Here is a 144,179-nt window from a genome sequence, read left to right as displayed (position 1 = left end):
ATCTGTATCACTTCTATGGATGAAGCTTCTTATTCTGCAGCATTTTCCCACCTGCCTAACACTTTTGCACAGCGCTGGACCTCTTCTTTGCTTTCTCTATAGATTACTTTTTTTTCCTGCTTTTGCCTCTTTCCTCAGATCCGTTTCATCCTCATCCAGAATCGCGCCGGTAAGACCCGCCTGGCCAAGTGGTACATGCAGTTTGATGACGATGAGAAGCAGAAGCTCATAGAGGAGGTTCACGCCGTGGTGACCGTCCGTGACGCCAAGCACACAAACTTCGTGGAGGTGAGAAGTGCGCGGTGTAGACCCATCTGTGCGCTTGTATCCTGGCACCTGGGGGGCGGCATCACTGTGGGCTCCTATGTGAAGAGGTGGTGTCGCTCTTCATCTTCTTATCTTTGCTGTCGCCATCTTCTTGAAATGTCTCCCTTTTTTTTCCCAGTTTAGGAATTTTAAGATTATTTACCGGCGCTACGCCGGCCTCTACTTCTGTATCTGCGTGGATGTGACCGACAATAACCTGGCCTACCTGGAAGCCATCCACAACTTTGTAGAGGTAAGATGTTTGGGGCGAAGCCTCAGTGACCTACTTTGACCTCCATCCTGTATGTCGGAGGCGGAGCCTCGGTGACTTTTCTCCATCTTGAATTCCTGTATGTCGGGGGCGGAGCCTCGGTGACTTTCCTCCATCTTGTATTCCTGTATGTCGGGGGCGGAGCCTCGGTGACTTTCCTCCATCTTGTATTCCTGTATGTCGGGGGCGGAGCCTCGGTGACTTTCCTCCATCTTGTATTCCTGTATGTCGGGGGCGGAGCCTCGGTGACTCTCCTCCATCTTGTATTCCTGTATGTCGGGGTCGGAGCCTCGGTGACTTTCCTCCATCTTGTATTCCTGTATGTCGGGGGCGGAGCCTCGGTGACTTTCCTCCATCTTGTATTCCTGTATGTCGGGAGGCGGAGCCTCGGTGACTTTCCTCCATCTTGTATTCCTGTATGTCGGGGGGCGGAGCCTCGGTGACTTTCCTCCATCTTGTATTCCTGTATGTCGGGGGCGGAGCCTCGGTGACTTTCCTCCATGTTGTATTCCTGTATGTCGGGGGCGGAGCCTCGGTGACTTTCCTCCATCTTGTATTCCTGTATGTCGGGGGCGGAGCCTCGGTGACTTTCCTCCATGTTGTATTCCTGTATGTCGGGGGCGGAGCCTCGGTGACTTTCCTCCATCTTGTATTCCTGTATGTCGGGGGGCGGAGCCTCGGTGACTTTTCTCCATCTTGTTTTCTCCATCTTGTTTTCTCCATCTTGTTTTCTCCATCTTGTTTTCTCCATCTTGTTTTCTCCATCTTGTATTCCTGTAGGCCGGGGGCGGAGCCTCGGTGACTTTCCTCCATGTTGTATTCCTGTATGTTGGGGGCGGAGCCTCGGTGACTCTCCTCCATCTTGTATTCCTGTATGTCGGGGTCGGAGCCTCGGTGACTTTCCTCCATCTTGTATTCCTGTATGTCGGGGGGCGGAGCCTCGGTGACTTTCCTCCATCTTGTATTCCTGTATGTCGGGGGGCGGAGCCTCGGTGACTTTCCTCCATGTTGTATTCCTGTATGTCGGGGGCGGAGCCTCGGTGACTTTCCTCCATCTTGTATTCCTGTATGTCGGGGGGCGGAGCCTCGGTGACTTTTCTCCATCTTGTATTCCTGTATGTCGGGGGCGGAGCCTCGGTGACTTTTCTCCATCTTGTATTCCTGTATGTCGGGGGGGCGGAGCCTCGGTGACTTTTCTCCATCTTGTATTCCTGTATGTCGGGGGCGGAGCCTCGGTGACTTTCCTCCATGTTGTATTCCTGTATGTCGGGGGCGAAGCCTCGGTGACTTTCCTCCATGTTGTATTCCTGTATGTCGGGGGCGGAGCCTCGGTGACTTTCCTCCATCTTGTATTCCTGTATGTCGGGGGGCGGAGCCTCGGTGACTTTCCTCCATCTTGTATTCCTGTATGTCGGGGGGCGGAGCCTCGGTGACTTTCCTCCATCTTGTATTCCTGTATGTCGGGGGCGGAGCCTCGGTGACTTTCCTCCATGTTGTATTCCTGTATGTCGGGGGCGGAGCCTCGGTGACTTTCCTCCATCTTGTATTCCTGTATGTCGGGGGCGGAGCCTCGGTGACTTTCCTCCATCTTGTATTCCTGTATGTCGGGGGGCGGAGCCTCGGTGACTTTTCTCCATCTTGTATTCCTGTATGTCGGGGGCGGAGCCTCGGTGACTTTCCTCCATCTTGTATTCCTGTATGTCTGGGGCGGAGCCTCGGTGACTTTCCTCCATCTTGTATTCCTGTATGTCGGGGGGCGGAGCCTCGGTGACTTTCCTCCATCTTGTATTCCTGTATGTCGGGGGCGGAGCCTCGGTGACTTTTCTCCATCTTGTTTTCTCCATCTTGTATTCCTGTATGCTGGGGGCGGAGCCTCGGTGACTTTCCTCCATGTTGTATTCCTGTATGCCGGGGGCGGAGCCTCGGTGACTTTCCTCCATGTTGTATTCCTGTATGCCGGGGGCGGAGCCTCGGTGACTCTCCTCCATGTTGTATTCCTGTATGTCGGGGGCGGAGCCTCGGTGACTCTCCTCCATCTTGTATTCCTGTATGTCGGGGTCGGAGCCTCGGTGACTTTCCTCCATCTTGTATTCCTGTATGTCGGGGGGCGGAGCCTCGGTGACTTTCCTCCATCTTGTATTCCTGTATGTCGGGGGGCGGATCCTCGGTGACTTTCCTCCATCTTGTATTCCTGTATGTCGGGGGGCGGAGCCTCGGTGACTTTTCTCCATCTTGTTTTCTCCATCTTGTATTCCTGTATGCCGGGGGCGGAGCCTCAGTGACTTTTCTCCATCTTGTTTTTCTCCATCTTGTATTCCTGTATGTCGGGGGCGGAGCCTCGGTGACTTTTCTCCATCTTGTATTCCTGTATGTCGGGGGGGCGGAGCCTCGGTGACTTTTCTCCATCTTGTATTCCTGTATGTCGGGGGGCGGAGCCTCGGTGACTTTCCTCCATGTTGTATTCCTGTATGTCGGGGGCGGAGCCTCGGTGACTTTCCTCCATCTTGTATTCCTGTATGTCGGGGGGCGGAGCCTCGGTGACTTTTCTCCATCTTGTATTCCTGTATGTCGGGGGCGGAGCCTCGGTGACTTTTCTCCATCTTGTATTCCTGTATGTCGGGGGGGCGGAGCCTCGGTGACTTTTCTCCATCTTGTATTCCTGTATGTCGGGGGCGGAGCCTCGGTGACTTTCCTCCATGTTGTATTCCTGTATGTCGGGGGCGAAGCCTCGGTGACTTTCCTCCATGTTGTATTCCTGTATGTCGGGGGCGGAGCCTCGGTGACTTTCCTCCATCTTGTATTCCTGTATGTCGGGGGGCGGAGCCTCGGTGACTTTCCTCCATCTTGTATTCCTGTATGTCGGGGGGCGGAGCCTCGGTGACTTTCCTCCATCTTGTATTCCTGTATGTCGGGGGCGGAGCCTCGGTGACTTTCCTCCATGTTGTATTCCTGTATGTCGGGGGCGGAGCCTCGGTGACTTTCCTCCATCTTGTATTCCTGTATGTCGGGGGCGGAGCCTCGGTGACTTTCCTCCATCTTGTATTCCTGTATGTCGGGGGGCGGAGCCTCGGTGACTTTTCTCCATCTTGTATTCCTGTATGTCGGGGGCGGAGCCTCGGTGACTTTCCTCCATCTTGTATTCCTGTATGTCTGGGGCGGAGCCTCGGTGACTTTCCTCCATCTTGTATTCCTGTATGTCGGGGGGCGGAGCCTCGGTGACTTTCCTCCATCTTGTATTCCTGTATGTCGGGGGCGGAGCCTCGGTGACTTTTCTCCATCTTGTTTTCTCCATCTTGTATTCCTGTATGCTGGGGGCGGAGCCTCGGTGACTTTCCTCCATGTTGTATTCCTGTATGCCGGGGGCGGAGCCTCGGTGACTTTCCTCCATGTTGTATTCCTGTATGCCGGGGGCGGAGCCTCGGTGACTCTCCTCCATGTTGTATTCCTGTATGTCGGGGGCGGAGCCTCGGTGACTCTCCTCCATCTTGTATTCCTGTATGTCGGGGTCGGAGCCTCGGTGACTTTCCTCCATCTTGTATTCCTGTATGTCGGGGGGCGGAGCCTCGGTGACTTTCCTCCATCTTGTATTCCTGTATGTCGGGGGGCGGATCCTCGGTGACTTTCCTCCATCTTGTATTCCTGTATGTCGGGGGGCGGAGCCTCGGTGACTTTTCTCCATCTTGTTTTCTCCATCTTGTATTCCTGTATGCCGGGGGCGGAGCCTCAGTGACTTTTCTCCATCTTGTTTTTCTCCATCTTGTATTCCTGTATGTCGGGGGCGGAGCCTCGGTGACTTTCCTCCATCTTGTATTCCTGTATGTCGGGGGGCGGATCCTCGGTGACTTTCCTCCATCTTGTATTCCTGTATGTCGGGGGGCGGAGCCTCGGTGACTTTTCTCCATCTTGTTTTCTCCATCTTGTATTCCTGTATGCCGGGGGCGGAGCCTCAGTGACTTTTCTCCATCTTGTTTTTCTCCATCTTGTATTCCTGTATGTCGGGGGCGGAGCCTCGGTGACTTTTCTCCATCTTGTATTCCTGTATGTCGGGGGGGCGGAGCCTCGGTGACTTTTCTCCATCTTGTATTCCTGTATGTCGGGGGCGGAGCCTCGGTGACTTTCCTCCATCTTGTATTCCTGTATGTCGGGGGGCGGAGCCTCGGTGACTTTCCTCCATCTTGTATTCCTGTATGTCGGGGGGCGGAGCCTCGGTGACTTTCCTCCATCTTGTATTCCTGTATGTCGGGGGGCGGAGCCTCGGTGACTTTTCTCCATCTTGTATTCCTGTATGTCGGGGGCGGAGCCTCGGTGACTTTCCTCCATGTTGTATTCCTGTATGTCGGGGGCGAAGCCTCGGTGACTTTCCTCCATGTTGTATTCCTGTATGTCGGGGGCGGAGCCTCGGTGACTTTCCTCCATCTTGTATTCCTGTATGTCGGGGGGCGGAGCCTCGGTGACTTTTCTCCATCTTGTATTCCTGTATGTCGGGGGCGGAGCCTCGGTGACTTTCCTCCATGTTGTATTCCTGTATGTCGGGGGCGGAGCCTCGGTGACTTTTCTCCATCTTGTATTCCTGTATGTCGGGGGCGGAGCCTCGGTGACTTTTCTCCATCTTGTATTCCTGTATGTCGGGGGCGGAGCCTCGGTGACTTTTCTCCATCTTGTATTCCTGTATGTCGGGGGCGGAGCCTCGGTGACTTTTCTCCATCTTGTATTCCTGTATGTCGGGGGCGGAGCCTCTGTGACTTTCCTCCATCTTGTATTCCTGTATGTCGGGGGCGGAGCCTCGGTGACTTTCCTCCATCTTGTATTCCTGTATGTCGGGGGGCGGAGCCTCGGTGACTTTCCTCCATCTTGTATTCCTGTATGTCGGGGGCGGAGCCTCGGTGACTTTTCTCCATCTTGTATTCCTGTATGTCGGGGGCGGAGCCTCGGTGACTTTCCTCCATCTTGTATTCCTGTATGTCGGGGGGCGGAGCCTCGGTGACTTTCCTCCATCTTGTATTCCTGTATGTCGGGGGGCGGAGCCTCGGTGACTTTTCTCCATCTTGTATTCCTGTATGTCGGGGGCGGAGCCTCGGTGACTTTTCTCCATCTTGTATTCCTGTATGTCGGGGGCGGAGCCTCGGTGACTTTTCTCCATCTTGTATTCCTGTATGTCGGGGGCGGAGCCTCGGTGACTTTTCTCCATCTTGTATTCCTGTATGTCGGGGGGCGGAGCCTCGGTGACTTTCCTCCATGTTGTATTCCTGTATGTCGGGGGCGGAGCCTCGGTGACTTTCCTCCATCTTGTATTCCTGTATGTCGGGGGGCGGAGCCTCGGTGACTTTTCTCCATCTTGTATTCCTGTATGTCGGGGGCGGAGCCTCGGTGACTTTTCTCCATCTTGTATTCCTGTATGTCGGGGGGCGGAGCCTCGGTGACTTTTCTCCATCTTGTATTCCTGTATGTCGGGGGCGGAGCCTCGGTGACTTTCCTCCATGTTGTATTCCTGTATGTCGGGGGCGAAGCCTCGGTGACTTTCCTCCATGTTGTATTCCTGTATGTCGGGGGCGGAGCCTCGGTGACTTTCCTCCATCTTGTATTCCTGTATGTCGGGGGGCGGAGCCTCGGTGACTTTCCTCCATCTTGTATTCCTGTATGTCGGGGGGCGGAGCCTCGGTGACTTTCCTCCATCTTGTATTCCTGTATGTCGGGGGCGGAGCCTCGGTGACTTTCCTCCATGTTGTATTCCTGTATGTCGGGGGCGGAGCCTCGGTGACTTTCCTCCATCTTGTATTCCTGTATGTCGGGGGCGGAGCCTCGGTGACTTTCCTCCATCTTGTATTCCTGTATGTCGGGGGGCGGAGCCTCGGTGACTTTTCTCCATCTTGTATTCCTGTATGTCGGGGGCGGAGCCTCGGTGACTTTCCTCCATCTTGTATTCCTGTATGTCTGGGGCGGAGCCTCGGTGACTTTCCTCCATCTTGTATTCCTGTATGTCGGGGGGCGGAGCCTCGGTGACTTTCCTCCATCTTGTATTCCTGTATGTCGGGGGCGGAGCCTCGGTGACTTTTCTCCATCTTGTTTTCTCCATCTTGTATTCCTGTATGCTGGGGGCGGAGCCTCGGTGACTTTCCTCCATGTTGTATTCCTGTATGCCGGGGGCGGAGCCTCGGTGACTTTCCTCCATGTTGTATTCCTGTATGCCGGGGGCGGAGCCTCGGTGACTCTCCTCCATGTTGTATTCCTGTATGTCGGGGGCGGAGCCTCGGTGACTCTCCTCCATCTTGTATTCCTGTATGTCGGGGTCGGAGCCTCGGTGACTTTCCTCCATCTTGTATTCCTGTATGTCGGGGGGCGGAGCCTCGGTGACTTTCCTCCATCTTGTATTCCTGTATGTCGGGGGGCGGATCCTCGGTGACTTTCCTCCATCTTGTATTCCTGTATGTCGGGGGGCGGAGCCTCGGTGACTTTTCTCCATCTTGTTTTCTCCATCTTGTATTCCTGTATGCCGGGGGCGGAGCCTCAGTGACTTTTCTCCATCTTGTTTTTCTCCATCTTGTATTCCTGTATGTCGGGGGCGGAGCCTCGGTGACTTTCCTCCATCTTGTATTCCTGTATGTCGGGGGGCGGATCCTCGGTGACTTTCCTCCATCTTGTATTCCTGTATGTCGGGGGGCGGAGCCTCGGTGACTTTTCTCCATCTTGTTTTCTCCATCTTGTATTCCTGTATGCCGGGGGCGGAGCCTCAGTGACTTTTCTCCATCTTGTTTTTCTCCATCTTGTATTCCTGTATGTCGGGGGCGGAGCCTCGGTGACTTTTCTCCATCTTGTATTCCTGTATGTCGGGGGGGCGGAGCCTCGGTGACTTTTCTCCATCTTGTATTCCTGTATGTCGGGGGCGGAGCCTCGGTGACTTTCCTCCATCTTGTATTCCTGTATGTCGGGGGGCGGAGCCTCGGTGACTTTCCTCCATCTTGTATTCCTGTATGTCGGGGGGCGGAGCCTCGGTGACTTTCCTCCATCTTGTATTCCTGTATGTCGGGGGGCGGAGCCTCGGTGACTTTTCTCCATCTTGTATTCCTGTATGTCGGGGGCGGAGCCTCGGTGACTTTCCTCCATGTTGTATTCCTGTATGTCGGGGGCGAAGCCTCGGTGACTTTCCTCCATGTTGTATTCCTGTATGTCGGGGGCGGAGCCTCGGTGACTTTCCTCCATCTTGTATTCCTGTATGTCGGGGGGCGGAGCCTCGGTGACTTTTCTCCATCTTGTATTCCTGTATGTCGGGGGCGGAGCCTCGGTGACTTTCCTCCATGTTGTATTCCTGTATGTCGGGGGCGGAGCCTCGGTGACTTTTCTCCATCTTGTATTCCTGTATGTCGGGGGCGGAGCCTCGGTGACTTTTCTCCATCTTGTATTCCTGTATGTCGGGGGCGGAGCCTCGGTGACTTTTCTCCATCTTGTATTCCTGTATGTCGGGGGCGGAGCCTCGGTGACTTTTCTCCATCTTGTATTCCTGTATGTCGGGGGCGGAGCCTCTGTGACTTTCCTCCATCTTGTATTCCTGTATGTCGGGGGCGGAGCCTCGGTGACTTTCCTCCATCTTGTATTCCTGTATGTCGGGGGGCGGAGCCTCGGTGACTTTCCTCCATCTTGTATTCCTGTATGTCGGGGGCGGAGCCTCGGTGACTTTTCTCCATCTTGTATTCCTGTATGTCGGGGGCGGAGCCTCGGTGACTTTCCTCCATCTTGTATTCCTGTATGTCGGGGGGCGGAGCCTCGGTGACTTTCCTCCATCTTGTATTCCTGTATGTCGGGGGGCGGAGCCTCGGTGACTTTTCTCCATCTTGTATTCCTGTATGTCGGGGGCGGAGCCTCGGTGACTTTTCTCCATCTTGTATTCCTGTATGTCGGGGGCGGAGCCTCGGTGACTTTTCTCCATCTTGTATTCCTGTATGTCGGGGGCGGAGCCTCGGTGACTTTTCTCCATCTTGTATTCCTGTATGTCGGGGGCGGAGCCTCGGTGACTTTTCTCCATCTTGTATTCCTGTATGTCGGGGGCGGAGCCTCGGTGACTTTTCTCCATCTTGTATTCCTGTATGTCGGGGGCGGAGCCTCGGTGACTTTTCTCCATCTTGTATTCCTGTATGTCGGGGGCGGAGCCTCGGTGACTTTTCTCCATCTTGTATTCCTGTATGTCGGGGGCGGAGCCTCGGTGACTTTTCTCCATCTTGTATTCCTGTATGTCGGGGGCGGAGCCTCGGTGACTTTTCTCCATCTTGTATTCCTGTATGTCGGGGGCGGAGCCTCGGTGACTCTCCTTGTCCTCCATCTTGTTTCCTAGGTGCTGAATGAATACTTCCACAATGTCTGTGAGTTGGATCTAGTCTTTAACTTCTATAAGGTGAGTCTATACGTCTCCTTGTTCTGCCCAATTTCCGCGCTGCACCCGGTCCCTGCCTCACGCGCTCTCCCCTCCCCCCAGGTTTACACGGTGGTGGACGAGATGTTCCTGGCCGGAGAGATTCGGGAAACGAGCCAAACCAAGGTTCTCAAACAGCTGCTGATGCTGCAGTCCCTGGAGTGACCCCGCCTCCCGTCATGTGACTACATTCCATCCTGTGTACACGCCCCCGGACCGCCCCTGCTGTGCTGGCCCCGCCCCCGCTCTGCTCATCATGGACAAATGGACTTTCTTTTTCTTTTTTGTACATTCTAAGTGTGAAAACCAATAAAATGTTCCAAGTGTGAATGAGGCCCGGTCAGTCGTCATACCCCCTGGGGGAGGGGGAGGGGGAGGGCGGCCCGCTCGCTCGTCATACCCCCTGTGGGAGGGGAGGGCAGGGTGGCCCGCTCGCTTGTCATACCCCCTGGGGCAGGGTGGCCCGCTCGCTTGTCATACCCCCTGGGGCAGGGTGGCCCGCTCGCTTGTCATACCCCCTGGGGCAGGGTGGCCCGCTCGCTCATCATACCCCCTGGGGGAGGGCGGCCCGCTCGCTCGTCATAATCCCTGGGGAGGGGGAGGGCGGCCCGCTCGCTCGTCATAATCCCTGGGGAGGGGGAGGGCGGCCCGCTTGCTCGTTATACCCCCTGGGGGAGGGGAGGGCAGGGCGGCCCACTCGCTCGTCATACCCCCTGGGGGAGGGGAGGGCAGGGTGGCCCGCTCGCTCGTCATACCCCCTGGGGGAGGGGAGGGCAGGGTGGCCCGCTCGCTCGTCATACCCCCTGGGGGAGGGGAGGGCAGGGTGGCCCGCTCGCTCGTCATACCCCCTGGGGGAGGGGGAGGGTGGCCCGCTCGCTCGTCATACCCCCTGGGGGAGGGCGGCCCGCTCGCTCGTCATACCCCCTGGGGGGAGGGGAGGGCAGGGCGGCCCGCTCGCTCGTCATACCCCCTGGGGGAGGGGAGGGCAGGGCGGCCCGCTCGCTCGTCATACCCCCTGGGGGAGGGGAGGGCAGGGTGGCCCGCTCGCTTGTCATACCCCCTGGGGCAGGGTGGCCCGCTCGCTTGTCATACCCCCTGGGGGAGGGGAGGGCAGGGCGGCCCGCTCGCTCGTCATACCCCCTGGGGGAGGGCGGCCCGCTCGCTCGTCATAATCCCTGGGGAGGGGGAGGGGGAGGGCGGCCCGCTTGCTCGTCATACCCCCTGGGGGAGGGGAGGGCAGGGTGGCCCGCTTGCTCGTCATACCCCCTGGGGGAGGGGAGGGCAGGGCGGCCCGCTCGCTCGTCATACCCCCTGCGGGAGGGCAGGGTGGCCCGCTCGCTTGTCATACCCCCTGGGGGAGGGCGGCCCGCTCGCTCGTCATAATCCCTGGGGAGGGGGAGGGCGGCCCGCTCGCTCGTCATAATCCCTGGGGAGGGGGAGGGCGGCCCGCTTGCTCGTTATACCCCCTGGGGGAGGGGAGGGCAGGGCGGCCCACTCGCTCGTCATACACCCTGGGGGAGGGGAGGGCAGGGTGGCCCGCTCGCTCGTCATACCCCCTGGGGGAGGGCGGCCCGCTCGCTCGTCATACCCCCTGGGGGGAGGGGAGGGCAGGGCGGCCCGCTCGCTCGTCATACCCCCTGGGGGGAGGGGAGGGCAGGGCGGCCCGCTCGCTCGTCATACCCCCTGGGGGAGGGGAGGGCAGGGCGGCCCGCTCGCTCGTCATACCCCCTGGGGGAGGGGAGGGCAGGGTGGCCCGCTCGCTTGTCATACCCCCTGGGGCAGGGTGGCCCGCTCGCTTGTCATACCCCCTGGGGGAGGGGAGGGCAGGGCGGCCCGCTCGCTCGTCATACCCCCTGGGGGAGGGCGGCCCGCTCGCTCGTCATAATCCCTGGGGAGGGGGAGGGCGGCCCGCTTGCTCGTCATACCCCCTGGGGGAGGGGAGGGCAGGGTGGCCCGCTTGCTCGTCATACCCCCTGCGGGAGGGGAGGGCAGGGTGGCCCGCTCGCTCGTCATACCCCCTGCGGGAGGGGAGGGCAGGGCGGCCCGCTCGCTCGTCATACCCCCTGGGGGAGGGGAGGGCAGGGCGGCCCGCTCGCTTGTCATAATCCTGGGGAGGGCGGCCGCAAGGTCATATTGGGGGCAGGTGAAGTGGCAGGGGGGGATGCGGCCCAGTTACACCAGGAGCAAGGATGTGTTATCAGAGGGACTCCGGCCGTTCAGGAGCCTCAACCATGGAGGCATCGAGGATATTCACTTCCCCTTCCTTGTTATTTACTATCTGTAGCATAAAAAAATTATTTTCTATCTTTAAAATAATCCTCTCTCCATCTGATCTTATTTCTTGTACTCTATGTCAACAAGTGGTGCTGCAGTGTAAAGCATGGGGAAAATGTGCATCCCAATCCTCTGCTGAGTCACTGATCAGGGCTGTGTGTTTGCAGCGTGGTCTCTGCGTTCTCGGATGGGTGGGGGGTCTCGCAGCTTGGACGTATCGTGCCCCTGTAACATTGTAAGATGTGAGTGCTCCTTTAACACATCCGGGATCTGGAGGACGCAAATCCTATTACATCTTATAATCGCTCAGGTCCTAAAATCCCATCAGGCGGTTTGGGGTTTAAGCCCCTAATGACCACACACTACTTTCCTGCCCTGGAATAGCTCCCTGCAGTCATCAAGGGACACAAAGGGAAAGGAGCATTAATGGGGATAACGGCAGATAAATCTGTGTAAGTGACCGGCGAATCTCCTTATAGTGACTGCGTGTACCGGCCGTCCAGAAACAGCAATGATTAATTCACACTGGCCGAGAAGCCACGAGGTCTGGTACTCTGCAACCTAAGAAGTGTTATAAGGAAATAATTCTGCTGATCTCCTGGAATCAGGGCAGGAGGAACCCGGAGGATTTCCTGTTTTTCTAGTGATTTCCATTTGAATTCATAATTTTTAATTCTGTTATACCCTAAGTGTCCACTGTGGGGCGATAAAGCATCACAGTCTGAAATCTGTGCATTACAGTCAAGCACAGCAGTCACCCCAATGTATCTAAATACAGAAAGCAGAGGAGCCAACCCAATCACTACTGCTATAACCGCACCGATCACACTGGGAACAGTGCTACAATACTGCCCCACAAAATATAACTGCAATAATGCTGCCCCCTGTGTACAAGAATACAACTACTATAATGCTGCCCCCTGTGCCCAAGAATAGAATTACTATAATACTGCCCCCTATGCCCAAGAATATAACTACTATAATACTGCCCCCTATGCCCAAGAATATAACTACTATAATACTGCCCCTATGTACAAGAATATAACTACTATAATACTGCCCCTATGTACAAGAATATAACTACTATAATACTGCCCCTATGTACAAGAATATAACTACTATAATACTGCTCCTATGTACAAGAATATAACTACTATAATAATGCTCCTATGTACAAGAATATAACTACTATAATACTGCCCACTATGTACAAGAATATAACTACTATAATACTGCCCCTATGTACAAGAATATAACTACTATAATACTGCCCCTATGTACAAGAATATAACTACTATAATACTGCCCCCTATGTACAAGAATATAACTACTATAATACTGCCCCCTATGTACAAGAATATAACTACTATAATAATGCTCCTATGTACAAGAATATAACTACTATAATACTGCCCCTATGTACAAGAATATAACTACTATAATACTGCCCCTATGTACAAGAATATAACTACTATAATACTGCCCCCTATGTACAAGAATATAACTACTATAATACTGCCCCCTATGTACAAGAATATAACTACTATAATAATGCTCCTATGTACAAGAATATAACTACTATAATACTTCCCCCTATGTACAAGAATATAACTACTATAATACTGCCCCCTATGTACAAGAATATAACTGCTATAATACTGCTCCTATGTACAAGAATATAACTACTATAATAATGCTCCTATGTACAAGAATATAACTACTATAATACTTCCCCCTATGTACAAGAATATAACTACTATAATACTGCCCCCTATGTACAAGAATATAACTACTATAATACTGCCCCCTATGTACAAGAATATAACTGCTATAATACTGCTCCTATGTACAAGAATATAACTACTACAGTTATATGAAAAAGTTTGGGCACCCCTATTAATCTTAAGCTTAATGTTTTATAAAAATTGGTGTTTTTGCAACAGCTATTTCAGTTTGATATATGTAATAACTGTTGGACACAGTAATGTTTCTGCCTTGAAATGAGGTTTATTGTACTAACAGAAAATGTGCAATCCTGCATTCAAACAAAATTTGACAGGTGCATAAGTATCGGCACCTCACCAGAAAAGTGACATTAATATTTAGTAAATCCTCCTTTTGCAAAAATAACAGCCTCTAGTCGCTTCCTGTAGCTTTTAATGAGTTCCTGGATCCTGGATGAAGGTATTTTTGACCATTCCTCTTTACAAAACAATTCAAGTTCAGTTAAGTTTGATGGTCGCCGAGCATGGACAGCCCTCTTCAAATGATCCCACAGATGTTCAATGATATTCAGGTCTGGGGACTGGGATGGCCATTCCAGAACATTGTAATTGTTCCTCTGCATGAATGCCTGAGTAGATTTGGAGCGGTGTTTTGGATCATTGTCTTGCTGAAAGATCCATCCCCTGCGTAACTTCAACTTTATCACTGATTCTTGAACATTATTGTCAAGAATCTGCTGATACTGAGTGGAATCCATGCGTCCCTCAACTTTAACAAGATTCCCGGTGCCGGCATTGGCCACATAGCCCCAAAGCATGATGGAACCTCCACCAAATTTTACTGTGGGTAGCAAGTGTTTTCCTTGGAATGCTGTGTTTTTTTGCCGCCATGCATAACGCCTTTTTGTATGACCAAACAACTCAATCTTGATTTCATCAGTCCACAGGACCTTCTTCCAAAAAGAAATTGGCTTCTCCAAATGTGGTTTTGCATACCTCAGCCGACTCTGTTTGTGGCGTGCTTGCAGAAACGGCTTCTTTCGCATCACTCTCCCATACAGCTTCTCCTTGTGCAAAGTGTGTTGTATAGTTGACCGATGCACAGTGACACCATCTGCAGCAAGTTGATGCTGCAGCTCTGGAGGTGGTCTGAGGATTGTCCTTGACTGATCTCACCATTCTTCTTCTCTGCCTTTCTGATGTTTTTCTTGGCCTGCCACTTCTGACCTTAACAAGAACTGTCCCTGTGTTCTTCCATTTCCTTACTATGTTCCTCACAGTGGAAACTGACAGGTTAAATCTCTGAGACAGCTTTTTGTATCCTTCCCCTGAACAACTATGTTGAATAATCTTTGTTTTCAGATCATTTGACAGTTGTTTTGAGGAGCCCATGATGCCACTCTTCAGAGGAGATTCAAACAGGAGAACAACTTGCAAGTGGCCACTTTAAGTAGCTTTTCTCATGATTGCATACACCTGGCTATGAAGTTCAACGCTCAATGAGGTTATAAAACTAAAAAAAGTGCTTTAGTAAGTCAGTAAAAAGTAGGTAGGAGTATTTAAAACAAGAAAATGATAAGGGTGCCCATACTTATGCACCTGTCAAATTTTCTTTGATTGCAGATTGCACATTTTCTGTTAGTACAATAAACCTCATTTCAAGGCAGAAACATTACTGTGTCCAACAGTTATTACATATATCAAACTGAAATAGCTATGCAAAAACACCAATTTTTATAAAACATTAAGCTTAAGATTAATAGGGGTGCCCAAACTTTTTCATATAACTGTATAATACTGCCCACTATGTACAAGAATATAACTACTATAATATTGCCCCTATGTACAAGAACATAACTACTATAATACTGCCACTATGTACAAGAATATAACTACTATAATACTGCCCCCTATGTACAAGAATATAACTACTATAATACTGCCCCTATGTACAAGAATATAACTACTATAATACTGCCCCTATGTTCAATACTATAACTACTATAATACTGCCTCCTATGTACAAGAATATAACTACTATAATACTGCCCCCTATATACAAGAATATAACTACTATAATACTGCCCCCTATGTACAAGAATATAACTACTATAATACTGCTCCCTATGTACAAGAATATAACTACTATAATACTGCCCCCTATGTACAAGAATATAACTACTATAATACTGCTCCCTATGTACGAGAATATAACTACTATAATACTGCTCCCTATGTACGAGAATATAACTACTATAATACTGCCCCTATATACAAGAATATAACTACTATAATACTGCTCCTATGTACAAGAATATAACTACTATAATACTGCTCCTATGTACAGGAATATAACTGCTATAATACTGCCCCTATGTACAAGAATATAACTACTATAATACTGCCCCCTATGTACAAGAATATAACTACTATAATACTGCTCCTATGTACAGGAATATAACTACTATAATACTGCTCCTATGTACAGGAATATAACTACTATAATACTGCTCATATGTACAAGAATATAACTACTATAATACTGCTCCTATGTACAGGAATATAACTACTATAATACTGCCACTATGTACATGAATATAACTACTATAATACTGCCCCCTATGTACATGAATATAACTACTATAATACTGCCCCCTATATACAAGAATATAACTACTATAATACTGCCCCTATGTACAAGAATATAACTATTATTATACTGCCCCCTATGTACAAGAATATAACTACTATAATACTGCCCCATTGTACAAGAATATAACTACTATAATACTGCCCCTATATACAAGAATATAACTACTATAATACTGCCTCCTATGTACAAGAATATAACTACTATAATACTGCCCCCTATATACAAGAATATAACTACTATAATACTGCTCCTATGTACAAGAATATAACTACTATAATACTGCCTCCTATGTACAAGAATATAACTACTATAATACTGCCCCCTATATACAAGAATATAACTACTATAATACTGCCCCTATGTACAAGAATATAACTACTATAATATTGCCCCTATGTACCAGAATATAACTACTATAATACTGCCCCCTATATACAAGAATATAACTACTATAATACTGCCCCCTATGTACAAGAATATAACTACTATAATACTGCCGCCTATGTACAAGAATATAACTACTATAATACTGCCGCCTATGTACAAGAATATAACTACTACAATACTGCCGCCTATGTACAAGAATATAACTACTACAATACTGCCCCCTATGTACAAGAATATAACTACTACAATACTGCCCCCTATGTACAAGAATATAACTACTACAATACTGCCCCCTATGTACAAGAATATAACTACTACAATACTGCCCCCTATGTACAAGAATATAACTACTATAATACTGCCGCCTATGTACAAGAATATAACTACTATAATACTGCCGCCTATGTACAAGAATATAACTACTACAATACTGCCGCCTATGTACAAGAATATAACTACTACAATACTGCCCCCTATGTACAAGAATATAACTACTACAATACTGCCCCCTATATACAAGAATATAACTACTATAATACTGCCCCCTATGTACAAGAATATAACTACTATAATACTGCCGCCTATGTACAAGAATATAACTACTACAATACTGCCGCCTATGTACAAGAATATAACTACTACAATACTGCCGCCTATGTACAAGAATATAACTACTACAATACTGCCGCCTATGTACAAGAATATAACTACTATAATACTGCCCCTATGTACAAGAATATAACTACTATAATATTGCCCCTATGTGCCAGAATATAACTACTATAATACTGCCCCCTATACCCAAGAATAAAACTACTATAATACGGCCCCTATGTACAAGAATATAACTACTATAATACTGCCCCTATGTACAAGAATATAACTACTATAACACTGCCCCTAGGTGCAAGAATAGAACTACTATAATGCTGCCCCCTATACCCAAGAATAAAACTACTATAATACGGCCCCTATGTACAAGAATATAACTACTATAATACTGCCCCTATGTACAAGAATATAACTACTATAATACTGCCCCCTATGTACAAGAATATAACTACTATAATACTGCCCCCTATGTACAAGAATAACTACTGTAATACTGCTCCTATGTACAAGAATATAACTACTATAATACTGCTCCTATGTACGAGAATATAACTACTATAATACTGCTCCTATGTACGAGAATATAACTACTATAATACTGCTCCTATGTGCGAGAATATAACTACTATAATACTGCCACTATGTACAAGAATATAACTACTATAATACTGCTCCTATGAACAAGAATATAACTACTATAATACTGCCCCCTATGTACAAGAATATAGCTACTATAATACTGCTCCTATGTACAAGAATATAACTACTATAATACTGCTCCTATGTACGAGAATATAACTACTATAATACTGCTCCTATGTACGAGAATATAACTACTATAATACTGCCACTATGTACAAGAATATAACTACTATAATATTGCCTCCTATGTACAAGAATATAACTACTATAATATTGCCTCCTATGTACAAGAATATAACTACTATAATACTGCCCCCTATATACAAGAATATAACTACTATAATACTGCCCCCTATATACAAGAATATAACTACTATAATACTGCCCCCTATATACAAGAATATACCTACTATAATACTGCCCCCTATATACAAGAATATAACTACTATAATACTGCTCCTATGTACAAGAATATAACTACTATAATACTGCCTCCTATGTACAAGAATATAACTACTATAATACTGCCCCTATATACAAGAATATAACTACTATAATACTGCTCCTATGTGCAAGAATATAACTACTATAATACTGCCACTATGTACAAGAATATAACTACTATAATACTGCCCCTATGTACAAGAATATAACTACTATAATACTGCCCCTATGTACAAGAATATAACTACTATAATACTGCCCCCTATGTACAAGAATATAACTACTATAATACTGCCCCTATGTACAAGAATATAACTACTATAATACTGACCCCTATATACAAGAATATAACTACTATAATACTGCCCCTATGTACAAGAATATAACTACTATTATACTGCCCCCTATGTACAAGAATATAACTACTATAATACTGCCCCCTATGTACAAGAATATAACTAATATAATACTGCCCCTATGTACAAGAATATAACTACTATAATACTGCCCCCTATATACAAGAATATAACTACTATAATACTGCTCCTATGTACAAGAATATAACTATTATAATACTGCCCCCTATATACAAGAATATAACTACTATAATACTGCCTCCTATGTACAAGAATATAACTACTATAATACTGCCCCTATATACAAAAATATAACTACTATAATACTGCTCCTATGTACAAGAATATAACTACTATAATACTGCCCCCTATATACAAGAATATAACTACTATAATACTGCCCCTATGTACAAGAATATAACTACTATAATATTGCCCCTATGTACCAGAATATAACTACTATAATACTGCCCCCTATATACAAGAATATAACTACTATAATACTGCTGCCTATGTACAAGAATATAACTACTACAATACTGCCCCCTATGTACAAGAATATAACTACTATAATACTGCACCTATGTACAAGAATATAACTACTATAATATTGCCCCTATGTACCAGAATATAACTACTATAATACTGCCTCCTATGTACAAGAATATAACTACTATATTACTGCCCCCTATGTGCAAGAATAGAACTACTATAATGCTGCCCCCTATACCCAAGAATATAACTACTATAATACTGCCCCCTATGTACAAGAATATAACTACTGTAATACTGCTCCTATGTACAAGAATATAACTACTATAATACTGCTCCTATGTACAAGAATATAACTACTATAATACTGCTCCTATGTACGAGAATATAACTACTATAATACTGCTCCTATGTACGAGAATATAACTACTATAATACTGCTCCTATGTACGAGAATATAACTACTATAATACTGCCTCCTATGTACGAGAATATAACTACTATAATACTGCTCCTATGTACGAGAATATAACTACTATAATACTGCTCCTATGTACAAGAATATAACTACTATAATACTGCCCCCTATGTACAAGAATATAACTACTGTAATACTGCTCCTATGTACAAGAATATAACTACTATAATACTGCTCCTATGTACAAGAATATAACTACTATAATACTGCTCCTATGTACAAGAATATAACTACTATAATACTGCCCCCTATGTACAAGAATATAACTACTGTAATACTGCTCCTATGTACAAGAATATAACTACTATAATACTGGTCCTATGTACGAGAATATAACTACTATAATACTGCTCCTATGTACGAGAATATAACTACTATAATACTGCCTCCTATGTACGAGAATATAACTACTATAATACTGCTCCTATGTACGAGAATATAACTACTATAATACTGCTCCTATGTACAAGAATATAACTACTATAATACTGACCCTATGTACGAGAATATAACTACTATAATACTGCTCCTATGTACAAGAATATAACCACTATAATACTGCCCCCTATGTACAAGAATATAACTACTATAATACTGACCCTATGTACGAGAATATAACTACTATAATACTGCTCCTATGTACAAGAATATAACTACTATAATACTGCTCCTATGTACAAGAATATAACTACTATAATACTGCTCCTATGTACAAGAATATAACTACTATAATACTGCCCCCTATGTACAAGAATATAACTACTGTAATACTGCTCCTATGTACAAGAATATAACTACTATAATACTGGTCCTATGTACGAGAATATAACTACTATAATACTGCTCCTATATACGAGAATATAACTACTATAATACTGCTCCTATGTACGAGAATATAACTACTATAATACTGCCTCCTATGTACGAGAATATAACTACTATAATACTGCTCCTATGTACGAGAATATAACTACTATAATACTGCTCCTATGTACAAGAATATAACTACTATAATACTGACCCTATGTACGAGAATATAACTACTATAATACTGCTCCTATGTACAAGAATATAACCACTATAATACTGCCCCCTATGTACAAGAATATAACTACTATAATACTGACCCTATGTACGAGAATATAACTACTATAATACTGCTCCTATGTACAAGAATATAACTACTATAATACTGCTCCTATGTACAGGAATATAACTACTATAATACTGCTCCTATGTACAAGAATATAACTACTATAATACTGCCCCTATGTACAAGAATATAACTACTATAATACTGTCCCTATGTACAAGAATATAACTACTATAATACAACCCCCTGTGTACAAGAATATAACTACTATAATACTGTCCCCTATGTACAAGAATATAATTACTATAATACTGCCCCTATGTACAAGAATATAACTACTATAATACTACCCCTATGTACAAGAATATAACTACTATAATACTGCCCCTATGTACAATATAACTACTGTAAGGCAGCGCTAGTCATCATGCTGGGGGACACTCGCTGCACCGGGTCAATTAAAGCACACCAGGCAACACCTTTCCGGTATTTCACAATCCAGCAGTTTATTATACTTCATACCTGCTTCTAACTGAGTCCATCTCAGTGGCTCGCCGACATATCACACACATATAGTGTCCAAGAGCCTTTCCAGTGACAGATATGTCCACTTGGCTCCAGATACAGCCTTCAGCAAGGCAACAACATAAATGTCCACATCAATCAGTGTTTATACCTTTGCCGGGTTTTAGCTGCTTCAGGTTTGTTCTGCCACCGCTGTGGCTTTACGGCTTCCCAGATGGGGTCTCCAGCCCTCGTACCTTCAAAGGCTACTGGTATGTTTACACACCTAACATCCAGCCTCTGCCTTTCAGGCCTCACCAGGCTAACGGTGTCCCACACGGGAACAGGCCTCACGCCTTAAACACCTGTCTCAAATCTACCAGGGTTTATGTATCCTCTAGTGCACACACAGGACCTGTGCTGATGTCACAGTCATGTGATCAGACCTTCTGTATGCACAGGACTTGTGCGATGTCACAGTCATGTGACCAGTCACCTGAGGGGGAGGTACATGGTCGGCCAAAACACACCCTGGACCATTACAGTAATGCCGCAAGCCGCTGCATTACACTACTATAATACTGCCCCTATGCCCAAGAATAGAACCACTATAATGCTGCCCCCTATGTCCAGGAATAGAACTACTATAATACTGCCCCTATGCCCAAGAATAGAACTACTATAATGCTGCCCCCTATGCCCAAGAATAGAACTACTATAATACTGCCCCCTATGGCCAAGAATAGAACCACTATAATGCTGCCCCCTATATCCAAGAATAGAACTACTATAATACTGCCCCCTATGCCCAAGAATAGAACTACTATAATACTGCCCCTATGTACAAGAATATAACTACTATAATACTGTCCCTATGTACAATATAACTACTATAATACTGCTCCTATGTACAAGAATATAACTACTATAATACTGACCCCTATGCCCAAGACTAGAACTACTATAATAATGACCCCTATGCCCAAGACTAGAACTACTATAATACTGCCCCTATGCCCAAGAATAGAACTACTATAATACTGCCCCCTATGCCCAAGAATAGAACTACTATAATACTGCCCCTATGCCCAAGAATAGAACTACTATAATACTGCCCCCTATGCCCAAGAATAGAACTACTATAATACTGCCCCCTATGCCCAAGAATAGAACTACTATAATACTGCACCCTATGCCCAAGAATAGAACTACTATAATACTGCCTCTATGCCCAAGAATAGAACTACTATAATACTGCCCCCTATGTCCAAGAATAGAACTACTATAATACTGCCCCCTATGCCCAAGAATAGAACTACTATAATACTGCCCCCTATGCCCAAGAATAGAACTACTATAATACTGCCCCCTATGCCCAAGAATAGAACTACTATAATACTGCCCCCTATGCCCAAGAATAGAACTACTATAATACTGCCCCCTATGCCCAAGAATAGAACTACTATAATACTGCCTCTATGCCCAAGAATAGAACTACTATAATACTGCCCCCTATGCCCAAGAATAGAACTACTATAATACTGCCCCCTATGCCCAAGAATAGAACTACTATAATACTGCCCCCTATGCCCAAGAATAGAACTACTATAATACTGCCCCTATGCCCAAGAATAGAACTACTATAATACTGCCCCCTATGCCCAAGAATAGAACTACTATAATACTGTCCCTATGCCCAAGAATAGAACTACTATAATACTGCCCCCTATGCCCAAGAATAGAACTACTATAATACTGCCCCCTATGCCCAAGAATAGAACTACTATATTACTGCTCCCTATGTCCAAGAATAGAACTACTATAATGCTGCCCCCTATGTACAAGAATAGAACTACTATAATGCTGCCCCCTATGTACAAGAATAGAACTACTATAATGCTGCCCCCTATGTACAAGAATAGAACTACTATAATACTGCCCCCTATGCCCAAGAATAGAGCTACTATAATACTGCTCCCTATGTCCAAGAATAGAACTACTATAATGCTGCCCCCTATGTTCAAGAATAGAACTACTATAATACTGCCCCCTATGCCCAAGAATAGAACTACTATAATACTGCCCCCTATGCCCAAGAATAGAACTACTATAATACTGCCCCCTATGCCCAAGAATAGAACTACTATAATACTGCCTCTATGCCCAAGAATAGAGCTACTATAATACTGCCCCCTATGCCCAAGAATAGAACTACTATAATACTGCCCCCTATGCCCAAGAATAGAACTACTATAATACTGCCCCCTATGCCCAAGAATAGAACTACTATAATACTGCCTCCTATGCCCAAGAATAGAACTACTGTAATACTGCCCCTATGCCCAAGAATAGAATTACTATAATACTACCCCCCTATGCCCAAGAATAGAACTACTATAATACTGCCCCCCTATGCCCAAGAATAGAACTACTATATTACTGCTCCCTATATCCAAGAATAGAACTACTATAATGCTGCCCCCTATGTCCAAGAATAGAACTACTATAATGCTGCCCCCTATGTACAAGAATAGAACTACTATAATGCTGCCCCCTATGTACAAGAATAGAACTACTATAATACTGCCCCCTATATACAAGAATATAACTACTATAATACTGCCCCCTATATACAAGAATATAACTACTATAATACTGCCCCCTATATACAAGAATATACCTACTATAATACTGCCCCCTATATACAAGAATATAACTACTATAATACTGCTCCTATGTACAAGAATATAACTACTATAATACTGCCTCCTATGTACAAGAATATAACTACTATAATACTGCCCCCTATATACAAGAATATAACTACTATAATACTGCTCCTATGTGCAAGAATATAACTACTATAATACTGCTCCTATGTACAGGAATATAACTACTATAATACTGCCACTATGTACAAGAATATAACTACTATAATACTGCCCCCTATGTACAAGAATATAACTACTATAATACTGCCCCTATGTACAAGAATATAACTACTATAATACTGACCCCTATATACAAGAATATAACTACTATAATACTGCCCCTATGTACAAGAATATAACTACTATTATACTGCCCCCTATGTACAAGAATATAACTACTATAATACTGCCCCCTATGTACAAGAATATAACTAATATAATACTGCCCCTATGTACAAGAATATAACTACTATAATACTGCCCCCTATATACAAGAATATAACTACTATAATACTGCTCCTATGTACAAGAATATAACTATTATAATACTGCCCCCTATATACAAGAATATAACTACTATAATACTGCCTCCTATGTACAAGAATATAACTACTATAATACTGCCCCTATATACAAAAATATAACTACTATAATACTGCTCCTATGTACAAGAATATAACTACTATAATACTGCCCCCTATATACAAGAATATAACTACTATAATACTGCCCCTATGTACAAGAATATAACTACTATAATATTGCCCCTATGTACCAGAATATAACTACTATAATACTGCCCCCTATATACAAGAATATAACTACTATAATACTGCTGCCTATGTACAAGAATATAACTACTACAATACTGCCCCCTATGTACAAGAATATAACTACTATAATACTGCCCCTATGTACAAGAATATAACTACTATAATATTGCCCCTATGTACCAGAATATAACTACTATAATACTGCCTCCTATGTACAAGAATATAACTACTATATTACTGCCCCCTATGTGCAAGAATAGAACTACTATAATGCTGCCCCCTATACCCAAGAATATAACTACTATAATACTGCCCCCTATGTACAAGAATATAACTACTGTAATACTGCTCCTATGTACAAGAATATAACTACTATAATACTGCTCCTATGTACAAGAATATAACTACTATAATACTGCTCCTATGTACGAGAATATAACTACTATAATACTGCTCCTATGTACGAGAATATAACTACTATAATACTGCTCCTATGTACGAGAATATAACTACTATAATACTGCCTCCTATGTACGAGAATATAACTACTATAATACTGCTCCTATGTACGAGAATATAACTACTATAATACTGCTCCTATGTACAAGAATATAACTACTATAATACTGCCCCCTATGTACAAGAATATAACTACTGTAATACTGCTCCTATGTACAAGAATATAACTACTATAATACTGCTCCTATGTACAAGAATATAACTACTATAATACTGCTCATATGTACAAGAATATAACTACTATAATACTGCCCCCTATGTACAAGAATATAACTACTGTAATACTGCTCCTATGTACAAGAATATAACTACTATAATACTGGTCCTATGTACGAGAATATAACTACTATAATACTGCTCCTATGTACGAGAATATAACTACTATAATACTGCTCCTATGTACGAGAATATAACTACTATAATACTGCCTCCTATGTACGAGAATATAACTACTATAATACTGCTCCTATGTACGAGAATATAACTACTATAATACTGCTCCTATGTACAAGAATATAACTACTATAATACTGACCCTATGTACGAGAATATAACTACTATAATACTGCTCCTATGTACAAGAATATAACCACTATAATACTGCCCCCTATGTACAAGAATATAACTACTATAATACTGACCCTATGTACGAGAATATAACTACTATAATACTGCTCCTATGTACAAGAATATAACTACTATAATACTGCTCCTATGTACAGGAATATAACTACTATAATACTGCTCCTATGTACAAGAATATAACTACTATAATACTGCCCCTATGTACAAGAATATAACTACTATAATACTGTCCCTATGTACAAGAATATAACTACTATAATACAACCCCCTGTGTACAAGAATATAACTACTATAATACTGTCCCCTATGTACAAGAATATAATTACTATAATACTGCCCCTATGTACAAGAATATAACTACTATAATACTACCCCTATGTACAAGAATAAAACTACTATAATACTGCCCCTATGTACAATATAACTACTGTAAGGCAGCGCTAGTCATCATGCTGGGGGACACTCGCTGCACCGGGTCAATTAAAGCACACCAGGCAACACCTTTCCGGTATTTCACAATCCAGCAGTTTATTATACTTCATACCTGCTTCTAACTGAGTCCATCTCAGTGGCTCGCCGACATATCACACACATATAGTGTCCAAGAGCCTTTCCAGTGACAGATATGTCCACTTGGCTCCAGATACAGCCTTCAGCAAGGCAACAACATAAATGTCCACATCAATCAGTGTTTATACCTTTGCCGGGTTTTAGCTGCTTCAGGTTTGTTCTGCCACCGCTGTGGCTTTACGGCTTCCCAGATGGGGTCTCCAGCCCTCGTACCTTCAAAGGCTACTGGTATGTTTACACACCTAACATCCAGCCTCTGCCTTTCAGGCCTCACCAGGCTAACGGTGTCCCACACGGGAACAGGCCTCACGCCTTAAACACCTGTCTCAAATCTACCAGGGTTTATGTATCCTCTAGTGCACACACAGGACCTGTGCTGATGTCACAGTCATGTGATCAGACCTTCTGTATGCACAGGACTTGTGCGATGTCACAGTCATGTGACCAGTCACCTGAGGGGGAGGTACATGGTCGGCCAAAACACACCCTGGACCATTACAGTAATGCCGCAAGCCGCTGCATTACACTACTATAATACTGCCCCTATGCCCAAGAATAGAACCACTATAATGCTGCCCCCTATGTCCAGGAATAGAACTACTATAATACTGCCCCTATGCCCAAGAATAGAACTACTATAATGCTGCCCCCTATGCCCAAGAATAGAACTACTATAATACTGCCCCCTATGGCCAAGAATAGAACCACTATAATGCTGCCCCCTATATCCAAGAATAGAACTACTATAATACTGCCCCCTATGCCCAAGAATAGAACTACTATAATACTGCCCCTATGTACAAGAATATAACTACTATAATACTGCCCCTATGTACAATATAACTACTATAATACTGCCTCCTTTGTCCAAGAATAGAACTACTATAATACTGACCCCTATGCCCAAGACTAGAACTACTATAATAATGACCCCTATGCCCAAGACTAGAACTACTATAATACTGCCCCTATGCCCAAGAATAGAACTACTATAATACTGCCCCCTATGCCCAAGAATAGAACTACTATAATACTGCCCCTATGCCCAAGAATAGAACTACTATAATACTGCCCCCTATGCCCAAGAATAGAACTACTATAATACTGCCCCCTATGCCCAAGAATAGAACTACTATAATACTGCACCCTATGCCCAAGAATAGAACTACTATAATACTGCCTCTATGCCCAAGAATAGAACTACTATAATACTGCCCCCTATGCCCAAGAATAGAACTACTATAATACTGCCCCCTATGCCCAAGAATAGAACTACTATAATACTGCCCCCTATGCCCAAGAATAGAACTACTATAATACTGCCCCCTATGCCCAAGAATAGAACTACTATAATACTGCCCCCTATGCCCAAGAATAGAACTACTATAATACTGCCCCCTATGCCCAAGAATAGAACTACTATAATACTGCCTCTATGCCCAAGAATAGAACTACTATAATACTGCCCCCTATGCCCAAGAATAGAACTACTATAATACTGCCCCCTATGCCCAAGAATAGAACTACTATAATACTGCCCCCTATGCCCAAGAATAGAACTACTATAATACTGCCCCTATGCCCAAGAATAGAACTACTATAATACTGCCCCCTATGCCCAAGAATAGAACTACTATAATACTGTCCCTATGCCCAAGAATAGAACTACTATAATACTGCCCCCTATGCCCAAGAATAGAACTACTATAATACTGCCCCCTATGCCCAAGAATAGAACTACTATATTACTGCTCCCTATGTCCAAGAATAGAACTACTATAATGCTGCCCCCTATGTACAAGAATAGAACTACTATAATGCTGCCCCCTATGTACAAGAATAGAACTATTATAATGCTGCCCCCTATGTACAAGAATAGAACTACTATAATACTGCCCCCTATGCCCAAGAATAGAGCTACTATAATACTGCTCCCTATGTCCAAGAATAGAACTACTATAATGCTGCCCCCTATGTACAAGAATAGAACTACTATAATACTGCCCCCTATGCCCAAGAATAGAACTACTATAATACTGCCCGCTATGCCCAAGAATAGAACTACTATAATACTGCCCCCTATGCCCAAGAATAGAACTACTATAATACTGCCTCTATGCCCAAGAATAGAGCTACTATAATACTGCCCCCTATGCCCAAGAATAGAACTACTATAATACTGCCCCCTATGCCCAAGAATAGAACTACTATAATACTGCCCCCTATGCCCAAGAATAGAACTACTATAATACTGCCCCCTATGCCCAAGAATAGAACTACTGTAATACTGCCCCTATGCCCAAGAATAGAATTACTATAATACTACCCCCCTATGCCCAAGAATAGAACTACTATAATACTGCCCCCCTATGCCCAAGAATAGAACTACTATATTACTGCTCCCTATATCCAAGAATAGAACTACTATAATGCTGCCCCCTATGTCCAAGAATAGAACTACTATAATGCTGCCCCCTATGTACAAGAATAGAACTACTATAATGCTGCCCCCTATGTACAAGAATAGAACTACTATAATACTGCCCCCTATGCCCAAGAATAGAACTACTATAATACTGCTCCCTATGTCCAAGAATATAACTACTATAATGCTGCCCCCTATGTACAAGAATAGAACTACTATAATGCTGCCCCCTATGTACAAGAATATAACTACTATAATGCTGCCCCCTATGTACAAGAATATAACTACTATAATGCTGCCCCCTATGCCCAAGACTAGAACTACTATAATACTGACCCCTATGCCCAAGAATAGAACTACTATAATACTGCCCCTATGCCCAAGAATAGAACTACTATAATACTGCCCCCTATGCCCAAGAATAGAACTACTATAATACTGCCCCTCTGCCCAAGAATATAGCTACTATAATACTGCCCCTATGCCCAAGAATAGAACTACTATAATACTACCCCCTATGCCCAAGAATAGAACTACTATAATACTGCCCCTATGCCCAAGAATAGAACTACTATAATACTGCCCCCTATGCCCAAGAATAGAACTACTATAATACTGACCCCTATGTACAAGAATGTAACTACTATAATACTGACCCCTATGTACAAGAATGTAACTACTATAATACTGACCCCTATGTGCAAGAATATAACTACTATAATACTGACCCCTATGTACAAGAATAGACCTACTATAATGCTGCCCCCTATGCCCAAGAATAGAACTACTATAATACTGCCCCCTATGCCCAAGAATAGAACTACTATAATACTGACCCCTATGTACAAGAATATAACTACTATAATACTGACCCCTATGTACAAGAATATAACTACTATAATACTGACCCCTATGTACAAGAATATAACTACTATAATACTGACCCCTATGTACAAGAATATAACTACTATAATACTGACCCCTATGCCCAATAATAGAACTACTATAATACTGCCCCTATGCCCAAGAATAGAACTACTATAATACTGCCCCCTATGCCCAAGAATAGAACTACTATAATACTGCCCCCTGTGTCCAAGAATATAACTACTATAATACTGCCCCCTATGCCCAAGAATAGAACTACTATAATACTGACCCCTATGTACAAGAATAGAACTACTATAATACTGCCCCCTATGTACAAGAATATAACTACTATAATGCTGCCCCCTATGTCCAAGAATAGAACTACTATAATGCTGCCCCCTATGTCCAAGAATAGAACTACTATAATACTGCCCCCTATGCCCAAGAATAGAACTACTATAATACTGCTCCCTATGCCCAAGAATAGAACTACTATAATACTGCTCCCTATGCCCAAGAATAGAACTACTATAATACTGCCCCCTATGCCCAAGAATAGAACTACTATAATACTGCTCCCTATGCCCAAGAATAGAACTACTATAATACTGCCCCCTATGCCCAAGAATAGAACTACTATAATACTGCCCCTATGTACAAGAATATAACTACTATAATACTGCTCCTACATACAAGAATATAACTACTATAATACTGCTCCTATGTACAAGAATATAACTACTATAATACTGCCCCCTATGTACAAGAATATAACTGCTATAATACTGCCTTCTATGTACAAGAATATAACTACTATAATACTGCCCCTTATGTACAAGAATAGAACTGCTATAATACTGCCTCCTATGTACAAGAATATAACTACTATAATACTGCCCCTATGTACAAGAATATAACTGCTATAATACTGCCTCCTATGTACAAGAATATAACTACTATAATACTGCCCCCTATGTACAAGAATAGAACTACTATAATACTGCCCCCTATGTACAAGAATATAACTACTATAATACTGCCTCTATGTACAAGAATATACCTACTATAATACTGCCCCTATGCCCAAGAATAGAACTACTATAATACTGCCTCCTATGTACAAGAATATAACTGCTATAATACTGCCTCCTATGTACAAGAATATAACTACTATAATACTGCCCCCTATGTACAAGAATATAACTACTATAATACTGCTCCCTATGTACAAGAATATAACTACTATAATACTGCCCCCTATGTACAAGAATAGAACTACTATAATGCTGCCCCCTATGTACAGGAATATAACTACTATAATACTGCCCCCTATGCCCAAGAATATAACTACTATAATACTGCCCCCTATGTACAAGAATAGAACTACTATAATGCTGCCCCCTATGTACATGGCTAGAAGTGGTTTAGGGAGGTCTCAGGATGATGAGGGTTCTCCTCTTGTCCTCCGTTGGTGACTGATCGCTTTTCCTCGGGTTGTGGTATAACGGTGACTCGGCATCTTCTGTTTATTGAGTGAAGATGAGTTTGCAGACTTCTTGGTTACAATATAATGGCTCCTTGTGTTCTGCGTTCTTTCTGACCATTCTATAACTGTTTCAGCTCCAGTTGTGTGACAAGCAGCAGGTGACGGGTTAATCCTGACATCTGGGCGACACTATTGTAACTGATACTCTCTGCCCCCCTGTCACATGTGACATTTTGTTGGCAGAATACCAGGCACCTGCTGGTGCTGCCCCTTTCCTCTATGATCATTGCTGTCCTCCTCCCGGTGATCAGTGCCCGGTCTCTGGGAAGAGATGGCGGCTGCTCAGCACCAGGGCGCGGATCCTGTAACCGAGCCGGCGGTTGCATCAGATCCTATAAGCTGCAGCGGGCGGAGGCGCCATCGCCTGTGGATATCCTCACACTGCGTCACTTACTGACGGGCGGACACGTCTTGTGACCTCGCCCGGCACTGACCCTACACCCTCGAATAGCACTTATATTGACATTCGCTGTTTGCATATATCTTGGCACCTGCAGGAGCTGCTGCACTTAGAAAATCACAGAGTGGCCATAAGGCGTGAACACGTGTGTGTATACCTCCCAGGTGATACATTGTAACAAACCCTCAGCTCTGTAAGCACGACTTGAAGGGCTGGTCCAGTTTCATGAAAAAAAAAAATGACGATAAGACCGTGTACGGTATAAAATAACAAAACAAGCAAACTACCCACCATACCGTATACACAGCGCACACATGATGTATGGTGGGGTGTACTGTATTCTATACTACAGGCCACAGTGTGACCTCGGCTATCTCAGTGGTGACGGGTTGAGGATTTATAAATGAGGGAGCGCAGGTGTCAGGAGGGAGCGCTTCCCCTTTAATTCCTTTCATGTGGAGTGTCGTCATCAACACTAGAATCTCCATTGTTCCTATTGTCACATCCTGTTCTGTCAGTTCTGCTGTAATGAGACCTGACCTGTCTGGATTATCTCCACCTTCCTGCGCCAGTCACATACGTCCTGGAGGACCGGCCCATAACGATGGCGGAGGACCACCTGTATGGCTGTGCCGCCCCTACTGTAATGGCGGAGGGCCCCCTGTATGGCCGTTTCGCCCCTGTAGTAATAGCGGAGGGCCCCCTGTACGGCTGTGCCACCCCTGCAGTAATGGCGGAGGGCCCCCTGTACGGCTGTGCCGCCCCTGCAGCAATGGCGGAGGGCCCCCTGTACGGCTGTGCCGCCCCTGCAGTAATGGCGGAGGGCCCCCTGCATGGCCGTTTCGCCCCTGTAGTAATGGCGGAGGGCCCCCTGTACAGCTGTGCCATCCTCTCCCTGCCGTACTTACAATGTCTTGAAAAAGTCTTTATACCTGTGAACTTTTCCACATTTTTTCACGTTACACCTACAACCTTAGGCGGGTTTCACACATCCGGATATTTCCTGTACCGGAAAATCCCGTACTGGAGAAATCCATGTCCGTATACACCTGTGTGGCAACCGTGTGCCGCATCAGTGTGACACGTACCAACGTTTGGGAATCAGCTGTACAATTAGCGCTGTTCCCAAGAGCCAGGTGCTGAACGCTGCCCTCATCATAGTCCTCTGCCGGCGCTGCGATCAGCACCAGCAGGGGATAATGATGAGAGTAGTAATCTGCTCCTAGTGTCTCCATCTGTAAAAATAAGAATAAAATAATAAAATCCATATACTCACCTGTCCAGAGATGTCCCCCGCTGTAATCCATGCGACCGCTCACGCCGGGGAGAATGACTCCTCAATTTCCATGACTCCGACTCCACGACTCCCTCATACACGGCTCATGTTTAAGTGATAAATTTACTGTAGCACAGATTCATCTCAGCTAAAAGTCTAGACCCTTAGATCAGGAATAGGACAGACATTTATAGGACATTTCAGAACTTTCCTAACAAACTGCATTGTACTACTGTGCCCAATTTATTATATATTTTAGGAGTTGGAGTCGGTCAATTTTATACCGACTCCACAGCCCTTCTGCTGCGTTCAGTGAGTGACAAGACACCGCTCGCTGAGCTCAGCTCCGGGGCCTGCTCGCTGCAGCAAGTTATTCTCCACGGCTCCTCTGCTTAGCGGTCGCAAGGATTACAGCGGGGGACACTTAGGACAGGTGAGTACATGGATTTTTTTATTTTATTTTTATTTTTACAGGTGGAGACACCGGGAGCAGACTATGACTCTCATCATTATCCCCTGCTGGTGCTGATCGGAGCGCTGGCAGGGGACTATGATGAGGGCAGCGCTAACTGTACACTGATTCCCAGGTGACGGTACGTGTCACATGGATGACATCCGTGTGCGGTACGTGTTTACACAGACCCATTGACTTGAATGGGTCCGTGTGATCCGTGCTGCCAGCCAAAAATGGACATGTCTATGTGTGGATCACACGGACACACGGTCCGTGGAAACACACTGACATGTGCGCAGACCCATTCCTTTGAATGGGTCTACGTGTGTCAGTGTCACCACACGTACTAGAAATACTGACGTGCGAAAGAGGCCTTTTATTATTTCTGTGATACCAACACAAAGTAACGAGTATTTGTGAAGTGTAAAGGAAATGAATGATTCAGGGTTTTCTAATTTTAAAAATATAAATCTGAATATTGTGATGTGCATTTGTATTAAGCCCCCTGTAGTCAATACTTTGTAGGACCACCTTTCGCTGCCATTCCTGCTGCAGTCTTTTGGGGTCTGCTCTCCAGCTTTGCACACTCGCTCTCGCTCCTTGAGATTGGATGGAGATGTCTGTGATCAGCAGTTTTCACGTTTTGTTACAGGTTCTCTGGGATTTGGGTCTGGACTGTGACTGCGCCGTTCACCCACATGAATATGCTCTTATCTAAACCCTCCATTGTGGCTCTGGCAGGATGTTTAGGGTTGTTACCTTGCTGGAAGGTGAACCTACACCCCAGTCTCAAGTCTTTTGCAGCCTCTAACAGGTTTTCCTCCAGGATTATCCTGTATTTAGCGCCTTCCATCTTCCCATCAACTCTGACCAGCTTCCCTGCCCCTTGCTGAAAAAGAGCTTCCCCACAGCATGATGCTGCCACCACCATGTGTGACGGTGGGGATGGTGTTTTCAGGGTGATGTGCAGTGTTAGTTTTCCGCCACACGTAGCATTTTGCATTTAGCCCAAAAAGTTCTCCTTTGGTCTCCTCTGACCAGAGCCCCTTCTTCCACATGCTGGCTGTGTCTTCTATATGGCTTTTTGCAACTACAAATGGGACTTCTGATGACTTTCAAATATATCTTTCTTCTTGCCGCTCCATAAAGGCCTGATTTGTGGAGTATATGACTAATAGTTGTCCTGTGGACAGATTCACCCCCCCCCCTCCCCCTGAGCTGTGGATCTCGGCAGCTCCTCCAGTGACCATGGGCCTCTTGGCTGCTTCTCTAATTGGTACTCTCCTTGCTTGGGATGTCAGGTTAGGTGGGCGGCCATGTCTTGGTAGATTTCCAGTTGTGCCATACTCCTTCCATTTTTGGATGATTGATTGCACAGTGCTCAGTAAGATGTTCGGAGCTCAGGCTATTTTTTATAACCTAACCCTGCTTTACTCTTTTCCACCACTTTATCCCTGACCTATCTGGTGGGCTCCTTGGTTTTCAGCTTTATCCCTGACCTGTCTGGTGGGCTCCTTGGTTTTCAGCTTTATCCCTGACCTGTCTGGTGGGCTCCTTGGTTTTCATGATGATGTTTGATCCCTGATATTCTCACATAAACCTCTGAGGCCTTCAGAGAACAGCTGTAGTTATACTGAGAAGAAATCACACCCAGGTGGATGCAATGTACTAATTATGTGAGTTTTGGAGGCGATCGGTCACTCAGGATTTTATTTAGGGGCATCAAACTACAGGGGGCTGAATACAAATGCACAGAACAATTATAAGATTTATATTTTTAAAATAATTAGAAAACCTTGTATCATTTCCTCTACACTTCACAAATACTTGCTACTTTGTGTTGGTATCACATGAAATCCCAATAAAAAATACATTTAGGTTTCTGGGTGTAACGTGAAAAAATAAGGAAAAGGTCACGGGGTGTGAAGACTTTTTCAAAACACTATATTTTTGGATAGAACAAATTCCCTTTTCGTCAGATTGAGCCGGAAAAATTGAGGACTCTCTGAGCGCGAGTGGATGTCTCCGGGCCCTATGGCCGCCCTGTTACGTAATACGACCCCGTACTTGAGGCCTTGCTGCCGGGAAGCTCCTCATCGTCAGACATCATCGCAGTGATGCCAGGAAGGTAATTACAGCAGGGCTTGTCAGAGACTCGTGGCGGTCAGCGACTATTTGTGGGCTGTGATGTGGACGGCTGCAGAACATGTTTATTAGTTTTGGCTATGGGGACATCAGACCCCGTCGGGCGCAGCGGCCTCACGTCCGGATATTTTCTTGCTGCAGGTGGGTTTGCGGCCGCAGCGTCTCGTGTTCCTCTTCCTATTGTCCAATCACAAGGCCTCGTTCTGCGATGTCAGCGATGATGTCATACGCCACGGTTTACGAGGTGGAAGGGCTTACGTCTGCGCCGTTGTGCGGCCCGGATCTCTGGAGAACTCCATGAACGGCGCCGACAGGAGGCAGCGGTGGGGATCTGTTACAATGTGCCGCCTATAAGAACGCTGATCCCGCTGGGAGATTATTGCACTCATCAGACAATCAGGAATTCGCTCTCGTAATGGGGTTAATAGGAGATTTAGCTGATGCCCGGGGTCTGGGTGCGGCTGTTCTCTGCTCCTGCCCGGACCTGCCATGTTCTTTGCCATCATCCCGCGCCTTTACCTCACAACGGACATGTCTTCTACTGTCAAGTCCTGGGAAAGCTGTGTGACATCCAGTATGGCCACCCACGGTGACCCTCCGGTCATGGGTTCGTGCCGCCGTCACCGTCAGCCCGGGGCGTCATGGCGGTCAGTGTTACCACGCAGCTGAGCACATAGTGATTCAGACACAAGAGTATGAGATCCTGACTGTGAGGAGAAGCCCCCGGACTCATGTGGTCGGGGGTCACACCTGTCACATGGTACGGAAACACCGACGCACATGGCAGGAGCTGGTGGTCGTGTCGTCATCTCACATATATGGAAGCAGCGGCTACTAATATCTGCTAACGACAGAGCGTGAGACCGCAGTAATAACCATGTGCTCTCCAGCACTGACCCCAAAATACTGACCCTAATATACTGACCCCCGATATACTGACCCCAAAATACCGACTCTGATATATTGACCCCGATATACCGACCCCCCAATATACTGACCCTGATATACCGACCCATAATACACTGACCCTAATATCCCGACCTTCCGATATAGTGACCCCAAAATACTGACCCTAATATACCGACCCCCCCAATATAGTGACTCAGATATACTGACCCCCCAATATACTGACCCTAATATCCCGACCTCCCGATATAGTGACCCCAAAATACCGACTCTGATATATTGACCCCGATATACCGACCCCCCAATATACTGACCCTGATATACCGACCCCCAATACACTGACCCTAATATCCCGACCTCCCGATATAGTGACCCCAAAATACTGACCCTAATATACCGACCCCCCAATATACTGACCCAGATATACCGACCCCCCAATATACTGACCCTAATATACTGACCCTGATATACCGACCCCCAATATACTGTCCCTGATATACCGACCCCCCAATATACTGACCCTAATATCCCGACCTCCCGATATAGTGACCCCAAAATACTGACCCCCGATATACTGACCCCAAAATACCGACTCTGATATATTGACCCCGATATACCGACCCCTAATATACTGACCCTGATATACCGACCCCCCCAATATACTGACCCTAATATCCCGACCTCCCGATATAGTGACCCCAAAATACTGACCCTAATATACTGACCCCGATATACTGACCCCAAAATACCGACTCTGATATATTGACCCCGATATACCGACCCCCCAATATACTTACCCTGATATACCAACCCCCCAATATACTGACCCTAATATCCCGACCTCCCGATATAGTGACCCCAAAATATTAACCCTAATATACCGACCGCCCCAATATACTGACCCAGATATACCGACCCCCCAATATACTGACCCTAATATCCCGACCTCCCGATATAGTAACCCCAAAATACTGACCACCGATATACTGACCCCAAAATACCGACTCTGATATATTGACCCCGATATACCGACCCCCTAATATACTGACCCTGATATACCGACCCCCCAATATACTGACCCTAATATCCCGACCTCCCAATATAGTGACCCCAAAATACTGACCCTAATATACTGACCCCCGATATACTGACCCCAAAATACAGACTCTGATATATTGACCCCGATATACCGACCCCCCAATATACTGACCCTAATATCCCGACCTCCCGATATAGTGACCCCAAAATACTGACTCTGATATATTGACCCCGATATACCGACCCCCTAATATACTGACCCTGATATACCGACCCCCCAATATACTAACCCTAATATCCCGACCTTCCGATATACTGACCCCAAAGTACTGACCCTAATATACCGACCCCCTCCAATATACTGACCCAGATATACCGACCCCCCCAATATACTGACCCTAATATACTGACCCTGATATACTGACCCCCCAATATACTGACCCCGATATATTTACCCCTGCTAATCATTCTGAATGTGACTGGTGGATAAGACACGATGTAAGAACAGAATAGTGACTGCAGCTCTGGAGGTGACTGGAGGATAAGTCACAATGTAAGAGCAGAATAGTGACTGCAGCTCTGGAGGTGACTGGAGGATAAGTCACAATGTAACAGCAGAATAGTGACTGCAGCTTTGGAGGTGACTGGAGTATAAGACATGAAGTAAAAGCAGAATAGTGACCGCAGCTCTGGAGGTGACTGGAGTGTAAGACATGAAGTAAAAGCAGAATAGCGATTGCAGCTCTGGAGGTGACTGGAGGATAAGACACAATATAACAGCAGAATAGTGACTGCAGCTCTGGAGGTGACTGGAGGATAAGACATGATGTAACAGCAGAATAGTGACTGCAGCTCTGGAGGTGACTGGAGGATAAGACACGATGTAACAGCAGAATAGTGACTGCAGCTCTGGAGGTGACTGGAGGATAAGACACGATGTAACAGCAGAATGGTGACTGCAGCTCTGAAGGTGACTGGAGGATAAGACACGATGTAACAGCAGAACGGTGACTGCAGCTCTGGAGGTGACTGGAGGATAAGACATGATGTAACAGCAGAATAGTGACTGCAGCTCTGGAGGTGACTGGAGGATAAGACACGATGTAACAGCAGAATAGTGACTGCAGCTCTGGAGGTGACTGGAGGATAAGACACGATGTAACAGCAGAATAGTGACTGCAGCTCTGAAGGTGACTGGAGGATAAGACACGATGTAACAGCAGAACGGTGACTGCAGCTCTGGAAGTGACTGGAGGATAAGACACGACGTAACAGCAGAACAGTGACTGCAGCTCTGAAGGTGACAGGAGGATAAGACACGATGTAACAGCAGAATAGTGACTGCAGCTCTGGAGGTGACTGGAGAATAAGACACGATGTAACAGCAGAATAGTGAGTGCAGCTCTGGAGGTGACTGGAGGATAAGACACGATGTAACAGCAGAATAGTGACTGCAGCTCTGGAGGTGACTGGAGGATAAGACACGATGTAACAGCAGAATAGTGACTGCAGCTCTGGAGGTGACTGGAGGATAAGACACGATGTAACAGCAGAATAGTGACTGCAGCTCTGGAGGTGACTGGAGGATAAGACACGATGTAACAGCAGAATAGTGACTGCAGCTCTGGAGGTGACTGGAGGATAAGACACAATGTAACAGCAGAATAGTGACTGCAGCTCTGGAGGTGACTGGATGATAAGAGAAGATGTAACAGCAGAATAGTGAGTGCAGCTCTGGAGGCTATGTCCAGAGGATAGGACATGACACTGATGATTTGGAGGTTATTTTATAAATGCTCCGTGTCCGGCAGTAACGGCCGCGCCTTCTGTGAAGGTGAATTATGTAATGTGAGCAGCTGAGGACGGAGCGTGTGACTAATATATATTTGTTCTGACACCACGTGGTCGCTGTATACTCTGCGGAGCAGCCACGACTACTGAGAGGTTTCCATTGCCCACCGTCCTCTGTACTGCAGTGACACTGCCCAGCCAGGAGGGGGCGCTATGTGTGGGGTCAGATATCTTCTGTATGTCCTCGTCCGGCGAATGCTGCGCCCTTTTACTTATGAGCTACATGTAGAATCTGTCACCTGTTTAGTGAATGACCCCCACAGCCGCTGTTTATGGACCAGGCGTTACGCAGCGCTTCCAGCCGCGGCCTGTGACTGGCTGGCGGAGAGGCGGTGCACATCTGGCGCTGATTCATGGGGCTCACATGTGGTTCGTACATTCTGATCTTGGCGGCAGAACCTGGAAATTTTAGAATGAGACGGCTCCGACTGGAAATAGTAAGTCCTCCACGGACAGGGGCAGATTCTGGGGTGCACAGTCATAAACCGTGCCGGAGCTGATGGTTTGTTACAGTCGTATCCAGACTATTCTCTATAAGCCAAACTTACCAGCTGCACAAGGGGCCGATAGAGCACGGCCATACAGGGCACCGATAACCAGACCACACACTATGGCGCCCAATCACAGTGACACACATAGGCTATGCACAATCCTATGTAATGCCCACCATACAGTGCATAAATATCGTGCTTCAATGTGTATACCACCAAACTGTGCACAATACTACCAAACTGTGCACAATACTACCAGCAGTGGACAAATACCTTCATACAGGGCACGAATACCACCAAACCGTGCACGAATACCACCATACAGGGCACAAATACCACCATACAGGGCACGATTATCACCATACAGGGCACAAATACCACCATACAGGGCACGATTATCACCATACAGGACACAAATACTACGATACAGGACACAAATACAACCATACAGGGCACAAATTCCACCATACAGTGCAAAACCACCATATAGGGCACAAATACCACCATACAAGGCACAAATATTACCATACTGTGCACAAATACCACCATACTGTGGACAAATACATCCAAACCATGCACAAATACCACCATACAAGACACAAATACCACCATACTGTGCAAAAATACCACCATACTGTGCACAAATACCACCATACTGTGCAAAAATACCACCACACAGTGCACAAATACCACCATACTGTGCAAAAATACCACTATATGGAGCACAAATACCCCCATACAGGGCACGAATACCACCATACAAGGCACAGATACCACCATACAGGGCACAAATACCACCATACTGTGCACAAATACCACCATACAGGGCACGAATACCACCATACAAGGCACAGATACCACCATACAGGGCACAAATACCACCATACTGTGCACAAATACCACCATACAGGGCATGAATACCACCATACTGTGCACAAATACCACCATACAGTGCACAAATACCACCAGTGCACAAATACCACCATACTGTGCAAAAATACCACCATACTGTGCAACAATACCACCATATACAGTGCACAAATACCACAATACAGGACATAAATACCACAATACAGGACACAATGCTACCACAGCATGAATAATACCACCATACAGGGCACAGGACCATGGTGTGCACATTGCTACCCCTCAGTGTGGAGCTGTACGGCCTCGATGGCAGCAGTCTGTGGCGCTCCCTCCCTGGGGGCGGCTGATGCTTCGGCCGCGCCAACCTGTCATATTTGTCACAATGTATCAGCGCAGTCCGGACTGTTTGTCTCCATAAAGCTGATGTACGACATTTCAGTGGCCAAAATCAGGACATTTAAAGGGATTGTCCACGGCTCGGACTGGTCGGCTCCGGGGAGGCCGAATGTGGACACTGTGTGGGGCAATATATAAATTCTGATGGGGATGTTATACTGTCCGGGGGGCGCGTGGTGGCTATGGAGAGTCATGATCCATAATCGATCACAGGCCTGGAATACAGGCGAGGTTTCCATGGAGACCATTTCGCCTTCTTACGTGAATCACCATGGAAACCGGGAGTGAGGGAAAAAAGGTGAAAAATGATCCCGAAAGTCATCTCAGCACGAGGATCAGTGATAGGTTTCCAGCTTCATCGTCTTCACCATCATGCTTCATCCTCGGGGGTCCGGTAGCCGCTTTTCTGGATGAGCCGCCCATAACAAGATCCAAAACCAGAATGTCGGGATAGACCGGGGTGTCGGGATTCCCAGGATCGGGCCATTAACCCCGAGCTACCTGTCACACCTCCCATACATAATATATGAACAGGGAATGTTCTCGTTCACTGACAGCAAGCAGAGATCTTTAAAATGACGCAAAAAAAAAAAACATTAGAAAGTCGCAAAACGTATTATTATTACAACCATGAATGCGTCATTTCCAGAAAACTGTCCGCTGCCCCTTCAACTATAGCCGGGGGCCACCGCATCATAGGGGAGGGCACAAGTAATGACGGCACAGGTGGCACCAGGGCCTTACACTCAGGAGGACACAGGTGAGCGGGCGAGGGTCACCATGTCTCTGATCATTGCAGCACATGTAGGGGCGCCCAGAAAGACCACACTATTAAAGTTTAAGAAATTAATAGTCGGGGTCCTGCTGGAGAGTTTGCATTGGGGTCCATGAGATTCTGGTTTCACCACTGCCCTATGACTCCGCAGGAAAATGCCAGGGGGCCGCTGCCAGCACACGACCCGCGAGAACGACGCCAACTCCTGGTGGGTTAAATAAGGTCAAGATGCAGGAAATAAGAGACTGGGCCGACACATGACACGAGAAGGATCAAGGGGTGAGGGGGCGAGTGCCAGCAGTGGAGGGTGTGGGGTACAGAGGGTGAGTGTCTGCAGCAGGGGGTGCAGTATACAGAGGGCGAGTGTCTGCAGCAGGGAGTGCGGGGTACAGAGGGTGAGTGTCTGCAGCAGGGGGTGCGGTATACAGAGGGTGAGTGCCAGCAGTGAAGGGTATGGGGTATAGACGGTGAGTGTCTGCAGCAGGGGGTGCGGTATACAGAGAGCGAGTGTCTGCAGCAGGGGGAGCGGTATACAGAGGGCAAGTGGCAGCAGTGGAGGGTGCAGGATACAGAGGGCAAGTGCCAGCAGCGGAGGGTGCAGGATACAGAGGGCGAGTGCCAGCAGTGGAGGGTGCGGTATACAGAGAGCGAGTGTCTGCAGCAGGGGGTGCGGTATACAGAGGGCAAGTGGCAGCAGTGGAGGGTGCAGGATACAGAGGGCAAGTGCCAGCAGTGGAGGGTGCAGGATACAGAGGGCGAGTGCCAGCAGTGGAGGGTGCTGGGTATGGAGGGTGAGTGCCAGCAGGGGAGGGTGCGGGATACAGAGGGCGAGTCCCAGCAGCGGAAGGTGCGGGATACAGAGGGCGAGTGGCAGCAGTGGAGGGTGCGGTGTACAGAGGGTGAGTGCCGGCAGCGGAGGGTGCGGGATACAGAGGGCGAGTGCCAGCAGCGGAGGGTGCGGGATACTGAGGGCGAGTGGCAGCAGTGGAGGGTGTGGGATACAGAGGGCGAGTGCCAGTAGCAGAGGGTACAGAGTACGGAGGGCGAGTTCCAGCAGCGGAGGGTGCGGGATACAGAAGGCGAGTGCCAGCAGCAGAGGGTTTGGGATACAGAGGGCAAGTGCCAGCATCGGAGGGTGCGGGATACAGAGGGCGAGTGCCAGCAGCGGAGGGTGCGGGATACAGAGTGCGAGTGGCAGCAGTGGAGGGTGTGGGATACAGAGGGCGAGTGCCAGCAGTGGAGGGTGCAGGATACAGAGGGCGAGTGGCAGCAGTGGAGGGTGCTGTGTACAGAGGGTGAGTGTCGGCAGCGGAGAGTGCGGGATACAGTGCGCGAGTGCCAGCAGTGGAGGGTGCAGGATAGAGAGGGCGAGTGGCAGCAGTGGAGGGTGCGGTGTACAGAGGGTGAGTGCCGGCAGCGGAGGGTGCGGGATACAGAGGGCGAGTGCCAGCAGCGGAGGGTGCGGGATACTGAGGGCGAGTGGCAGCAGTGGAGGGTGTGGGATACAGAGGGCGAGTGCCAGTAGCAGAGGGTACAGAGTACGGAGGGCGAGTTCCAGCAGCGGAGGGTGCGGGATACAGAAGGCGAGTGCCAGCAGCAGAGGGTTTGGGATACAGAGGGCAAGTGCCAGCATCGGAGGGTGCGGGATACAGAGGGCGAGTGCCAGCAGCGGAGGGTGCGGGATACAGAGTGCGAGTGGCAGCAGTGGAGGGTGTGGGATACAGAGGGCGAGTGCCAGCAGTGGAGGGTGCAGGATACAGAGGGCGAGTGGCAGCAGTGGAGGGTGCTGTGTACAGAGGGTGAGTGTCGGCAGCGGAGAGTGCGGGATACAGTGCGCGAGTGCCAGCAGTGGAGGGTGCAGGATAGAGAGGGCGAGTGGCAGCAGTGGAGGGTGCGGTGTACAGAGGGTGAGTGTCGGCAGTGGAGGGTGCAGTGTACAGAGGGCGAGTGCCAGCAGCGGAGGGTGAGGGATACAGAGGGCGAGTGCCAGCAGCGGAGGGTGCAGGGTACGGAGGGCGAGTTCCAGCAGCGGAGGGTGCAGGGTACGGAGGGCAAGTGCCAGCAGTGGAGGGTGCGGTGTACAGAGGGCGAGTGCCGGAAGCAAAGGGTGCGGAGTACAGAGGGCGAGTGCCAGCAGCAGAGGGTGCGGTGTACTGAGGGCGAGTGCCAGCAGCAGAGGGTTTGGGATACATAGGGTGAGTGCCAGCAGCGGAGGGTGCGGGATACAGAGGGCGAGTGCCAGCAGCGGAGGGTGCGGGATACAGAGGGCGAGTGGCAGCAGTGGAGTGTGTGGGATACAGAGGGCGAGTGCCAGTAGCAGAGGATACAGAGTACGGAGGGCGAGTTCCAGCAGCGGAGGGTGCGGGATACAGAAGACGAGTGCCAGCAGCAGAGGGTTTGGGATACAGAGGGCGAGTGCCAGCAGCGGAGGGTGCGGGATACAGAGGGCGAGTGCCAGCAGCGGAGGGTGCGGGATACAGAGGGCGAGTGGCAGCAGTGGACGGTGTGGGATACAGAGGGCGAGTGCCAGCAGTGGAGGGTGCAGGATACAGAGGGCAAGTGGCAGCAGTGGAGGGTGCGTGTCGGCAGCGGAGGGTGCGGGATACCGAGGGCGAGTGCCAGCAGTGGAGGGTGCAGGATAGAGAGGGCGAGTGGCAGCAGTGGAGGGTGCGGTGTACAGAGGGTGAGTGTCGGCAGTGGAGGGTGCAGCGTACAGAAGGCGAGTGCCAGCAGTGGAGGGTGCGGGATACAGAGGGCGAGTGCCAGCAGTGGAGGGTGCAGGGTATGGAGGGCGAGTTCCAGCAGCGGAGGGTGCAGGGTACGGAGGGCAAGTGCCAGCAGTGGAGGGTGCGGTGTACAGAGGGCGAGTGTCGGCAGCAAAGGGTGCGGTGTACAGAGGGCGAGTGCCAGCAGCAGAGGGTTCGGGATACAGAGGGCAAGTGCCAGCAGTGGAGGGAGCAGGATAAAGAGGGCGAGTGGCAGGAGTGGAGGTTGCGGGATACAGAGGGCGAGTGCCAGCAGTGGAGGGTGCAGGATAGAGAGGGCGAGTGGCAGCAGTGGAGGGTGAGGGATACAGAGGGCGAGTGCCAGCAGCAGAGGGTGCAGGGTACGGAGGGTGAGTGCCGGCAGCGGAGGGTGCGGTGTACAGAGGGAGAGTGCTAGCAGCGGAGGGTGCGGGATACAGAGGGCGAGTGCCAGCAGCGAAGGGTGCAGGAGATGGAGGGCGAGTTCCAGCAGCGGAGGGTGCAGGGTACAGAGGGCAAGTTCCAGCTGTGGAGGGTGCGGTGTACAGAGGGCGAGTGCCAGCAGCGAGGTGTGCGGTGTACAGAGGGTGAGTGTCGGCAGTGAAGGGTGTGGTGTACAGAGGGCAAGTGCCAGTAGCGGAGGGTTTGGGATATAGAGGACGAGTGTCTGCAGCGGAGGGTGCGGGATACAGAGGGTGAGTGGCAGCAGTAGAGGGTGTGGGATACAGAGGGTGAGTACCAGCAGTGGAGGGTACAGGATACAGAAGGCGAGTGGCAGCAGTGGAGGGTGCTGTGTACAGAGGGTGAGTGTCGGCAGCGGAGGGTGCGGGATACAGAGGGCGAGTGGCAGCAGTGGAGGGTGCAGGATACAGAGGGCGAGTGTCGGCAGTGGAGGGTGCGGGATACAGAGGGTGAGTGTCGGCAGGGGAGGGTGCGGGATACAGAGGGCGAGTGCCAGTAGCAGAGGGTGCAGGCTACAGAGGGTGAGTGGCAGCAGTGGAGGGTGCAGGATACAGAGGGCGAGTGTCGGCAGTGGAGGGTGCGGGATACAGAGGGTGAGTGTCGGCAGCGGAGGGTACGGGATACAGAGGGCGAGTGCCAGTAGCGGAGGGTGCAGGGTACGGAGGGTGAGTGCCGGCAGCGGAGGGCAAGTGCTGACAGCGGAGGGTGTGGGGTACAGAGGTTGTGGGGGCCAGAAGGAGGCACAGAAGGCACCTATCATCACTGTGCTCGCTGTGAGGGCCGGTGCCAGGCCTGGGGGGCAGATTACACAAGGGATTATTGTGGAGCAGTTGGCAGGACGTGGCGCGGGGTGTGGTGTTCTGTTCTTGTTCTTAGCAGGATTCCATCGCTCCTCGTTCTGGGGAGTGTAAGATCTTTGCTTTTACTTAGATGCAATGTTAAAGGGCCGGCGGGGTATTCGGCCGGTGAGTGCCCCCACTGGTTATGGCGGTCGGGGGGAATGTTCGGGTCTCCTTATTCGTACACGTGGGGCAGCTGAGCGGACGCCATATTTGCACCCGCTGACTGACTCCTTACAGTCGTCTCTGTATAAGTGACCTGCAGCAGCGCGGGCGGCTGTGGCGTCACCCTGTAATGAGCCGCTTGGGTTATTATCCCAGGATTTCTGAAAATCTCCCCGGAGGCTACAAATCTGGAGCTTTATAGGGAGCGTCCTCGTGTCTGGCGGCAGACATTCCCGCCTGGACCCCGCCGCCGCTGTATACAGATATCACACTGCAGACGGCAGGAGCGGCGTCACTATGAGAGCACATCACTGCGCAGGCGGCTGCGTACCCGTATAGTAGGGCCACCTTCAGTATTTTACATCAGTATTTGTAAGCCAAAACCAGGAGAAGAACAATCAGAGGAAACGTATAATAGAAACACTTCACCCACTCCTGGTTTTGACTTACAAATACTGATGTAAAATACTGACCAGATACTGAACGTGTGAACGTGGCCTAATCGGCCCGACCACATCAGCAACAGCGAAAGAATGAGAACGGTAAACAGCAGACGTGGCCCCAGTGGTCGTCAGCCTGCAGATTCAAGGGTTAATATCCTGCGCTCAGTGTCAAGTTATGGAACCTGGCAAAGGGGCGGGGCATAGAAAGGGCGTGGTTTATATTTTACTCCTACTGCAGCCAGCTGCCCTGTGCAGGGTGTTATTTGGCCTCTATATAGCAGTAATATATCAGCAGTGTATGGCGGTATTGTCACTGTATGACGGTATTATTGAGTACTGTCTGGCGGTATTATTTCAGCTCCGTGTGGCGGTTTTTAGGCAGTATTGTAAGGTTTGTCTTGTGTCCAGCCCTTGGTTATCGCTCATTGCTGCGTCCGCTCAGTTTTATAGTTTTGTTATTCTCGACACTTTTCCCCTTTGCTCTGGATTCGGGGAGTTCAGATCAGACGGTCGGAGTCGTCACGTCCGCATTCGATATGAAATATAAAGCTCTGGCGGGGGGAACATAACCCCCACCAGCCATGACGTCTGCTGGGGGGTATATTACTCTGGTTATTACATTTTGTGATTGATGACAGCTTGATCTGCACTGCTTGTTCAGTTTTTAATGATTAATCCTCCGCTAAAAATAAATTCAGCAGAAAACATTCAGCTAAAAATAACCTAATTCAATGAGACAAAGGGGCGGGGCTATGCAAATCAGCTCAAATAAGAGCGCTACGTGTATGTGGGGGTCATTACGTATCAGCAACGAGGCCACAGGGATTGTGGAACCAAAGTCCCATCATGCCTCTCTTTATATCTCTTGCAGAAGAACCACAAGTCCCAGCTGATCATGGCAGTAGTTCAATTCATTGCAATAAGAGATATAAAATGTGGCACCCCCCCCCCCCTGCTCATCCATTAACCCTTTCCTCATCCATCCCATCTACCAGGTGTAGTTCTGGGGTCTTCTCAGAAGGCAGAGGGGGCTTCAGGCTCCATGTGGTACCCCTTATACCGGCCCCATTGTGTCCTGGAGACTCTCCTCTTTCCCTCATAGACATTGCAGTATAAAGTACAAGCGATCAAACATTCACAAGTTATTAAAGTCCCTTATAATGTCTAAAGTAAAAAAAAAAAAAAAAAGTTTTTAAAAATGTTTTAAAAATTAGATGATAAAAATTGGCTTTTCCCCAATTTAAAAAATGAACACATTAAAAAATAAATAAATAAATAAAAATTAGCATATTGGGGACTGCATAAATCAAAAAGAAAAATAATTAAAAACGACAAAAATTTTGGTGGCTGCACCTCACCTAAAAATGCAAAAAAAAAAAAAGTGACACAAATGTCCTCAAAAATAAAAGTAAGAAAGTGACAACTTTGGGAAGAAAAGGAGGGAAAATGGAAAAGTGTCTGTGGCTGGAATGGGTTAAAGGGGGCGTGCTAATGCTTACACCCCTGACACACCCCCTCTGGCCTTGCCTTGTGTTCAGTGTTGCGTCAGCGTTGACAGAGGCCACGCCCCTCAGTATAAGAGCGGGCCTTGGCTGATTACGGCTCAGTGCAGAAGCCGCAGCGAGCAGTGCGCTTTACACGTGGATTTCCGGCTTATTACACACGTGTCCCGGCATCATGAAGGAATGTAACGGAGCCGACCCGCCGGTGCCCCCCGGTCTGCAGCGGCCCCAGAAGGACTCCTCTACGTGCTGCGCTCGCACCCGGCGCTTCCTCGGCGGCAATGCCCTGGTGCTGCTGACCGTGGCCGGGGTGCTGGCGGGCGCGGCGCTGGGGATGGGGGTCCGGCAGCTGGAGCTGGATGCGGCGCAGATCTCCCGCTTCTCGTTCCCCGGGGAGCTGCTGCTGCGGCTGCTGAAGATGATCATCCTGCCGCTGGTGGTCTGCAGCCTGGTGTCCGGCGCCGCCTCCCTGCAGCCCTCCGCCCTGGGGAAGCTCGGCGGCTGGGCGCTGCTCTTCTTCCTGGTCACCACGCTGCTCGCCTCCGGCCTGGGGGTCTGCCTGGCGCTGCTCATCCGACCCGGGGACGGCGCCGAGGCCAAGCTCGGGAAGGAGGGCGACATCCCGGAGAAGAAGGAGGTGGTGGACTCGTTCCTGGACCTCATCCGGTGAGTTACGGGGATCGGCGGGAGGCAGATGAGCCGGGGACTGGGGGAGAAGAGGAGCCGGGGGACTGGGGGAGAATGAGGTAGGGGGGGAGAAGAGGAGCCGGGGGACTGGGGGAGAATGAGGTAGGGGGGGAGAAGAGGAGCCGGGGGACTGGGGGAGAATGAGGTAGGGGGGGAGAAGAGGAGCCGGGGGACTGGGGGAGAATGAGGGGGGGGGGGAGAAGAGGAGCCGGGGGACTGGGGGAGAATGAGGGGGGGGGGGGGGGGGAGAAGAGGAGCCAGGGGAACTGGGGGAGAATGAGGAGGGGGGGGGGGGGAGAATGGGGGAAGAAGAGGAGCCGGGGGGGGGGGGAGAAGAGGAGCCAGGGGAACTGGGGGAGAATGGGGGGGGGGGAGAAGAGGAGCCAGGGGAGAATGGGGGAAGAAGAGGAGCCGGGAGAATGAGGTAGGGGGGGAGAAAAGGAGCCGGGGGACTGGGGGAGAATGAGGGGGGGGGGGGAGAAGAGGAGCCAGGGGATCTGGGGGAGAATGAGGGGGGGGGGGGAGAAGAGGAGCCAGGGGATCTGGGGGGGGGGGGGGAGAGGAGCTGTGGGAAAATGGGGGAAGAAGAGGAGCCGGGGGACTAGGGGAGAATGGGGGTAGAAGAGGAGCCGGGGGACTGGGGGTAGAAGAGGAGCCGGGGGACTGGGGGTAGAAGAGGAGCCGGGGGACTGGGGGAGAATGGGGGGAGAAGAGGAGCCGGGGGACTGGGGGAGAATGGGGGGAGAAGAGGAGCCGGGGGAGAATGGGGGGGAAGAGGAGCCGGGGGAGAATGGGGGGAGAAGAGGAGCCGGGGAATGGGGGGGGGCGCGAGGCTGTGGAGAGGATTTGGGGGGAGATTTGCTGGGGTCACATCTATCACATCGGATGAAGAGGATGGGGGTCACTGAATATCTTCTGTTGGTAACAGATGGGAGTTGTGGATTGTGGGGTGCAGATGATATTGGGTTGTTGGTTAGATGAGGGGCTCTCGCCCCCTCCCCCTACACGTGTGTGCCCTCACTCATCCTCTGTATTCAGCTGATGCAATGTTGACCATTGATTGTGTGATGACACGTGGAGGGGGCGTGGCCCTGGTGACATCACTCTCCCTCCCCTTGTGATGTCAGCAGCTCTTTATTTCCGTGCGTCACTCCTGGTCTCTGTTTAGAGTCCGGGATGTTCCTCCTCTGACGTCAGAGCCTCCCCCACAGTGAGCGGGAATCCGGCCTCTTGTTGCCTGATTACTTGCTGTTATGTCTGGTTGCTATGGAGACCAGTGGAGATGTCTGGGGGGGCCAGAGGTGGACTGTACATGTCGCTGCCTCCTCGTCCTGACAGCTGTTGCGTGCAGGCAGCTGTGGTTGCCGGATGTCTCTTCCTTGTCTGATGTTCGTCTTCTCTCCACAGAAACATCTTCCCTTCGAACTTGGTGTCGGCCGCCTTCCAGTCGGTGAGTTTGTTGCGGCACCCCCGAGCTGTGGGTGGGCTGTAGTGGCGGCTGCGGTGGGCTCCTCCCGGGTGGCAGCGCTGTGACCTGTGTGCTTCTCTTGCAGTACTCCACCTCCTATAACTGGGAGTACCTCAATGGTTCCCGCCTAGAAGGAAACGTGTCCGAGGCCGCAGACATGAACAGTACGATACAGGTGAGCGGCCATCGTCCTCTGTCCACCATCGTGCCCCCCACTGCCTGTGTCTCACCGCTTGTACCCTCTAGGTGCCCTATGGTAAAGAGGTGGAGGGCATGAACATCCTTGGCCTGGTGGTCTTCGCTATAGTCTTCGGGGTTGCGCTGCGCAAGTTGGGGGAAGAGGGAGAGATTCTCATCAAGTTCTTCAACTCCTTCAATGAAGCCACGATGGTGCTGGTGACCTGGATCATGTGGTAGGTGCCGCAGATGTGGCAGCTGATCAGGCAGAGCCACCTCCGCCCGCTAATGGTCTGTCCGCTTCCCAGGTACGCGCCGCTCGGTATCATGTTCCTAGTGGCTGGAAAGATCGTGGAGATGGAAGATGTGGTGCAGCTGTTCACCAGCCTGGGCAAGTACATCTGCTGCTGCCTCGTGGGCCACGCCATCCACGGCCTCATCGTCCTGCCACTCATCTACTTCGCCTTCACCCGGAAGAACCCGTACCGCTTTCTCTGGGGCATCATCACTGCTCTGGCCACAGCGTTTGGGACATCTTCTAGGTGAGATTGTCAAGGGGGTAGTGATGTGTGTGTGTGTACACAGCAGAATAGTGAATGCAGCTCTGGAGTATAATACAGGATGTAACTCGGGATCAGTAATGTAATGTATGTACACAGTGACTGCACCAGCAGAATAGTGAGTGCAGTTGTGGAGTATAATACAGGATGTAACTCAGGATCAGTAATGTATGTACACAGTGACTGCACCAGCAGAATAGTGAGTGCAGCTCTGGGGTATAATACAGGATGTAACTCAGGATCAGTAATGTATGTACACTGTGACTGCGCCAGCAGAATAGGGAGTGCAGCTCTGGGGTATAATACAGGATGTAACTCAGGATCAGTAATGTAATGTATGTACACAGTGACTGCACCAGCAGAATAGTGAGTGCAGCTCTGGGGTATAATACAGGATGTAACTCAGGATCAGTAATGTATGTACACAGTGACTGCACCAGCAGAATAGTGAGTACAGCTCTGGAGTTTTATCCTGATGTAGTGCTGTGGGAGCTGTAGTGTTAATTCTTCTGCTCTTCCTTTAGTTCGGCCACTCTCCCTCTGATGATGAAATGTGTAGAAGAAAACAATGGCGTTTCTAAACAAATCAGCAGATTCATCCTCCCGATCGGTGCCACAGTTAACATGGACGGCGCGGCGTTGTTCCAGTGTGTGGCGGCCGTCTTCATTGCGCAGCTGAACACTCACCCCCTGGACTTCATCCAGATCATCACCATCCTGTGAGTGCGGTGCCCGCAGCGGCGTCTCTCCTGATCAGGGACCATATATCAGGCTCTGACCTTTCCTCTTCGCTTTCTCTCAGGGTCACGGCCACTGCGTCCAGTGTGGGGGCTGCGGGTATCCCGGCGGGCGGTGTGCTGACACTCGCCATCATTCTCGAGGCGGTGGGGCTGCCCACTAATGACATCTCCCTCATCCTGGCTGTGGACTGGTTGGTGTAAGTATCGGCCTTTGGTTTCTACAGTGTTTTTGATAACTGGTTTGTAGCTGAGGGCCGAGTTCTGATGTGACGAGGGCGGCTGCGGGAGCGGCTGCTGTAACCTGACACAGGCGGAAAATAATCCACATGATTAGTCAACACCGGCCACAAGTCGAAATGTAAAAATGGGTGGAAATAATTCTTTAAAGTGCCTTAGTCACCTGGGCCAAAGCTGTATTGTGACTATGTATGATACTTCAGAGCTGCACTCGCTATTCTGCAGTTAAGATCTCACATTGCGTGTCTTCAGAGCGCAAAGACAAAGTAAAAATAGGGTAAATACATAACTCCAGACACATCCAGTATCCACAACGCAGACCTGTAATGAGAGATCTGTAGAGTTCAGCACCGCTCGCTGATGGTCCCAGGACCTCAACACAAGTCTGGTCTGAATGTGACAATGTTTTGGATATGGCTGGTTCTGATCTAAGTTTTCTAAGTAGACAAGGGTAAATGCCATCAGATCTTCTCTGTTGGTGTTAGGAGGGAATGTGATGTATAGCCAGGGTCAGACGTGGATCAGGAGGTTCTGATCAAGTTTTCAGATGACTGTATAAAGCTTGGTCCATAGTGGGCCTTGCCTGCCCCTTAGCTGCTACTTGTCCACAAACTGTTTTCTATCATCAACCTGCAGCAGAGGGAGTTCAGCTCTGGAGTATTATGAATCAGTAATGTAAAGTGTGCAGGGATGGGTCTCTGAGAGCGCTCTGATTTGTTCCCTCGCTTTGGCCGCCATTATACTAACTCCATTTTTGTTTCCTTCCCCCAGTGACCGCACTTGTACCATTCTGAATGTAGAGGGAGATGCGTTTGGTGCTGGCCTTCTCCAGGTTTATAGCGACCGGACAGCAAAAACCAGTGGTGACGATGTGGCCCTAACATCGGTACGAGTGGTGGAGGATCAAACAGAAGGCAACCCCCTCCTGAAGGACGCATGCGTGGTGGTGGACGGGTATAGCCCTTCAGAGAAGGAGTCTACCATGTGAGGCTGAGAGCGGGGACCTCTGGACTTGTTTAGGTCGAGGGCAGTTTTATTTTTTTATATTATATTATTTTTTTTTACGTGAATTTTAACTTATGCTGCATCTTTGGGGCAATCGGGTTCGTTCTCCTGCAATCAGGGCCCAGCGCTGCCTCCTTTACCTCCAATCACGATGATGTAATTATCTGCCAGCGGCTCCTTCCTGTGTCCGCCATGCTGCATGGAGCCGTTTCCCAGGTTCCGCACTATTTTATACGTTGTTTGGGGACTCGTGTGTCTGTAACTTTATTTTGGGAACGTTTGTGATATATATATAGATATAGATATATATATAATATTTTTTTTTTTTTTGTATTTTGGGACCAAATTGACTTTTTTGTAGAATAATTAGGGCGGAGGCTGCAGTGTGGTGCGGAGGTTGTGGCCTCCTCTCTAGGACCGCTCTATGGGGTCCACGTGACTGATTACTGTCCTGCGGCAGGGTGCAGAGCTGGGGATGCTGTTGCTGCTGATCAAGCACTGTACAAGATATGTGTAATATGGAGTCTGTTACTAGTGATAACTCCCAACATCCAAACATTGTGAGTGACTGAACGGATGATGGGAACGTAGTGCTCAATGAAGTAAAGACAAAAAAAATATCACATAATTGTTTGTATTGTGTAGCTTCTCAGTAACACAGCTTTGATCTCAGATACAATGGTCATTTCCCTCCTATCTGGCCCTAGGAGCTCACGCTCTCATCACTCCCACCCTCTCTGGCTATATAAGGTGTTGTAGCGCCATCCTCTGCTCAGGAGTAAAGTTTGGGAGTCAGTCTGTTCAATGTACACTGCTCAAAAAAATAACGGGAACACTTAAACAGAATATAACTCCAAGTAAATCTACCTATCCACTTAGGAAGCAACACTCACCATCAATTTCACATGCTGTTGTGCAAATGGAATAGATGGAAATTATTGGCAATTATCAAGACCCCCTCAATAAAGGAGTGGTTCTGCAGGTGGGAACCACAGACCACATCTCAGTACCAATGCTTTCTGGCTAATGTTTTGGTCACTTTTGAATGTTGGTTGTGCTTTCACACTCGTGGTAGCATGCGACGGACTCTACAACCCACAGAAGTTGCGCAGGTAGTGCAGCTCATCCAGGATGGCCCATCAATGTGAGCTGTGGCAAGAAGGCTTGCTGTGTCTGTCAGTATAGTGTCCAGAGGCTGGAGGTGCTACCAGGAGACGTGGAGGGGGCTGTAGGAGGGCAACAACCCAGAAGCAGGACCGCTACCTCCGCCTTTGTGCAAGGAGGAACAGGAGGAGCACTGCCAGAGTCCTGCAAAATGACCTCCAGCAGGCCACAAGTGGGCATGTGTCTGCACAAACGGTTAGAAACTGACTCCATGAGGGTGGTATGAGGGCCCGATGTCTGCAGATGGGGGTTGTGCTCACAGCCCAACACATTGCAGGACGCTTGGCATTTGCCACAGAACACCAGGATTGGCAAAGTCTCCACTGGCACCCTGTGCTCTAAACAGATGAAAGCAGGTTCACACTGAGCACATGTGACAGACGTGACAGAGTATGGAGACGCCGTGGAGAACGATCTGCTGCCTGCAACATCCTTCAGCATGACCGGTTTGGCAGTGGGTCAGTAATGGTGTGGGGTGGCATTTCTTTGGAGGGCCGCACAGCCCTCCATGTGCTCTCCAGAGGTAGCCTGACTGCCATTAGGTACCGAGATGAGATCCTCAGACCCCTTGTGAGACCATATGCTGGTGCGGTTGGCCCTGGGTTCCTCCTAATGCAGGACAATGCCAGACCTCATGTGGCTGGAGTGTGTCAGCAGTTCCTGCAAGATGAAGGCATTGAAGCTATGGACTGGCCGCCCGTTCCTCAGACCTGAATCCGATTGAGCACATCTGGGACATCATGTCTCGCTCCATCCACCAACGTCACATTGCAGCACAGACTGTCCAGGAGTTGGCGGATGCTTTAGTCCAGGTCTGGGAGGAGATCCCACAGGAGACCATCCGCAACCTCATCAGGAGCATGCCCAGGCGTTGTAGGGAGGTCATACAGGCACGTGGAGGCCACAGACAATACTCAGCCTCATCAGGAGCATGCCCAGGTGTTGTAGGGAGGTCATACAGGCACGTGGAGGCCACACACAATACTCAGCCTCATCAGGAGCATGCCCAGGCATTGTAGGGAGGTCATACAGGCACGTGGAGGCCACACACAATACTGAGACTCATCAGGAGCATGCCCAGGCATTGTAGGGAGGTCATACAGGCACGTGGAGGGCACACACAATACTCAGCCTCATCAGGAGCATGCCCAGGCGTTGTAGGGAGGTCATACAGGCACGTGGAGGCCACACACAATGCTCAGCCTCATCAGGAGCATGCCCAGATGTTGTAGGGAGGTCATACAGGCACGTGGAGGCCACACACAATCCTCAGCCTCATCAGGAGCATGTCCAGGCGTTGTAGGGAGGTCATACAGGCACGTGGAGGCCACACACAATACTCAGCCTCATCAGGAGCATGCCCAGGCGTTGTAGGGAGGTCATACAGGCACGTGGAGGCCACACACAATGCTCAGCCTCATCAGGAGCATGCCCAGATGTTGTAGGGAGGTCATACAGGCACGTGGAGGCCACACACAATGCTCAGCCTCATCAGGAGCATGCCCAGGTGTTGTAGGGAGGTCATACAGGCACGTGGAGGCCACACAATACTCAGCCTCATCAGGAGCATGCCCAGGCATTGTAGGGAGGTCATACAGGCATGTGGAGGCCACACACAATATTCAGCCTCATCAGGAGCATGCCCAGGTGTTGTAGGGAGGTCATACAGGCACGTGGAGGCCACACACAATACTCAGCCTCATCAGGAGCATGTCCAGGCGTTGTAGGGAGGTCATACAGGCACGTGGAGGCCACACACAATACTGAGCCTCATCAGGAGCATGCCCAGGCGTTGTAGGGAGGTCATACAGGCACGTGGGAGGCCACACACAATACTGAGACTCATTTTGACTTGCTTTAAGGACATTACATCAAAGTTGGATCAACCTGTAGTGTGTTTTTCCACTTTAATTTTGGGGGTGACTCCAAATCCAGGCCTCCATTGGTTAATAAATGTGATTTCCATTGATCATTTTTGTGCGATTTTGTTGTCAGCACATTCAACTTTGTACAGAACAAAGTATTCAATGAGAATATTTCATTCATTCAGATCTAGGATGGGTTATTTCACTGTTCCCTTTATTTTTTTGAGCAGTGTATAAAAAATGATGCAAAAGAAATGGGACGTCACTCCAGTAGTCAATCAGATGGGGCAGTTTTCTCACGCTGCCCCGGGAAGAAACCGGACTTTTATTTGGTGCAAAAAAAAAAAAAAGATGTGGTTGACAGGTCTGTCACCGTATTCATCTGTGTTAAAAACTGATGGCAATATGGACGCAAGTCTTTGAGCATCCGTTTACTTGGTACAATCAGCAAGAACACATTGATTAATGCTCTTTTGTCTAGTCACCCTCCACAACAGCATCACAGGAGATTCTCCCTGCCGTAATAGGGACAGGAAACACAGAGGTGTTTGTGTTTGAGCGTGCACGTGGAGTTTAGGAATTGGATTAATAAAGATCACCTGCAGGAACTTGCCTGCACTTGCTGAGGCCAAAGAGGGGGAGGATCATCCAATAAGATGCTGCTCTGGAGTCCCGGCACCTGGATAAAAGGAGCCTGGACTGAAGGCGCTATAACGTAGGACCTTTCTATGATGGAGGGTGGTAATTCTTCCTGCTCTGCATCTGCAGAACCCAGTAAGTACCTGGCATTGGTAGGCCTCTTTATCTTTGGAGCAGGATTTTTAAAGGAATTTATATTTATCGACTCCCTTCTCTTTCAGGGAGACCAGGATCCTGCTCCAAAAAGCAAAGACAAGATGTCCTATAAATGTGCCATCTCCTGCAAAAAACTATCATCTTCCCATAAAGTCAAAGTTGCACAGACAAAATCCTCAAAGAACAAAAGCCCTCTTTAATAGAAGAGCTAAGAGGAATGGTCTGCCAGGAGGTCCAGTCGGCCCTAGCTTCGTTTTCCCAGTGGTTTTCGGTAACCCCATCAGGGGCAAAAAGAGGAAAATATGTACGGATGAGCAATCTGACTCGAGACTCGCAGGAAGATCAGAGATCCTTCACTAGCGAGTGGTGGGAAGAAGGCGCGTCAACAATAGGTACAGATCAGACCCATGGAAATAAAAAATATTTTTGGTCAGAGGACATGGAAAAACTTCTCACAGCAGTGCGAACCACCATGAATGTGGAGGAAACTACCCACACTGTCCAAGATGAAATGTTTGGGGGTCTCAGGACACAAAAGAAAATGGTATTCCCATCGCGAGAACATACAAAGTCTGATATTTGACAAGTGGCAGCTTCTAGAAAAGTGAACTGAAGGTGAGGTTCCTGCTACAGGAAAAAAAATATCTAAATGTTGGTCAGAAATAATGAAGGTAAATATTCGAATAGCTAAAGTGGCAAAAAAGACAACATTGCCATTTGAAGACTCCTCACAACGAAGAGACCCAATGGATCGCAAAATGGACAGCCTCCTAAAGAAATCCTGGGAGACATCATCAGCACTGTTAAACGCAAATGTATATATATATATACTTGTAAAGCAAGATCCATGTTCCGATAGTTGAACCAGCTGGCAGAACATCTCAACATAGGAACCTCAAGAGAAGAGCTATTGGGATCCATACCTCTCCTGCAAAAGACCCCAGGATTCTTAGCTGACGCTCCCGCAGAATCAGTAAGAACAGCGGTCAGATCTTCAATCTTGTCGAACTCAACTGAATATAGCTTCCAAAATTAAGCTCTGCTCTATTACCTTCAAAGGGGAGTACATGTAATAGATGAATTACTGGAGAAAGCATTGGATAAGAAGAAAACGCGGCCAGGTCCCAAGGTGGCCAAAAAACGGTCCTTTCGTGCCTAACAGTCAGCCCCCCTTCATATAGGGGAAAAGGGAAAACCGGACGCTGGAGCGATCCCCAGGGAGGTAGAGGCAGGAACATCTTACTCTCCCAGGATCAACATCAGGAAACACAATGATGCCGAAAAAGTAGGGGGTCGGATCTCCGGGTTCCTCTCCCAGTGGCAGAAGCTCACCCCAAATCAATGGGTTCTACGGTCGATATAGATTGCATTCTCCAAACCGCCACATATTCTAAGAATAACTTCCCTCTGGAATCACAGAGCGTCTTAACATCAGGGCTCCGGAAATTACTAGTCACAGGGGTAGTTTCCCCAGTACCAGAAACAGATTGCGGAAAGGGACATTATTCCTGAGTGTTCTTTGTGAAAAAACAAAACAAAAAGGGACCCACAAAATAATAAACCTAAAACCTCTGAACGTACATATAAAAGTACAAAAGGTTCAAGATGGAATCGTTAAAATCTACCATTCCACTAATAGGACAAGATTTCGTGATGGCAACCATCGACCTTTGGGATGCTTATTATCGTATCCCCATTCATCCAGCACATCGTAAATCCTTAAGGCCCAAGGATGTCAGGTATTTCACTATCAGTTCAACGTCCTTCCATTTGGAATTTCATCGGCACCCCGGGTATTCACCAAGATCATTGCAGAAGTGGTGGTGTCCATCAGGAACCACAACATCTGTATCGTTCGCTACCTCAACGACTTTCTGGGGATAGGCCCGTCAGAGCCAATCCTTGAAGCTCACAGACGGGAAATCTTCAGACTCTTACATCCCTGGAGTGGATGATAAGACTATCAGAAATCCGACCTGGTCCCTTCCACCAAAAAGGTCTTCCTAGGATTCTGTTGGATTCTCAGGACCACATATCTCTGCTACCGAAAGAAAAACTGATTCAGATACGATCCAAAATGATAGCTTTGTGAGCTCAGAGGAAAATATCTCAGATTCACAATGGCAGTCCTGGGTTCCTTGACCTCAAGTATCCAGGCTGTAGCTTGGGTCCACACAAGAAGCCTTCAGACTCACATCTTATCCTGTTGGGACGGAAACCCGGGATCCCTAAGCAGAAGAATCCGCTTACCTGGCCAAGTAAGAGCCTCGCTCAGCTGGTGGCTCAATCCAAAAAAATGTGAGCAGAGGAGTGGCCTGGAATCAGAATCCACTATCAACCATCACAATGGACGCCACCAGAAGAGGATGGGGAGCCACAGTTTCCCATGCCTCATTCCAAGGGGTATGGTCTCAAGACATCAGTCTTCGCTCATCCAGTTTCAGGGAGTTAAAATACAAAAATATACTCCGACAATATGACCACAGTGACTCATCTACGCCACCTAGGAAGCACGAAAGCCTAAAAACTATTTCAGGCAGTATCTTTAGGTAGAACGACATGTGCTCTCCCTATAAGCATTACATCTAAAAGGTTCCACCAACGTCCAAGCAGAGAAATCATACAAGCGGGAGAGTGGAGTCTAAATGTGGAAGTATTTCAGATGCTAACACAAAAGTAGGGTCTCCCAGAGGTAGACCCGTTTGCTACCCATCAGAATACGAAAGCAAATATTTCTCCCTAGATCCGAACGACACCTGTTTAGCGGTATACATTTTCGCTCACCGCTGGGAATTCAAGCTGCCAGATGCCTTCCCTCCAATTCCTGTTCTGTCAAGAAGATTGCAGAAAATGGGGAAGGACAAATAGACAATCCTAGTGGCACCTCTCTGGCCGAGAAGACGCTGGTTCAGAGCACTGAATAGTATGAAAATAGAAAGTGCCCTGGTTCTTCCATCAATCAGCAACCTTCTTCACCAAGGGCCGATTTATCACCGAGATCCTCAGGCCTTACATCCGTCATCCTCAGTCCGTCATCCTAAAGGCTAGTGCTCCCTTTAACAAAGTGGTAAATACACTTCAGAAAAGCCAATAAGAAATTAAAATTTATAACAAAATATGGAAAACTTTAATCTCCTGGTGTGACTCTACCCTGCCGAATCCTTTACATCCGAACGCGGCTCAAATCCTTGATTTTTTTTTTTTTGCAGAGTGGGCTGGAGAAGGGTTTAAAGACTAGCACTCTAAAAGGTCCAAGTTTCAGCCCTTAGCACATACTTCGATCAAAGTCTAGCAGAACATCGCTGGGTCAAGAGGTTTATGACTGCAGACTGTTGGTTACAACCACTGGTATTGAATTCGCTCCCGACATGGGATCTGAACGTGGTTCTCAAAGGTCTCACAATAACACCATTTGAGCCTACAGACACTATAGACTTCGATAAACTGTCCTGGAAAGCAGCCTTCCTGGTGGCAATCACGACAGTGAGGAGAGTGAACTACAGGCCCTCTCGACCAGAGAACCCTATCGATTAAGAACTGTAGACAATAGGATCTTTTTTTTGTCTGGACCCATCCTTTTTACCCAAAGTAACTTTGGCGTTCCATATGTCCAAAGAAATCGTGTTACCTTCCTTTTGCCAAAACTTGTCCAATAGTAGAGAAATGGAATTCCATACACTGGAGGTACGTAGGAAGAACTATCCTTCACCATCTTCAAAGATCAAAATCCTGGAGGAAGTATCAGAATATCTTCAAACAGCACGATGGACACAAAAGCACGATGGACACAAAAGCACGATTGCTAATTGGATCAAAACTGCAATAGGTGGAGCTTACGAAAACCAAAAATTAGTACCTTCAGAAAAGCTCACGGCACATTCCACTAGAGCTGTATCTGTCTCATGGGCTGAAAGGGCAAGCGCCTCCATCGAGCAGATCTGCAGAGCCGCTACCTGGTCCTCTGTCCATACCTTTTCAAAACATTTTAGACCAGGTCGAATACTGATTTGGCCTTTGGAAAAAAAAAAGTTCTCCAGGCCATTGTCCCTCCCTAAAAATTGGTGGTGCTGTTGTGGAGGGTGACTAGAGAAAATAGAATTAGACTTACCGGTAATTCAATTTCTAGGAACCCTCCACGGCAGCATGGGTAATCCCACCCTACCATTTTGTTGTATGATTTGTTTGGTATAAATGAATATGTAAGCATTCATACCGATGTGGTCCTTTATAAAAACATTGGAGAGAGGAAGTGGGGGGGGGGGGGGGGGGCTATTTCTCCTCTTTGTGTTTCCTGTCCCTATTAGGGCGGGGAGTATCTCCTGTGGTGCTGTTGTGGAGGGTTCCTAGAAATCAAATTACCAGTAAATCTCCTATTTTCACCATGTGGCAGGAATATGGGATTTATTTGCTTCCACTGTATCTACCCCTGATAATGACATCATAACCCGTGCGGTTCTCGCCTCTGCAGGACACTGGAGCTGGGGATACCAACCTTAGAGATCAACGACACTACAGTGTGCCGTTACTCCCAGTGTGAACTAGTCTGCAATCCCATGGGATGTAGCGCACCATGGCCTCACCCATCAGCTGATTAGTAGGGGATCCTATGGTACCCCCCCAGTCTTTTAATTGGCTGGATAAGTTCTAGAAGTTCTGCTGGACTTGTGGTGCTGATGTCTGTCCCGGCTCAGGACTGCACTCTTCTCACTGCTCGGTGTGGAGGAGAGCTGACTCTTCATTGCTTTCCATAAACTAACAGGACACATGAATGAGCAGAAACATCATTTTTGTGAAAATGCACAGAAAAAGATAATTCTGAGGCTGTGTTATTCCAGAACTAGGGCTGTCAGTGAATAGAAACATTATTGTGAGGATGAGTAACAAATGTACCCAGTGGAGATGAACCTCAGCGCACCGTTACAATGTATCAGTGCAGGAAAAAGGACGGAGGAGCTGTGTGCTGCCGAGCGCATTCTCTACACTGATCTGGAGGGCGATAACGACGAGCCGCTGACATTTACATACGTCTATTGGAAAGATCAGGGTTAAAGACTTCTCATCCTCCTGAGATATATATATATATATATATATATATATATATATATATATATATATATATATACACATATACACAGTACAGACCAAAAGTTTGGACACACCTTCTCATTTAAAGATTTTTCTGTATTTTCATGACTATGAAAATTGTACATTCACACTGAAGGCATCAAAACTATGAATTAACACATGTGGAATTATATACTTAACAAAAAAGTGTGAAACAACTGAAAATATGTCTTATATTCTAGGTTCTTCAAAGTAGCCACCTTTTGCTTTGATGACTGCTTTGCACACTCTTGGCATTCTCTTGATGAGCTTCTAGAGGTAGTCACCGGAAATGGTCTTCACTTCACAGGTGTGCCCTGTCAGGTTTAATAAATGGGATTTCTTGCCTTATAAATGGGGTTGGGACCATCAGTTGTGTTGTGCAGAAGTCTGGTGAATACACAGCTGATAGTCCTACTGAATAGACTGTTAGAATTTGTATTATGGCAAGAAAAAAGCAGCTAAGTAAAGAAAAACGAGTGGCCATCATTACTTTAAGAAATGAAGGTCAGTCAGTCCGAAAAATTGGGCAAACTTTGAAAGTGTCCCCAAGTGCAGTTGCAAAAACCATCAAGCGCTACAAAGAAACTGGCTCACATGAGGACTGGCCCAGGAAAGGAAGACCAAGAGTCACCTGTGCTTCTGAGGATAAGTTTATCCGAGTCACCAGCCTCAGAAATCGCAGGTTAACAGCAGCTCACATTAGAGACCAGGTCAATGCCACACAGAGTTCTAGCAGCAGACACATCTCTACAACAACTGTTAAGAGGATACTTTGTGCAGCAGGCCTTCATGGTAAAATAGCTGCTAGGAAACCACTGCTAAGGACAGGCAACAAGCAGAAGAGACTTGTTTGAGCTAAAGAACACAAGGAATGGACATTAGACCAGTGGAAATCTGTGCTTTGCTCTGATGAGTCCAAATTTGAGATCTTTGCTTCCAACCACCGTGTCTTTGTGCGACGCAGAAAAGGTGAACGGATGGACTCTACATGCCTGGTTCCCACCATGAAGCATGGAGGAGGAGGTGTGATGGTGTGGGGGTGCGTTGCTGGTGACACTGTTGGGGATTTATTCAAAATTGAAGGCATACTGAACCAGCATGGCGACCACAGCATCTTGCAGCGGCATGCTATTCCATCCGGTTTGCATTTAGTTAGACCATCATTTATTTTTCAACAGGACAATGACCCCAAACACACCTCCAGGCTGTGTAAGGGCTATTTGACCAAGAAGGAGAGTGATGGGGTGCTACGCCAGATGACCTGGCCTCCACAGTCACCAGACCTGAACCCAATCGAGATGGTTTGGGGTGAGCTGGACCGCAGAGTGAAGGCAAAAGGGCCAACAAGTGCTAAGCATCTCTGGGAACTCCTTCAAGATTGTTGGAAGACCATTTCCGGTGACTACCTCTTGAAGCTCATCAAGAGAATGCCAAGAGTGTGCAAAGCAGTCATCAAAGCAAAAAGTGGCTACTGTGAAGAACCTAGAATATAAGACATATTTTCAGTTGTTTCACACTTTTTTGTTAAGTATATAATTCCACATGTGTTAATTCATAGTTTTGATGCCTTCAGTGTGAATGTACAATTTTCAAATTCATGAAAATACAGAAAAATCTTTAAATATGAAGGTGTGTCCAAACTTTTGGTCTGTACTGTATATATATATATATATATATTATATAATATATATGCGGTGGTGACCAAAAACCACCATATATATCTAGCGCAGCACATTGCGTCTCCGTTTAGAGCCGGATCAAACCCGTTCCTGCTTTTCTTAGAAACATTTTCAAGGTCAGTGATGCCTTATCCTATAGTGCAGCACAGCGCTGCCCCCCAGTGGTTAAAGTCTTTAAGTGCAGGAATGTCCTTGCAGCATCAGTGTCATCCATACTATATACCTCAAACATCTGGTAGATATAAGAAAGCACACGGCCTCCGTCATCCTCAATGTTCTAGTTCAGTCTTTGCTAAATGAATTCTATTTTGACAAATCTACTGGTCACTGGAACGGCGATGGGTAGTAAAATGGACCCGCGATACGCCAACTTCCCATGGCTACATAGATAATATCCTATTCATCGAAATCTAATAGATCCTATAAATATGAGCCCGGACTGGTAACGTACACAGAACTCAGCATTCTGGACCCCACCATAAAACTTTGTTATGGCTCAGGACAGACATCCCATTGTCATAAACCTACTGATTGGCGTCCAGACCTCACAAGACGGCTTGTACACGCTCTGCCTTTCTGGAAGGGGGCCCCCTCTTCTGACAGGGTGACACCTTGGGAGCCAGATCTTTCTACTTCTGCAGTCATTTAGGACATGGCGCTGAGATGATACCTTTTTTTTCATTTTTACAGCCCTTGGATTTGGTCTAATTTGCATGCCTGGTCCACATAAACCCAAACCCCGTCCTCACGACCCCAACACATCATGGTCTTTAGGATCGCCTTAGTATTGCACAGGTGAGACGTCCTGTGGAAATTTCTGATGCGTTGATACCAATCCATCACTTGTGCCATACTAAGGAAATCCTGAAAGCATGATGTATTGGGGGCCGGGGGGACTGGAGTTTGGAAAACACTGACCTAACTGGTTTTCCACACAGCGGTTTTTGGAAAAATGCCATTGCAGTTTGAGTCCAGGCCTGAAGTGGAGCCAGAAAGCTAAAAACGCTGCGAAGCCTTAAAAGGATATTGATGAATAGATGTAGAATGTTCTCCCTGATTTACCGTCCCCCAGAAGAGGATTCCTCCCATACAGAGAGGCCCACTGTGCGCCTCGGCTTGTGAGCTACTGCCCCCCGATATCTCCAGCAGTCCCATAGGCAATAAATGGTTTTATTTATTCATTGGCAACGTTTCCCACATGGGTTAATTTTATATCTTCATCGATTGGACATATAAAAGAAGTGGCAACAGGAAATCTGTTTTGATTTTAGATTGGCTACAGGTGGGGGACGGATTTAATTGATATATATATATATATATATATATTATTATTTTTTGTTGTTGTTAAGTTGTCACTTTTTTCTTATACTCGCTCCCTCACCCCCAACCAGGGGACTGGGACTTGGAACTTCACGGGGAATACAAAGATGACAACAACGGGGCCCTTCAGCTGGCACATAACTGCCATGATAACCCATCGGCACCCAGCGATCTCATTGTGTAGAGAAGGGGGATGAGCACGCACGTGGATTGCAACCATTTAAATGCTGCTGTCACAAACTGACAGCAGCGATTGGAGCCAACTCCTGTCGCTGCTGTTTGAGGCAGGTAACACAGTCAGCAGCTGCCGTTCACAAGGTGGGATCAGCGCCTGATCTCGTTCCTTACACCCTCACTGGACATTGAAGGTACTTGGACATTGTACACAGGGAAGGGGTTAATAGACAACGACGAGATAACCATTCTAAGTCGGAGGCGACAAGGGATCCTCATCATTTCCTGAGCCTCTTATGTTGTTGTGGGCCCTGTTCTAGCATCCTGCACCCCCCCCCCGGCTCCGGCCTCACTGCCCCTCTATTCTCAGTACGGCTGGGTTCGGATACTGAGGAACCTCTATTACTCTCTCCCCAAACTTCATTTTCAGCAGCTCCACGTGGTGATTTGGAGCCTGAACTAAAGCACCAGCAAAAGGCAGCGTCTGAAGGGGCTGGAGGAAGCTCTCTGGAAACTCAATGTCCTGAGGGTGACCGGTCCACGAGTCCCGGGTCATTAACCCATCTCGGGGATAGAAAGGCCACAGATCCACATGTAAGTGGTTGCTCTGACTGTACTGCACCCTGAAGAAGTCGCCCTCCACGGCCCGCTCCCACACAAAGCCCTCCTCATCTATGAGAGACCCACCCTGAGCCCCCCGAAGTTCTGGGCACAGTGGGATATCTTCCAGATAGATGCCAAGATCCACATCATAGTCCCAGGGTATGATATCTCCGTGCCGGGCTGCCCCCAGCAAGCTTCCGCCTTCGAGCCAGTACCTCATGTTGTTTGCTTCCAGGACTTTGATAACATGGAGGGCAGTGACCCTCAGCGCACGGAGGCAGCAGGGGGGCGTCCAGCGCCCCTCATACAGGTAATCAGGTGTTTCTCCAACCACAGTCCCAAAGCAGCGCGGGGTCTCCTTACTGCACCCAAACCAGCGATCTCCTCCGTCCAGACCACGGACCCGTCTCACGTTCAGCGTTCGCATTGTCGCTGCCTCCTCCGCTCGCTCTGCTTGCTCTGCCTTCCAGCGACCATGGTCTGTGGCCGGAAACGGAGTGCGAGGAAACACAGCGTCATCCATCACCTTAACCTTCCACCCCCGAAGAGCTGCCTGAATAAATATGGCCGCCTGCAGAGGGCGGGAGAGAGGGAAGGGCAAGTCAAACAAGTCGCGGGAACGGATCAGAAGGACGGCAGCTCCAGACACGGCTCCGCAGGACTCTCCGGTGCCGGCCATGCTGTACTGTGCCGTCCACTCCCGCTGAGACACGTTCAGATGCAGACAGCGCAAGGCACCGCCAGCTCCGGCCGCCACCAGCCTGACACCAGGTGGAGCATCGCGCAGTCCTCGAGCCATCCGCTCCAGTAGATCAGGAGGATCCAGAGCACATCCATCCGGAACCAGCGCCACCAGACGAGTGCGAATGTGGGACTCTAGGCGGGAGGCAGAGCCGGGCTGCTCCGGGGACGGGTGAAGCCGCAGCAGGGTTATCCCAGGTACAGGGGGGTACGGAGCCGTCTCTGAAGCCACGAGGATATGGAGAGAAGGGCGGGAGCGCAGGAAGGTGCGGTGTAACTCCGCCAGGCCATGCTCAAAGGGGCGGAACTCACGCACAATGACGGTGACCCCCGCGGACAGAGAGGGTGGAGGGTGTCCGGCCGGCCGAATGTGGAGGTGCCAGGTGTAGTAAAGCAGCAGCAGGTTACAAACCAGAGTCAGAGCCACCAGGACGTGGCAGAGCGGGCAGCGCATCCTGCGCCCATCACAAGTCACTGCCCAGCCTGGGGGAGAAAACAACACATTACTACACCAGGGATAATGGGGGCTATCGGCGCTCAGCTCTGTCTGACAGTGGATGATGGGGGTTGTGGGCGCTCAGCCCTGTCGTGGATCATGGGGGTTGTGGGCGCTCAGCCCTGTCGTGGATCATGGGGGTTGTGGGCGCTCAGCCTTGTCTGGATGATGGGGGTTGTGGGCTCTCAGCCCTGTCGTGGATCATGGGGGTTGTGGGCGCTCAGCCCTGTCGTGGATCATGGGGGTTGTGGGCGCTCAGCCCTGTCGTGGATCATGGGGGGTTGTGGGCACTCAGCCCTGTCGTGGATCATGGGGGGTTGTGGGCGCTCAGCCCTGTCGTGGATCATGGGGGGTTGTGGGCGCTCAGCCCTGTCGTGGATCATGGGGGGTTGTGGGCGCTCAGCCCTGTCGTGGATCATGGGGGGGTTGTGGGCGCTCAGCCCTGTCGTGGATCATGGGGGGTTGTGGGCGCTCAGCCCTGTCGTGGATCATGGGGGTTGTGGGCGCTCAGCCCTGTTGTGGATCATGGGGGTTGTGGGCGCTCAGCCCTGTTGTGGATCATGGGGGTTGTGGGCGCTCAGCCCTGTTGTGGATCACGGGGGTTGCGGGCGCTCAGCCTTGTATGGATCATGGTGGTTGCGGGCGCTCAGCCTTGTCTGGATGATGGGGGTTGTGGGCGCTCAGCCTTGTCTGGATGATGGGGGTTGTGGGCGCTCAGCCTTGTCTGGATGATGGGGGTTGTGGGCGCTCAGCCTTGTCTGGATGATGGGGGTTGTGGGCGCTCAGCCTTGTCTGGATGATGGGGGTTGTGGGCGCTCAGCCTTAGCCTTGTCTGGATGATAGGGGTTGTGGGCGCTCAGCCTTGTCTGGATGATGGGGGTTGTGGGCTCTCAGCCCTGTCGTGGATGATGGGGGTTGTGGGTGCTCAGCCCTGTCGTGGATGATGGGGGTTGTGGGTGCTCAGCCCTGTCGTGGATGATGGGGGTTGTGGGCGCTCAGCCTTAGCCTGGTCTGGATGATAGGGGTTGTGGGCGCTCAGCCTTGTCTGGATGATGGGGGTTGTGGGCTCTCAGCCCTGTCGTGGATGATGGGGGTTGTGGGTGCTCAGCCCTGTCGTGGATGATGGGGGTTGTGGGTGCTCAGCCCTGTCGTGGATGATGGGGGTTGTGGGCGCTCAGCCTTAGCCTTGTCTGGATGATGGGGGTTGTGGGCGCTCAGCCTTAGCCTTGTCTGGATGATAGGGGTTGTGGGCGCTCAGCCTTGTCTGGATGATAGGGGTTGTGGGCTCTCAGCCCTGTCGTGGATGATGGGGGTTGTGGGTGCTCAGCCCTGTCGTGGATGATGGGGGTTGTGGGTGCTCAGCCCTGTCGTGGATGATGGGGGTTGTGGGCGCTCAGCCTTAGCCTTGTCTGGATGATGGGGGTTGTGGGCGCTCAGCCCTGTCATGGATGATGGGGGTTGTGGGCGCTCAGCCCTGTCGTGGATGATGGGGGTTGTGGGTGCTCAGCCCTGTCGTGGATGATGGGGGTTGTGGGTGCTCAGCCCTGTCGTGGATGATGGGGGTTGTGGGCGCTCAGCCTTAGCCTTGTCTGGATGATAGGGGTTGTGGGCGCTCAGCCTTGTCTGGATGATGGGGGTTGTGGGCTCTCAGCCCTGTCGTGGATGATGGGGGTTGTGGGTGCTCAGCCCTGTCGTGGATGATGGGGGTTGTGGGTGCTCAGCCCTGTCGTGGATGATGGGGGTTGTGGGCGCTCAGCCTTAGCCTTGTCTGGATGATGGGGGTTGTGGGCACTCAGCCCTGTCATGGATGATGGGGGTTGTGGGCGCTCAGCCCTGTCGTGGATGACGGGGGTTGTGGGCTCTCAGCCCTGTCGTGGATGACGGGGGTTGTGGGCTCTCAGCCCTGTCGTGGATGATGGGGGTTGTGGGCTCTCAGCCCTGTCGTGGATGATGGGGGTTGTGGGCTCTCAGCCCTGTCGTGGATGATGGGGGTTGTGGGCTCTCAGCCCTGTCGTGGATGATGGGGGTTGTGGGCTCTCAGCCCTGTCGTGGATGATGGGGGTTGTGGGTGCTCAGCCCTGTCGTGGATGATGGGGGTTGTGGGTGCTCAGCCCTGTCGTGGATGATGGGGGTTGTGGGCGCTCAGCCTTAGCCTTGTCTGGATGATGGGGGTTGTGGGCGCTCAGCCCTGTCGTGGATCATGGGGGGTTGTGGGCGCTCAGCCCTGTCGTGGATCATGGGGGGTTGTGGGCGCTCAGCCCTGTCGTGGATCATGGGGGGTTGTGGGCGCTCAGCCCTGTCGTGGATCATGGGGGGTTGTGGGCGCTCAGCCCTGTCGTGGATCATGGGGGGTTGTGGGCGCTCAGCCCTGTCGTGGATCATGGGGGTTGTGGGCGCTCAGCCCTGTTGTGGATCATGGGGGTTGTGGGCGCTCAGCCCTGTTGTGGATCACGGGGGTTGCGGGCGCTCAGCCTTGTTGTGGATCACGGGGGTTGCGGGCGCTCAGCCTTGTATGGATCATGGGGGTTGCGGGCGCTCAGCCTTGTCTGGATGATGGGGGTTGCGGGCGCTCAGCCTTGTCTGGATGATGGGGGTTGTGGGCGCTCAGCCTTGTCTGGATGATGGGGGTTGTGGGCGCTCAGCCTTGTCTGGATGATGGGGGTTGTGGGCGCTCAGCCTTGTCTGGATGATGGGGGTTGTGGGCGCTCAGCCTTGTCTGGATGATGGGGGTTGTGGGCGCTCAGCCTTGTCTGGATGATGGGGGTTGTGGGCGCTCAGCCTTAGCCTTGTCTGGATGATGGGGGTTGTGGGCACTCAGCCCTGTCATGGATGATGGGGGTTGTGGGCGCTCAGCCCTGTCGTGGATGATGGGGGTTGTGGGCGCTCAGCCTTAGCCTGGTCTGGATGATAGGGGTTGTGGGCGCTCAGCCTTGTCTGGATGATGGGGGTTGTGGGCTCTCAGCCCTGTCGTGGATGATGGGGGTTGTGGGTGCTCAGCCCTGTCGTGGATGATGGGGGTTGTGGGTGCTCAGCCCTGTCGTGGATGATGGGGGTTGTGGGCGCTCAGCCTTAGCCTTGTCTGGATGATGGGGGTTGTGGGCGCTCAGCCCTGTCATGGATGATGGGGGTTGTGGGCGCTCAGCCCTGTCGTGGATGATGGGGGTTGTGGGTGCTCAGCCCTGTCGTGGATGATGGGGGTTGTGGGTGCTCAGCCCTGTCGTGGATGATGGGGGTTGTGGGCGCTCAGCCTTAGCCTTGTCTGGATGATAGGGGTTGTGGGCGCTCAGCCTTGTCTGGATGATGGGGGTTGTGGGCTCTCAGCCCTGTCGTGGATGATGGGGGTTGTGGGTGCTCAGCCCTGTCGTGGATGATGGGGGTTGTGGGTGCTCAGCCCTGTCGTGGATGATGGGGGTTGTGGGCGCTCAGCCTTAGCCTTGTCTGGATGATGGGGGTTGTGGGCACTCAGCCCTGTCATGGATGATGGGGGTTGTGGGCGCTCAGCCCTGTCGTGGATGACGGGGGTTGTGGGCTCTCAGCCCTGTCGTGGATGATGGGGGTTGTGGGCTCTCAGCCCTGTCGTGGATGATGGGGGTTGTGGGCTCTCAGCCCTGTCGTGGATGATGGGGGTTGTGGGCTCTCAGCCCTGTCGTGGATGATGGGGGTTGTGGGCTCTCAGCCCTGTCGTGGATGATGGGGGTTGTGGGCTCTCAGCCCTGTCGTGGATGATGGGGGTTGTGGGCTCTCAGCCCTGTCGTGGATGATGGGGGTTGTGGGTGCTCAGCCCTGTCGTGGATGATGGGGGTTGTGGGTGCTCAGCCCTGTCGTGGATCATGGGGGGTTGTGGGCGCTCAGCCCTGTCGTGGATCATGGGGGGTTGTGGGCGCTCAGCCCTGTCGTGGATCATGGGGGGTTGTGGGCGCTCAGCCCTGTCGTGGATCATGGGGGGTTGTGGGCGCTCAGCCCTGTCGTGGATCATGGGGGGTTGTGGGCGCTCAGCCCTGTCGTGGATCATGGGGGTTGTGGGCGCTCAGCCCTGTTGTGGATCATGGGGGTTGTGGGCGCTCAGCCTTGTTGTGGATCACGGGGGTTGCGGGCGCTCAGCCTTGTATGGATCATGGGGGTTGCGGGCGCTCAGCCTTGTCTGGATGATGGGGGTTGTTGGCGCTCAGCCTTGTCTGGATGATGGGGGTTGTGGGCGCTCAGCCTTGTCTGGATGATGGGGGTTGTGGGCGCTCAGCCTTGTCTGGATGATGGGGGTTGTGGGCGCTCAGCCTTGTCTGGATGATGGGGGTTGTGGGCGCTCAGCCTTGTCTGGATGATGGGGGTTGTGGGCGCTCAGCCCTGTCGTGGATGATGGGGGTTGTGGGTGCTCAGCCCTGTCGTGGATGATGGGGGTTGTGGGTGCTCAGCCCTGTCGTGGATGATGGGGGTTGTGGGTGCTCAGCCCTGTCGTGGATGATGGGGGTTGTGGGCGCTCAGCCTTAGCCTGGTCTGGATGATAGGGGTTGTGGGCGCTCAGCCTTGTCTGGATGATGGGGGTTGTGGGCTCTCAGCCCTGTCGTGGATGATGGGGGTTGTGGGTGCTCAGCCCTGTCGTGGATGATGGGGGTTGTGGGTGCTCAGCCCTGTCGTGGATGATGGGGGTTGTGGGCGCTCAGCCTTAGCCTTGTCTGGATGATGGGGGTTGTGGGCGCTCAGCCTTAGCCTTGTCTGGATGATAGGGGTTGTGGGCGCTCAGCCTTGTCTGGATGATGGGGGTTGTGGGCTCTCAGCCCTGTCGTGGATGATGGGGGTTGTGGGTGCTCAGCCCTGTCGTGGATGATGGGGGTTGTGGGTGCTCAGCCCTGTCGTGGATGATGGGGGTTGTGGGCGCTCAGCCTTAGCCTTGTCTGGATGATAGGGGTTGTGGGCGCTCAGCCTTGTCTGGATGATGGGGGTTGTGGGCTCTCAGCCCTGTCGTGGATGATGGGGGTTGTGGGTGCTCAGCCCTGTCGTGGATGATGGGGGTTGTGGGTGCTCAGCCCTGTCGTGGATGATGGGGGTTGTGGGCGCTCAGCCTTAGCCTTGTCTGGATGATAGGGGTTGTGGGCGCTCAGCCTTGTCTGGATGATGGGGGTTGTGGGCTCTCAGCCCTGTCGTGGATGATGGGGGTTGTGGGTGCTCAGCCCTGTCGTGGATGATGGGGGTTGTGGGTGCTCAGCCCTGTCGTGGATGATGGGGGTTGTGGGCGCTCAGCCTTAGCCTTGTCTGGATGATGGGGGTTGTGGGCACTCAGCCCTGTCATGGATGATGGGGGTTGTGGGCGCTCAGCCCTGTCGTGGATGACGGGGGTTGTGGGCGCTCAGCCCTGTCGTGGATGATGGGGGTTGTGGGCTCTCAGCCTTAGCCTTGTCTGGATGATGGGGGTTGTGGGCGCTCAGCCTTGTCTGGATGATGGGGGTTGTGGGCGCTCAGCCTTGTCTGGATGATGGGGGTTGTGGGCGCTCAGCCTTGTCTGGATGATGGGGGTTGTGGGCGCTCAGTCTTGTCTGGATGATGGGGGTTGTGGGCGCTCAGCCTTGTCTGGATGATGGGGGTTGTGGGCGCTCAGCCTTGTCTGGATGATGGGGGTTGTGGGCGCTCAGCCTTGTCTGGATGATGGGGGTTATGGGCACTCAGCCCTGTCGTGGATGATGGGGGTTGTGGGCGCTCAGCCCTGTCGTGGATGATGGGGGTTGTGGGCGCTCAGCCCTGTCGTGGATGATGGGGGCTGTGGGCGCTCAGCCCTGTCGTGGATGATGGGGGCTGTGGGTGCTCAGCCCTGTCGTGGATGATGGGGGCTGTGGGCGCTCAGCCCTGTCGTGGATGATGGGGGCTGTGGGCGCTCAGCCCTGTCGTGGATGATGGGGGCTGTGGGCGCTCAGCCCTGTCGTGGATGATGGGGGCTGTGGGTGCTCAGCCCTGTCGTGGATGATGGGGGCTGTGGGTGCTCAGCCCTGTCGTGGATGATGGGGGCTGTGGGTGCTCAGCCCTGTCGTGGATGACGGGGGTTGTGGGCTCTCAGCCCTGTCGTGGATGATGGGGGTTGTGGGCTCTCAGCCCTGTCGTGGATGATGGGGGTTGTGGGCTCTCAGCCTTAGCCTTGTCTGGATGATGGGGGTTGTGGGCTCTCAGCCTTAGCCTTGTCTGGATGATGGGGGTTGTGGGCGCTCAGCCTTGTCTGGATGATGGGGGTTGTGGGCGCACAGCCTTGTCTGGATGATGGGGGTTGTGGGCGCTCAGCCTTGTCTGGATGATGAGCGGCTCGGTCTGACAATCCGGTTACTATGGAGATATTGCTACACAGGTTATCAGGCTCCATAGTAACCGGTCACATGACTGTTACACAGCCCCAGACAATGGGCCAGTGGGGCCCTAACCTTGGCCGGGCCCGGGTACAGTATAGGGACCCTCTAACCTCGCGCACATCTATGCCGCCGGTTCCTATGGGGCCACACCGACCTATAATTACGTCTTCAGGTTTCCTCTTTTCTTACCTTTAAAAGCCCCGGAATCCCTGATGGAAACGTGACCGGAGAGCAGGCGGTGCCGGCTCTACGGGGGAGGAGCCGCCATCACCGCAGTTTCCGCCGCTGGATACATTGTATCACTTAATTTACATCAGACTCACGTGTCTGCCTCTGGTGCCCGCCCCCTGTGACGTCACTTATTTTAAACTTTATTGTTCTCCGTGACACAGACATAAATAAAAACGTCTGATCCTCCAGGCTCTTGTCTCCGCCCACCTCCTAAACACCACTGCCGGCTCCTCCCTCAGCCACAGATGACGTTTTAGTCTCTTCTTTGACGTGGCAGCGCATTGAGGGTGGAGCTAGTAGCGAGCATTTATACCTGCAGCCTAGGCAACTATGTGCTCATTGGCTTGCAGAAAGCTAAACACTAATCAGTGATTGGCTGTTACATTTCTCGGAGTAATGTTACTGGCTGAGCTCAGTGTCAGTCATGCAGGCTTTTTTTAGGGGCGTGGTTTAATAGGCCACTGAGCTCTGGGAGTGGCTAATGTCAATCCAGAATATGCAGATGACTCGTCCTGTGATTGGATCAGCTGTGGATGAAAAAGGTTGTGAGGCTGAGGTGGGCGGGGTTAATGTGCATATGATCCGGCCTGTCTGTAAGAGGGCGGGACTTGTCAGCATCGCCTGCCTGTGATTGGGTAAGGCGCAGAGCGTCAGTGATTTAGCGGCCTGTGATTGGTCCGTTCTACGCTTTGGGCCGCGGAGCTCTAGCTGCGGTTGCTCAGTCATATCGGCGCCGGCTCCGGGTGACATGCTGGGCTCGGGAATCTCTGTGGACCGGGGGCGACTCCGTCAGTTGTTGCGGGGGAGTGTGGCCGGCCTCTGCGAGCTGAAACTACTGCGGGAGCGGCAGGAGGTGCGAGTGCGGCGGGCGCTACGGGGCGGAGAGGTAAGAAGGCGGCGAGAGCAATCCTCCCCCGTATATGTCCACAGCCCGCGTCACCCGCAACGTGACAGACTGTAACCCCAGTGTATGTGTGTATAACCCCCAACATCTCCCACCCCATTATATGTGTAAGTAACCCCCATCATCTCTCACCCCAGTATATGTGTGTGTATGTGTGTGTATATATATATTCCCCCACCCCAGTATGTGTGTATATCACCCCCATCTTCCCCCACCCTAGTATGTGTGTATATCACCCCCATCTTCCCCCACCCTAGTATGTGTGTATATCACCCCCATCTTCCCCCACCCTAGTATGTGTGTATATCACCCCCATCTTCCCCCACCCTAGTATGTGTGTATATCACCCCCATCTTCCCCCACCCTAGTATGTGTGTATATCACCCCCATCTTCCCCCACCCTAGTATGTGTGTATATCACCCCCATCTTCCCCCACCCTAGTATGTGTGTATATCACCCCCATCTTCCCCCACCCCAGTATGTGTGTGTATTACCCCATCTTCCCCCACCCCAGTATGTGTGTGTATTACCCCCATCTTCCCCCACCCCAGTATGTGTGTGTATTACCCCCATCTTCCCCCACCCCAGTATGTGTGTGTGTATTACCCCCATCTTCCCCCACCCCAGTATGTGTGTGTGTATTACCCCCATCTTCCCCCACCCCAGTATGTGTGTGTATTACCCCCATCTTCCCCCACCCCAGTATGTGTGTGTGTATTACCCCCATCTTCCCCCACCCCAGTATGTGTGTGTGTATTACCCCCATCTTCCCCCACCCCAGTATGTGTGTGTGTATTACCCCCATCTTCCCCCACCCCAGTGTGTGTGTGTGTGTATTACCCCCATCTTCCCCCACCCCAGTGTGTGTGTGTGTGTATTACCCCCATCTTCCCCCACCCCAGTGTGTGTGTGTGTATTACCCCCATCTTCCCCCACCCCAGTGTGTGTACACACACACACACACATTTTTGCCCCCTTCCTGATTTCTTATTCTTTGCATGTTTGTCACTTAAATGTTTCAGATAACAAAATGAATTTAAATATTAGACAAAGAAAACACAAGTAACCACAAAATGCAGTTTTTAAATTAAGGTCATTTTTTATTAAGGGAGGGGAAAAGAAATCCAAACCTACAGGGCCCTGTGTGAAAAAGTGATTGCCCCCCACCCCTTTTAAAACAAACCAGTTAATTTATGTCACACCTTTGGGAAGCGGAGTTCAATTTCCCAGCCACACACAGCCCTGATTACTGACACACCTGTTATCAATCAAGAAATCACTTAAATAGGACCTACCTGACAAAGTGAAGTAAACCAAAAGATCCTCAAAAGCTAGACATCATGCTGCGATCCAAAGAAATTCAGGAACAAAAGAGAAACAAAGTAATTGAGATCTATCAGTCTGGAAAAGGTTATAATGCCATTTCTAAATCTTTGGGCCTCCAGCAAAACCCAGGGAGAGCCATTATCCGCAAATGGCAAAAACATGGAACAGTGGTGAACCTTCCCAGGAGTGGCCGGCCGACCAAAATTACCCCAAGAGCGCAGCAACGACTCATCCAAGAGGTCACAAAAGATCCCACAACAACATGCAAAGAACTGCAGGCCTCACTTGCCTCAGTTAAGTTCAGTGTTCATGACTCCACCATAAGAAAGAGACTGGGCAAAAATGGCAGAGGTCCAAGACTAAAACCACTGCTGAGCACAGGGCTGTGGAGTCGGTAAGTCAAACTTCCGACTCCTCATTTTCCATGACACTGACTCCGACTCCCTCATACATGGCTCATATTTAAGTGATAAATTTACTGCAGCACAGATTCATCTCAGCTAAAAGTCCAGACCCTCAGATCAGGAATAGGACAGACATTTATAGGACATGTCATAACTTTCCCAAATTCTTCTGAAAAAATATTCCCCACAAACTGCACTGAACTACTGTACCCAATTTATTATATGTTTTAGGAGTTGGAGTCGATCCATTTTATACCGAGCCTGACGCCACCAAAATGGACACCGACTCTGATTTCACAGCCCTGGCTGAGCAAAAGGAACATAAAGGCTCTTGGAAATTCTGACAGAAAACATCTTGATGATCGCCAAGACTTTTGGGAGAATACACTGTGGACTGACGGGACAAAAGTTTAACTTTTTGGGAGGTGTATGTCCCATTACATCTGGCGTAGAAGTAACGCAGCATATCGGAAAAGGAACATCATACCAACAGTAAAATATGGTGGTGGTAGTGTGATGGTCTGTGGTTGCTTTGCTGCTTCAGGACCTGGAAGACTTGCTGTGGTAAATGGAACCATGAATTCTGCTGTCTATCAAAAAATCCTGAAGGAGAATGTCTGGCCATCTGTTCCTGACCTCAAGCTGAAGCGCACTTGGGTTATGCAGCAAGACAATGATCCAAAACACACCAGCAATTCCACCTCTGAATGGCTTAAGAAAAACAAAATTAAGACTTTGGAGTGGCCTAGTCAGAGTCCTGACCTTAATCTGATTGAGATGCTGTGGCCAGACCTTAAATAGGCGGTTCATGCTCGGAAACCCTCCAATGTGGCTAAATTACAATAATTCTGCAAAGATGAGCGGCAAAAATTCCTCCAGAGCGTTGTAAAGACTCATTGCCGGTTATCACAAATGCTTGAATGCAGTTGTTGGTGCTAAGGGCCCAACCAGTTATTAGGTTTAGGGGGCGATCACTTTCACACAGGGCACTGTAGGTTTGGATTTCTTTTTCCCTTAATAATAAAGACCTCCATTTAAAAACTGCATTTTGTGTTATCTTTGTCTAATATTTAAATGTTTCAGATCACCAAACTAGTGTGACAAACATGCAAAATAATAAGCTATCAGGAAGGGGGCAAATACTTTTTCACACCTCTATAACCCCCATCATCGCCCACCTCAGTATGTGTATAAGACGCCCGTGGTCCCTGTATGTTATGATAGTCTCCCATTACTCCCCCTTGTCCTCAGGATCTGGACCGGCAGCTGTGGGAGTTGGAGAGACAACTTGGAGAATTACGGTTAAGAGCGGAGAACGATCAGGAGAACGGTGAGCCGGCAACACGGCCGTACCGGGAGATCAACACCCAGCATCCAACTCCGAGAGGACACTGTGTATAGTGGGCAGCGCGGGCCGGGGGTGATCCTGGGCACTGTGTGCCGGGGGGACCTGTACATGCAGTGGGCGGGCAGGTGGCCCTTCTGGGTGTCAGTGCTCATATACAGATAGATACCATTATGATGCACCTGCTGCCGCTGATCTTTTGGCCGCTCGTCCTCTGTGATGTTTCTTGTTTCCTTGTGGTGCCAGAGTCTCTCCCACCCCTCATACCCTCCTCGGCTCCGGGGCCCCATTTCTGCCCGGCTCCTGTGCTGCCGTCACATGGGGCCCAAGGATTCTTGGTTCTGCCTAATAATCTGTTATGAAAGGGTTTAGTCGGCGGCGGTTGGAGGAGGTGAGATGTTGTCTTGGCGGTGCCCGACATTTGGTGACCTTTCTTGCTCTCCAATCCTGATTGCTGCAGCGGTCGGTCCCAGTGCCTTCACCGCTGTGCTCTGCAGAGGGCGCCGCTGTGGTGGGTTTGGATGGGGATTTTTTGAGATGACTGGTGGGCCGTGCTCATTCCTGCCCAGCGCACGTGTGGATCCTGATGTTTTCCTTCTCCTGCCCAGTGGACCGTGCCTGACGCCCTTCAGTAATGCCATATTGGGGCAGGGATAAAAATTAACCCTTTGGAAATCACAACTTTTTGTGTGCACTGATAAAACTGCAAGCCTGCTGTGCATCCCCTGCGCTTACTGATTCCATCCCACCAGCACTCGCCAGACCCCCTGCAACTACATCCAGGGAGCCACCTGAGCGCCCACAAAGCCCACTCAGCCCTCACGCCTTCTCCACTTGACACAGTTAGGTGCAGGATTCCCGGTGTATTTTGGGGACGCCCCTCTTCCTTGGACTGTTTGATGTCGGCTGTAGATAATGAGGTTATTTTTAGGACTGAGCTTTGTTTATAAATCCCCCCCACCCCGTGCCTCGTGCCCACCAAGTTAATACAGCTGCCTCACACCCACTCACTGCTGTCCTCCACAGATAAGTGGAGCCCCGTACATATGGGATGAGGAGTGCTTACTAGGCAATGGGGTCTGAGGGTGGGTGTATACTGGGGGGTACAGTAGTGGAGGAGGGGGGTGTATATTGGGGGGTCCAGTACTGGAGGGGGGGGGTGTATATACCGGGGGAAGGGGAGGTATTCACTAGACAGTATTTTTGGGGTCATATATATATATATATATATATATATATATATATATATATATATATATATATATATATATATATATATATATATATATATATATATATATATATATATATATATATATATATATATATATTTTTTTTTTTTTCTGCAGCGGAGTATGAAGCTGATGGTCTGGAGTCAAGCGACGTGTTCCTGGACCGGGCCCCCCGGGTAGGACAGGCCGAGGCTCGGATGCATTACGCCAGTGAGCGCCCGAAAAGCGCAGGTGAGGTCCGGCGAGTTCCCCCCTCTGCTCCTGTCGCTTCTCCTCTTCTGTGTGTAACTGCCCCGCTCTTCTTTCTGCCCTCAGGTGATCTGGTTGTGGGATCCCACCACCCTCGTTCCTCTTCTTCTCGTCTTCTGGTGCCTCGTTCCATGTCTGCCCCTTACCCTTCCCCTTCATCTCCCCCTCCCCCACCTCCTCCGCCGCCACCTCCTGCTCGCCGCGCTGAAGGTTATATCCTTTCTCTCCTTCGGCGTCAGCTCCGCGCCCCATACCTCCGTTCTGTTTCTGCCGACCGTCCTCCTGCCCCAGCCCCAGTGTGCAGAATGGCCAGCACCTCCTACACCCCAACTCACCGCGGCCCCCGCAGGAAGCACCCGCCTCTCCTAAAGGGCCACAGTGTGGAGGGGTCTCCACCAAAACCCCCAAGGAAATGCCTTTCTGCAGAGGAGCCGCCTAGGAAAAGAGGCGGGCGAAGAACGCCAAGGTCACTGTCAGAAACTAGCCTGAGGGATCCGGCTCCACGGCCAGAGGAGAGCGTGGACCTCAGGGTCCCCCCAGAAGTGTGGCAGGGATCCAGGGGGCACTTAGATGGCTGGGTCAACCCCCGCACATATAAGGAAAGCTGGGCTAATGCCAGGGCTCACACTGAGGGCTGGGCGGACCCACAGGGCTTCGTGCAGGAATGGGGGGACCCTCGAACGCATATGCAAGAAGGGAGCCGTTGTTACACCCTGGGGAGAGATGGAAGGGCCCCAACAGTGAGAATCGGACCCCCCTGCAGAAAGTGGAGGTCGACAGCAGAGATTAGTGCTGGGGTCCCAGAGGGGGAAGCAAGGGTAGACTCGGAAGGAGAGGAGGAGGAAGAGGAAGAAGGGGGCTTGGTATGGCCAATGCAGCTTCCTCCCCGGGATGCTGAAGGGCGCCCCCAAATGTTTAAGGTAAAAGCTTCTCAGGCTCTTAAGAAAAAGATCATGCGGTTCCACACGGGGTCACTCAAGGTCATGACCACCGTGTGACCAGACCCCAATCCACACTGTGGACCCTGTCCAACACAATGATGGTGGAGCCCCCCTTCCCTGCTCATCCTGCCACTGTTCCCATCAAACAACACTAGTCAGCAGTGGCTGATAACGGGGAGCAATAGATTGTACTCGCTTGTCCTACAGTTGCCTCTCCCCAGTATTGGTTGATATCAGAGAGTAATAGATTGTAGTCTCCTGTCCTACAGTCACCTCCCCCAGTAATGGCTGATAACAGGGAGTAATAGAGGACATTCTCTTGCATTGTACACGAAGAGACCTCCAGACTGCGGCTGTCGCGCTTCTTTAATGTGACTGCTTTCTGGACTGTGACTCCCACGATGCATCATGGCGGTCTCCTGGTAGTTTGTGAACTACAACTCCCATGATGCATTTTTGTCTGTGAGGTTGCATGAGTGTTTAACCCTTTCTCTGTCTGTGGATCTCTCATGAAGGTTCCTGTCACAGACTCCACTAGAACCCCCATCAGTACAATCTCCCCGGTGTTCTGTACAGTTTTGTGTATAGTGACCCGGCCGCTGTGTACAGATGTGTATAGAGAAGGCGGCGCGGATCGAGTATTGATTGTATATATGACCCGGCCGTGTACAGGAGGCGCCGCTGCCGCAAACAGCTGTAAATATCCGCCATTGTTTTCTATTGGATCCTGTAAATAAAGTGTTTCTTGTCACTTTGTGTCATCACTTGCGTATTTCCTCAGTTATTCTGAGGGGTGGTGTGTCCTGGGGGCAGTGGCACGTCAGTACAGTGTGCTCCCCCCAAAAAATGGCAAACTGTGTGTAGGGTTTATATTCATGTAGCAGGAGGCTCAGGATGAGCACACGCCCAGATTAGGGTGTTCTGGTTCCCTACTGGCTGCATTGTTCTCAATTCACTGTCCCAGAGACGCTGCGATTCTGCTTGGATCGGCCGTCATGGCGGCCTCAGCGGTCGCTCTGCCTTGCGGTGAATGTTTCGGCGAACGCGGTTCCGTTTTGTACACAACAGTGCAGTCCCCCATCACCGCAGGATCCGCGTCCACATCTGCCCCTCACACACAAAGTGCCGTCTGTCTCATCTCCGAGTCGTCATGGAAACTGAACAAAAACCTCCAGTCCAAATATAACACAGAACGTGATTCATGCAGAGCCGCGCGGTACACGGGGAGGTGGGGGGTTGTAATCCACAGGCTGGAGACGGCTGCCTTCCCAGGGAACGTACAACCTCCTATAATGTGCACCCCCCCCACATCGTGTCACACTGATTATTACACCCGCCCGGCGCCCCCTATAGGACGTGTCACTGCAAGGTGGATGGTCGCCGAGCAAAGGCGCGAGAAATAATTCCATAGATACACGCGCACACACACACACGCCATAGTGCAGATGTAAAGAGTCCGGGATGTGGCGGCAGATTGTGGTTAATGGTGTCAAAAATTGACTGCCCCCCCCCCCCCAAAAAAAAAATAAAATAAAATCTGAACTCCACAGGTTTCGATGAAACTGTATTCGGAAGTCCTTTTTTTTTTTTTTTTGCCCCTTTCCATTCATTGAAGAGGTGCTCGAGGTCTGAATGTTGCAAAAATTCAAAGCTCATTTTTTCCATTTTTTTGCACTTTTGCACCTTTTTAGACTAAAGGCTCGTACAATATATGTCGTACATTAGTTCTCTTCATCTGCAGAAAAAATGAGATTTTGAACTCCACATGATCACTGGGCTACAATTCCATATTAAATTCACAAATGATGAATTATTCAAAAATCATCAAAAGAAAAGATAACTGATGAAGTCAAGACAAGGTAACTTTGGGGGGAAAAAAAGATGCAAATGAAAAAGTTGCTATTGGAGAGAACTGGGTAGAGGAGCGGGCAGGGAGGGCCTCGCCAGCGGAGGAAGAAATCCGAAATGTCACTAGACGGCAACTCAGTGATCCCTAGGAGGAGGAAAACATTATCTGCGAGTAGATGTTATATGGAAGGAGGAGGTGAAGACGTTATGGGGAGGAGAAGTTATCCAGGAGGAAGGAAGAAGACTTCATTAGAGGAGGAGATGATGTTACTGGAAGGAGACGTTACCAGGGACGAAAGGATGAGATGATGCCCGGACCGATGTGAAGGAGGCATTATCTGATTTCTAATCTGTTGGCTGGACCGTACACGACACTTGATCCCTTTTGTGTTTCCTCGTAGATTGTAAGCTCTTGTGATCAGGACCCTCGCTCCTCTTGTAATTATACAATTAGACTATGTTCACACATGTTTTTTTCAGCGTTTTTTGCTGCAGATTTTTATGCAAATTTTCTGCTGCCTTTTGCAGTACCAGCAAAGTCTGAGAAACCAGAATCTTCTGTTCACACATCATGGTTTTTTTTTTGTTATTGGGTACTTTGTGCTTTGCAGCCTTTTTTTTTTGGAAAATAGAGCATGTCACTTTTTTCAGTGTTTTTTCACCCATTCAGGAAGTAATGGGTGGTGAAAAAAACGCTGAAAAAATTCACCAAAAACGCAGGTAGCTTTTTTCAGCGTTTTTGATGGCAAAATATAATGGAGTTCTTTTTTTTCACAGAACTTTATGTACATGCATAAATAGAGACACAAGGACAGTGGAAAAAACGTAACAAAAAACGCAGCAAAACCTGCGTTTTTGACTTCGCTTCTTTCCTGCCCGAGATCAGGATTTGCTGCAGATTTGTGACGCCAGAAAAACCATGATGTGTGAACCTAGCCTTACATGTTCCTCTGCAATGTCTGATATTGTATGTCCGTGTCTCCTGATTTGTAAAGTGTTGCAGAATATGTTGGGCCATATAAATAAAATTATTATTCCAAGCGCAGCACATCCCCTGTCCATGACGGTGTGCAGTATTGTAGTCCAGCACTGAGCTGCCCTACCAGGCAATGCCATGTAGAAGGGTGGCGCTGTTTTGGGAAGACTGCAGCCATGTTTTGCTAAAAATGGACTATCGTTATAAATTATATTTCTCTCTTACACTAAGGTCAGATATACACGCTGAGTATTTGTAAGCCAAAGCCAGGAGTGGAACCGCCAGACGAAAAGTATAAGGCCACGTTCACATGTTCAGTATTTGGTCAGTATTTTACATCAGTATTCGTAAGCTAAAACCAGGTGAGGAACAATCAGAGGAAAAGTATAAAAGAAACAAGTCACCAATTCTGCATTTATCATCCACTTCTGGTTTTGGCTTTCAAATACTGAATGTGTGAACGTGGCCTAATTCTTCATCCTCTGAGGTTAGAAGGGAAAATGCTCCAATTAAAGTGTAGACATCAGAACACAATTTATGGGGGTATTACTGCCTTGATGGAAGGGTCCGGTGATTGGTTTGGGGTCTGCCTGATTTATATTTATCGGTATAGATTTGACTTTAGTTTTCCTGGCAGGGTTGTTGGGAGGAAGGTTAAACCTTTCTAGTCTTCATCAGTTCAGGGGAAGGTTACATTTCATAGTATTTGTAGGGTCTCGCTCTTTTTGGGAAGTTCCTTTGAGAGGCACCGCTGAGATCTCCGTGATACCCAATAATAGCGAACAGCCTACTAATTCCTAAGGGCCGAGTCCCGACACCTTATGGGACAGCGAGAGGCAGCGGATTATCCCGTGATCAGTGCAGGGAGATGGCGGAAGAGTCCAGGATCTGCCCGCTGGACACCGTGTGATTCTGATGACCTGCAAAATCCCACAGACCTGCAAACAAGACCCCAATCTGCGGGGCAGGAGCATGGGGGGGCACAAGCGCAGGGGCCAGGACTGGTTATTGCTTCATTGGGGATTTCTACATTGAAAAACAAAAAAAAAAGGAAAGATAATTCTTAGCTGACACCAGCAGCCCCATGCTGACCCGTACTGTGTCGTGTAACACACTTTATCCATGGTTGATGCTGCCTATACCCACCATTATGACTCCTGGCCCCCAGGTTATACCCCTTCTGCAATTATATGGTTAATGCCCTGTATGGATGGCAACATGGTCAAAATAAGATGGCTCCTTTGGGTACTATAGAAGTTCCGCCTTGTGCACTTATCTGCTGTAGTTCACACACGGAGATAAATATTGCTGAATTTAGTTGTATAAAAAGTGAGAACTACAAAAGAAGAGTTACATAATGAAGCTGCCCCAAAAATATTCCCCACTAACCCCCGTAACTACAGAGGGGAAAACCTGGACAAACTAGGCCTCAATTAGCAAAACTGTCTTAGTTACCCATAGCAACCAACCAGAGTGCAGCTTTCATTTTCCCGGAGCAGGTTTAGAAATGAAAGCTGCACTGTGATTGGTTGCTATGGGTAACAAAGAGGTTAGAGAAATCAGGCCTAATAAATATGTGATGCCATTGTGTGATCTGTGGCTGTCTCCCGCCACCTTATACACTCCTATAATGAGATTCTATAAGATGTAGGATCCTACGAGGCGATATATAAATATAATGAGCTGTGTACAACCCCCCCCACTCCTCCGAGAGGAACAATGAGGTGACATCTGTTCTGTCTCCACCCCATCTCCGGGGACCATCAATCAGTAGAAGGCGTCCCGGCCACCTGCCAGTACCTGGAGGAGACGCCCGTAGCCTGCACCGTCGTTCTGCCTACTCTGCACGGGATACAGGTGGGTACAGGGGCTGCGGGGGGCTGCATCGTGGGGATACTTGAGTGGGAACTGAGGTGAGAAAATATTGGGCCCCTGAGGCTGGGGGTCATCTACGATCAGTATTTAGGGGCCACAATTAAATTCAACGTTGAGAAACTTCGCAATCCCAGATATCATACCACCACTGATATATTCCCGGGGAAATTATTATTATTATAGTGCCATTTATTCCATTACTCTTTACATGCAGTGACAAACAAACTGCTGCTCTATTGTCCTCAGTTATCAGCCCTGGTGTAAAGGTCTGCAGCTCCAGGCGAGCAATGCTCTGCAAAAACCTGTGCTTTAATGGGAGAGATTTACTAAGCTAAATGCACCAGAATTCTGGTTTATTTTGCACCAGAAAAGCTGTCTCCTAAATTTACGATGTTTTAGATATTTCTGCACCTCACCCCCTTCAACCTTCATAACCTATATATCCATCGTGCATTTAGCAGGGTCAGAAGCTGAGTTATATAGCCGATATCTGCCTCTAACAGCAGTGATCGGAGCAAGCTCTGATCGCTGCTGTTTTATCCTTTAAATGTCGCTGTCAATCACTGGCAGCACCATCCTGGTGATGTGTTTCCATACGGGTGACTATGGCCCCTGACCCTCCACCATGTGTTCGCGAGGTATTGATATGGTGGCAGCCTGGAGCTTGCTGAAGGCCCCCGTCGCTGCCATCTTGGTTCCCTTGTGACCCCCAGATTGTCTTTGCTTCATAGGAGACCATGAGATGTCCTATACGTTGTGGTATTGCAGCATATTGAACACGCGTTTAAACAATCGTAGATATAAGTCTTCTCAGATTAATAAATAAAGTCAAATGTAAAAATTAAAAAAAATAAAATTGAACAATATAAATGTGAAGCTCAAAAGACTATGATGTAATTGCATTTTTTTTTACTATTTCACCCCCCTTGATTTGTGTTCCACATTGTCAGTACATTATATGGCAAACTGAATTGTGTCATTCAAAACTACATCTCGCCCCTCAAACAGCGAGGCTTTACATGGCTTTGTTAACAGAAAAATAAGAAATTATGGCAAAATAAAACACAAAAATGTGCTGTGCCCTTTAAGGCTGAGATTACACGGCGACAGTGGCCACAAAAGCCGTCTCGTAACAGATTCGCTCTGTGCTGCTGCTTCATCGCAGCGCTACAGTGCGGCACGTGTCGGCTCTCTCAGCCAAAGTCACTGTGTAGCCCCAGCCTAAGGTTAAGTGCACACAGTGCGTTTTTGTTGCGTTTTTTTTCCACGTGAAAATGGGCCAAAAACGCATTGCATATCTTATCCCATGACTTCCTATGAGATTTTGCAAGTTCTGTGCACATGATCAGGAATGTTCCTGACCGGATTTCATGTGCGGGAAAAAAACGCAGCATGTCCATTCTTTGTGCGTTTCCACATGCGTTTTTGCCTATACAATGCATTGGAAAAAACGCATGGCAAATCCGCAGGCAAAAACATACAAAAAAACGCATCAATAATGCATGTTGAGCTATGTGCCCACGATGCAGAAATGAAGCGGAAAATTTCTGCTTCATTTCTGCATGTCCTTGCCTGGAAAAACACGTGCGGAATTTCACACGCGTTTTTCACGCGTTTTTGAAACGTTTTGGACATGCGGAATTGCCTTGCGTTTTTCTAATGCATTGAGAAGGCAATTCTGCATGCGTAAACGCACAAATAATGGACATGCTGCGGATATTTCCGCACATCAAAAACGCTGCGGAAAATTCCGCCGCATGGGCATTGAACTTGCGGAATGTCATTGGGGACGATGGGGGACGGATTACCAAGCGTTTTACAAGCGTTTACACTGCGCAAATTCCGCAGCAAAAACGCTTGAAAAACGCATCGTGGGCACGCACCCTAAATGCTGTGGATTTTCCGCAGCGTTTTTGCTGCCAAGAGGTGCAGAAACGCTGCAGAAATTTCTGCAAGCAATTTCAGAACGTGCGCACAGAGCCTAATGTAGTTACAGTATCCATAGGATAGGTGATAAACTTCCCAATTGCTGGGGTCCGACTGCTGGGACCCCCACTGATATGTAAACTGTCTGCTCTCCCTGCTTGCACACCCTATTTTTCTTGCTGATGGGTTTGGTCTTGTACCCTACTGTTTAATTGCTGCAGTGATTGTCTGTCTACTCTCTGGGGTGATCTGCTGCCTGCAGGTACACCGCACACCTGCTGCTGCCATATCCCATACACACAGTCGTGCCAAAAGCAACTGATCTCGCAACATATAATCCACCTGCCCCCTGGATAAGGGTGCACTGGTCGTGTCGGTAATCTGTGACCGCTGGACGGGAGCTCTGAGAACCGTCTCTTATCTGCCAGAATCTCTAGCCGGCCTGGTGCAATGTCATCCTTGTGGCATGATACACATGTGACCGCGACAAGCCGCGGGCTCCCGTCCGGCAGCCACTGATTACTGACGTGGACCAAAGTCCTGCAAATTGATTCACAACAAGGACACTGGAGGACAATGCTTAGCTTAGTGCAGCCTGCAGGACTGACCAGCAGAAGCACGTGGGGTGTAAGATTCATCTGTCACCAGTAAAGCACAGAGGATCAGCCCCGGGACCGCTCATCCAGGGTGTCCCCCCCCCCCCCTGGACTGCTCCTCCAGGGTGTGTGCCCCCCGCCAAGACTGCTCCTCCAGGGTGTGTGTGTGTGTCCCCACGACTGCTCCTACACGGTGTCAGTACCTCCCTAGGACTGCTCTTCCAGGGTACGTGCCCCCTGCCAAGACTGCTCCTCCAGGGTGTGTGTGTGCCCCCCCCAGTACTGCTCCTCCAGGCTGTGTGCCCCACCTGGGACTGCTCCTTCAGGGTGTGTACCTCCCCCAGGACTGCTCCTCCAGAGTGTGTGCCCCCCGCCAAGACTGCTCCTCCAGGGTGTGTGTGTGTGTCCACGACTGCTCCTCCAGGGTGTGTCCCACCCCCCAGGACTGCTCCTCCAGGGCGTGTCACCCCCCCGCCAAGACTGCTCCTCCAGGGTGTGTGTGTGTGTGTCCCCCCCGGGACTGCTCCTCCAGGGTGTGTCCCCCCCGCCAAGACTGCGCCTCCAGGGTGTGTGTGTCCCCCCCCAGGACTGCTCCTCCAGGGTGTGTGTGTGTGTGTGTGTGTCCCCAGGACTGCTCCTCCAGGGTGTGTGTCCCCCCCCAGGACTGCTCTTCCAGGGTGTGTGTGTGTTCCCCCCCAGGACTGCTCCTCCAGGGTGTGTGCCCCCCCAGGACTGCTCCTCCAGGGTGTGTGCCCCCCCAGGACTGCTCCTCCAGGGTGTGTGCCCCCCCCAGGAGTGCTCCTCCAGGGTGTGTGCCCCCCCCAGGAGTGCTCCTCCAGGGTGTGTGCCCCCCCCAGGAGTGCTCCTCCAGGGTGTGTGCCACCCCCAGGAGTGCTCCTCCAGGGTGTGTGCCACCCCCAGGAGTGCTCCTCCAGGGTGTGTGCCCCCCCCAGGAGTGCTCCTCCAGGGTGTGTGCCCCCCCCAGGAGTGCTCCTCCAGGGTGTGTGCCCCCCCCAGGAGTGCTCCTCCAGGGTGTGTGCCCCCCCCAGGAGTGCTCCTCCAGGGTGTGTGCCCCCCCCAGGAGTGCTCCTCCAGGGTGTGTGCCCCCCCCAGGTGTGCTCCTCCAGGGTGTGTGCCCCCCCCAGGAGTGCTCCTCCAGGGTATGTGCCCCCCCCCAGGAGTGCTCCTCCAGGGTATGTGCCCCCCCAGGAGTGCTCCTCCAGGGTATGTGCCCCCCCCAGGAGTGCTCCTCCAGGGTGTGTGCCCCCCCCAGGAGTGCCCCCCCGCCAGGACTGCTGTTCTAGGGTGTGTGCCCCCCCTCCCAGGAGCATGCCCTTCGCCCCCAGGATTGCTTCTCCAGGGTGTGTGCCCTTCCCCCCGGGACTGCTCCTCCAGTGTATGTGCCCCCCGGGACTGCTTATCCAGGGTGTGTGCTCCCCCCGGGACTGCTCCTCCAAGGTGTGTGCCCCCCTCGCCCGGCACTACTCATCCAGGGTGTCTGCCCCCCCCTAGGACTGCACCTCCAGGGTGTGTCGTGTCCCCCTTACCTCCCAGGGACCGCTCTTCCAGGGTGTGTCCTCTCCCCCTTCCTCAGGACCACTTCTCTGTGGTATCGCCCCCCTCCTCCCAGGACCTCCCATGCAGAGCTTCTTGGCTTGAGATTTTCATGGCTGCACACCAATATGAAGTTAGCCCAATAACAGTCATAGTTTTGGGGGTTAATATATTTTTGGCTATTTAAGGAACAGGTCCAATCTCTCTATTATATTATAATAATATTCTGCTGTCACTTTATTACAGAATGTCGAACAATTTAGCCAAAATTGTTGAGGCCCGAAAAGACGTGGAGCAGCTAAAGATGGAGGTGAACATAGACCGGATGAAGGTGAGGCGTGTCTGTGCTAACCAACAGGATTGGTCGTAACACACAGCCCCGCCCCCTGGTGATGACATCACTGATATAATGACGTGATCCGACACAAGACCACACCCCTTATATTACAGCACCAGCTCCTCATCTATTACTGCTGACAACAGTCTGTATACATGTGTGAGGTTGTCAGCCCCGCCCCCTGGTGATGACATCACTGAGAGCTTGTCAGCCCTGCCCCCTGGTGATGACATCACTGAGAGCTTGTCAGCCCCGCCCCCTGGTGATGACATCACTGAGATCTTGTCAGCCCTGCCCCCTGGTGATGACATCACTGAGAGCTTGTCAGCCCCGCCCCCTGGTGATGACATCACTGAGAGGTTGTCAGCCCCCGCCCCCTGGTGATGATATCACTGATGTAACATAACTCTGTGCTGTATTGCTATCTGACATTGTGCTGTTGTCTCGCAGGTGTCAGTGGTGGTGTCGGAGATTCTCTCGTTCTGTCAGTCTCACTTTGTGTCGGACCCGCTGGTCTCTCCGGTTCCGTCTGCTGAGAATCCTTTCCGTGACAAGAGACTCGTCTGCGTTGTGCTGTGAGTTGTCAGGATCAGGACGAGTTGTCAGTGCTCCATATATAATCCTGTGTACAATCCTGATCTCATTAAAGCTGTGGTGGTCCCTCCGCTGCGTCAGTGTCTGTGATTATTTACCATTGTGGCTACAGAGCCAGGGATCAATCACTGATCACTCCCATCAGGTGTACTACAATGCCCAGCAGAGACCGTATAGTGTGGGCGGAGTGTGGTCACTATATGAGGGATGGTCTTAGGTGTTGTGGCCTGGATCTCCCTATAGATGGTGATGTAGCAGGAGGTCAGGTATTCTCAGGTGCAACCCCCCCCCCAAATCCCTTGCTTCATACTTTTAACTGTTTCGGCATCCCGGATGCCGATACAGTTGAAAACAATGATGGGAGAGGGAGCGTCCACTGACTCCCTCTCCCATCATTCCCCCTCTGCGTCTGACCTCTGTGCTGAGCGGTGCGAAGCATCAGAGGACCGGAGACTGTAGAGACCGGAGCAGTGGGGGAACGGGGAGAGGTGAGTCTTTATTTTTTTTTATGTATGGAGCAGTATATAGGGCCCATAATACTATATGGAGGACTATATAGGAGGAAAATGACTCTGTAAGGGCTGCAAAGTTGTGAGATATGCTTTTCTGTGACCTCACAAAATTTTAAGGTTTTTCTTTTGTTGATGGGGGAGGGGGGCGGCGTCAAATAGAACTTCTGCTATGGGGTCCCATAGACAGCTGTGAGCTGATATTATCCAGCTGGGAAGGGTCCTGGTTATTGTGCCCTTCCCAGCCTAAAAATACCAACCCACTGCCGCACCATAAGTCGCCATCAAGTGAGGGGTTGTGAAATTATATATGTGCAGAACATTATCTATCTATCTATTATCTATCTATTATCTATCATCTATCTATCATCTACAGTTAGGTTCATATATATTTGGAGAGAGACATTTTTCTAATTTTGGTTCTAGACATTACCACAATGAATTTTAAACAGAACAATTCAGATGCAGTTGAAGTTCAGACTTTCAGCTTTCATTTGAGGGTATCCACATTAAAATTGGATGAAGGGTTTAGGAGTTTCAGCTCCTTAACATGTGCCACCCTGTTTTTAAAGGGACCAAAAGTAATGGGACAATTGACTCCAAGGCTATTTCATGGACAGGTGTGGACAATCCCTGCGTTATGTCATTCTCAATTAAGCAGATAAAGGCCTGGAGTTAATTTGAGGTGTGGTGCTTGCATTTAGAAGGTTTTGCTGTGAAGTAAACATGCGGTCAAAGGAGCTCTCCATGCAGGTGAAACAAGCCATCCTTAAGCTGCAAAAACAGAAAAAACCCATCCGAGAAATTGCTACAATATTAGGAGTGGCAAAATCTACAGTTTGGTTCATCCTGAGAAAGAAAGAAAGCACTGGTGAACTCATCAATGCAAAAAGACCTGGGCGCCCACGGAAGACAACAGTGGTGGATGATCACAGAATAATCTCCATGGTGAAGAGAAACCCCTTCACAACAGCCAACCAAGTGACCACCACTCTCCAGGAGGTAGGCGTATCAATATCCAAATCTACCATAAAGAGAAGACTGCATGAAAGTAACTACAGAGGGTTCACTGCACGGTGCAAGCCACTCATAAGCATCAAGAAGAAAAAGGCTAGACTGGACTTTGCTAAAAAACAACTAAAAATGCCAGCACAGTTCTGGAAGAACATTCTTTGGACAGATGAAACCAAGATCAACCTCTACCAGAATGATGGAAAGAGAAAAGTATGGCGAAGGCGTGGTACAGCTCATGATCCAAAGCATACCACATCATCTGTAAAACACGGCGGAGGCAGTGTGATGGCTTGGGCATGCATGGCTGCCAGTGGCACTGGGTCACTAGTGTTTACTGATGATGTGACACAGGACAGAAGCAGCCGAATGAATTCTGATGTCTTCAGAGCCATACTGTGTGCTCAGATCCAGCCAAATGCAGCCAAACTGATTGGTCGTCGTTTCATACTACAGATGGACAATGACCCAAAACATAAAGCCAAAGCAACCCAGGAGTTTATTAAAGCAAAGAAGTGGAATATTCTTGAATGGCCAAGTCACTCACCTGATCTCAACCCAATTGAGCAGCATTTCACTTGTTAAAGACTAAACTTCAGACAGAAAGGCCCACAAACAAACTGCAACAGAAAACCACCGCAGTGAAGGCCTGGCAGAGCATCAAAAAGGAGAAAACACAGCGTCTGGTGATGTCCATGAGCTCAAGACTTCAGGCAGTCATTGCCAACAAAGGGTTTTCAACCCAGTACTAGAAATGAGAATTTATTTACAATTATTTAATCTGTCCAATTACTTTTGGTCCCTTTAAAAACAGGGTGGCACATGTTAAGGAGCTGAAACTCCTAAACCCTTCATCCAATTTTAATGTGGATACCCTCAAATGAAAGCTGAAAGTCTGAACTTCAACTGCATCTGAATTGTTTTGTTTAAAATTCATTGTGGTAATGTCTAGAACCAAAATTATAAAAATGTTGTCTCTGTCCAAATATACAGTACAGACCAAAAGTTTGGACACACCTTCTCATTTAAAGATTTTTCTGTATTTTCATGACTTTGAAAATTGTACATTCACACTGAAGGCATCAAAACTATGAATTAACACATGTGGAATTATATACTTAACAAAAAAGTGTGAAACAACTGAAAATATGTCTTATATTCTAGGTTCTTCACAGTAGCCACCTTTTGCTTTGATGACTGCTTTGCACACTCTTGGCATTCTCTTGATGAGCTTCAAGAGGTAGTCACCGGAAATGGTTTTCACTTCACAGGTGTGCCCTGTCAGGTTTAATAAGTGGGATTTCTTGCCTTATAAATGGGGTTGGGACCATCAGTTGTGTTGTGCAGATACACAGCTGATAGTCCTACTGAATAGACTGTTAGAATTTGTATTATGGCAAGAAAAAAGCAGCTAAGTAAAGAAAAATGACTGGCCATCATTACTTTAAGAAATGAAGGTCAGTCAGTCCGAAAAATTGGGCAAACTTTGAAAGTGTCCCCAAGTGCAGTTGCAAAAACCATCAAGCGCTACAGAGAAACTGGCTCACATGAGGACCGCCCCAGGAAAGGAAGACCAAGAGTCACCTCTGCTTCTGAGGATAAGTTTATCAGAGTCACCAGCCTCAGAAATCGCAGGTTAACAGCAGCTCAGATTAGAGACCAGGTCAATGCCACACAGAGTTCTAGCAGCAGACACATCTCTACAACAACTGTTAAGAGGAGACTTTGTGCAGCAGGCCTTCATGGTAAAATAGCTGCTAGGAAACCACTGCTAAGGACAGGCAACAAGCAGAAGAGACTTGTTTGGGCTAAAGAACACAAGGAATGGACATTAGACCAGTGGAAATCTGTGCTTTGGTCTGATGAGTCCAAATTTGAGATCTTTGGTTCCAACCACCGTGTCTTTGTGCGACGCAGAAAAGGTGAACGGATTGACTCTACATGCCTGGTTCCCACCGTGAAGCATGGAGGAGGAGGTGTGATGGTGTGGGGGTGCTTTGCTGGTGACACTGTTGGGGATTTATTCAAAATTGAAGGCATACTGAACCAGCATGGCGACCACAGCATCTTGCAGCGGCATGCTATTCCATCCGGTTTGCGTTTAGTTGGACCATCATTTATTTTTCAACAGGACAGTGACCCCAAACACACCTCCAGGCTGTGTAAGGGCTATTTGACCAAGAAGGAGAGTGATGGGGTGCTACGCCAGATGACCTGGCCTCCACAGTCACCAGACCTGAACCCAATCGAGATGGTTTGGGGTGAGCTGGACTGCAGAATGAAGGCAAAAGGACCAACAAGTGCTAAGCATCTCTGGGAACTCCTTCAAGATTGTTGGAAGACCATTTCCGGTGACTACCTCTTGAAGCTCATCAAGAAAATGCCAAGAGTGTGCAAAGCAGTCATCAAAGCAAAAGGTGGCTACTTTGAAGAACCTAGAATATAAGACATATTTTCAGTTGTTTCACACTTTTTTGTTAAGTATATAATTCCACATGTGGTAATTCATAGTTTTGATGCCTTCAGTGTGAATGTACAATTTTCAAAGTCATGAAGATACAGAAAAATCTTTAAATGTGAAGGTGTGTCCAAACTTTTGGTCTGTACTGTATATGGACCTAACTGTGTCTATTATCAATCTATCAATCTATTATCTATCTATCATCTATCTATCATCTTCACGTGAAGTCATTATCGGTCTTTACTCCTCTTTGGTCCGACCTCATCTGGAATACTGTGTACAGTTTTGGGCACCACATTTTAAAAAAGACATAGACAAACTGGAGCAAGTTCAGAGAAGAGCGACCAGAATGGTGACTGGTCTGCAAACCATGTCCTATGAGGAACGGTTGCAGGATTTGGGAAGGTTTAGCTTGCAAAAAAGAAGACTGAGAGGAGACTTAATAGCTGTCTACAAATATGTCAAGGGCTGTCACATTGTAGAAGGATCATCTTTATTCTCATTTGCACAAGGAAAGACTAGAAGCAATGGGATGAAACTGAATGGGAGGAGACACAGATTAGATATTAGAAAAAACTTTTTGACAGTTAGGGTGATTAATGAGTGGAACAGGCGGCCACGAGAGGTGGTGAGTTCCCCTTCAATGGACGTCTTCAAACAGAGGCTGGACAGACATCTGTCTGAGATGATTTAGTGAATCCTGCTTTGAGCAGGGGGTTGGACCAGATGACCCAGGAGGTCCCCTCCAACTCTACCATTCTATGATTCTATCTATCTATCTATCTATCTATCTATCTATCTATCTATCTATATATTATCTATCTATCATCTATCTATCATCTATCTATCATCTATCGATCTCTTAGTTTTGTAATCTAGCTTTAAGTTGCACAGAGCATTATAGCATGTAAAAGATGATGTTCAAAACGCATTGCAGACGGCTGTGATTCGGATATTAGGCGAGAAACAAAACTCGCACTCGTGTGACGAAAGGTAAATCATGCGGATTCCACTCGTTCAACTTTTCAGGATGAACATCGGAGCGATTTTTAATACGCTGATGTGAACGAGCACCAACAAGTCAGCTCTCTGTATAAAGCCACCGTCTCACATAGCGAGATCGCTGCTGTGTCACGGTTTTGGTGACTCACCAGCGACCTCACCAGCGATGTCGCTATGTGTGACACTTTGCAGCGATCAGGCCCCTGCTGTGAGGTCGCTGATCGCTGCAAAGTGTCCTGGACCATTTTTTGGTCGTTGCTCTCCCGCTGGTCAGCACACATCGCTGTGTGTGACCAGCGGGACCAACGATCAGGCTGGTATCCATGGTAAACATCGGGTTACTAGGGGCACACGCGCTCCTAGTAACCCGCTGTTTATCATGGTTACGAGCCTGCTAAAGTGAGCGGTAACCTCCCGCTCACTGTAGCAGAGTGGTAACCATGATAAACAACGGGTTACTAAGTGCGCGTGTGCCCCTAGTAACCCGATGTTTACCATGGTTACCAGCCTGCTCCTGCTTCAGCAGGCTGGTAACCAGGAGCAGGACATAGTGGAAAGATTCCTTCCACGATGTCGCTGCTCCCCTGATCGTTGGTGAGCCTGCCTGTTTGACAGCTCACCAGCGACCACATAGCGACGCAGCAACGATCCCTGACAGGTCGTATCGTTGTCGGGATCGTTGCAGCGTCGCTAAGTGTGACGGGGCCTTAGTCTCTGCTCCCATAAATAATTAATTGATTTCTAGAATAATTCAGTGACTATAAATAATCGCTCCCAGCCCTGTATAAGGCACAAGTCAGCGACCAGATCAGTGTGATATAAAAAGTCATTGCTCTATATAATAAGTCATATGTATATATAATATATCTCACTGTGTATAATAATTTCACTCCTAGCTGTATATAATAAATCATCGCTGTATATAATATATCATTGTTGCATATAGATCCTCGCTGTATATATAATAGGCCCTCACTGTATACTACATGTGACGCTCGGTGTCCCCGTGTATTGGTCATTCCCTCCCATGATTACATTGTGTCTGATTTTATACTTCCATAGCACAATAGCGCCACTGTGTGGTAACTGTGATGTACTGCATGTGAGTTTATCTTCTGCATAGAGAACAGTAATCGAGTAAATAAGAATGGAGAGCAGCTCCTCGCCCTGATGTATCTCAGCAAAATACTGCATGATCTGATTACTGCCCAAACCGTATAATCTGCTGTGCGGTAATCGCTATGGGAAAAAAAAAAAAAGCTTAACCCCTTCCTAGCCAGCCAATTGATTTCTTTCTTTCTGACAATTGACGTGCAGGTCAATTCATTTTGTATTTTCATAGATTGGATTTTGGCGTTAATACCGAATATGTTTATTTCTTTTTTTTTTTTATTGTGAGAAGTGACTAATTCATACTTTTTATTTCTATTTTACTTTTTAGATCTTAGGGTTTTCTTTGAACTCTTTGCTTTGTATTTTAGTCTCTTAGCTGAGTTGAGCCTGTGATTGTTTCATCTCTTGTGCTACGGTCACAGATCCAGGGCCGACATTTCCCACAATCCTGTTTGCTGCTGACACAGATTGGGGGGCACTTAGTTGCGAGCAGCCGCCGGTGCCATGTCTGGGTGGTGGCGCTTGGAGTCTTATCATCGCTTTACCGCCATTGATTTTTCCATCTTGTCATCGCTGCAGATGTCGCTCAAGGGAAGATTCACAAATCGCCTCTGCCATTAATAACAGGAAAGGATCTGATTATGTCTGGAAATATTCATCCCCCCGTGAATACTTATAAAGGAAATTAGTTTTTGTCGCTGTATCTAACCGGACGCTTAGTCTGCAAGTAAACAACTCCATACCGCAAGTAGTGCTAGAGTTACAGCAAGATGCTTATGTTATACCAGCTGTGCATATATAATTATATACAGGAGATGCCCAGGTTATACCAGCTGTAGATATATAATTATATACAGGAGATGCCCAGGTTATACCAGCTGTGCATATATAATTATATACAGGAGAGGCCCAGGTTATACCAGCTGTACATATATAATTATATACAGGAGGTGCCCAGGTTATACCAGCTGTACATGTATAATTATATACAGGAGATGCCCAGGTTATACCGGCTGTACATATATAATTATATACAGGAGATGCCCAGGTTATACCAGCTGTATATATATAATTATATACAGGAGATGCCCAGGTTATACCAGCTGTACATATATAATTATATACAGGAGACGTCCAGGTTATATCAGCTGTACATATATAATTATATACAGGAGATGCCCAGGTTATACCAGCTGTACATATATAATTATATACAGGAGATGCCCAGGTTATACCAGCTGTATATATATAATTATATACAGGAGATGCCCAGGTTATACCAGCTGTACATATATAATTATATACAGGAGATGCCCAGGTTATACCAGCTGTATATATATAATTATATACAGGAGATGCCCAGGTTATACCAGCTGTACATATACAGTCATGGCCAAAAGTTTTGAGAATGACACCAAAATGATATTTTCCCATGATCTGCTGGCCTCTGGTTTTTATTAGTGTTTGTCTGATGTTTATATCACATACAGAAATATAATTGCAATCATATTATGAGGACCAATAGGTTATATTGACAGTTAGAATGAGTTAATGCAGCAAGTCAATATTTGCAGTGTTGCCCCTTCTTCTTCAAGACCTCTGTAATTCGCCCTGGCATGCTCTCAATCAACTTTTGGACCAAATCCTGACTGATAGCAGTCCATTCTTGCATAATCAATGCTTGCATTTTGCCAGAATTTGTTGGTTTTTGTTTGTCCACCCGTCTCTTGATGATTGACCACAAGTTCTCAATGGGATTAAGATCTGGGGAGTTTCCAGGCCATGGACCCAAAATCTCTATGTTTTGTTCCATGAGCCATTTTGTTATCACCTTTGCTTTATGGCAAGGTGCTCCATCATGCTGGAAAAGGCATTGTTGGGCGCTAAACTGCTCTTGGACGGTTGGGAGAAGTTGCTCTTGGAGGACATTCTGGTACCATTCTTTATTCATGGCTGTGTTTTTAGGCAAGACTGTGAGTGAGCCGATTCCCTTGGCTGAGAAGCAACCCCACACATGAATGGTTTCAGGATGCTTTACAGTTGGCATGAGACAAGACTGGTGGTAGCGCTCACCTCTTCTTCTCCAAATAAGCTGTTTTCCAGATGTCCCAAACAATCGAAAAGGGGATTCATCAGAGAAAATGACTTTGCCCCAGTCCTCAGCAGTCCATTCCCTGTACCTTTTGCAGAATATCAGTCGGTCCCTGATGTTTTTTCTGGAGAGAAGTGGCTTCTTTGCTGCCCTCCTTGAAACCAGCCCTTGCTCAAAGAGTCTCCGCCTCACAGTGCGTGCAGAAGCACTGACACCAGCCTGCTGCCATTCCTGAGCAAGCTCGGCACTGCTGGTAGTCCGATCCCGCAGCTGAAACAGTTTTAAGATATGGTCCTGGTGCTTGCTGGTCTTTCTTGGGCGCCCTGGAGCCTTTTTGACAACAATGGAAGATTTCTCCTTGAAGTTCTTGATGATGCGATAGATTGTTGACTGAGGTGCAATCTTTGTAGCTGCGATACTATTCCCTGTTAGGCCATTTTTGTGCAGTGCAATGATGGCTGCACGTGTTTCTTTAGAGATAACCATGGTTAACTGAAGAGAAACAATGATACCAAGAACCAGCCTCCTTTTAAAGTGTCCAGTGATGTCATTCTTACTTAATCATGACTGATTGATCGCCAGCCCTGTCCTCATCAACACCCACACCTGTATTAATGGATCAATCACAAAAACGATGTTAGCTACTCCTTTTAAGGCAGGACTGCAATGATGTTGAAATGTGTTTTGGGGGTTAAAGTTCATTTTCTGGGCAAATATTGACTTTGCAAGTACAGTAATTGCTGTTAAGCTGATCACTCTTTGACATTCTGGAGTATATGCAAATTGTCATTACAAAAAATGAAGCAGTAAACTTTGGAAAAATTACTATTTGTCTCATTCTCAATACTTTTGGCCATGACTGTACAATTATATAGAGGAGATACCCAGGTTATACCAGCTGTACATATATAATTATATACAGGAGATCCCCAGGTTATACCAGCTGTACATATATAATTATATACAGGAGATACCCAGGTTATACCAGCTGTACATATATAATTATATACAGGAGATACCCAGGTTATACCAGCTGTACATATATAATTATATATAGGAGATACCCAGGTGATACCAGCTGTACATATATAATTATATACAGGAGATACCCAGGTTATACCAGCTTTACATATATAATTATATACAGGAGATGCCCAGGTTATACCAGCTGTACATATATAATTATATACAGGAGATACCCAGGTTATACCAGCTGTACATATATAATTATATATAGGAGATACCCAGGTAATACCAGCTGTACATATATAATTATATACAGGAGATGCCCAGGTTATACCAGCTGTACATATATAATTATATACAGGAGATGCCCAGGTTATACCAGCTGTACATATATAATTATATACAGGAGATGCCCAGGTTATACCAGCTGTACATATATAATTATATACAGGAGATGCCCAGGTTATACCAGCTGTACATATATAATTATATACAGGAGATGCCCAGGTTATACCAGCTGTACATATATAATTATATACAGTAGAGGCCCAGGTTATACCAGCTGTACATATATAATTATATACAGGAGATGCCCAGGTTATACCAGCTGTACATATATAATTATATACAGGAGATACCCAGGTTATACCAGCTGTGCATATATAATTATATACAGGAGATACCCAGGTTATACCAGCTGTGCATATATAATTATATACAGGAGATGCCCAGGTTATACCAGCTCTACATATATCAGTATATATAGACGATACCCAGGTTATACGAGCTGTGCATATATAATTATATACAGGAGATACCCAGGTTATACCAGCTGTGCATATATAATTATATACAGGAGATGTCCAGGTTATACCAGCTGTGCATATATAATTATATACAGGAGATACCCAGGTTATACCAGCTGTACATATATAATTATATACAGGAGATGCCCAAGTTATACCAGCTCTACATATATCAGTATATATAGACGATACCCAGGTTATACGAGCTGTGCATATATAATTATATACAGGAGATACCCAGGTTATACCAGCTGTGCATATATAATTATATACAGGAGATGCCCAGGTTATACCAGCTGTACATATATAATTATATACAGGAGATGCCCTCACCTCTGCTAAACAGGCCTACTTAACAACCCTCGCATCTTCCTTATCCTACAACCCCAAACAGTTATTCAACACTTTTAACTCCCTCCACTGCCCCCTCCGACCCTCCTCATCACTGCTGAGCACTTTGCCACGCACTTCAAAAATAAGATCGACCAAACAAGGCAAGTCTTTATTGTTCAACCACCACAACCCCTTTGTATACCAAACCAATGCCCTTCCCCTATAACCTCCCTCTCCAACATCACTGAAGGAGAGCTTACTCATCTCCTCTCCAAATCACTCCTCACCACTTGTGCACTCGACCGCATCCCATCCCACCTCCTCCCCAACCTCACTACCACACTTATCCCGGCCCTAACCCACCTCTTCAACCTATCACCAACCTCTGGTACCTTCCCTTCTGCTTTCAAACATGCCACAATCACGCTCATCCTCAAAAAGCCAGCCCTCGACCCGACCGCTATGTCCAGCTATCGCCCCATATCGCTGCTCCCATTGGCTTCCAAACTCCTTCAGCAACATGTTCACACTAAACTTTCCTCCCATCACTCATCTAACTCGCTCTTCGACAACCTGCAATCTGGTTTCCATCCTAATCATTCATCATTCCACTGAAACTGCCCTGACCAGAATTACTAACAACCTACTTACAGCCAAAGCTAACAGACAATTCACCATATTCCTCCTTCTAGACCTGTCCTCTGCCTTTGACACAGTTGACCATTGCCTCCTACTACAGATCCTCTCTTCCTTTGGCGTCAAGGACCTTGCCCTATCCTGGATCTCCTCATACATTTCCAACCGCACATTCAGCATCTCCCACTCGCACACTGCCTGCCTCCATTTATCTCCTAACTAATCTCCCAATATCTTCCCTCACGTAATCTCCGGTGCTCCCAAGACCTCCTTCTCTCCAGCACACTTATTCGTTCCTCACCCAATCGCCTCCAAGACTTCTCCCGAATATCCCCCGTCCTCTGGAATTCTGTGCCCCAGCACGTCCGATTATCCGCCACATTCGGATCCTTCAGACGGAACTTGAAAACCCATCTCTTCAAGAAAGCTTATAGCCTGCCATGACCCTGGTGCCTCCTCAACAACGCCGAAGCTACTGCAACCCCCCCAACCTACTGTCTCCTTCCCCATCCTGTAGACTGTAAGCCCGCAATGGCAGGGTCCTCCTCCCTCTGTACTCATCTATCATTGTTAGTTCGTTTACTGTAAGTGATATCTGTATTTTGTATGTAACCCCTCATTATGTACAGCACCATGGAATCAATGGCGCTATCTAAATAAATAATAATAATAATGTACAGCGAGTATAACCTGGGAATCTCCTGCATACAATATATGTACAGCTGATATAACCTGGGCATCTCCTCTATATGATTATATATGTACAGCTGATACAACCTGGGCATCTCCTCTATATAATTATATATCAGCTGTACATATATAATTATATAGAGGAGATACCCAGGTTATATCAGCTGTACATATATAATTATACAGAGGAGATGTCCAGGTTATACCAACGGTACATATATAATTATATAGAGGAGATGCCCAGGTTATATCAGCTGTACATATATAATTATATAGAGGAGATGCCCAGGTTATATGTACAGCTGATTATAACCTGGGCATTGTCTATATATAATGATATATATATACAGCTGGTATAACCTGTGGATCTTCTGTATATAATTGTATATGTACAGTTGGTATAACCTGGGCATCTCCTCTATGTAATTATATATCAGCTGTACATATATTATATGCAGGAGATGCTCAGGTTATACTGGCTCTTGTACAGTGGTGCTCACCATTATTGGCACTCCTTCATTTTTTTTCATACACTGTACAATATCTTCAGAAATAATTGGAAATGTACCAAAGTTATATCCTCAGGATTTTTTCATTAGTGGTCCAAAGTAATACAATAAAACATTGATTTTTCAACTTCCATGTTGCAATTTCAAAGAAGAAACAGAATAAACAGTATGTGCAGCAATAATGGCACCCCTAATTAATACTTGGTTGCCCCCCTAATTAATACTTGGTTGCACACCCTTTGGCATTGCTGACAGCCTCCAGACGTTTCTTGTAGCCATCTATAAGCTTCTTGCACTTCTCAGCTTGAGTTTTCTCCCATCTTCCTTTGCAGTTTGTTCGAGTTCTTGAATATTTGCAGGGTTCTTTTTCCCAATGGCAGATTTCAGCTCACCCCAAAGACTTTCAATGGGATTGAGGTGAGCACACATTGCTGGCCATTTAAAAAAAAAAAAAATTAGTTTTTTCTTTTTCAACCATTCCTGTGTACTATTGGATGTGTGCTTTGGGTCATTGTCTTGCTGGAGGACCAGTGATCTTCAACTCAAATACAGTTTTCTTACACTGAGTAGAACATTTTGCTCTAAAATCTCTTGATAATTCTCTGATTTCATGATTTCTGTGATACGGTCAAGCCCTCCAGTACGAGACGCAGCAAAGCAACCCCACAGCATTATGGATCCTCCACCATGCCTAACTGTTGGTAAGGTATTCTTTTCCTTATAAGTTTCATTGCGCCATCTGTAAACAAATTGTTGCTTTGCATTGCCAAAAGCTCTATTTTTGTTTCATCTGCCCACAGAACCTTTTCCCAGAAGGATTGTGGTTTGTCAAGATACTCTTTGGCAAAGATCAGTCGTTCCTTTTTTTGGAAGCGACGGATTCCAAATGGAATGACTCAGCCCTTAAAAGTCAATTTTGTGAGGGGCTAACGGAAAGGTTGAAAGATGCCTTGGCTGTATATGATACCCCTCAGTCCTTGAAGGCAGCCATGTCTTTGGCCATACGTCTGGATAGGCGCCTTCGGGATAGACGGGTGCAGCCTTCTTTGCCGGGGCCTTCTTGTCGGGGTTGTGTACCTTTGCCAAGGGAGCAGTCTGGGGGTGAACCAGTACTGGGGTAGGTGGAGGAACCTATGCAGTTAGGGGGTGTCTCTACATCATACATCTCCCCGGAGATTCACAAAAAAAGAGGCGTATGTTTTTTTTGTGGGTAAAAGGGACACTTTATTGGGACCTGTCCTTCAATTTCTAAACAAAAGGAGACTCATTTAACTCTCAGTAGTCTGGAGTTGGATAAACAAGGGGTGCATTTGTGGCCAAACTACAGTTCTCGCTTTGTCCTGACAGCAGAGGTGGTGCTAGAGAGCAAAACCGAAAAAAATTCTGTGTTTGTTGACAGTGGAGCCGGGGTCAGCATGGTTGATGCTGAGTTTGTGAAAACTCATGGTCTTGCTTGCTGTGCTTTAGCTGAACATATTCCCATCTTTGCCATTGACTTGGCGCCACTTGCACAGAAAGCATTTACTCAGATTGTACATAATGTGAAACTGAGGGTGGGGTCGGTTCATTGTGAAATCATCCGTTGCTATGTTCTGGACAATCTTCGCACACAGATTGTTTTAGGCATCCCCTGGTTTGTTAAACATAATCCGTTGGTGGATTGGCAAATCGGGGAGATTACTGAATGGGCAGATTACTGCCATGAGAACTGTCTGAATGTTTCAATTGCTGCTGTCTCTACGGAGATACTGCCTGCTTTTCTGTCTGGTTTTGAGGACGTTTTTTCTGAGAAGGGGTGTCAGGATTTGCCTCCTCATCGTGCTTATGACTGTCCAAGTAACCTGACCCCCGGAGCTAAACTACCAAAGTCCAGATGAAGGTTTTCATTGTGGAAAGTCTGGAGAAGGGACATATCAAACCCTCATCTTCGCCCGTGGCGGCAGGGTTCTTCTTTGTGAAGAAAAAAGATGGCGGTCTACGTCCCTGTTTAGATTTCCGGAAATTAAATCAAATTACCATCCGTGATCCATACCCTCTTCCTCTGATTCCTCATTTGTTCAGCCAGGTTGTGGGAGCTAAGGTGTTCTCCAAGTTGGATTTAAGGGGAGCCTACAATCTGGTTAGACTCAGAGAAGGGGACGAATGGAAGACAGCGTTCAATACCCCGGAAGGACATTTCGAGAGTCTGGTTATGCCTTTTGGTTTGACCAATGCACCTGCGGTATTCCAGCATTTCATAAATGATATTTTTCATCATTTGGTGGAGAGGTTTGTGGTGGTCTATCTGGACGATATTTTGGTTTATTCACCTGATATTGAGACCCATCGGGGGCATGTTAAGTAGGTTCTCCAGATATTAAGGGATAACAAATTTTATGCCAAACTAGAAAAATATGTTTTTGCTGTTCAGGAGGTGCAGTTTTTGGGGTACTTGTAGTCATCTTCAGGTTTTCAGATGGATCCGGAGAAGATCCTTGCAGTCCTTGACTGAGAATGTCCTGAGAACCTGAAGGCCCTACAACATTTTCTGGGCTTTACTAATTTTTACAGGAAATTCATCCAAAATTACTCTGTGGTAGTGAAACCCCTTACTGACATGACTAAGAAGGGGTCTGATTTTTCCAACTGGTCAGAGGCTTCCCTCCAGGCTTTTTCTTCCTTAAAGAATCATTTTGCCTTTGCACCTATACTCAGTCAACCCGATGTTTCCCAACCCTTTATTGAGGATGTCGATGCTTCGGATGTTGGGGTTGGGCCTGTGTTGTCTCAGGTTTCGTCCCCTGGTAAATAATGTCCATACGCCTTCTTTTCTAAAGTATTGTCTTCGGCTGAGAGAAATTATGACGTGGGTAATAGGGGACTTTTGGCGATCAAATTGGCTTTCGAGGAATGGCGACACTGGTTGGAGGGGGCTGTCCATCCTATTACTGTTATTACTGACCATAAGAACCTGTCATATCTCCAGTCTGCTAAATGTCTCAACCCTAGGCAAGCCAGATGGTCCCTGTTTTTCACTAGGTTCAATTTTGTTGTCACTTTTCGTCCAGGGGTCAAAAATCGTCAAGGCTGATGCTTTGTCCCGGAGCTTTTCTGGTGGTGGTTACCATGAGAACCCTGCCCCGATATTATAGAAAGGGGTAATTATTTCAGCTCTTTTTCCTGAACTTGAGGGTGAGGTGTTGGAGGCTAAGGGGGACGCCCCTGCCTCCTGCCCTTCAGGAAAGTTATTTGTACCACCTGATCTGCGCCGTAAAGTAATCAAGGAACATCATAACTTTGTGCTTGCTGAGCATCCATGTGGTAAGGCAACCGCGGACCTCCTCTCTCGCTGTTTTTGGTGGCCGGGGTTGCATCGGGATGTAATTGAACACGTAGCTGCTTGTAGTATTTGCACACGTTCTAAGGTTTCGCATACCCGTCAGTCTGGTACTCTTCTTCCGCTGCCTATCCCTAGCAGGCTATGGACACACTTGTCCATGGATTTTATTACTGACCTACCGGTTTCTGCAGGCAAAATGGTGGTTTTGGTAGTAGTAGATAGGTTCAGAAAATGGTTCACTTCGTCTCATTACCGGCACTTCCCAATGCCAAGACACTTGCTCAGGTGTTTATAAATGAGATTGTGAAGCTTCACGGGGTTCCCTCCGATGTGGTGTCAGATCGGGGGACCCAGTTTGTTTCCAAGTTCTGGAAGGCATTCTGTTCTCGACTGGGGGTGCTGCTGTCCTTTTCCTCTGCCTTCCACCCTCAGTCGAATGGTCAGACCGAGCGGGTCAATTAGAACTTGGAGACATACCTCAGGTGTTTCGTCTCTGAAAATCAGGAAGATTTGGCATCCTACTTACCGCTGGCAGAATTTGCCATCAATAATCATCGTCAAGAATCCACTGGCAGGTCACCATTTTTCGGTGCATACAGTTATCACCCACAGTTTGGTACCTTTAGTGGAGGAGGAGCTTTGGGAGTTCCTGAGGAGGAACGGTTTGCTTTGTCGCTCTCCTCGGTATGGCGGGGTGTTCTGTGTAATTTGAAGACCATGGGTGACAGGTATAAACGTATGGCTGACAGAAAACGCTTGCCAGGTCCGGACCTTAATGTGAATGACTTTGTGTGGTTGTCTGCCAAGAATATAAGATTGAAAGTTCTTTCTTGGAAGCTGGGACCTAGGTTTATTGGTCTCTACAAAATTACCATCGTCATTAACTCAACAGCGTTTCGTCTTGAACTTCCTCGGGCCCTGAAGGTTTACAATGTGTTCCACAGGTCCTTACTCAAAAGGTACGCAGAACCTCTTGAGCCCTCACCTCTACCACCGCCCCCAGTAATGGCTGATGGTAATTTGGAGTTAGAGATTTCGAGGATAGTAGATTCTCTTCTCCAATGTCGTTCTCAGCAATACTTGGTGCACTGGAAAGGCTATGGTCCAGAGGAGAGGATGTGGGTTTCAGCGTCAGAGGTGAACGCTCCCAGGTTAGTTTGCTCTTTTCACACCTCTTTTCCTGAGAAACCCGGTCCTGAGTGTCTGGAGGCCACTTGTAGAGGGGGGAGGGGTTACTGTCACAGGTGTGTCAGAGGTGACAGACAGTCACCCTGCAGTGGTTTGCAGGAGGTCTCCACGTTTGGCAATGCAAACAACTGCCTAGATAGGAGACTGTGTTTAGGACCCAGCGACTACCTCCCTTTAGTCTGGGTGTATATATACCTGGTGTGTCTAGGTGGGCGTCGCCGGGTATACTCATTTCTACTTGGAACTTGGCTGAAGCAGCATCACGTCCTCTCTGGAGTCTTGAGGCCGTGTGCCCTGCTGGAGTACTTCAAAAGCTGAGTTGTTGTTCCCCAGTGTTGTCTTCTCCTTTTTGTCTTTAGAGTGCTAGCGGAGGTTGACTAGTGCTCATCTCCTTCCACCCCCAGCTATAGCCTTACGCCAGGGATAGTAGGGCGAGGCACATGATCGGCGACAGCTGCGGAGGCTGCATAGACGTTAGGGGGAGAAAGGGTGACGCTAGTCCAGATTAGGAGGTCGCCTCTTCCCCCTTTCCCTTTCCCCTCTGTGTTGCACTCACACCTGGCGTGACTCTCTGTGTTGCACTCACACCTGGCGTGACAATAACATTGTGCCCTGTTGAAAGTGGGATACCAAGGTCTTTGGAGATGGCCTTATAGCCTTTGGAAGTCTTGTGTTTGCTAATAATAGTAGTTCTGATGTTCTCAGACAGCTCCTTTGTCTTCACCATTGTGACAAAGGAACAGGGCCTACCATGTTGCTTTTTAAAACACAGAAGTCATCATTCATTGGCTAATTCATGTCACATGGGCACCGACAATTAATCACAGGAGAATCTCTTTTGTGATTTACCACAGATGAGTCAAAATGTGTTTCCATACTAAATTAAGGTAACGGCACCAATACCAGTGACACAGCAGCTTTAGGGTTTTATATTTTTCCCTCCCGTTATTTTTGGTTTTAAATTATTGTTTATCATTTGCTCTTTTTGTATTTAACACGAGTCTCTATACAGAAAACTGTCACTTGATTCATTTTTTTTTAGAAGATATTTCACATTTTGCACTTAAACTTCATGGGTGCCAATAACAATGAGCAGGACTGTACATATGTAATTATATACAGCAGATGCCCAGTTTATGACGCGCCCCCTGGGACGTGTGTGTGGGGGAATACCCGGAGCCGGGTCTCTGTGTAATGCTGGGGGTTGTAGTCTCCGTGGCGGCGACCCGGTCACGTGGCTCAGGGTGGTCAAACCAGTGGCGGATCTGTTTGTTTGGTTTTGTTATTATAAATGTCCGACTACGCCACCCGTGGATTGCGGTCACTGTGAACCGCCGCTGCGGGCAGCCCGCTGAGGCTGATGTTGTGTGCGCAGCAGAGAGTAGTATAACTCCCCACGGGAGGAGTATAGCCTCAGGGCAGCGTGTGTAGATGGTGAGGGTTGTGATGCACGGGCGCAGCAGAAATGACTCAGAGTCCGTGCAGTGCAGTTCAGGGTCTTTACTGTTGGTAATGAAGAAGACCCTGCCAGGAGTACTGGCTAACATTAGAGGCCTGGTCAGTCTGTGAGCGAACAAGAGTTCCCCTGGCCAGGTGGAGGTGTAGGCCTTCCCATCTGACTGCACTCTTCCTGGCTACCTTGCTGTAGTCGTGTAGTAGCCCACGTCCCTGAGTGTACCGTGTGGTGCTCACCCGTATGGCTGGTGACTTGGGGCCTTTGGTACCTTCCACTCCTCGATGGCGGTGCCGGTCCCTTGCGTGTGACTGAGCCTCCGGGCTTTCTATGGCCAGAGGACCTGAAATCCCCTGCCGTGTGGTTTCTGCTGCTGGATGTATAATCCCCACAGCCTCGGACTCCGGTGTCCGGTTCTCTGCGTCTTCTGCCAGGACGAGCTCTGCTTAGCTCCAGTCCCTGGCCTTCAGCTCCTGCTCCTACAGAGCTCCTTGCTGCTGCTCTGTCCCTTCCTCTGGAACTAACTTGTCTCAGACTCTCTAACCCCGCCCCAGACCCAGTTTATAAAGGGCAGGTTCCTCCCCTCCCTGGACTGGGGCAGGAGGTGTTGCATGTTACAGTGCTCCTGACCAGGAAAACCCATGCTCGCTCCCAGACATGGTATTTCTACCACTGTGGCAACCAGACCCCTGGGGTGCCACATTTATATCAGCTGTACATATATAATTATACACAGAAGATATCCAGGTTATATCAGCATGGTCTATAGATCATAAAGCTAGAAAACGGTAGTATTCAAGTGATTGTGCAGGAGGAGGAGATGAGCTGTGACATCACCAATTGTGAATGGCGGACTCTGTGTCATGTATGTACAGGTGATACCGTGTATAATAACCCTGCCTGTAATGAGAACTGTTCCCTACAGAACAGGACCTGTCAGTCTAATAGAAGGAGAAGTGGCCAAAACGAAAACTGCAAAGAGAGACCGAAATATGAAAAAGTCACCAAAACCTGTAGAACCTAAAGTATTTTTAATGAAGACACTTTAGATACATTGTGATGTTTTCTCTTGAAGAGATTTCTATAAACCACTAGATGGCGAAAAAGTACAAATCACAAGAAAAGTCAGAAAGGGTAATGAGCTGACACTCGGGGTACAGGGTAATGACACTGACACTCGGGGTACAGGATAATGACGCTGACACTCGGGGTACAGGATAATGACACTGACACTCGGGGTACAGGATAATGACACTGACACTCGGGGTACAGGATAATGACGCTGACACTCGGGGTACAGGATAATGACACTGACACTCGGGGTACAGGATAATGACACTGACACTCGGGGTACAGGATAATGACGCTGACACTCGGGGTACAGGATAATGACACTGACACTCGGGGTACAGGATAATGACACTGACACTCGGGGTACAGAGTAATGACGCTGACACTCGGGGTACAGGGTAATGACGCTGACACTCGGGGTACAGGGTAATGACACTGACACTCGGGGTACAGGAAAATGACGCTGACACTCGGGGTGCAGGATAATGACGCTGACACTCGGGGTACAGGAAAATGACGCTGACACTCGGGGTACAGGAAAATGACGCTGACACTCGGGGTACAGGATAATGACACTCGGGGTACAGGATAATGACGCTGACACTCGGGGTACAGGAAAATGACGCTGACACTCGGGGTACAGGAAAATGACGCTGACACTCGGGGTACAGGATAATGACGCTGACACTCGGGGTACAGGGTAATGACGCTGACACTCGGGGTACAGGGTAATGACGCTGACACTTGGGGTACAGGATAATGACGCTGACACTCGGGGTACAGGGTAATGACGCTGACACTTGGGGTACAGTGTAATGACGCTGACGCTCGGGGCACAGAATAATGACGCTGACGCTCGGGGTACAGGTTTATGACACTTGGGGTACAGGATAATGACGCTGACACTCGGGGTGCAGGATAATGACACTCAGGGCACAAAATAATGACACTGACGCTCGGGGTACAGGATAATGACACTCGGGGCACAGAATAATGACACTGACACTCGGGGTACAGGATAATGACGCTGACACTCAGGGTATAGGATAATGACACTCGGGGTACAGGATAATTACGCTGACACTCAGGGTACAGGATAATGACACTCGGGGTACAGGATAATGACGCTGACACTCGGGGTACAGGATAATTACGCTGACACTCGGGGTACAGGATAATGACACTGACACTCGGGGAACAGGATAATGTCGTTGACACTCAGTGTACAGAATAATGATGCTGACACTCAGGTTACAGGATAATGACGCTGACACTCAGGGTACAGGATAATGACGCTGACACTTGGGGTACAGGGTAATGACGCTGACACTCGGGGTACAGGATAATGACGCTGACACTCAGTGTACAGAATAATGACACTGACACTCGGGGTACAGTGTAAGGGCGCTGACACTTGGGGTACAGGGTAATGACGCTGACACTCGGGGTACAGGATGATGACACTGACAGTCGGGGTACAGGATAATGACACTGACACTCGGGGTACAGAAAAATGATACTGACTCTCGGGGCACAGAGTAATGATGCTTACACTCAGGGTACAAGATAATGACACTGACACTCAGGGCACAGGATAATGACACTGACACTCGGGGTACAGGATAATGACAATGACACTCGGGGTACAGGATAATGACGCTGACACTCGGGGTACAGGATAATGACGCTGACACTCGGGGTACAGGATAATGACACTGACACTCAGGGCACAGGATAATGACACTGACACTCGGGGTACGGGATAATGACAATGACACTCGGGTAGGGGATAATGACGCTGACACTTGGGGTACAGGGTAACGACGCTGACACTCGGGGTACAGGATAATGACACTGACACTCTGGGTACGGGATAATGACAATGACACTCGGGTAGGGGATAATGACGCTGACACTTGGGGTACAGGGTAACGACGCTGACACTCGGGGTACAGGATAACGACGCTGACACTCGGGGTACAGGATAATGACACTGACACTCTGGGTACGGGATAATGACAATGACACTCGGGTAGGGGATAATGACGCTGACACTTGGGGTACAGGAAAATGATGCTGACACTCGGGGTGCAGGAAAATGACGCTGACACTCGGGGTACAGGAAAATTACGCTGACACTCGGGGTACAGGAAAATGACGCTGACACTCAGTGTACAGAATAATGATGCTGACACTCAGGTTACAGGATAATGACGCTGACACTCAGGGTACAGGATAATGACGCTGACACTTGGGGTACAGGGTAATGACGCTGACACTCGGGGTACAGGATAATGACGCTGACACTCAGTGTACAGAATAATGACACTGACACTCGGGGTACAGTGTAAGGGCGCTGACACTTCGGGTACAGGGTAATGACGCTGACACTCGGGGTACAGGATGATGACACTGACAGTCGGGGTACAGGATAATGACACTGACACTCGGGGTACAGGAAAATGATACTGACTCTCGGGGCACAGAGTAATGATGCTTACACTCAGGGTACAAGATAATGACACTGACACTCAGGGCACAGGATAATGACACTGACACTCGGGGTACAGGATAATGACAATGACACTCGGGGTACAGGATAATGACGCTGACACTCGGGGTACAGGATAATGACGCTGACACTCGGGGTACAGGATAATGACACTGACACTCAGGGCACAGGATAATGACGCTGACACTTGGGGTACAGGGTAACGACGCTGACACTCGGGGTACAGGATAATGACACTGACACTCTGGGTACGGGATAATGACAATGACACTCGGGTAGGGGATAATGACGCTGACACTTGGGGTACAGGGTAACGACGCTGACACTCGGGGTACAGGATAATGACGCTGACACTCGGGGTACAGGATAATGACACTGACACTCTGGGTACGGGATAATGACAATGACACTCGGGTAGGGGATAATGACGCTGACACTTGGGGTACAGGAAAATGACGCTGACACTCGGGGTGCAGGATAATGACGCTGACACTCGGGGTACAGGAAAATTACGCTGACACTCGGGGTACAGGAAAATGACGCTGAAACTCGGGGTACAGGATAATGACACTGACACTCGGGGTACAGGATAATGACACTGACACTCGGGGTACAGGATAATGACACTCGGGGTACAGGATAATGACGCTGACACTCGGGGTACAGGAAAATGACGCTGACAGTCGGGGTACAGGAAAATGACGCTGACACTTGGGGTACAGGATAATGACGCTGACACTCGGGGTACAGGATAATGACGCTGACACTCGGGGTACAGGGTAATGACGCTGACACTCGGGGTACAGGGTAATGACGCTGACACTCGGGGTACAGTGCAATGACGCTGACGCTCGGGGCACAGAATAATGACACTGACGCTCGGGGTACAGGTTTATGACACTCGGGGCACAGAATAATGACACTGACGCTCGGGGTACAGGATAATGACACTCAGGGCACAGAATAATGACACTGACACTCGGGGTACAGGATAATGATTCTGACACTCAGGGTATAGGATAATGACACTCGGGGTACAGGATAATTACGCTGACACTCGGGGTACAGGATAATTACGCTGACACTCGGGGTACAGGATAATGACACTGACACTCGGGGAACAGGATAATGTCGTTGACACTTGGGGTACAAGATAATGACGCTGACACTCAGGGTACAGGATAATGATGCTGACACTCAGGGTACAGGATAATGACGCTGATACTTGGGGTACAGGGTAATGACGCTGACACTCGGGGTACAGGATAATGACGCTGACACTCAGTGTACAGAATAATGACACTGACACTCGGGGTACAGTGTAAGGGCGCTGACACTTGGGGTACAGGGTAATGACGCTGACACTCGGGGTACAGGATGATGACACTGACAGTCGGGGTACAGGATAATGACACTGACACTCGGGGTACAGGAAAATGATACTGACTCTCGGGGCACAGAGTAATGACGCTTACACTCAGGGTACAAGATAATGACACTGACACTCAGGGCACAGGATAATGACACTGACACTCGGGGTACAGGATAATGACAATGACACTCGGGGTACAGGATAATGACGCTGACACTCGGGGCACAGGATAATGACACTGACACTCAGGGCACAGGATAGTGACACTGACACTCGGGGTACGGGATAATGACAATGACACTCGGGTAGGGGATAATGACGCTGACACTTGGGGTACAGGGTAACGACGCTGACACTCGGGGTACAGGATTACGACGCTGACACTCAGGGTACAGGATAATGACAATGACACTCGGGTAGGGGATAATGACGCTGACACTCGGGGTGCAGGATAATGACGCTGACACTCGGGGTACAGGAAAATTACGCTGACACTCGGGGTACAGGAAAATGACGCTGACACTCGGGGTACAGGAAAATGACGCTGACACTCGGGGTACAGGATAATGACGCTGACACTCGGGGTACGGGATAATGACAATGACACTCGGGGTACAGGATAATGACACTGACACTCGGGTAGGGGATAATGACACTCGGGGTGCAGGATAATGACAATGACACTCGGGGTACAGGATAATGACACTGACACTCGGGGTACAGGATAATGACACTCGGGGTACAGGATAATGACGCTGACACTCGGGGTACGGGATAATGACAATGACACTCGGGTAGGGGATAATGACGCTGACACTTGGGGTACAGGGTAACGACGCTGACACTCGGGGTACAGGATAGCGACGCTGACACTCGGGGTACAGGATAATGACACTGACACTCGGGGTACAGGATAATGGCACATTGGTTCTTTACTTGGGGGTAACCTTTGTGCACCCGCTTTCTGAGGGGCGATGGTTATGTCAGATCCTGGTCACAGTTGGATCCTTCTCTTGTTTGACAGATTATTACACAATGTCGCCCTTCCTCCATCTTGGATCATGTGATTTATCGTATGTGTTTGTGCCCCCACCCTGTGGCCCCCGCAGTATTTACCGCCGCGCTCATTTGCTCCACACAGGAAGCTTTTAGTGTCAGTCTGTTTGCCCGGTGACTCTGTTCGCGGCAGATTTCACATCCTCTGGAGATTCGCTGCACAGACGATTACACGTGTCACTAGACCGAACGCCACGATAGAAGCCGCGACTCACAGACAGGAACCTAAACACAAAGTGTCCGGCTGCCAAGATACACACAGCGTTCCCAGAGCCGGCAGGAATATAGCGGGCACCACAAATATTCACAATAAAGTGCGACCTGGTGGAAAGATGGCGGAATTCCCCCGAGACCCATGAATCCTGGCGCCAGGGAAGAGTCATAATGCGTCCTGTCCAGAATTAGACCTACGAACCATGGAAGGAAATGGCCGGAACGGCGGATATCCCCAAGTAATAGCACACGTGTAATACAGCCGTCCCCTGTACAATATCACACGTGTAATACAGACGTCCCCTGTACAATATCACACGTGTAATACAGACGTCCCCTGTACAATATCACACGTGTAATACAGATGTCCCCTGTACAATATCACACGTGTAATACAGACGTCCCCTGTACAATATCACACGTGTAATACAGCTGTCCCCTGTACAATATCACACGTTTAATACAGCCGTCCTATATAATATCACACGTGTAATACAGCCGTCCTGTATAATATCACAAGCGTAATACAGACGTCCTGTATGATATCACACGTGTAATACAGCCGTCCCCTGTACAATATCACACGTGTAATACAGCCGTCCCTTGTACAATATCACACGTGTAATACAGATGTCCCCTGTACAATATCACACATGTAATACAGACGTCCCCTGTACAATATCACACGTGTAATACAGATGTCCCCTGTACAATATCACACGTTTAATACAGCCGTCCTATATAATATCACACGTGTAATACAGCCGTCCTGTATAATATCACAAGCGTAATACAGACGTCCTGTATGATATCACACGTGTAATACAGCCGTCCCCTGTACAATATCACACGTGTAATACAGCCGTCCCTTGTACAATATCACACGTGTAATACAGATGTCCCCTGTACAATATCACACGTGTAATACAGCCGTCCTGTATAATATCACACGTGTAATACAGCCGTCCCCTGTACAATATCACACGTGTAATACAGACGTCCCCTGTATAATATCACACGTGTAAAAAAGACGTCCCCTGTACAATATCACACGTGTAATACAGACGTCCCCTGTACAATATCACACGTGTAATACAGCCGTCCCCTGTACAATATCACACGTGTAATACAGACGTCCCCTGTACAATATCACACGTGTAATACAGCCGTCCCCTGTACAATATCACACGTGTAATACAGACGTCCCCTGTACAATATCACACGTGTAATACAGATGTCCCCTGTACAATATCACACGTTTAATACAGCCGTCCTATATAATATCACACGTGTAATACAGCCGTCCTGTATAATATCACAAGCGTAATACAGACGTCCTGTATGATATCACACGTGTAATACAGCCGTCCCCTGTACAATATCACACGTGTAATACAGCCGTCCCCTGTACAATATCACACGTGTAATACAGACGTCCCCTGTACAATATCACACGTGTAATACAGCCGTCCCCTGTACAATATCACACGTGTAATACAGACGTCCCCTGTACAATATCACACGTGTAATACAGACGTCCCCTGTACAATATCACACGTTTAATACAGCCGTCCTATATAATATCACACGTGTAATACAGCCGTCCTGTATAATATCACAAGCGTAATACAGACGTCCTGTATGATATCACACGTGTAATACAGCCGTCCCCTGTACAATATCACACGTGTAATACAGCCGTCCCTTGTACAATATCACACGTGTAATACAGATGTCCCCTGTACAATATCACACGTGTAATACAGACGTCCCCTGTACAATATCACACGTGTAATACAGATGTCCCCTGTACAATATTACACGTTTAATACAGCCGTCCTATATAATATCACACGTGTAATACAGCCGTCCTGTATAATATCACAAGCGTAATACAGACGTCCTGTATGATATCACACGTGTAATACAGCCGTCCCCTGTACAATATCACACGTGTAATACAGCCGTCCCTTGTACAATATTACACGTGTAATACAGATGTCCCCTGTACAATATCACACGTGTAATACAGCCGTCCTGTATAATATCACACGTGTAATACAGCCGTCCCCTGTACAATATCACACGTGTAATACAGACGTCCTCTGTATAATATCACACGTGTAAAAAAGACGTCCCCTGTACAATATCACACGTGTAATACAGACCTCCCCTGTACAATATCACACGTGTAATATAGACGTTCTATATAATATTGACGCGCCCCCTGGGCCATGGGGTACCCGGTGCCGGGCCTGTAGATGCTGGGGGATTGCAGTCACAGTGGCGGTGACCCGGTCCGTGACCCAGGGTGGTCAATCCAAGGGTAGTAAATGTATATAGGTTATATAATGTCCGACTACGCCACCTGTGGCGTGCAGCTAATGAGGCCGCCGCTGCGGAACAGTCTTCTGAAGCTGATGGTTTGGCAGCGCGGGTGGTATAACTCCCCACAGGAAGAGTGTAGCTTCAGGGCAGTGTGGGTGGATGATGGTGGTTGTAGTGCAGGGAGTCAGTAATGAACACAGAGTCCGTGTGATGCAGTCCCAAGACCTTTACTCACAGTTGTTGCAGTTCTGGTTACAGGGAACCATGTAACGGCCCTCGTCGTTCTGTGTTCACTCAGTGAGGTGTTCAGCAGACCCCCAGGTAACTCCAGAGTATTTAGCAGGATCCCCTTCTGTGTGTCCTTTCTCTGGCCTTCTCTCTGCACCTCACACCCAGTGACACTTCTATCCGGTACCCTCGGGCCTTGGCGGGCGACGTGTGTTCCATCCCCTGGGTCCTATATGGCTACCTTCTTAGTGGGACCGGTATGGACTCTCGGCCTATGGTACTTAAAGTGCTGCAGCCTCCGGTTTCTAGTTGAGTCTTGCTGTATCTCCGCTAGTTGAGGGTCCGGTTCCCCTTATCTGGCCTGACCCCTCTACCTCCTGGTAGCAGCGGGCGTACGAGTGGCCTTCTGCACGGCCCGTACCCTTAGGGTCCCTTCGGTTCCTGGAGCCTTCCTGCTCCCTCTCCTCTATTCTCTCCTTCTCTCAGACTTGGGCCTCACTGTCCAGGCCCGCCTCTGGAGCAGAGCTCATGCAGAGCCTCTGCTCCTTCACTTCTCCTCCTCTGACTGGACTGACTGAACTCTCTCCAACCTAAGATGGTGTCCCTATTTTCTACTGCTCTTACTCAAGTGCTCCCAGGATCTACTTCCTCCACCCCATCCACTACACGGTTCCCCCTCTCTAGGTGGTTCCCCCCACTCCAGCCAGGGATCAGGGACTGTGCTGTCCTGTAGCAGCAATCTCGCCCTGTCCCCCAGAAATGTGGTGTAGTGAATGCTGGTGTTAGGATCCTGAGCCATACTCCTTCCTTACCTGAGAGTGAGGTACCACACCTCTGGATGAGATGCAATACCTCTGTGGCGACCGAACCCTCAGGGGCGCCACACACACCCCTGGTAAAACACAGCACGTCCGCGGGATGGAACAGAGTAAAAACAATTTTAAAGACATGCAAAACTTTTAGGATGCATCCGCATATAAGAGCATAAACTACATTGCTTCCCTTTATGGGAGGTACACTTCTTTTAACGTTACTGGTTATGTTTTTTTTATCAAAACATTATGAGACCCTTTTAAAGAACATTTCTCTTTACACTTATAAAAACATTATAAAACTTTTTCACATATACAAACACTTCTTTTGCATATAATACATTTTCTCATTTAAACATTCTATCAGGTCACAGCATAATCTGCAACCAGGTGTCCATTTTTCCTTGACAAGGTGCAATTTGAGGGACCCGTTCAAAACCCTCCACGGAGGCCCTAGGGTGGCTGCAGGGCACAGACGATCCAAGTATTGGACCACGTCTTCGGCCACCTCCAACGAGTTTTTGTTCAGTGGTCTCGGTTATAAAAAATATAAAACCAATAGGGGGCACCTCGAGAGGTGCAACTATTTACTGTAAGTGGCTGTTCCCAGTCCTCAGCCGGTCAGTCTTTGGACCCGTTCCGGGTAACTAAGTAGACGGGTTAAATGTTCACGCAAACTTTAACTTGCAGTGTCCATTCTGCACGGGTACGGGTGACTACTTGCAGTCTTTAATAGGAGTGCTCCCTCTGGGGAGGCTCTTGTTCACAACAAGCTGACCCAGCCGGGTCTTCAGCTTCGCAGAGGTAGAAGTCGCTCTCTTCCTCCACCTTGTGGACATTGAGGGCGTACCAGCCCCTTACTCCTCGGTGACGGGTGTAAGTCACTGTGTCCCCGGGGTAGAGGTTCCGATCAGGGTGACCCGCTTTTAGGTGAGACTCCACGTCCCTCCTGTTAACAAACAAGTCATCGTCTGTGTGCGGGTCCCGAATGAAACCCCATCCGGCCTCTAAGTTGAATTTTACTACGGTCCCTTCTTCCCTAGGACCGTAGGTGGCTTTGTTGGCCCTGCGGGGCGTGCAGGGCAGGCGCGCCCGGGACTTGTGGGCCTTGCGGCGGGGTCAGGAGCAGGCCGCCGCTGGTGGCGCCCGGGGCTGGAGGGCTTGGCTGTGGGCCTAGGAGCGGGCCGCCGCTGGTGGCGCCCGGGGCTGGAGGGCTTGGCTGGGGGCCTTGCGGCAGGGTCAGGAGTGGGCTGGTGTTGGTAGCGCCTGGGTCAGCGGCTCCACCAGGGGGCCCAGGAGCAGGTCGACGCTGGCAGTGCCCGGGACTGGAGGGCTTGGCTGTGGGCCTAGGAGCGGGGTCAGGAGCGGGCTGGTGTCGGTAGCGCCTGGGGTCAGCGGCTCCACCAGGGGGCCCAGGAACAGGTCGACGCTGGCAGCTTCCGGGACAGGGAAACTCCTCCTACCTGCTCCCGCAGCCGTTCCTGCGTCATGTGTCGCCTCCTGGCGCTGGTCGGGATCTGCCAAGGCTGGGGCACCGCCGATGCTTGGTAGCGTCGTCGGCTGCCGGTTCGCCATCCGCTCTTCCATCTCCCGTCTCCACCCGGTGATGGCGTCTCGCTGGGCCCTCTCCATCCTCCGGCCCAGGTCTTCCATCCCAGAGCGGAGGAACTCCGAGTCTTCCTGGGGCAGCTTAGCCACTAGCTCCTCCAGGGTGTAGGGTGCTGCAGCCTGCAGCAGGCTGCTGATGGGGGCTCTGGTGCTGCCGTCCTCCATCTTCCCTACCGGGTGCGGTCTGTCTAGACTGATCCAGACCACGTCCTGTCTCCCCGTTTTCTTCTCTCCTCTCCCCTTTTGGGGGCGGTCCCGGGGCAGTTTGTTGCGGTCCCATGGCAATCTGCTGTCGGTTACTTTCAGGGTCAGCCCCCCCACCTTGATGGACGCACTTGCATACATGACCACTGCTGTTTGGGGCGGGCTCCGCTTCTGGTGCCATTCTGGGACCTGGCCCACGATGGGAGATAGTTTCTTGTCGTCTTTTAGCACGCCCATAATGGTGCCCGTTCTTCTGGGGCGGGCGCCACATTTAGTAGAAAACACAGTCTTTAGGCGCGCGATACCCGGTGATAGCGGGTGGGCTCATATCCTGCCGACTACGCCAAAGTTGACGCGCCCCCTGGGCCGTGGGGTACCCGGTGCCGGGCCTGTAGATGCTGGGGGATTGTAGTCACTGTGGCGGTGACCCGGTCCGTGACCCAGGGCGGTCAATCCAAGGGTAGTAAATGTATATAGGTTATATAATGTCCGACTACGCCACCTGTGGAGTGCGGCTAATGAGGCCGCCGCTGCGGAACAGTCCTCTGAAGCTGATGGTTTGGCAGCGCGGGTGGTATAACTCCCCACAGGAAGAGTGTAGCTTCAGGGCAGTGTGTGTGGATGATGGTGGTTGTAGTGCAGGGAGTCAGTAATGAACACAGAGTCCGTGTGATGCAGTCCCAAGATCTTTACTCACAGTTGTTGCAGTTCTTGTTACAGGGACCCATGTAACGGCCCTCGTCGTTCTGTGTTCACTCAGTGAGGGGTTCAGCAGACCCCCAGGTAACTCCGGAGTATTTAGCAGGATCCCCTTCTGTGTGTCCTTTCTCTGGCCTTCTCTCTGCACCTCACACCCAGTGACACTTCTATCCGGTACTCTCGGGCCTTGGCGGGCGACGTGTGTTCCGTCCCCTGGGTCCTATATGGCTACCTTCTTAGTGGGACTGGTATGGACTCTCGGCCTACGGTACTTAAAGTGCTGCAGCCTCCGGTTTCTAGTTGAGCCTTGCTGTTTCTCCGCTAGTTGAGGGACCGGTTCCCCTTATCTGGCCTGACCCCTCTACCTCCTGGTAGCAGCGGGCGTACGGGTGGTCTTCTGCACGGCCCGTACCCCTAGGTAAAATGAATTAAATAGGTGAGAGACGGGGGCTGCAAGTAATGGAGTGAGGGGGGGGCGAGGGACTGCAAATTATGGAGTGAGGAGGAGCTGCAAATCATGGAGTGAGGGGGGCTGTAAGTGATGAGTGAGGGGGGGCTGTAAATGATGGAGTGAGGGGGGCTGTAAATGATGGAGTGAGGGGGGGCTGTAAATGATGGAGTGAGGGGGGACTGTAAATTATGGAGTGAGGGGGGGCTGTAAGTGATGGAGTGAGGGGGGCTGTAAGTGATGGAGTGAGAGGGGACTGTAAATTATGGAGTGAGGGGGGGCTGTAAGTGATGGAGTGAGGGGGGGCTGTAAGTGATGGAGTGAGAGGGGGCTGTAAATTATGGAGTGAGGGGGGGCTGTAAGTGATGGAGTGAGGGGGGGCTGTAAGTGATGGAATGAGGGGGGGCTGTAAGTGATGGAGTGAGGGGGGGCTGTAAATTATGGAGTGAGGGGGGGCTGTAAGTGTGGCACCCCAGGGGTCTGGTTTCCACAGTAATAGCAATATTACGTCTGAGAGCAGGTGGGAGGTCTCCTGGTCAGGAATCCTAAGCATGCCACACCTCCTGCCCAGTCCTGGGAGGGGAAGAACTTCCCCTATATAAACTGGGGCTGAGGCAGGGTTAGGAGAGAGAAAGAGAAGAAGAGGAGTCCCAGACAGAGACACAGTCTGGAGTGAGGCAGCTATAGGGAAAGAGAGATCAGGAGCTCTGTGGGAGCCGTGCTAAAAGAGGTCAGGGGCTGGAAGCTGTAGAGTTCGCCCTGATTGAAGAGTTCTCACCGGACCCGGAGTCCGAGGCTGTGGGGACTAATCCTTACCCAGCAGCAGAAACCGACCGGCAGGGGATTTCAGGTCCTCTGGCCAAGAAACCCGAAGGCACGGTCACACGCAAGGGACCAGCACCGCCGTCGTGAAGCGGAAGCTACCAGAAGGCCCCGAGTCACCGGCCATACGGGTGAGCACCACACGGTACACTCAGGGACGTGGGCTACTTTTACCCGCCTCTAGCAAGGTAGCCAGAAGAGTACAATTAGTTGGGGAGGCCTACAACTCCGCCTGGCCAGGGGAGATCCCATCTGCTCACGGACTGACCAGGCCCCGATCGCTAGCCAGTACTCCGGGAGGGTCTATCTTTGCCACCAGTAAAGACCCTAAATTACACCGCACCGTCTCTGAGTGGTTCCTGGTGCCTGCGTGCAATTCTACTATCCCCATCATCCACGTCTGCTGCCCTGAGGCCATACCCCTCCCGTTGGGGGTTATACCATCCACGCTGCAGAACCGTACCACCGGCCTCAGCGGTCTGCCCTGCAGCGGCGGTTTCGTAACCGCATTCAACGGGTGGCGTAGTCGAACAATATCACATCTGCCACTAAAAACATCGCCACTTAGTTTGACACCCTGGGCACGGACCGGGTCACCGCCACGAGGACTACTATCCCCAACAGATCCGGCTCCGGGTATTCCCCTAACATGGCCCAGGGGGCGCGTCAACTTTTGGCGTAGTCGGCAGGATTCCGTGCCCGCAACCACCGGGTACTGCGTGCCTGAAAAAGACTGTTAAACTTACCTGTGGTGAAGATTCCCGCCATCCGACGCCATCTTCTGCCTTCTTCCCGCCATCCGTGGAGTTTTCCCGCCATCCGACGCCATCTTCTGCCTTCTTCCCGCCATCCGTGGAGTTTTCCCGCCATTGGACGCCATCTTGAGGACGCCGCGCGGGAAGAAGAGGGGCGTGGACTCCGAAAGCGCGCGAGAACTGAAGCTCCGCCTCACGTCCGGACGTTGCGTAAGGTCCTGGAAGGAGCCCAGCAGACGCCGACGTCACAGGAGCGCGACGGAAGGTCCTCAACCCTGACGATCCACTGCGGAGCCGCGGCCTACGGAAGAGGATCATCGCAAGGTAGGCCACGGTCCACTAGGGGGGAGGAGGATGTCGGATACGGAGGAGAGCTTCACCGCCACAGCCGCCGCCAGCGCCACCGCTGCTGCGGTCATGCCTTTCACCATGCCCTATATCCCGGGGGCAGCCTGGCTACCCCAGTACTCAGGGGAGTCACATACCCTAACTGACTTCAGAGAAAAGCTGGATAGCCTCTTCCAGGTGTACCCCCTCACAGAGGAGCAAAAAGTGAGCATCCTGGTGGCTCAATTAACAGGGGCAGCCCAAAGGGAGGTAAAGTCCTGGCCACTCGGGAGGAGGAGGACTGTTGCAGAGATACTAGCCCGGATGAAGAACACCTTTGATACCCGTACCTCAGCCGAGATCAAGCTTAGATTCTACGGGTGCAAGCAGCGAGCACATGAGAATATAAGGGACTATGCACTAAACCTACAAGAGGCCCTGAGAGCCATTAAGCAGACCGACCCTGACGGCCTGGGAAACGAAGACAAGTTGTTGACTGAACAATTTATAGAGGGTCTACATTGCAATGCCCACCGAACCCAGTTGCGGGCAATGGCCTTACAGGACCCTCATCTGGACTTTGCACAGTTCAAGGACAGAGCCATCCGGGTGCTCCGAGAACCGGCACCAGGTGGCGCTGTGACCCACAGACGCCCTACTACCACTTACCACCAGGAGACGGCGCCCTTGTCGGCAGGGCCTGTGGGAGCTGATGCGCAGGCTTTAAACAATGACCCAGATACAGACCTGCACCATCAGGTCCAAGAGCTAACTAAAAGCGTTGCTGCGCTAACCCGAACTGTGCAGTCTTTACAGGTTTCTACTCCAGGGAAGATTCAGCTGGCATCCGGACCGGAGGATATCCCGTGGCGCCGACCAAGGAGGACCCCACCGGCCAGAGGAAGACCCAGCGACCGATACAACGAGGACGGACAACCCATCTGCCGCCTCTGCAATCAACCCGGACATATGGCAAGGTACTGTCCTTTAAACTGGCACAACCTGGGGTAGAGGGCCAACTCCCAGGAATAAGATCACCAGGCCCATCGAACTGGCGTGACAAATATGTGGGAGGACGTCCAGTCTTGCCTGTGGTACTGGATGGCATTCCTATGAGTGCCCTACTGGACACCGGGTCACAGGTCACCACCATCCCGTACGTGCTCTTCAAGCAGTACTGGAATGACTCGGATATCACCCGCTACCCTGACGACGACTTGAGTATCATCGCCAGCAATGGTCAGCCCGTGCCACAGATCGGATTTAAAGAGGTGACCATTAAAATCGGTAAAGTTGAACTGGCAGCACAGGGACTGATCATTGTGGACATTGACAAGCGCGAGAGTCACCCAAAGATAACTCTAGGAACTAATGTGATTGAAAATTGTCTTGCAGAGGTGATTCTCATTTTACAGCAGGTTGCCAAGAACGCCAGCTCCGGTCAGCAGCGAGTGCTCCAAAAAGAGATCCGGGCACTGATGCGACGGCAACAGGTGGAACTCTCCGGTGGTGAGATTGGTAGCGTGAGAATGTGTGACCCTTTCCCTATTGCCATGCCCCCGAAAAGTGAAATGATGATTTGGTGCCGGGCAGCTATTGGTCTGAGAGGTAGAGATTACCAGGCAATGGTAGAACCAGTCTACTCAGATAGTAGGCCCACCATTTTGACGGCACGGGGGGTGGTTGATGTACGCCAAGGGAGGGTGCCCGTTCGCATAATAAATATCGGAAAAGAGGGAAGTGTACCTGCCCCGGTATGCTACGCTAGCCAAATTGTATACCATCAACCAAAATTCTGTACAGTCCGTGGAACCCTTGCCTCCATCTCATCCAGAGGAAGGTAACGGCTCTAAGCAACAAATGGAGGACTGGTGTCAGCAACTACATTTGGGTACTGACTCCACTCCCTCACACCAGAAACAGGGAGTCTATCGGGTGGTTCAAGAGTACGAGAGAGTGTTTAGTAAACACCCGTTAGACTTCGGGCGAGTCAAGGGGGTGGAACACCACATCCCCACGGGAGACCATCCTCCCATAAAGGAGAGATACCGACCCGTACCCCCTGCACACTACCAACACGCTAAGGGGATGCTTAGAGACATGAAGGAGGCTGGGGTAATCAGGGATAGCTGTAGCCCCTGGGCAGCTCCACTAGTCTTGGTTAAAAAGAAAGACAACACCATGAGAATGTGTGTAGATTACCGGAAAATCAACCGTATCACCCACAAAGATGCGTACCCCTTACCAAGGATAGAGGAGTCTTTGGCTGCTTTAAAATCTGCTAACTTCTTCTCCACTTTGGATCTCACTAGCGGGTACTGGCAGGTTCCTGTAGCAGAGGCAGACCGAGAGAAGACCGCATTCACCACCCCGATGGGACTTAGTGAGTTTACCTGCATGCCGTTCGGACTCTGCAACGCACCAGGAACCTTCCAACGATTGATGGAATGCTGTCTGGGACACCGGAACTTTGAGACGGTCCTGCTGTACCTGGACGATGTTATAGTTTATTCTAAAACCTACGAGGACCACCTGAAACACCTGGCGGAAGTGTTTGAAGCCCTGGCAAACTACGGTCTGAAGGTGAAACCGTCGAAGTGTCACCTGCTAAAACCAAAAGTGCAGTACCTGGGACACGTGGTGAGTGCTGACGGAGTGGCTCCCGACCCTGATAAGATCACCGCGATTAAGGAATGGCCAAGACCCTCCAGCGTAAAGGAAGTGCGGCAGTTCCTCGGGTTGGTAGGCTACTACCGAAGGTTCATTCCTGGTTTCACCAAAAAGGCAGCTCCTATGCAGGACCTCCTGATAGGCCAGTCCAGGAAGGCCAAGAACCAGAAGCCGCCCTTCAGATGGGAGAAGCTGGAAGAAGAGTCCTTCCGCCAGCTGAAGATGGCCCTCACGGGGGATGAAATCCTGGCGTACCCTGATTACAGCCAGCCCTTTATCCTCTACACCGACGCAAGTAACATCGGGCTAGGAGCCGTACTGTCCCAGATCCAGCAGGGGAAAGAACGGGTAATTGCTTACGCCAGCCGAAAACTACGACCCACCGAAAGAAACCCTGAGAATTACAGCTCATTCAAGCTAGAGTTCCTGGCAGTGGTGTGGGCAGTCACCGAACGCTTTAGGCACTACCTCGCCTCTTCCCGGTTCACCGTGTACACGGATAACAACCCGTTGACACATCTGGACACTGCAAGACTCGGTGCCCTGGAGCAGAGATGGATGGCCCGTCTGTCCAACTATGAATTTACGATCAAATACCGGGCAGGACGCTCCAATACCAACGTGGATGCCTTGTCCAGAATGCCAAACCTACCGGACGTAGGGGAAGATCCAGAGGAACTGGAAGAAGTTGAACTCCCCGCGTTCCACCGTCATGGGACTATCCAGTATTCCCACCGTGTAAGGGGTAAGCAATCCGCTACGTTTAACCCCTTACCTCATTACAACTGGGCGGAAGCGCAGGACAGTGACCCCGCTGTCCGACTGGTGAAGGAGATGCTGACTCAGCCAGATGCACGCCTTGACCCAGACGCTCCGGAGGAAACCAAGCAACTGTGGGTTGAAAAGAGTCGACTGTTCCTTTACAGGGGGAAGTTGTGCCGCAGAATGGTTAACTCCCGGACGCATGAACTGATCTGGCAAGTGGTGGTGCCGAGAAGAGACGCGGCTATGGTACTGGAGGCATACCATGACGGAGCTGGGTACTTCGGATGGAAGAAGCTGGAGTTCCTGCTGCGCGGGCGGTTCCACTGGGTAGGCATGAGAGGAACCATCGAGAGGTGGTGCAGAGACTGTGGCCCATGCAACCTCAGAAGGAAGGACCGTGCCAGCCAGAAGACTCCCCTGCAGTCCATCGTCACCAGGCAGCCGTTGGAACTGGTAGCCTTGGACCATGTAAAACTGACCCCCAGCAGAAGTGGCTACGTCTATGCGTTAACCATCGTGGATCACTACTCCCGGTTCTTGGTTGTAGTCCCCGTCAAGGACTTAACGGCTCAAACAGCAGCTAGAGCCTTCCAGCAGCACTTCTGCCGTCCACACGGATACCCAGAGCAGGTGCTGACGGACCAAGGACCTGCCTTTGAAGCAGAAGTCTTCCAGGAGTTCTGCACCCTGTATGGCTGCCGGAAGATAAGAACAACACCCTATCATCCGCAAACCAATGGACTCTGCGAGAAGATGAACCAGGTGGTGATAGACCTTCTGAAAACATTGCCCCTGGAAGAACGCAGTCTGTGGCCTGAGAAACTGCCTGATCTGGTGGACCTATACAACCACATCCCTGTAGGTTCTACCAACTGTACCCCGGCTTACCTAATGAGAGCAAGACCTGGTAAGCTGCCTGTTGATCTGGATATGGGAGTCCTGACACCCGAGGACACTTCACCAGAAGCAGACTGGGACACAGAGAGGCAGCAGCAGTACCGGAAAGTACAGGAGAGCGTTGAGCGAAGTCTCCGTCAAGCAAGAGAAAGACAGGAGAAGACTTACAACCAGTATGCTCCCGCTGTTCCCCTGGTACCTGGAGAGCAGGTCTTGAAGAGGAAAAGACGGCTCCACAAGTTGGACGACCAGTGGGAGAAGGACCCGTACACCGTACTGCCCTCAAGCCATGAAAACCCGAAAGTCTGCACAATCAGTAAGGATGGAGGAGAAACCACAGCCATTGTCTCCCGAGATCACCTGAAGAAGTTGACGCGCCCCTGGGCCTGTGTCGCGCTGCGTTGCGCACGCGGGAGCTTACCCGGAGCCGGATCTGTTGAGGGTTGTAGTCTCGTGGCGGTGACCCGGTCCGTGCCCAGGGAGTCAAACTGAGCGGCGATGTATCAGCGGTAGATGTTGGACGACTACGCCACCCGTTGAGTACAGCTAAGGAGCTGCTGCTGCAGGGCAGACCGCTGAGGCCGGTGGTAGGATTGTGCAGCGTGATAGTATAACCCCCAACGGGAGGGGTATGGCCTCAGGGCAGCCAACGTGGATGATGGGGGTAGCAGGAACCACTCGGAGACGGTACGGTGTAGTTCAGGGTCTTTACTGGTGACAAAGATAGACCCTCCCGGAGTACTGGCTAGCGATTGGGGCCTGGTCAGTCCTTGAGCAGATGGGATCTCCCCTGGCCAGGCGGAGTTGTAGGCCTCCCAAACTAACTGTACTCTTCTGGCTACCTTGCTAGAGGCGGGTATAAGTAGCCCACGTCCCTCAGTGTACCGTGTGGTGCTCACCCGTATGGCCGGTGACTCGGGGCCTTCTAGTAGCTTCTGCTCCACGACGGCGGTGCTGGTCCCATGCGTGTGACCGTGCCTTCGGGTTTCTTGGCCAGAGGACCTGGAATCCCCTGCCTGACGGATTCTGCTGCTGGGTAGGAGTTAGTCCCCACAGCCTCGGACTCCGGGTCCGGTAAGAAATCTTCTCAGTCAGGGCGAGCTCTGCAGCTGCCAGCCCCTGACTCCTTGTAACACTGCTCCCACAGAGCTCCTGATGTTCTGTCCCTATATTTGCTTCTTTTCTCTGTCTCTACTTCTTCTCTACTCACTAACCCTGCCTCAGCCCTAGGTTTATATAGGGGAAGTTCTTCCCCTCCCAGGACTGGGCAGGAGGTGTGGCATGCATAGGATCCCTGACCAAGAGACCTCCCACCTGCTCTCAGACGTAATATCTCTATCACTGTGGCAACCAGACCCCTGGGGTGTCACATTCCCCCCTAGTGAACTTTAGTACTCCGGGACTAAACATATTTTTAGAAAAAACATAACAAGGTATAAACAATAATAATACAATAAGAAAAACACATAAAGATGGTTACGGCGTGTCCGCAACCGGGTGCAGTTTTGAAGAAAACAAAGGTGTCCATTTCACCAAAACAGGGAGACGTAACCAGGTAGGGGTCTGTCCTGCCCCGAGTCCTTATCAGTCTTTTAGTCCATCCTGGGTTACGCTCCAACTAATTGTACAAGGATTCCCGGTAAATCCACCAAGGACTCCTAAAAATAACTAGAAACACATAATTATTTACAAGCAACAAGAAAAACAGGTAACCATAAATAAAACAACTTATACACTTCAAATCCTCCATCGTGCGGGTAACTGGCCTCTAGTGGCCCTAGTGGACCTACGGAGCTGACTGTCTAGCCCCGAACTACAGGGTGTAGGAACTGTCAAGGGTAAACTGGGCAGCTGTCCACGGGCCCTTTGGCTCACTAGAGGCATGGCAGGTTCACTATAAGCAGAGGGTTGATCCTCCTGGTCTGCTGGTGTGGGGTCTTCTGCCTCCTGGACCGGCTGTTCTTCCAGCTCTAGCTGTTGCTCCGTAGGTGCTTGGGATGCTGGTTGGAGGAAGGTGAGTACGGGTACCACAACTGCGCCATTGACTTGAGTCCAAGACCGAGGGAAGTCTCCGAGCACAGTACTAACCATATCTTCCCTTTCCTCTACGGGTCGAGGGTCTTCTTGTTCCTCTTCAGGGTTCCGTAGCTGTTCGGGACACTTCTTCAGGTGATCCCGGGATACAATGGTTGTGGTTTCCCCTCCGTCTTTACTGATGGTACAGACCTTTGGGTTGTCGTGGCTTGAGGGCAGTACGATGTACGGGTCCTTCTCCCACTGGTCGTCCAACTTGTGGAGCCGCCTTTTCCTCTTCAAGACCTGCTCTCCGGGTACCAGGGGAACAGCGGGAGCACACTGGTTGTAAGTTTTCTCTTGTCTTTCCCTAGCTTGACAGAGACTTCGCTCCACGCTCTCCTGTACTTTCCGGTACTGCTGCTGCCTCTCTGTGTCCCAGTCTGCTTCTGGTGAAGTGTCCTCGGGTGTCAGGACTCCCATCTCCAGATCAACAGGTAGCTTCCCAGGTCTTGCCCTCATCAGGTAAGCCGGGGTACAGTTGGTGGAACCTACCGGGATGTGGTTGTATAGGTCCACTAGGTCGGGCAGCCTCTCAGGCCACAGACTGCGTTCTTCCAGGGGCAATGTTTTCAGAAGATCTATCACCACCTGGTTCATTTTCTCACAAAGTCCATTAGTTTGCGGATGATAGGGTGTCGTCCTTATCTTCCGGCAGCCATACAGAGTGCAGAATTCTTGGAAGACCTCCGCTTCAAAGGCAGGTCCCTGGTCTGTCAACACTTGGTCCGGGTACCCGTGTGGACGGCAGAAATGCTGCTGGAAGGCTCTAGCTGCTGTTCGAGCTGTTAAGTCCTTGACGGGGACGACAACCAAGAACCGGGAGTAGTGATCCACGATGGTTAGTGCGTAGACGTAGCCACTTCTGCTTGGGGTCAGTTTTACATGATCCAAGGCTACCAGTTCCAACGGCTGCCGGGTGACGATGGACTGCAGGGGAGTCTTCTGGCTGGCACGGTCCTTCCTCCTCAGGTTGCACGGGCCACAGTCTCTGCACCACCTCTCGATGGTTCCCCTCATGCCTACCCAATGGAACCGCCCGCGCAGCAGGAACTCCAGCTTCTTCCATCCGAAATGCCCAGCTCCATCGTGGTATGCCTCCATCACCATGGCTGCGTCTCGTCGTGGCACCACTACTTGCCAGATTAGTTCATGCGTCCGGGAGTTAACCATCCTGCGGCACAACTTCCCCTTGTAAAGGAACAGTCTACTCTTTTCTGCCCACAGTTGCTTGGCTTCCTCCGGAGCGTCTGGGTCAAGGCGAGCCTCTGGCCGAGTCAGCATCTCCTTCACCAGCCGGACGGCAGGGTCACTGTCTTGCGTTTCCGCCCAGTTGTAGTGAGGTAAGGGGTTAAGCGTAGCGCCTTGCTTACTCCTTACCCGATGGGAATACTGGATAGTCCCATGACGGTGAAACGCGGGGAGTTCGACTTCTTCCAGTCCCTCTGGATCTTCTCCTACGTCCGGTAGGTTTGGCATCCTGGACAGGGCGTCCGCGTTGGTATTGGAGCGTCCTGCCCGGTATTTGATGGTGAAGTCGTAGTTGGACAGGCGGGCCATCCATCTCTGCTCTAGGGCACCGAGTCTTGCCGTGTCCAGGTGTGTCAACGGGTTGTTATCCGTGTACACGACGAACCGGGAAGAAGCGAGGTAGTGCTTAAAGCGTTCGGTGACTGCCCACACCACTGCCAGGAACTCTAGCTTAAATGAGCTGTAATTCTCAGGGTTTCTTTCGGTGGGTCGCAGTTTTCGGCTGGCGTAAGCGATTACTCGCTCTTTCCCCTGCTGGATCTGGGACAGCACGGCTCCTAGCCCGATGTTACTTGCGTCGGTGTAGAGGATAAAGGGCTGGCTGTAATCCGGGTACGCCAGGATTTCATCCCCCGTGAGGGCCATCTTCAGCTGGCGGAAAGACTCTTCTTCCAACTTCTCCCATCTGAAGGGCGGCTTCTGGTTCTTGGCCTTCCGGGACTGGCCTATCAGGAGGTCCTGCATAGGAGCTGCCTTTTTGGTGAAACCGGGGATGAACCTGCGGTAGTAGCCTACCAACCCGAGGAACTGCCGCACTTCCTTTACACTGGAGGGACTTGGCCATTCCTTAATTGCGGTGATCTTATCAGGGTCGGAAGCCACTCCGTCAGCGCTCACCACGTGTCCCAGGTACTGCACCTTTGGTTTCAGGAGGTGACACTTGGAGGGTTTCACCTTTAGGCCGTAGCTTGCCAGAGCTTCGAACACTTCCGCCAGGTGTTTCAGGTGGTCCTCATAAGTCTTAGAATATACGATGACATCGTCCAGGTACAACAGGACCGTCTCGAAGTTTCTGTGGCCCAGACAGCACTCCATTAATCGTTGGAAGGTTCCTGGTGCGTTGCAGAGTCCGAACGGCATACAGGTAAACTCGCTAAGTCCCATCGGGGTGGTGAATGCGGTCTTCTCCCGGTCCGCCTCTGCTACAGGAACCTGCCAGTACCCACTAGTGAGATCCAAGGTAGAGAAGAAGTTAGCAGATCTTAAAGCAGCCAAAGACTCCTCTATCCTTGGTAAGGGGTACGCATCCTTGTGTGTGATACGGTTGATTTTCCGGTAATCTACACACATCCTCATGGTGTTGTCTTTCTTTTTGACTAAGACTAGTGGAGCTGCCCAGGGGCTACAGCTATCCCTGATCACCCCAGCCTCCTTCATGTCTCTAAGCATCCCCTTGGCGTGTTGGTAGTGTGCAGGGGGTACGGGTCGATACCTCTCTTTTATGGGAGGATGGTCTCCCGTGGGGATGTGGTGTTCTACCCCCTTGACTCGCCCGAAGTCTAACGGGTGTTTACTAAACACTCTCTCGTACTCTTGAACCACCCGATAGACTCCCTGTTTATGGTGTGAGGGAGTGGAGTCAGTACCCAAATGTAGTTGCTGACACCAGTCCTCCATTGTTTTCTTAGAGCCGTTACCTTCCTCCGGGTGAGATGGAGGCAAGGGTTCCACAGATTGTATAGCATTTTGGTTAATGGTATATAATTTGGCTAGCGTGGCATACCGGGGCAGGTACACTTCCCTCTTCCCGATATTGATTATGCGAACGGGCACCCTCCCATGGCGTACATTAACCACCCCCCGTGCTGTCAAGATGGTGGGCCTACTGTCTGAGTAAACTGGTTCTACCATTGCCTGGTAATCTCTACCTCTCAGACCAATAGCTGCCCGGCACCAAATCATCATTTCACTTTTTGGGGGCATGGCAATAGGGAAAGGGTCACACATTCTCACGCTACCAATCTCACCGCCGGAGAGTTCCACCTGTTGCCGTCGCATCAGTGCCCGGATCTCTTTTTGGAGCACTCGCTGCTCGCCGGAGCTGGCGTTCTTGGCAACCTGCTGTAAAAGGAAAATCACCTCTGCAAGACAATTTTCAATTACATTAGTTCCTAGAGTTATCTTTGGGTGACTCTCGTGTTTGTCAATGTCTACAATGATCAGTCCCTGTGCTGCCAGTTCGACTCTACCGATTTTAATGGTCACCTCTTTAAATCCAATCTGTGGCACGGGCTGACCATTGCTGGCGATGATACTCAAGTCGTCGTCAGGGTAGCGGGTGATATCCGAGTCATTCCAGTACTGCTTGAAGAGCACGTACGGGATGGTGGTGACCTGTGACCCGGTGTCCAGTAGGGCACTCATAGGAATGCCATCCAGTACCACGGGTAAGACTGGACGTCCTCCCACATATTTGTCGCGCCAGTTCGATGGGCCTGGTGATCTTTTTCCTGGGGGTTGGCCCTCTACCCCAGGTTGTGCCAGTTTAAAGGACAGTACCTTGCCATATGTCCGGGTTGATTGCAGCGGCGGCAAATGGGTCGTCCGTCCTCGTTGTATCGGTCGCTGGGTCTCCCTCTGGCCGGTGGGGTCCTCCTTGGTCGACGCCACGGGATGTCCTCCGGTCCGGATGCCAGCTGGATCTTCCCTGGAGTGGAAACCTGTAAAGACTGCACAGTTCGGGTTAGCGCAGCAACGCTTTTAGCTAGCTCTTGGACCTGATGGTGCAGGTCTGGAGCCGGGTCATTGTTCAAAGCCTGCGCATCAGCTCCCACAGGCCCTGCCGACAAGGGTGCCACCTCCTGGTGGTAAGTGGTAGTGGGGCATCTGTGGGTCACAACGCCACCTGGTGCCGGTTCTCGGAGCACCCGGATGGCTCTGTCCTTGAACTGTGCAAATCCCAGATGAGGGTCCTGTAAGGCCATTGCCCGCAACTGGGTTCGGTGGGCATTGCAATATAAACCCTCTATAAATTGTTCAGTCAACAGCCTGTCCTCGTCTCCCACGCCGTCAGGGTCGGTCTGCTTAATGGCTCTCAGGGCCTCTTGTAGGTTCAGGGCATAGTCCCTTATACTCTCGTATGCTCGCTGCTTGCACCCGTAGAATCTAAGCTTGATCTCGGCTGAGGTGCGGGTATCAAAGGTGTCCCTCAGCCGGGTTAGTATCCCTGCGACAGTCCTCCCCCCAGGTGGCCAGGACTTTACCTCCCTTCGGGCTGCCCCAGTTAATTGGGCCACCAGGATGCTCACTTTTTGCTCTTCTGTGAGGGGGTACACCTGGAAGAGGCTATCCAGCTTTTCTCTAAAGTCATGCAGGGTATGTGACTCCCCTGAGTACTGGGGTAGCCAGGCCGCTCCCGGGATATAGGGCATGGTGAAAGGCATGACTGCAGCAGCGGTGGCGCTGGCGGGGGTTGAGGCAGTGAAGCTCTCCTCCGTATCCGACATCCTCCTCCCCCCTAGTGGACCGTGGCCTACCTTGCGATGATCCTCTTCCGTAGGCCGCGGCTCCGCAGTAGATCGTCAGGGTTGAGGACCTTCTGTCGCGCTCCTGTGACGTCGGCGTCTGCTGGGCTCCTTCCAGGACCTTACGCGACGTCCGGACGTGAGGCGGGGCTTCAGTTCTCGCGCGCTTTCGGAGTCCACGCCCCTCTTCTTCCCGCGCGACGTCTTCAAGATGGCGTCCAACGGCGGGAAAACTCCACGGAAGGCGGGAAGAAGGCTGAAAATGGCGCCGGATGGCGGAAATCTTCACCGATGGCGGGAAGAAGGCTGAAGATGGCGCCGGATGGCGGGAATCTTCACCACAGGTAAGTTTGAACAGTCTTTTTCAGGCACGCAGTACCCGGTGGTTGCGGGCACGAAATCCTGCCGACTACGCCAAAAGTTGACGCGCCCCTGGGCCTGTGTCGCGCTGCGTTGCGCACGCGGGAGCTTACCCGGAGCCGGATCTGTTGAGGGTTGTAGTCTCTTGGCGGTGACCCGGTCCGTGCCAAGGGAGTCAAACTGAGCGGCGATGTATCAGCGGTAGATGTTGGACGACTACGCCACCCGTTGAGTACAGCTAAGGAGCTGCTGCTGCAGGGCAGACCGCTGAGGCCGGTGGTAGGATTGTGCAGCGTGATAGTATAACCCCCAACGGGGGGGGTATGGCCTCAGGGCAGCCGACGTGGATGATGGGGGTAGCAGGAACCACTCGGAGACGGTACGGTGTAGTTCAGGGTCTTTACTGGTGACAAAGATAGACCCTCCCGGAGTACTGGCTAGCGATTGGGGCCTGGTCAGTCCTTGAGCAGATGGGATCTCCCCTGGCCAGGCGGAGTTGTAGGCCTCCCAAACTAACTGTACTCTTCTGGCTACCTTGCTAGAGGCGGGTATAAGTAGCCCACGTCCCTCAGTGTACCGTGTGGTGCTCACCCGTATGGCCGGTGACTCGGGGCCTTCTAGTAGCTTCCGCTCCACGACGGCGGTGCTGGTCCCATGCGTGTGACCGTGCCTTCGGGTTTCTTGGCCAGAGGACCTGGAATCCCCTGCCTGACGGATTCTGCTGCTGGGTAGGAGTTAGTCCCCACAGCCTCGGACTCCGGGTCCGGTAAGAAATCTTCTCAGTCAGGGCGAGCTCTGCAGCTGCCAGCCCCTGACTTCTTGTAACACTGCTCCCACAGAGCTCCTGATGTTCTGTCCCTATATTTGCTTCTTTTCTCTGTCTCTACTTCTTCTCTACTCACTAACCCTGCCTCAGCCCTAGGTTTATATAGGGGAAGTTCTTCCCCTCCCAGGACTGGGCAGGAGGTGTGGCATGCTTAGGATCCCTGACCAAGAGACCTCCCACCTGCTCTCAGACGTAATATCTCTATCACTGTGGCAACCAGACCCCTGGGGTGTCACAAAGTGTCCCGAGAAGCTACGAAACCCTGAAGAAGATCAAGAAAACCCTCGACCCGCAGAGGAAAGGGAAGAGATGGTCAGTACTGTACTCGGAGACTTCCGTCGGTCTTGGACACAAGTAAATGGCGCTGTTGTGGTACCCGTCCTCACCTTCCTCCAGCCAGCATCCCAAGTGCCTATGGAAAAACAGGTAGAGCTGGAAGCGCAGCCGGTCCAGGAGGCAGAAGACCCCACACAAGCAGACCAGGAGAATCAACCCTCTGCTTATAGTGAGCCTGCCGTGCCCCTAGTGAGCCAAAGAGTCCGTAGACAGCTGCCCAGCTTACCTTCAACAGCTCCTACACCCTGTAGCTTAGGACCAGTTAGTGAGCTCCGTAGGTCTACTAGGGCCACTAGAGGCCAGTTGCCCGTACGTTGGAGGATCTAAAGTGTTTAGACTGTTTTATTTGTATGTACCTGTTTATAGTTGCTTGTAAATAATTATGTATTTCTAGTTATTTTATAGGTGTCTTTTATGGATTATCCGGAATCCTTTGTATATATGTTTGGAGCGTAACCCAGGAAAGAACTAAGACTGTTAAAGACTCGGGGTAGGACAGACCCCTACCTGGTTACGGCTCCCTGTTCTTTGGTGAAATGGACAACCTTGTTTTCTTCAAAAACTGCACCCGGTTGCGGACACGCCGTGACCATCCTAATGTGGTTTTCTTTATTGTACTGTTTCTGTTTATAACTTGTTATGTTTTCAAAAAATATGTCTAGTCCCGGAGTACTAAATTTTACTAGGGGGGAATGTGGCACCCCAGGGGTCTGGTTTCCACAGTAATAGCAATATTACATCTGAGAGCAGGTGGGAGGTCTCCTGGTCAGGAATCCTAAGCATGCCACACCTCCTGCCCAGTCCTGGGAGGGGAAGAACTTCCCCTATATAAACTGGGGCTGAGGCAGGGTTAGGAGAGAGAAAGAGAAGAAGAGGAGTCCCAGACAGAGACACAGTCTGGAGTGAGGCAGCTATAGGGAAAGAGAGATCAGGAGCTCTGTGGGAGCCGTGCTAAAAGAGGTCAGGGGCTGGAAGCTGTAGAGCTCGCCCTGATTGAAGAGTTCTCACCGGACCCGGAGTCCGAGGCTGTGGGGACTAATCCTTACCCAGCAGCAGAAACCGACCGGCAGGGGATTTCAGGTCCTCTGGCCAAGAAACCCGAAGGCACGGTCACACGCAAGGGACCAGCACCGCCGTCGTGAAGCGGAAGCTACCAGAAGGCCCCGAGTCACCGGCCATACGGGTGAGCACCACACGGTACACTCAGGGACGTGGGCTACTTTTACCCGCCTCTAGCAAGGTAGCCAGAAGAGTACAATTAGTTGGGGAGGCCTACAACTCCGCCTGGCCAGGGGAGATCCCATCTGCTCACGGACTGACCAGGCCCCGATCGCTAGCCAGTACTCCGGGAGGGTCTATCTTTGCCACCAGTAAAGACCCTAAACTACACCGCACCGTCTCTGAGTGGTTCCTGGTGCCTGCGTGCAATTCTACTATCCCCATCATCCACGTCTGCTGCCCTGAGGCCATACCCCTCCCGTTGGGGGTTATACCATCCACGCTGCAGAACCGTACCACCGGCCTCAGCGGTCTGCCCTGCAGCGGCGGTTTCGTAACCGCATTCAACGGGTGGCGTAGTCGAACAATATCACATCTGCCACTAAAAACATCGCCACTTAGTTTGACACCCTGGGCACGGACCGGGTCACCGCCACGAGGACTACTATCCCCAACAGATCCGGCTCCGGGTATTCCCCTAACATGGCCCAGGGGGCGCGTCATAAGCGATGAGTGAGGGGGCTGTAAATTATGGAGTGAGGGGGGCTGTAAGTGATGGAGTGAGGGGGGATGTAAATTATGGAGTGAGGGGGGGCTGTAAATGATGAGTGAGGGGGGGCTGTAAGTGATGAGTGAGGGGGGGCTGTAAATTATGGAGTGAGGGGGGGCTGTAAGTGATGAGTGAGGGGGCTGTAAATTATGGAGTGGGGGGGCTGTAAGTGATGAGTGAGGGGGGGCTGTAAGTGATGGAGTGAGGACGGGGCTGTAAGTGATGGAGTGAGAGGGGGCTGTAAATTATGGAGTGAGGGGGGCTGTAAGTGATGAGTGAGGGGGGGCTGTAAATTATGGAGTGAGGGGGGGGCTGTAAGTGATGAGTGAGGGGGGGCTGTAAGTGATGGAGTGAGGACGGGGCTGTAAGTGATGGAGTGAGAGGGGGCTGTAAATTATGGAGTGAGGGGGGCTGTAAGTGATGAGTGAGGGGGGGGCTGTAAATTATGGAGTGAGGGGGGGCTGTAAGTGATGAGTGAGGGTGGGCTGTAAGTGATGGAGTGAGGACGGGGCTGTAAATTATGGAGTGAGGGGGGGCTGTAAGTGATGGAGTGAGAGGGGGCTGTAAATTATGGAGTGAGGGGGGGCTGTAAGTGATGGAGTGAGAGGTGGCTGTAAGTGATGGACTGAGAGGGGGCTGTAAATTATGGAGTGAGGGGGGATGTAAATGATGGAGTGAGGGGGATGTAAATGATGGAGTGAGGGGGGGCTGTAAATGATGGAGTGAGGGGGGATGTAAATTATGGAGTGAGGGGGGGGCTGTAAGTGATGAGTGAGGGGGGGCTGTAAATTATGGAGTGAGGGGGGGCTGTAAGTGATGAGTGAGGGGGGGCTGTAAATTATGGAGTGAGGAGGGGGCTGTAAGTGATGAGTGAGGGGGGCTGTAAGTGATGGAGTGAGGACGGGGCTGTAGGTGATGGAGTGAGAGGGGGCTGTAAATTATGGAGTGAGGGGGGCTGTAAGTGATGAGTGAGGGGGGGCTCTAAATTATGGAGTGAGGGGGGCTGTAAGTGATGAGTGAGGGGGGGCTGTAAGTGATGGAGTGAGGACGGGGCTGTAAATTATGGAGTGGGGGGGGCTGTAAGTGATGGAGTGAGAGGGGGCTGTAAATTATGGAGTGAGGGGGGGCTGTAAGTGATGGAGTGAGAGGGGGCTGTAAATTATGGAGTGAGGGGGGATGTAAATGATGGAGTGAGGGGGGCTGTAAATTATGGAGTGAGGGGTGGCTGTAAATTATGAAGTGAGGGGGGGCTGTAAGTGATGAGTGAGGGAGGGCTGTAAATGATGGAGTGAGGGGGGGGCTGTAAATTATGGAGTGAGGGACGACTGTAAGTGATGGAGTGAGGGACGACTGTAAGTGATGGAGTGAGGGACGACTGTAAGTGATGGAGTGAGGGGGGCTGTAAGTGATGGAGTGAGGACGGGGCTGTAAGCGATGGAGTGAGAGGGGGCTGTAATTTATGGAGTGAAGGGTGGCTGTAAATTATGGAGTGAGGGGGGCTGTAAGTGATGAGTGGGGGGGGCTGTAAGTGATGGAGTGAGGACGGGGCTGTAAGTGATGGAGTGAGGACGGGGCTGTAAATTATGGAGTGAGGGGGGCTGTAAGTGATGGAGTGAGAGGGGGCTGTAAGTGATGGAGTGAGTGGGGGCTGTAAGTGATGGAGTGAGGACGGGGCTGTAAATTATGGAGTGAGGGGTGGCTGTAAATTATGAAGTGAGGGGGGGCTGTAAGTGATGAGTGAGGGAGGGCTGTAAATGATGGAGTGAGGGGGGGCTGTAAATTATGGAGTGAGGGACGACTGTAAGTGATGGAGTGAGGGACGACTGTAAGTGATGGAGTGAGGGACGACTGTAAGTGATGGAGTGAGGGGGGCTGTAAGTGATGGAGTGAGGACGGGGCTGTAAGCGATGGAGTGAGAGGGGGCTGTAATTTATGGAGTGAAGGGTGGCTGTAAATTATGGAGTGAGGGGGGCTGTAAGTGATGAGTGGGGGGGGCTGTAAGTGATGGAGTGAGGACGGGGCTGTAAGTGATGGAGTGAGGACGGGGCTGTAAATTATGGAGTGAGGGGGGCTGTAAGTGATGGAGTGAGAGGGGGCTGTAAGTGATGGAGTGAGTGGGGGCTGTAAGTGATGGAGTGAGGACGGGGCTGTAAATTATGGAGTGAGGGGTGGCTGTAAATTATGAAGTGGGGGGGCTGTAAGTGATGAGTGAGGGGGGGGGCTGTAAATGATGGAGTGAGGGGGGCTGTAAGTGATTGAGTGAGAGTGGGCTGTAAATTATGGAGTGAGGGGGGGCTGTAAGTGATGGAGTGAGGGGGGGCTGTAAATTATGGAGTGATGGGTGGCTGTAAATTATGGATTGAGGTGTGGCTGTAAATTATGAAGTGGGGGGCTGTAAGTGTTGAGTGAGCGGGGCTGTAAATGATGGAGTGAGGGGGGGCTGTAAATTATGGAGTGAGGGGGCTGTAAGTGATGGAGTGAGGGGGGCTGTAAGTGATGGAATGAGAGGGGGCAGTAAATTATGGAATGAGGAGTGGCTGTAAATTATGGAGTGAGGGGGGGCTGTAAGTGATGGAGTGAGGGGGGGCTGTAAGTAATGGAGTGAGGGGGGCTGTAAGTGATGGAGTGAGGTAGGGATGAGGGACTGCAATTAATGGAGTGAGGGGGGACAAGGAACTGCAAATGATGGAGCTGGGGGGGCGAGGGACTGCAGATGATGGAGTGAGGGGGGAGCTGCAAATGATGGGGGAGGGGGAGCTGCAAATGAGGGAGTGAGGGGGGAACGAGGGACTGCAAATGATGAAGCGAGGGGGTCTGAAAATGATGGAGAGAGGGGGAGGGGGGCTGCAAATGATGGAGTCGGGGGGAGGGGGGCTACAAATGATGACGTGAGGGGGATGGTGACTGCAAATGATGAAGTGAGGGGGGGACTGTAAATGATGAAGTGAGAGGGGGAGGGGGACTGCAAATGATGAACTGAGGGGGGACAGCTAATGATGAAGTGAGGGGGCGAGGGGGACTGCAAATGATGACATAAGGGGGGTACTGCAAATGATGAAGTGAGGGGGGGACTGCAAATGATGAAGTATAGAGTGAGGGCGTTGAGGTTGCAGGAGTGTGACTGAATTGGCGGAAAGAGTATGGGTGCTAACTAATTTATATATTAGGTGGAGAAGTGGCTATTTATAGTTAGTGGGGGTGCAGTGGTGGATTACAGTTTATATTTGGAATGGTGGGTTGTATAATAACTAATGATTTATTAATGGTTGTTGCAGTTCTGTATTTAGATGAGTAGAAGGGGAAAAAGTGGGGAATGTGCTCTAGATAACTGTTATTTTATGCACAGACGAATCCTGGCTGGAAGAAGTGATGGCGGTCTGCACTGGATGAAAAAGAAAAGCAAAGATGAAGGACTTCACCTAGAGACGTCACTGGTGAGTCAGCGTGTTACCTGTACACTGAGACTATATACTATATACAGAGCTCCTGTGTATAATGTCACTGGTGATCACTGTATTACCTGTACACTATATATAGAGCTCCTGTGTATAATGTCACTGGTGATCCCTGTATTACCTGTACACTGACACTATACACTATATACTATGTGCAGAGCTCCTGTGTATAATATTACTGATGTTCACTGTATTACCTGTACACTATATACTATATACAGAGCTCCTGTGTATAATATCACTGGTGATCCCTGTATTACCTGTACACTGACACTATATACAGAGCTCCCATGTATAATGGCACTCATGGTAATATTAGTATTGTGTTTTTTTTATTAATGATCAGTATTGTAATATTCGGTCACTATGTGGTGGTAATATGTGGTCTGATGATGGTGTGGCGGTATTTGTTCCTTGTATGTGGTATTATTCAGTTACTATGTGGTGGTAATATGTGCTCTAGTCATGGTGTGGCGGTATTTGTTCCTTGTATGTGGTATTATTCGGTTATTATCTGGTGGAAATATGTGATCTGGTCATGGTGTGGCCTTATTTCTCCCTTGTATGTGGTATTATTTGGTTACTATGTGGTGGTAAAATGTGGTCTAGTTATGATGTGGTGGTATTTGTCCCTGTATGTGGTATTATTTGGTTACTATGTGGTGATAATATGTGGTCTACTTATGGTGTGGTGGTATTTGTCCCTGTATGTGGTATTATTTGGTTACTATGTGGTGGTAATATGTGGTCTGGTCATGGTGTGGTGGTATGTGGTATTATTCTTTGATTATGTGGTGGTCATATGTGGTCCGGCCATGGTGTGACGGTATTTCTCTCTTGTATGTGATATTATTGGTCATTTTAAAAAATGTACGTGACACATTCCCTTAAAGAAAAATAAATAAAAATATACCTAAAAAGAGTATTGGATATTTTAACAAATGTTTAATAGGTTAGAGGCCCGGCCAGAAGAGTCTCCTTGTCGTGGTGGCTTACAAAAATCTTTTGGCCGAAAGCTGCAGCTACAGTACAGACCAAAAGTTTGGACACACCTTCTCATTTAAAGATTTTTCTGTATTTTCATGACTATAAAAATTGTACATTCACACTGAAGGCATCAAAACTATGAATTAACACATGTGGAATTATATACTTAACAAAAAAGTGTGAAACAACTGAAAATATGTCTTATATTCTAGGTTCTTCAAAGTAGCCACCTTTTGCTTTGATGACTGCTTTGCACACTCTTGGCATTCTCTTGATGAGCTTCAAGAGGTAGTCACCGGAAATGGTTTTCACCTCACAGGTGTGCCCTGTCAGGTTTAATAAGTGGGATTTCTTGCCTTATAAATGGGGTTGGGACCATCAGTTGTGTTGTGCGGAAGTCAGGTGGATACACAGCTAATAGTCCTACTGAATCGACTGTTAGAATTTGTATTATGGCAAGAAAAAAGCAGCTAAGTAAAGAAAAACAAGTGACCATCATTACTTTAAGAAATGAAGGTCAGTCAGTGCGAAAAATTGGGCAAACTTTGAAAGTGTCCCCAAGTGCAGTTGCAAAAACCATCAAGCGCTACAAAGAAACTGGCTCACATTAGGACCAACCCAGGAAAGGAAGACCAAGAGTCACCTCTGCTTCTGAAGATAAGTTTATCCGAGTCACCAGCCTCAGAAATCGCAGGTTAACAGCAGCTCAGATTAGAGACCAGGTCAATGCCACACAGAGTTCTAGCAGCAGACACATCTCTACAACAACTGTTAAGAGGAGACTTTGTGTAGCAGGCCTTCATGGTAAAATAGCTGCTAGAAAACCACTGCTAAGGACAGGCAACAAGCAGAAGAGACTTGTTTGGGCTAAAGAACAAAAGGAATGGACATTAGACCAGTGGAAATCTGTGCTTTGCTCTAATGAGTCCAAATTTGAGATCTTTGGTTCCAACCACTGTGTTTTTGTGCGACGCAGAAAAGGTGAACGGATGGACTCTACATGCCTGGTTCCCACCGTGAAGCATGGAGGAGGAGGTGTGATGGTGTGGGGGGTGCTTTGCTGGTGACACTGTTGGGGATTTATTCAAAATTGAAGGCATACTGAACCAGCATGGCTACCACAGCATCTTGCAGCGGCATGCTATTCCATCCGGTTTGCGTTTAGTTGGACCATCATTTATTTTTCAACAGGACAATGACCCCAAACACACCTCCAGGCTGTGTAAGGGCTATTTGACCAAGGAGGAGAGTGATGGGGTGCTACGCCAGATGACCTGGCCTCCACAGTCACCAGACCTGAACCCAATCGAGATGGTTTGGGGTGAGCTGGACCGCAGAGTGAAGGCAAAAGGGCCAACAAGTGCTAAGCATCTCTGGGAACTCCTTCAAGATTGTTGGAAGACCATTTCCGGTGACTACCTCTTGAAGCTCATCAAGAGAATGCCAAGAGTGTGCAAAGCAGTCATCAAAGCAAAAGGTGGCTACTTTGAAGAACCTAGAATATAAGACATATTTTCAGTTGTTTCACACTTTTTTGTTAAGTATATAATTCCACATGTGTTAATTCATAGTTTTGATGCCTTCAGTGTGAATGTACAATTTTCATAGTCATGAAAATACAGAAAAATCTTTAAATGAGAAGGTGTGTCCAAACTTTTGCTCTGTACTGTATGTATGTGATCTGGTGTTCAATTGGAACTGTTAATGTGTGATTCGTGAGGACGGGGTGCAGAAGTGGAGTTTTTCCAAGAGTTAGGGGTGGGAATGTAGAAGTTTTGAGGTGTGGAGGCGGAGCTGAGGTGGAGGCGGAGCTGAGGTGGAGGCGGAGCTGGGGTGGAGCCTGGGCGGAGTCTCAAGGGAGCCTGAAAATTTTGCCAGTATGGGGCCCCGAAATTCCTGGCGGCAGCCCTGCCTGTGTAATATTACACGTGTAATACAGCCGTCCTGTATAATATCACACGGGTAATACAGCCCTCCTGTATAATATCACACGTGTAATACAGCCGTCCTGTATAATATCACACGTGTAATACAGATGTCCTGTATAATTTTACACGTGTAATACAGCCGTCCTGTATAATATCACACGGGTAATACAGCCGTCCTGTATAATATCACACGGGTAATACAGCCGTCCTGTATAATATCACACGGGTAATACAGACGTCCTGTATAATATCACATGTGTAATACAGATGTCCTGTATAATATCACATGTGTAATACAGCCGTCCTGTATAATATCACACGTGTAATACAGCCGTCCTGTATAATATCACACGGGTAATACAGCCGTCCTGTATAATATCACACGTGTAATACAGATGTCCTGTATAATATCACACGTGTAATACAGCGGTCCTATATAATATCACACGTGTAATACAGACGTCCTGTATCATATCACACGTGTAATACAGCCGTCCTGTATAATATCACACGTGTAATACAGCCGTCCTGTATAATATCACACGGGTAATACAGCCGTCCTGTATAATATCACACGTGTAATACAGATGTCCTGTATAATATCACACGTGTAATACAGCGGTCCTATATAATATCACACGTGTAATACAGACGTCCTGTATCATATCACACGTGTAATACAGCCGTCCTGTATAATATCACACGTGTAATACAGACGTCCTATATAATATCACACGTGTAATACAGCCGTCCTGTATAATATCACACGTGTAATACAGACGTCCCCTGTATAATATCACACATGTAATACAGACGTCCTGTATAATATCACACGTGTAATACAGACGTCCCCTGTATAATATCACACGTGTAATACAGCCGTCCTGTATAATATCACACGTGTAATACAGACGTCCTGTACAATATCACACGTGTAATACAGACGTCCCCTGCATAATATCACACGTGTAACACAGACGTCCTGTATAATATCACACATGTAATACGGCCGTCCTGTATGATATCACACGGGTAATACAGCCGTCCTGTATAATATCACACGTGTAATACAGACGTCCTACATAATATCACACGTGTAATACAGACGTCCTGTATAATATCACACGTGTAATACAGACGTCCCCTATATAATATCACACGTGTAATACAGACGTCCCCTATATAATATCACACGTGTAATACAGACGTCCTGTATAATATCACACGCGTGTAATACAGACGTCCTGTATAGTATTACATTTGTAATACAGACGTCCTGTATAATATCACACGTGTAATACAGACGTCCTGTATAATATCACACGAGTAATACAGACGTCCCCTGTATAATATCACACGTGTAATACAGGCGTCCTGTATAATATCACACGTGTAATATAGACGTCCTGTATAATATCACATGTGTAATACAGACTTCCCCTGTATAATATCTCACGTGTAATACAGACGTCCTGTATAATATCACACGTGTAATACAGACGTCCTGTATAATATCACACGTGTAATGCAGCCATTCTGTATAATATCACACGTGTAATACGGTCGTCCTGTATAATATCACACGGGTAACACAGCCGTCCTTTATAATATCACACGTGTAATACAGACGTCCTATATAATATCACACGTGTAATACAGACGTCCTGTATGATATCACACGTGTAATACTGATGTCCCCTGTATAATATCACACGTGTAATACAGCTGTCCTGTATGATATCATACGTGTAATACAGACGTCCTATATATCACACGTGTAATACAGACGTCCTGTATGATATCATACGTGTAATACAGACGTCCCCTATATAATATCACACGTGTAATACAGACATCCCCTGTATAATATCACACGTGTAATACAGACTTCCCCTGTATAATATCACACGTGTAATACAGACGT

The 144,179-nt window shown here is 49.3% G+C and overlaps 4 protein-coding genes across 7 annotated transcripts in view; 3 read left to right on the top strand and 1 right to left on the bottom strand.

The window, feature by feature from the left end:
• The window catches only part of AP2S1 (adaptor related protein complex 2 subunit sigma 1), a 23,114-nt gene extending 13,806 nt beyond the window's left edge, over positions 1 to 9,308 (top strand). Inside the window, exons 2-5 of the mRNA XM_073642476.1 lie at positions 103 to 288; positions 446 to 559; positions 8,901 to 8,960; positions 9,042 to 9,308. Of these exons, the coding sequence (XP_073498577.1) occupies positions 103 to 288; positions 446 to 559; positions 8,901 to 8,960; positions 9,042 to 9,143 (462 nt within the window). The 3' untranslated portion in view covers positions 9,144 to 9,308. The remainder of the gene's footprint in view (positions 1 to 102; positions 289 to 445; positions 560 to 8,900; positions 8,961 to 9,041) is intronic.
• Positions 9,309 to 47,468: 38,160 nt separating this feature from the next.
• Positions 47,469 to 52,892, top strand: SLC1A5 (solute carrier family 1 member 5). Its single transcript, XM_073642124.1, has 8 exons — positions 47,469 to 48,056; positions 49,485 to 49,527; positions 49,631 to 49,720; positions 49,792 to 49,958; positions 50,031 to 50,264; positions 50,807 to 51,001; positions 51,085 to 51,219; positions 52,031 to 52,892. Exons 1-8 carry the CDS (start codon positions 47,566 to 47,568, stop codon positions 52,245 to 52,247), a joined length of 1,572 nt encoding a protein of 523 aa, XP_073498225.1. The 5' UTR covers positions 47,469 to 47,565; the 3' UTR covers positions 52,248 to 52,892.
• Positions 52,893 to 64,029: 11,137 nt separating this feature from the next.
• Positions 64,030 to 72,985, bottom strand: FKRP (fukutin related protein). The gene is made up of 2 exons (XM_073642123.1): positions 72,723 to 72,985; positions 64,030 to 66,194 (listed from the first exon to the last, which is right to left on the bottom strand). The coding sequence occupies exon 2, from the start codon at positions 66,163 to 66,165 to the stop codon at positions 64,717 to 64,719; it is 1,449 nt and encodes a 482-aa protein (XP_073498224.1). The 5' UTR covers positions 66,166 to 66,194; positions 72,723 to 72,985; the 3' UTR covers positions 64,030 to 64,716.
• Positions 72,986 to 73,407: 422 nt separating this feature from the next.
• On the top strand, positions 73,408 to 88,942 carry GNG8 (G protein subunit gamma 8). Of its 4 annotated transcripts, none has more exons than XM_073642119.1 (4): positions 73,408 to 73,650; positions 76,651 to 76,729; positions 78,094 to 78,207; positions 78,292 to 79,917. In XM_073642119.1, exons 1-4 carry the CDS (start codon positions 73,513 to 73,515, stop codon positions 79,221 to 79,223), a joined length of 1,263 nt encoding a protein of 420 aa, XP_073498220.1. In that variant the 5' UTR covers positions 73,408 to 73,512; the 3' UTR covers positions 79,224 to 79,917. The 4 variants fall into 4 exon arrangements, with proteins under 4 accessions (XP_073498220.1, XP_073498221.1, XP_073498223.1 ...); XM_073642120.1 differs by lacking the exon at positions 78,292 to 79,917 and adding an exon at positions 88,188 to 88,272 and having other exon boundaries at positions 73,410 to 73,650; XM_073642122.1 differs by lacking the exons at positions 73,408 to 73,650; positions 76,651 to 76,729; positions 78,292 to 79,917 and adding exons at positions 77,078 to 77,135; positions 88,188 to 88,272; positions 88,729 to 88,942.
• Positions 88,943 to 144,179: the final 55,237 nt, after the last annotated feature.

Source organism: Phyllobates terribilis, unplaced genomic scaffold (genome assembly GCF_046119375.1).
Source record: "Phyllobates terribilis strain yellow unplaced genomic scaffold, ASM4611937v1 Scaffold_7__3_contigs__length_470593459, whole genome shotgun sequence".
Taxonomy (NCBI): domain Eukaryota; kingdom Metazoa; phylum Chordata; class Amphibia; order Anura; family Dendrobatidae; genus Phyllobates; species Phyllobates terribilis.
Note: the sequence above shows the minus strand (reverse complement) of the source record. Positions and strands in the feature narration are given on the sequence as shown.

Excerpts from the sequence above, each read along its gene's own strand:
- SLC1A5 (XM_073642124.1), top strand. The coding sequence starts at position 47,566 with ATGAAGGAATGTAACGGAGCCGACCCGCCGGTGCCCCCCGGTCTGCAG. Across the intron at positions 49,721-49,791 it reads ACATGAACAGTACGATACAG|GTGCCCTATGGTAAAGAGGT; the intron begins GTGAGCGGCCAT and ends TGTACCCTCTAG. Across the intron at positions 51,002-51,084 it reads ATCCAGATCATCACCATCCT|GGTCACGGCCACTGCGTCCA; the intron begins GTGAGTGCGGTG and ends GCTTTCTCTCAG.
- FKRP (XM_073642123.1), bottom strand. The coding sequence starts at position 66,165 with ATGCGCTGCCCGCTCTGCCACGTCCTGGTGGCTCTGACTCTGGTTTGT.
- GNG8 (XM_073642119.1), top strand. The coding sequence starts at position 73,513 with ATGCTGGGCTCGGGAATCTCTGTGGACCGGGGGCGACTCCGTCAGTTG. Across the intron at positions 76,730-78,093 it reads GGAGAACGATCAGGAGAACG|CGGAGTATGAAGCTGATGGT; the intron begins GTGAGCCGGCAA and ends TTTTTTCTGCAG. Across the intron at positions 78,208-78,291 it reads TGAGCGCCCGAAAAGCGCAG|GTGATCTGGTTGTGGGATCC; the intron begins GTGAGGTCCGGC and ends TTCTGCCCTCAG.